The 144,179-nt window shown below is 35.9% G+C and overlaps 5 protein-coding genes and 2 long non-coding RNA genes across 7 annotated transcripts; 4 read left to right on the top strand and 3 right to left on the bottom strand.

Annotated features, from left to right (window-relative positions):
* Positions 1-4,783: 4,783 nt before the first annotated feature.
* Positions 4,784-7,600, bottom strand: LOC117331814 (mucin-2-like). The gene is made up of 2 exons (XM_033890713.1): positions 5,237-7,600; positions 4,784-4,900 (listed from the first exon to the last, which is right to left on the bottom strand). The coding sequence occupies exons 1-2, from the start codon at positions 6,869-6,871 to the stop codon at positions 4,892-4,894; spliced, it is 1,644 nt and encodes a 547-aa protein (XP_033746604.1). The 5' UTR covers positions 6,872-7,600; the 3' UTR covers positions 4,784-4,891.
* An 18,153-nt stretch (positions 7,601-25,753) lies between these two features.
* Positions 25,754-28,339, bottom strand: LOC117331827. Its single transcript, XM_033890747.1, has 2 exons — positions 28,228-28,339; positions 25,754-27,195 (listed from the first exon to the last, which is right to left on the bottom strand). The coding sequence occupies exon 2, from the start codon at positions 27,166-27,168 to the stop codon at positions 25,969-25,971; it is 1,200 nt and encodes a 399-aa protein (XP_033746638.1). The 5' UTR covers positions 27,169-27,195; positions 28,228-28,339; the 3' UTR covers positions 25,754-25,968.
* A 12,016-nt stretch (positions 28,340-40,355) lies between these two features.
* LOC117331649 (heat shock 70 kDa protein 14-like) lies at positions 40,356-61,543 on the bottom strand. The gene is made up of 14 exons (XM_033890477.1): positions 61,428-61,543; positions 59,537-59,617; positions 58,844-58,975; positions 57,913-58,018; positions 57,172-57,262; positions 56,773-56,877; positions 55,759-55,920; positions 53,831-53,986; positions 49,245-49,347; positions 48,820-48,948; positions 48,372-48,464; positions 42,502-42,672; positions 41,966-42,024; positions 40,356-41,555 (listed from the first exon to the last, which is right to left on the bottom strand). The coding sequence occupies exons 1-14, from the start codon at positions 61,482-61,484 to the stop codon at positions 41,477-41,479; spliced, it is 1,524 nt and encodes a 507-aa protein (XP_033746368.1). The 5' UTR covers positions 61,485-61,543; the 3' UTR covers positions 40,356-41,476.
* Positions 61,544-61,582: 39 nt separating this feature from the next.
* Positions 61,583-69,656, top strand: LOC117331651 (mesencephalic astrocyte-derived neurotrophic factor homolog). The gene is made up of 4 exons (XM_033890478.1): positions 61,583-61,880; positions 65,823-65,950; positions 66,294-66,435; positions 67,116-69,656. The coding sequence occupies exons 1-4, from the start codon at positions 61,790-61,792 to the stop codon at positions 67,313-67,315; spliced, it is 561 nt and encodes a 186-aa protein (XP_033746369.1). The 5' UTR covers positions 61,583-61,789; the 3' UTR covers positions 67,316-69,656.
* Positions 69,657-75,523: 5,867 nt separating this feature from the next.
* Positions 75,524-105,059, top strand: LOC117331647 (N-fatty-acyl-amino acid synthase/hydrolase PM20D1.2-like). Its single transcript, XM_033890476.1, has 11 exons — positions 75,524-75,924; positions 80,337-80,569; positions 80,898-80,984; positions 81,537-81,673; positions 82,120-82,239; positions 82,957-83,032; positions 83,421-83,482; positions 90,235-90,313; positions 98,163-98,234; positions 99,728-99,893; positions 103,149-105,059. The coding sequence occupies exons 1-11, from the start codon at positions 75,660-75,662 to the stop codon at positions 103,376-103,378; spliced, it is 1,527 nt and encodes a 508-aa protein (XP_033746367.1). The 5' UTR covers positions 75,524-75,659; the 3' UTR covers positions 103,379-105,059.
* LOC117331648 lies at positions 93,772-97,135 on the top strand. Its single transcript, XR_004533619.1, has 3 exons — positions 93,772-94,813; positions 94,925-95,006; positions 96,714-97,135. It is a non-coding gene; the product is annotated as an uncharacterized LOC117331648 (long non-coding RNA).
* Positions 105,060-119,802: 14,743 nt separating the features above from the next.
* LOC117331072 lies at positions 119,803-135,634 on the top strand. Its single transcript, XR_004533445.1, has 3 exons — positions 119,803-120,468; positions 120,656-120,657; positions 135,619-135,634. It is a non-coding gene; the product is annotated as an uncharacterized LOC117331072 (long non-coding RNA).
* The last annotated feature ends 8,545 nt before the right edge of the window (positions 135,635-144,179 follow it).

Raw genomic sequence — 144,179 nt, 5'->3', positions numbered from 1 at the left:
TACTATTCAGATTTTGTTCTGAATTTGATAGTAGGGAAAGGTCGGTTTACTTGATTTTAGTTTTGTATGTGGTTACATGTTGTTATCTTATGGGTATCTTAACTGTGGATCAACATAAACACACACATTTATATAGTCTACCGCGTGTTGAGTCTATTTTCTGTGCATACATTATGAAAATTCTTCTAATTCGAATTGATTAGTTGGAAACCATATATACTCGGGAAAATAATACTTCAAAAGGACACATAATGAGGTAATTTGATGATTTTTATAATTAAATTTCACCTCTGTTTTTAACTTATGTTAATTTGAAGTTCTAAAAACAATAAATGTCGACTTGACTAATGCATCACTGACAATAAATGCCATTAAATGTATACACTGATTAATGTATAATGTCATTTGGCAATCTGCCACTTTTTAAGGTTAGATAAAGACTATATAATATATATATATATATGTTCCCTATATCATTGTGCATGTCGCCATTATAATGCATTTATGGTTACATACAACATGACCGACATCGTTCCTGGCACAAATGTCAAGTTGGTTTCCCAGAAACTAATGTAGGTTTGACCTGCATTAATTGTAAGTAAATCAGGAATTATACATTATTGTGTGTGAATTATACATTATTGTGTGTGAATTATACATCATTGTGTGTGAATTATACATCATTGTGTGTGAATTATACATTATTATGTGTGAATTATACATTATTGTGTGTGAATTATACCTCATTGTGTGTGAATTATACATCATTGTGTGTGAATTATACATTATTGTGTGTGAATTATACATTATTGTGTGTGAATTATACATTATTGTGTGTGAATTATACATCATTGTGTGTGAATTATACATTGTGTGCGAATTATACATTATTGTGTGTGAATTATACATTATTGTGTGTGAATTATACATTATTGTGTGTGAATTATACATTATGTGTGAATTATACATTATTATGTGTGAATTATACATTATTGTGTGTGAATTATACATTATTATGTGTGAATTATACATTATTATGTGTGAATTATACATTATGTGTGATTATACATAATTGTGTTTGAATTATACATCATTGTGTGTTAATTATACATTGTTGTGTGCGAATTATACATTGTGTGTGGATGGTACATTATTGTGTGTGAATTATACATTATTGTGTGTGAATAATACATTATTGTATGTAAATTATACATAAGTGTGTGTGTAATATAGTATTGTGTGTGAATTATACATTATTGTGTGTGAATTATACATCATTGTGTGTGAATTATACACTATTGTGTGTGAATTATACCGCATTGTGTTTGAATTATACATTATTGTTTGTAATTATACATATTTGTGTGCGATTTATACATTATGTGTGAATTATACATATTTGTGTGTGCATTATACATTATTGTGTGTGATTTATACATCATTGTGTGCGAATTATACATTGTGTGCGAATTATACATTATTGTGTGTGAATTATACATTTTGTGTGTGAATTATACATCATTGTGTGTGAATTATACATTATTGTGTGTGAATTATACATTATTGTGTGTGAATTATACATTATTGTGTGTGAATTATACATTATTGTGTGTGAATTATACATCATTGTGTGTGAATTATACATCATTGTGTGTGAATTATACATTATTGTGTGTGAATTATACATTATTGTGTGTGAATTATACATTATTGTGTGTGAATTATACATTATTGTGTGTGAATTATACATTATTGTGTGTGAATTATACATTATTGTGTGTGAATTATACATTATTGTGTGTGAATTATACATCATTGTGTGTGAATTATACATTATTGTGTGTGAATTATACATTATTGTGTGTGAATAATACATTATTGTGTGTGAATTATACATTATTGTGTGTGAATAATACATTGTGTGAATTATACATTATTGTGTGTGAATTATACATCATTGTGTGTGAATTATACATCATTGTGTGTGAATTATACATTATTGTGTGTGAATTATACATTATTGTGTGTGAATAATACATTATTGTGTGTGAATTATACATTATTGTGTGTGAATAATACATTGTGTGAATTATACATTATTGTGTGTGAATTATATAGTATTGTGTGTGAATTATACATTATTGTGTGTGAATTATATAGTATTGTGTGTGAATTATATAGTATTGTGTGTGAATTATACATTATTGTGTGTGAATAATACATTGTGTGAATTATACATCATTGTGTGTGAATTATATAGTATTGTGTGTGAATTATACATTATTGTGTGTGAATTATACATCATTGTGTGTGAATTATACATCATTGTGTGTGAATTATACATTATTGTGTGTGAATTATACATTATTGTGTGTGAATTATACATATTGTGTGTGAATTATACATTATTGTGTGTGAATTATACATCATTGTGTGTGAATTATACATTATTGTGTGTGAATTATACATTATTGTGTGTGAATTATGCATCATTGTGTGTGAATTATACATTATTGTGTGTGAATTATACATTATTGTGTGTGAATTATACATTATTGTGTGTGAATTATACATCATTGTGTGTGAATTATACATTATGTGTGATTTATACATCATTGTGTGTGAATTATACATCATTGTGTGTGAATTATACATTATTGTGTGTGAATTATACATTATTGTGTGTGAATTATACATTATTGTGTGTGAATTATACATTATTGTGTGTGAATTATACCTCATTGTGTGTGAATTATACATTATTGTGTGTGAATTATATAGTATTGTGTGTGAATTATACATTATTGTGTGTCAATTATACATCATTGTGTGTGAATTATACATTATTGTGTGTGAATTATACCTCATTGTGTGTGAATTATACATTATTGTGTGTGAATTATATAGTATTGTGTGTGAATTATACATTATTGTGTGTCAATTATACATCATTGTGTGTGAATTATACATCATTGTGTGTGAATTATACATCATTGTGTGTGAATTATACCTCATTGTGTGTGAATTATACATCATTGTGTGTGAATTATATAGTATTTTATGTGAATTATACCTCATTGTGTGTGAATTATACATCATTGTGTGTGAATTATATAGTATTGTGTGTGAATTATACATCATTGCGTGTCAATTATACATCATTGTGTGTGAATTGTGAATTATACATTATTGTGTGTGCATTATACATCATTGTGTGTGAATTATACATCATTGTGTGTGAATTGTGAATTATACATTATTTTGTGTGCATTAAACATCATTGTATGTGAATTATACATTATTGTGTGTGATTCCACAATATAGGTAACTAGGCCCTGGTTTTATTAACGTTCCGTAACTTTGGAAATCTTCACAGAATTAAAGGAAAAATCTTAGTTATGAGTCTTTAATGCTTTGCCATGGATAGTTTTAAGTAAAGGAATTTCTTTAAGTGAAGGAACGTTGATAAAACTGGTCCCTGACAACAATCATATACGTTTGTTACGTATATACTAGTAATTGTGGTAATAAATGCAGCCATATGATTCAAGATGTCAGTGGCAGAGAATAGCAATGGCATATACGTCAAATTATATAGCCATTTGACATTTATATATCTGATAGATCTGATCGTCCGAATTTATGAATGAATGTGCCTCAACAGTGTGCATATAAATGTAACCCACGGAGGTCATTTACTAATATTAAGTGAAATTCACGTGAAGATTTATTTCAAGATATATCACTACTCAGGTAACCGTTTCGATATGTAGCATCCACAAGGAATGAAAGAGATCGTCTTATTATTGCCAACTATATTTTTTCGAGGTCGCACCCTGCATCCATATTTTGACAATTCTTCCGACTTATTTTTGATATTTTTTTCGGTCGCCTCCTAGGTATCATTATCCTACGCCCTAAGCATTCATGACGAGTCGTAGAAACAGATGTATGATGTCGCTAACATCACTGACGAGTCCTAGAAACAGATGTATGATGTCCCTAACATCACTGACGAGTCGTAGAAACAGATGTATGATGTCGCTAACGTCACTGACGAGTCTTGAAACAGATGTATGATGTCCCTAACATCACTGACGAGTCCTAGAAACAGATGTATGATGTCGCTAACATCACTGACGAGTCGTAGAAACAGATGTATGATGTCCCTAACATCACTGACGAGTCGTAGAAACAGATGTATGATGTCGCTAACATCACTGACGAGTCCTAGAAACAGCTGTATGGTGTCCCTAACATCACTGAGTTCAAAAAACCAGTTGTATGATGTCCCTAACACCACTCTGACGAGTTCTAGAAACAGATGTATGATGTCCCTAACGTCACTGACGAGTCTTGAAACAGCTGTATGATGTCCCTTAGCATCACTGACGAGTCCAAGAAACAGCTGTATGATGTCCCTTAGCATCACTGACGAGTCCAAGAAACAGCTGTATGATGTCCCTAATATGACTGACGAGTCCAAAAAAAACTGCTGTATGATGTACCTAACATGACTAACGAGTCCAAAAAAAAGTAGCTGTATGATGTCCCTAACACCACTCTGACGAGTTCTAGAAACAGATGTATGATGTTCCTAACATGACTGACGAGTCGTCGTAGAAACAGCTGTAACCGTAGTTTTCGTAAATTATCTTTGTTCAAAATTAAACTACTCAAATGATATTATCTTTGTATATTTTTTTCGGTCGCAAATAATTTAAACATACATATTTCAGTACATTTCTTTCTTCAAATATTCATAAATAATAAAACTCAATAGTAAAAGTAAATACGTCGTTGTATTACCAAATGCAAAATATACAATGTATAACAAATGTAAGTAACATGGTCAAAACACTTTGATCAGTGGTTCTGGAGAAGGACATCTTTAGAGGGACTGAAAAATAGAAATATATGTATATAAATAACAAAACTAAAAAAAAGTGTATATTGTAAAACTTTACGGAGGCTAAATATGAAGCTTTAGTTGATATCCATGACACTGTTTATTGTCTAATAAAAATTCTTATTTAAAAGACAACGTGGAATAGCACTATATATTAAAGTTGACACATTATGTCTCTCCCCTCTATTAAACCACATCCCTTCAATTATGATGCCAACAATGTGTAGAATAAGATGATATTACCGACATTTGGACTCTTACTAATCGCGATATTTGATGTATCCTATCCTCCAAGGTTGACACTAATAATATGAAATGTATGCTTACCTGAAAACCTCTCACCATGGGACTCAGAAATTCATTGATTGACGCCATTAGGGAAGGTGATTCGACTGGCGGTATATTGGCCTGAAACATGCCACCTCCCGGTATTCCTCCAACTGCCGTGGCTACTTCCCCTGCTCCTACTTGTGATCCTCCTCCAATGTTAGGTACGAAACCTCCTAATTGTGATCCTCCTCCAATGTTAGGTACGAAACCTCCTGCTTGCTGAATTAAAGGTGGCGGCGACATACGACCACCAATAATGTTTGTCGTCGCTTGAGGCATTGGGGCTGCGAAAATTGGGACCACTGTTGGCATTTGTGCAAATGAAACCGGAATTGATGTAGGAGCAGACATAGGTGTATAACCAAGGTTAAACGGAGTCACACTGATTTGGGATTGGGATCTCATTAGCGGAAGTGGCTGAAATGATGTCACTTGCGCGGGAGGTGGGGGTGATTGCATTCGTATGGACGCTGGGTTAGCTGGGCGGTTAGGTAGGGCATTATTATTGAGAATGATTGTTGAGGGTTTGGGATTTACTGTCGGAAGTGAAGAGAAAAACTGAGTAGGTGCACTGGAGAACGTATTTGACGGGACAGAAGAACCTACCGATGTTGAAATGAACGGTGGGAATGACACAGAAGCTGGCGAAGGAAGTGAAACTGAGGGCAGAGTTCTTGCAAATGTAGCAGGGGGAGACGAAAAGGTCACACGAATTGGTTGCCCAATAGTTACTGTCTGGGCCCTGGACAGAACTTCGCGCGTATTTGCTGATGGTGGGGGAAACGGAACTGAAGAAAATCCAGACCGAACAAAAGGAGTTATGGGGAATGTTGGCTCAGTTGGAGAATAAAATGATGTTTGAAAATTTGAAGGAGGCAATGGTGAATTCCTTGTTGGAGAGAACCTAGGTGTAAACGATTGGCTGGAGATAGGTTTCACAAATGGTAACGTCATTCCTGGTCTGCTTTGAAAAGCCTTGAAAGTAGAAGACGTACGTGTAGGCGGGCCTACCACGGTTGCACGACTTGTTGGTCTCGGAATCATATTCATATTTCGTTGCATGTTGTTTCTCATAGTAAGCGGCGAAAACATTACTCTACCAGATATTTGTGAAGGATTTGGTTTTGCAACAGTTGCTAAGAAACCGTTGTTACCTAACTGTCCACCAGACAGTGACGCCTGCTGGTTAAGGTTTGTATTAAGGATGGCGTTGCTTGGTATTCCAGTGCCGATATTACCCCGCGTAGTAGTCATTATTGTAGGCACACTGTTAGTTTCGCGAAGCGAGTAGGTACCCTGCGAAATCGGAACCATCGTGTTAAATGCGCTAAGCGGTATAGACGATCCGTCGTCCGTACCAGATTTACTTGCTTCACTGGACGCAGGGAAATTCATAGCATTGTCGGTGATTGATCCTGCGGTCTCACTTTTAGAAGTTGCATCTTCCGAATTAGTGTTATCGGCAGTTGTAGGGGGTGCCACTTGTTGGTCGGTATCAAACACACCACCAGCATCTGTTCCTGGGCTCTGTGGAGTTTTCTCTACAGTTGGTAAAGCATTCACCATCGAAATAATGTAGTGTAAACATCCTATCATCCATAGCGCCTTAATATTTCTCGTCTTTAATTGCATGGTTATTTCCTAAAACAGGACGAGACAAAGTCAATTAGTTAAAATACACCGGGCCATATTGAAAGGACAAAACTGAAAAATCGAATTAAAATGAAAGGAAAATAAGAAAAGTCGAGAGAGGCAACCATTATTCAAACAAAACAATTTATATTCGAAATCAAAGCGAGATTCATTTGATTGTATCTCCTGATATCCTAATCTTATTGCGTACGTGTTATAGTCATTCTTACTGAAATACATGGGTCTTTTACACCAACCTGTACCCAATTATCTTATTATATTTCCTGTCTTCATCGAGTTTACCTTTTATAATTCCTAGACGTATACGTACCTACATACATTATACCAAAGGATATCATTTCCTGTATTTTGTTCTATTTAACACACTGTATTGTGTATACAACATTGATTAGCACCAAGATAAATCTAGCGAATATTCATAATTCTTTGAAAAGAAAACAACTATAGCACATGTGTTCCGATCGAACTTTATATTTAGCTATATAATTTGACAGTAATCATGAACCATGATGTGACATCAAATTCGGGAGTATTTCAAATGAGTTACGATTGGCGTTGATCACAAGACTTTTAGTTATAGGAAGCACTTTCTTTCCATCATTGGCAAAAAATTATTAACTGCATTATTTGAATCCATGTAACCACCTAGCAAGTTATAACCGGATAATGTTGTTTTAACCGTTATAGGCATTATAAGGCATCTTCATTGCTGATGTCATCTTCTGCCGCAAAGCATTAACTGTAAAAATATTATCTGTAAGAATATTAACTAAAATATTAGCTGTAAAATATATTTTGTAAGAATTACTGTTGAAATATTAACTCTTAAAGTATCAACTGTTAAAGTATCAACGGTAAAGTGTTAACTGTAAATAGATTAAATGTAAAAATATATACTTAAAAATTAACTGTAGAAATGTTAGCTGCAAAAATATTACTAAAACCACTAACTAATATATTACCTGTAAAAATACTAACCACGCACCGTATATAATATGCTTTAGATCACAAATGTGATGTTTGTTAAAATCGGTCATAAAATAACTTCTTACAATCCTTAAAAAACGATTAAAGAAAATAACAGTTGAGTTCAGTAAAATCGTTCCAGCAGTACCCTACCTTGACATTAGACTCTCGGTTGTATGACAGCCAATCGTTCCAGCAGTACCATACCTTGACATTAGACTCTCGGTTGTATGACAACCAATCGTTCCAGCAGTACCATACCTTGACATTAGACACTCGGTTGTATGACAGCCAATCATTCCAGCAGTACCCTACCTTGACATTAGACACTCGGTTGTATGACAACCAATCGTTCCAGCAGTACCATACCTTGACATTAGACACTCGGTTGTATGACAGCCAATCGTTCCAGCAGTACCCTACCTTGACATTAGACACTCGGTTGTATGACAGCCAATCATTCCAGCAGTACCCTACCTTGACATTAGACACTCGTTTGTATGACAGCCAATCATTCCAGCAGTACCTACCTTGACATTAGACACTCGGTTGTATGACAGCCAATCATTCCAGCAGTACCCTACCTTGACATTAGACACTCGGTTGAATGACAGCCAATCATTCCAGCAGTACCTACCTTGACATTAGACACTCGGTTGTATGACAGCCAATCATTCCAGCAGTACCCTACCTTGACATTAGACACTCGGTTGTATGACAGCCAATCATTCCAGCAGTACCTACCTTGACATTAGACACTCGGTTGTATGACAGCCAATCATTCCAGCAGTACCTACCTTGACATTAGACACTCGGTTGTATGACAGCCAATCATTCCAGCAGTACCCTACCTTGACATTAGACACTCGGTTGAATGACAGCCAATCATTCCAGCAGTACCATACCTTGACGTTAGACACTCGGTTGTATGACAGCCAACCATTCCAGCAGTACCATACCTTGACATTAGACACTCGGCTATAGCTTAGCCAATCGTTCCAGCATACTCCATACCTTGACATTAGACACTCGGTTGTATGACAGCCAATCATTCCAGCTGTACCCTACCTTGACATTAGACACTCGGTTGTATGACAGTCAATCATTCCAGCAGTACCATACCTTGACATTAGACACTCGGTTGTATGACAGCCAATCATTCCAGCAGTACCCTACCTTGACATTAGACACTCGGTTGTATGACAGCCAATCATTCCAGCAGTACCCTACCTTGACATTAGATTCTCGGTTGTATGACAGCCAATCATTCCAGCAGTACCCTACCTAGACACTAGACACTCGGTTGTATGGCAGTCAATTACTCCCATCGCGTGTTATCTGTTTGATATGACACGGAAAAAACTAATCGAGTTTTGTTTTGCGTCAATTCTTGGATATATTTTTTAATGATAGAAATACAGCCTGATAATAATATAACGGATACCAGAGAGACTATAGTTTCTTACCTGTCTGTACAGCGGCCAGCCGGAGTTGCAGGGAGCAGACCTGTGGTGTCTATATATATCCACCCAAACAATGAGACGTGAACGACTCATACATCCGATTCGATCACCGCATTTGCCCGTCTGGTGAATCAAACAATAAATTGTATTATAATTGAAATGGAACATTTGACCTTTGCCAAGGATGAATGGTACGCCTCACTAGCGATTAGATACATACTTCATCAACCTTGCGTGCTTTACTTTTAAGTAGCAGCTGTTAACAACGTTTTGCCGTTTTTTTCTTGCATATGATATATAGACCAGGCGACTGACCTTTCGTGACACAACTTACAGCGATTTACTAACATGACCACTACTTTCCAATTGATTAAACACTTGGTATTGTTTATCACCTGGTCTGGACCTGAAAACATCTCCCCTCCTTATTTTTCGTTATGAAATCATAAAACAATGATACTATGTTTTAATAGTAATTAAGGAAATTGCTATTGTCTGACACTTGTTTTAGATGTAGTTTGTTGGTAACGATTTGTTTGGATGAAGAGAGATTGGATAATAATCAACCCTGTATCATTTTTACCTTTTTTTACGTGTCAGATAGATGTATATCGCTTAAAAATGCTAAACAGAAGTAAGTTAGGAATGTAGGGTGAAATCTAACCTCGAAGATTTATGTAAGTGCAGATGAACATTAACAGTTTACTTCAAGTGTGGATGATAAACTCGTCTAAAAATTTAAAGCTTCACAATGTTAAGTTTTTACGACGGATTATAAACAACAGACACACACCACAGACAGAGAATTCGATACAGTAGAGTCAAACATGAATTTAATTGAATCATGCTGCTGTTTTGCTGTTCGAGGAATTGACATTGATGCTATGTGTCGATGCTTTGAACAAACTCATAACAGATCGTAAGAAAAAGTCAACATCTAGATGGGGAGGTGAAATAGTGCATAATTTTCAAAATTGGATTTAACATCAGATAATATCTTCATAAAATCGAGACATTAATTCTAATCTGAAATCAGTAAAACAGGGCAAAATAAGTAGAAAGAGTACAGAAATGCCTGGAGATCATTCGGAATGTATAAAGGGAAATAAGACTTGGGACCTATAACTAGAAGTCCCTCAAGACTTAAGGTGACCGTAATGTGATCTTAGTGCGCTAAAGTGTAACTAAAAGTCGCCCTAAGACTGAAGGTTACCGTAATGTGATCTTAGTGCGCTAAAGTGTAACTAAAAGTCGCCCTAAGACTGAAGGTTACCGTAATGTGATCTTAGTGTGCTAAAGTGTAACTAAAAGTCGCCCTAAGACTGAAGGTTACCGTAATGTGATCTTAGTGCGCTAAAGTGTAACTAAAAGTCGCCCTAAGACTGAAGGTTACCGTAATGTGATCTTAGTGCGCTAAAGTGTAACTAAAAGTCGCCCTAAGACTGAAGGTTACCGTAATGTGATCTTAGTGCGCTAAGGTGTAACTAAAAGTCGCCCTAAGACTGAAGGTTACCGTAATGTGATCTTAGTGCGCTAATGTGTAACTAAAAGTCGCCCTAAGACTGAAGGTGACCGTAATGTGATCTTAGTGTGCTAAGGTAACTAAAAGTCGCCCTAAGACTGAAGGTGACCGTAATGTGATCTTAGTGTGCTAAGGTGACTAAAAGTCGCCCTAAGACTGAAGGTTACCGTAATGTGATCTTAGTGTGCTAAAGTGTAACTAAAAGTCGCCCTAAGACTGAAGGTTACCGTAATGTGATCTTAGTGTGCTAAAGTGTAACTAAAAGTCGCCCTAAGACTGAAGGTGACCGTAATGTGATCTTAGTGTGCTAAAGTGTAACTAAAAGTCGCCCTAAGACTGAAGGTGACCGTAATGCTATCTTAGTGCGCTAAAGTGTAACTAAAAGTCGCCCTAAGACTGAAGGTGACCGTAATGTGATCTTAGTGTGCTAAAGTGTAACTAAAAGTCGCCCTAAGACTGAAGGTGACCGTAATGTGATCTTAGTGTGCTAAAGTGTAACTAAAAGTCGCCCTAAGACTGAAGGTTACCGTAATGTGATGTTAGTACGCTAAAGTGTAACTAAAAGTCGCCCTAAGACTGAAGGTGACCGTTATGTTATCTTAGTGTGCTAAAGTGTAACTAAAAGTCGCCCTAAGACTGAAGGTTACCGTAATGTGATCTTAGTGTGCTAAAGTGTAACTAAAAGTCGCCCTAAGACTGAAGGTGACCGTAATGTGATCTTAGTGTGCTAAAGTGTAACTAAAAGTCGCCCTAAGACTGAAGGTTACCGTAATGTTATCTTAGTGTGCTAAGGTAACTAAAAGTCGCCCTAAGACTGAAGGTTACCGTAATGTGATCTTAGTGTGCTAAGGTGTAACTAAAAGTCGCCCTAAGACTGAAGGTTACCGTAATGTGATCTTAGTGCGCTAAAGTGTAACTAAAAGTCGCCCTAAGATTGAAGGTTACCGTAATGTGATCTTAGTGCGCTAAAGTGTAACTAAAAGTCGCCCTAAGACTGAAGGTTACCGTAATGTGATCTTAGTGCGCGAAGGTGTAACTAAAAGTCGCCCTAAGACTGAAGGTTACCGTAATGTGATCTTAGTGCGCTAAGGTGTAACTAAAAGTCGCCCTAAGACTGAAGGCTACCGTAATGTGATCTTAATGCGCTAAGGTGTAACTAAACGTCGCCCTAAGATTGAAGGTGACCGTAATGTGATCTTAGTGTGCTAAGGTGTAACTAAAAGTCGCCCTAAGACTGAAGGTTACCGTAATGTGATCTTAGTGCGCTAAGGTGTAACTAAAAGTCGCCCTAAGACTGAAGGTGACCGTAATGTGATCTTAGTGCGCTAAGGTGTAACTAAAAGTCGCCCTAAGACTGAAGGTTACCGTAATGTGATCTTAGTGTGCTAAGGTGTAACTAAAAGTCGCCTTAAGACTGAAGGTTACCGTAATGTGATCTTAGTGTGCTAAGGTAACTAAAAGTCGCCCTAAGACTGAAGGTGACCGTAATGTGATCTTAGTGTGCTAAGGTAACTAAAAGTCGCCCTAAGACTGAAGGTGACCGTAATGTGATCTTAGTGCGCTAAGGTGTAACTAAAAGTCGCCCTAAGACTGAATGTGACCGTAATGTAATCTTAGTGTGCTAAGGTAACTAAAAGTCGCCCTAAGACTGAAGGTGACCGTAATGTGATCTTAGTGTGTTAAGGTATAACTAAAAGTCGCCCTAAGACTGAATGTGACCGTAATGTGAACTTAGTGTGCTAAGGTGCAACTAAAAGTCGCCCTAAGACTGAAGGTGACCGTAATGTGATCTTAGTGTGCTAAAGTGTAACTAAAAGTCGCCCTAAGACTGAAGGTGACCGTAATGTGATCTTAGTGTGCTAAAGTGTAACTAAAAGTCGCCCTAAGACTGAAGGTGACCGTAATGTTATCTTAGTGTGCTAAAGTGTAACTAAAAGTCGCCCTAAGACTGAAGGTGACCGTAATGTGATCTTAGTGTGCTAAAGTGTAACTAAAAGTCGCCCTAAGACTGAAGGTTACCGTAATGTGATCTTAGTGTGCTAAAGTGTAACTAAAAGTCGCCCTAAGACTGAAGGTGACCGTAATGTGATCTTAGTGTGCTAAAGTGTAACTAAAAGTCGCCCTAAGACTGAAGGTTACCGTAATGTTATCTTAGTGTGCTAAGGTGTAACTAAAAGTCGCCCTAAGACTGAAGGTGACCGTAATGTGATCTTAGTGCGCTAAGGTGTAACTAAAAGTCGCCCTAAGACTGAAGGTTACCGTAATGTGATCTTAGTGTGCTAAGGTGTAACTAAAAGTCGCCCTAAGACTGAAGGTTACCGTAATGTGATCTTAGTGCGCTAAAGTGTAACTAAAAGTCGCCCTAAGACTGAAAGTTACCGTAATGTGATCTTAGTGTGCTAAAGTGTAACTAAAAGTCGCCCTAAGACTGAAGGTGACCGTAATGTGATCTTAGTGTGCTAAAGTGTTACTAAAAGTCGCCCTAAGACTGAAGGTTACCGTAATGTTATCTTAGTGTGCTAAGGTAACTAAAAGTCGCTCTAAGACTGAAGGTTACCGTAATGTGATCTTAGTGCGCGAAGGTGTAACTAAAAGTCGCCCTAAGACTGAAGGTTACCGTAATGTGATCTTAGTGCGCTAAAGTGTAACTAAAAGTCGCCCTAAGACTGAAGGTTACCGTAATGTGATCTTAGTGCGCTAAGGTGTAACTAAAAGTCGCCCTAAGATTGAAGGTGACCGTAATGTGATCTTAGTGTGCTAAGGTGTAACTAAAAGTCGCCCTAAGACTGAAGGTGACCGTAATGTGATCTTAGTGTGTTAAGGTAACTAAAAGTCGCCCTAAGACTGAAGGTGACCGTAATGTGATCTTAGTGCGCTAAGGTGTAACTAAAAGTCGCCTTAAGACTGAAGGTGACCGTAACGTGATCTTAGTGTGCTAAAGTGTAACTAAAAGTCGCCCTAAGACTGAAGGTTACCGTAATGTGATCTTAGTGCGCTAAAGTGTAACTAAAAGTCGCCCTAAGACTGAATGTGACCGTAATGTGATCTTAGTGTGCTAAGGTGTAACTGAAAGTCGCCCTAAGACTGAATGTGACCGTAATGTGATCTTAGTGTGCTAAAGTGTAACTAAAAGTCGCCCTAAGACTGAAGGTTACCGTAATGTGATCTTAGTGTGCTAAAGTGTAACTAAAAGTCGCCCTAAGACTGAAGGTTACCGTAATGTGATCTTAGTGTGCTAAGGTGTAACTAAAGGTCGCCTTAAGACTGAAGGTGACCGTAATGTGATCTTAGTGTGCTAAAGTGTAACTAAAAGTCGCCCTAAGACTGAAGGTTACCGTAATGTGATCTTAGTGTGCTAAGGTGTAACTAAAAGTCGCCCTAAGACTGAAGGTTACCGTAATGTGATCTTAGTGTGTTAAGGTAACTAAAAGTCGCCCTAAGACTGAAGGTGACCGTAATGTGATCTTAGTGTGCTAAAGTAACTAAAAGTCGCCCTAAGACTGAAGGTGACCGTAATGTGATCTTAGTGTGCTAAAGTAACTAAATGTCGCCCTAAGACTGAAGGTGACCGTAATGTGATCTTAGTGTGCTAAGGTGTAACTAAAAGTCGCCCTAAGACTGAAGGTTACCGTAATGTGATCTTAGTGTGCTAAAGTGTAACTAAAAGTCGCCCTAAGACTGAAGGTGACCGTAATGTGATCTTAGTGTGCTAAAGTGTAACTAAAAGTCGCCCTAAGACTGAAGGTTACCGTAATGTGATCTTAGTGCGCTAAGGTGTAACTAAAAGTCGCCCTAAGACTGAAGGTGACCGTAATGTGATCTTAGTGTGCTAAAGTGTAACTAAAAGTCGTCCTAAGACTGAAGGTTACCGTAATGTTATCTTAGTGTGCTAAAGTGTAACTAAAAGTCGCCCTAAGACTGAAGGTGACCGTAATGTGATCTTAGTGTGCTAAGGTAACTAAAAGTCGCCCTAAGACTGAAGGTGACCGTAATGTGATCTTAGTGTGTTAAGGTAACTAACAGTCGCCCTAAGACTGAAGGTGACCGTAATGTTATCTTAGTGTGCTAAGGTAACTAAAAGTCGCCCTAAGACTGAAGGTGACCGTAATGTGATCTTAGTGTGCTAATGTGTAACTAAAAGTCGCCCTAAGACTGAAGGTGACCGTAATGTTATCTTAGTGTGCTAAATTGTAACTAAAAGTCGCCCTAAGACTGAAGGTTACCGTAATGTGATCTTAGTGTGCTAAAGTGTAACTAAAAGTCGCCCTAAGACTGAAGGTGACCGTAATGTGAACTTAGTGTGCTAAGGTAACTAAAAGTCGCCCTAAGACTGAAGGTGACCGTAATGTGATCTTAGTGTGCTAAGGTGTAACTAAAAGTCGCCCTAAGACTGAAGGTGTCCGTAATGTGATCTTAGTGCGCTAAGGTGTAACTAAAAGTCGCCCTAAGACTGAAGGTTACCGTAATGTGATCTTAGTGTGTTAAGGTAACTAAAAGTCGCCCTAAGACTGAAGGTGACCGTAATGTGATCTTAGTGTGCTAAAGTAACTAAAAGTCGCCCTAAGACTGAAGGTGACCGTAATGTGATCTTAGTGTGCTAAGGTGTAACTAAAAGTCGCCCTAAGACTGAAGGTTACCGTAATGTGATCTTAGTGTGCTAAAGTGTAACTAAAAGTCGCCCTAAGACTGAAGGTGACCGTAATGTGATCTTAGTGTGCTAAAGTGTAACTAAAAGTCGCCCTAAGACTGAAGGTTACCGTAATGTGATCTTAGTGCGCTAAGGTGTAACTAAAAGTCGCCCTAAGACTGAAGGTGACCGTAATGTGATCTTAGTGTGCTAAAGTGTAACTAAAAGTCGTCCTAAGACTGAAAGTTACCGTAATGTTATCTTAGTGTGCTAAAGTGTAACTAAAAGTCGCCCTAAGACTGAAGGTGACCGTAATGTGATCTTAGTGTGCTAAGGTAACTAAAAGTCGCCCTAAGACTGAAGGTGACCGTAATGTGATCTTAGTGTGTTAAGGTAACTAACAGTCGCCCTAAGACTGAAGGTGACCGTAATGTTATCTTAGTGTGCTAAGGTAACTAAAAGTCGCCCTAAGACTGAAGGTGACCGTAATGTGATCTTAGTGTGCTAATGTGTAACTAAAAGTCGCCCTAAGACTGAAGGTTACCGTAATGTGATCTTAGTGCGCTAAGGTGTAACTAAAAGTCGCCCTAAGACTGAAGGTGACCGTAATGTGATCTTAGTGTGCTAAAGTGTAACTAAAAGTCGTCCTAAGACTGAAGGTTACCGTAATGTTATCTTAGTGTGCTAAAGTGTAACTAAAAGTCGCCCTAAGACTGAAGGTGACCGTAATGTGATCTTAGTGTGCTAAGGTAACTAAAAGTCGCCCTAAGACTGAAGGTGACCGTAATGTGATCTTAGTGTGTTAAGGTAACTAACAGTCGCCCTAAGACTGAAGGTGACCGTAATGTTATCTTAGTGTGCTAAGGTAACTAAAAGTCGCCCTAAGACTGAAGGTGACCGTAATGTGATCTTAGTGTGCTAATGTGTAACTAAAAGTCGCCCTAAGACTGAAGGTGACCGTAATGTTATCTTAGTGTGCTAAATTGTAACTAAAAGTCGCCCTAAGACTGAAGGTTACCGTAATGTGATCTTAGTGTGCTAAAGTGTAACTAAAAGTCGCCCTAAGACTGAAGGTGACCGTAATGTGAACTTAGTGTGCTAAGGTAACTAAAAGTCGCCCTAAGACTGAAGGTGACCGTAATGTGATCTTAGTGTGCTAAGGTGTAACTAAAAGTCGCCCTAAGACTGAAGGTGTCCGTAATGTGATCTTAGTGCGCTAAGGTGTAACTAAAAGTCGCCCTAAGACTGAAGGTTACCGTAATGTGATCTTAGTGTGCTAAGGTAACTAAAAGTCGCCCTAAGACTGAAGGTGACCGTAATGTTATCTTAGTGTGCTAAGGTGTAACTAAAAGTCGCCCTAAGACTGAAGGTGACCGTAATGTGATCTTAGTGCGCTAAAGTGTAACTAAAAGTCGCCCTAAGACTGAAGGTGACCGTAATGCTATCTTAGTGCGCTAAGGTGTAACTAAAAGGCGCCCTAAGACTGAAGGTGACCGTAATATGATCTTAGTGTGTTAAGGTAACTAACAGTCGCCCTAAGACTGAAGGTTACCGTAATGTGATCTTAGTGTGCTAAGGTTGTACTAAAAGTCGCCCTAAGACTGAAGGTGACCGTAATGTGATCTTAGTGCGCTAAAGTGTAACTAAAAGTCGCCCTAAGACTGAAGGTGACCGTAATGCTATCTTAGTGCGCTAAAGTGTAACTAAAAGTCGCCCTAAGACTGAAGGTGACCGTAATGTTATCTTAGTGCGCTCAGGTGTAACTAAAAGTCGCCCTAAGACTGAAGGTGACCGTAATGTGATCTAAGTGTGCTAAGGTAACTAAAAGTCGCCCTAAGACTGAAGGTGACCGTAATGTTATCTTAGTGCGCTAATGTGTAACTAAAAGTCGCCCTAAGACTGAAGGTGACCGTAATGTGATCTTAGTGTGCTAAAGTGTAACTAAAAGTCGCCCTAAGACTGAAGGTTACCGTAATGTGATCTTAGTGCGCTAAAGTGTAACTAAAAGTCGCCCTAAGACTGAATGTGACCGTAATGTGATCTTAGTGCGCTAAGGTGTAACTAAAAGTCGCCTTAAGACTGAAGGTGACCGTAACGTGATCTTAGTGTGCTAAAGTGTAACTAAAAGTCGCCCTAAGACTGAAGGTTACCGTAATGTGATCTTAGTGCACTAAAGTGTAACTAAAAGTCGCCCTAAGACTGAATGTGACCGTAATGTGATCTTAGTGTGCTAAGGTGTAACTAAAAGTCGCCCTAAGACTGAATGTGACCGTAATGTGATCTTAGTGTGCTAAAGTGTAACTAAAAGTCGCCCTAAGACTGAAGGTTACCGTAATGTGATCTTAGTGTGCTAAAGTGTAACTAAAAGTCGCCCTAAGACTGAAGGTTACCGTAATGTGATCTTAGTGTGCTAAGGTGTAACTAAAAGTCGCCTTAAGACTGAAGGTGACCGTAATGTGATCTTAGTGTGCTAAAGTGTAACTAAAAGTCGCCCTAAGACTGAAGGTTACCGTAATGTGATCTTAGTGTGCTAAGGTGTAACTAAAAGTCGCCCTAAGACTGAAGGTTACCGTAATGTGATCTTAGTGTGTTAAGGTAACTAAAAGTCGCCCTAAGACTGAAGGTGACCGTAATGTGATCTTAGTGTGCTAAAGTAACTAAAAGTCGCCCTAAGACTGAAGGTGACCGTAATGTGATCTTAGTGTGCTAAAGTAACTAAAAGTCGCCCTAAGACTGAAGGTGACCGTAATGTGATCTTAGTGTGCTAAGATGTAACTAAAAGTCGCCCTGAGACTGAAGGTTACCGTAATGTTATCTTAGTGTGCTAAGGTAACTAAAAGTCGCCCTAAGACTGAAGGTTACCGTAATGTGATCTTAGTGTGTTAAGGTAACTAAAAGTCGCCCTAAGACTGAAGGTGACCGTAATGTGATCTTAGTGTGCTAAGGTAACTAAAAGTCGCCCTAAGACTGAAGATTACCGTAATGTTATCTTAGTGTGCTAAGGTTTAACTAAAAGTCGCCCTAAGACTGAAGGTTACCGTAATGTTATCTGAGTGTGCTAAGGTGTACAAAAAAAAATGTAACTAAAAGTCGCCCTAAGACTGAAGGTGACCGTAATGTGATCTTAGTGCGCTAAGGTAACTAAAAAGTCCCCTTAATCAACAGAGCACTTCTGACTTCCTATCAACAGTACTGAACACGTCTGACTTCATATCAACAGTACTGAACACGTCTGACTTCATATCAACAGTACTGAACACGTCTGACTTCATATCAACAGTACTGAACAGTTCTGACTTCATATCAACAGTACTGAACACGTCTGACTTCATATCAACAGTACTGAACAGTTCTGAATTCATATCAACAGTACTGAACACGTCTGACTTCATATCAACAGTACTGAACACGTCTGACTTCATATCAACAGTACTGAACAGTTCTGACTTCATATCAACAGTACTGAATACGTCTGACTTCATATCAACAGTACTGAACAGTTCTGACTTCATATCAACAGTACTGAATACGTCTGACTTCATATCAACAGTACTGAATACGTCTGACTTCATATCAACAGTACTGAACACGTCTGACTTAATATCAACAGTACTGAACACGTCTGACTTCATATCAACAGTACTGAATACGTCTGACTTCATATCAACAGTACTGAATACGTCTGACTTCCTATCAACAGTACTGAACACGTCCGACTTCATATCAACAGTACTGAACAGTTCTGACTTCATATCAACAGTACTGAACACGTCTGACTTCATATCAACAGTACTGAACACGTCTGACTTCATATCAACAGTACTGAACAGTTCTGACTTCATATCAACAGTACTGAACACGTCTGACTTCATATCAACAGTACTGAACAGTTCTGACTTCATATCAACAGTACTGAACACGTCTGACTTCATATCAACAGTACTGAACAGTTCTGACTTCATATCAACAGTACTGAACAGTTCTGACTTCATATCAACAGTACTGAATACGTCTGACTTCATATCAACAGTACTGAACACGTCTGACTTCATATCAACAGTACTGAACACGTCTGACTTCATATCAACAGTACTGAACAGTTCTGACTTCCTATCAACAGTACTGAACAGTTCTGACTTCATATCAACAGTACTGAATACGTCTGACTTCATATCAACAGTACGGAACAGTTCTGACTTCATATCAATAGTACTGAACACGTCTGACTTCATATCAACAGTACTGAACAGTTCTGACTTCATATCAACAGCACTGAACAGTTCTGACTTCATATCAACAGTACTGAATACGTCTGACTTCATATCAACAGTACTGAACAGTTCTGACTTCATATCAACAGTACTGAACAGTTCTGACTTCATATCAACAGTACTGAATACGTCTGACTTCATATCAACAGTACTGAACACGTCTGACTTCATATCAACAGTACTGAATACGTCTGACTTCATATCAACAGTACTGAACAGTTCTGACTTCATATCAACAGTACTGAACACGTCTGACTTCATATCAACAGTACTGAACAGTTCTGACTTCATATCAACAGTACTGAACACGTCTGACTTCATATCAACAGTACTGAACAGTTCTGACTTCATATCAACAGTACTGAACAGTTCTGACTTCATATCAACAGTACTGAATACGTCTGACTTCATATCAACAGTACTGAACACGTCTGACTTCATATCAACAGTACTGAATACGTCTGACTTCATATCAACAGTACTGAACAGTTCTGACTTCATATCAACAGTACTGAACACGTCTGACTTCATATCAACAGTACTGAACAGTTCTGACTTCATATCAACAGTACTGAACACGTCTGACTTCATATCAACAGCACTGAACACTTAGAACTGACTTCATATCAACAGTACTGAACAGTTCTGACTTCATATCAACAGTACTGAACACGTCTGACTTCTTATCAACAGTACTGAATACGTAGAACTGACTTCATATCGCACAAGAAAATTGCGATATTTAAAATGAGATCATGATTTCAATCATAAAACTTTCCCATGGTCGCCATCAACCGACATTTCTCGAAGCTTGTGTTAAGTACTTTTCGTTAAGAGTCGACATACGTCACAGAATAATCGTAACAATGGGAAGAAGTCTTTGAATATCAAAACAACTTGAACAATGTCATGAATGTTAATATCTCGGGAAATTAACACTAAGGAAATTGAAATCATCACGCAAAAGGACGTCGTCATGAACGTGTACATTTTTGTGTATATTCTAGAATATGTTCATTACAATAAATTACTATTGCAAACAATAGTTCATTGTACAATCTATGAAATAGGACATAACTTATGCACCTTAACAACTAACCAAGAAGGCCTGATTTCCAATCTTTGTAAAATACAATATTTAGACTGGAATTATATCTTCTGAAAATACTTTTTTTGAGAGTACAGTACAGTGTTAAGGTAGGGTTTTAAATCTGTTCAGAAGAACATCATGGACAATGCTTTTAACTATGAACTAGTGACGTTATATGATTTTCACCTGTTAACCAGTAAACTAATTAACCAGGATTTCACATCCGTTGACTTCTTGTTTGTTTCCGGAAACACTTGGTCATGTTTTCATTTCATATTAGATAACAACATTGCTACCAATTTCCTTGTAATGGTGATTGTACTGCTTGATTGACCTTCAAACGTCATGGAACGCAGTGACTTTAACGCGGAATAATTTTGTTTGTTTGTTTGTTTTTTGTAGTTTTAATTGTTTGGTGTTTTTGCATGATTTACTTCCGTCGGAAAAACACACAAGACATATCAATATCATCTGTCACTTTCTTAAACGTCTGAATGACTTTGTTATGGAAAACCTCATATGGCGTTTTCTTGAAAGGTGTAGGATTTTAGGTCCTTCTGTTCATAGTACATATCAATGCATCAACATATCAAGAATCTATTCAATCTTGTTTTAAACACATATTAATCTATCTGCATCTAGTACTGACAAATTGTTTTGTGTAAAATAAGTATTTAGGGAAGACGTCATATTAACTAAAACATTCAAATTAATTCAGACATGAAATTACAGCCATGTATTTCAGAATTTTTGCTATAGAAAAAAAAGGACGAACGAATGATATGTCTGTGTCAATGTTGGTCCGTCTATTTTAATACACATCCTCATCACAAAAGCTTCGACTCAAGATCTGTTAATATATCTAAAAGTAACGCAAAAATGTCGATCAGAAAATCGCAACAGCTTCAACACATAATGACGAGATAAAACTCATTTATCAATGTTATCTATAAAAATCATTTATTAATGTTACCTGTAAAAATCATTTATTATTGTTACCTGTAAAAACTCATTTATTTATGTAACCTATAAAAACTCATTTATCAATGTTACCTGTAAAAACTCATTTATCAATGTTACCTATAGAAACTCATTTATCAATGTTACCTATAGAAACTCATTTATCAATGTTACCTATAGAAACTCATTTATCAATGTTACCTATAGAAACTCATTTATCAATGTTACCTGTAAACACTCATTTATTTATGTTACCTATAAAAACTCATTTATCAATGTTACCTATAGAAACTTATTTATCAATGTAACCTATAGAAACTCATTTATCAATGTTACCTATAGAAACTCATTTATCAATGTTACCTAAAGAAACTCATTTATTAATGTTACCTGTAAAAACTCATTTATTTATGTAACCTATAAAAACTCATTTATCAATGTTACCTATAGAAACTCATTTATCAATGTTACCTATAGGAACTCATTTATCAATGTTACCTATAGAAACTCATTTATCAATGTTACCTATAGAAACTCATTTATCAATGTTACCTATAGAAACTCATTTATTTATGTAACCTATAGAAACTCATTTATCAATGTTACCTATAGAAACTCATTTATCAATGTTACCTATAGAAACTCATTTATCAATGTTACCTAAAGAAACTCATTTATTAATGTTACCTGTAAAAACTCATTTATTTATGTTACCTGTAAAAACTCATTTATCTATGTAACCTATAAAAACTCACTTATCAATGTTACCTATAGAAACTCATTTATCAATGTTACCTATAGAAACTCATTTATCAATGCTACCTATAGAAACTCATTTATCAATGTTACCTATAGAAACTCATTTATCAATGTTACCTATAGAAACTCATTTATCAATGTTACCTATATACCTATAGAAACTCATTTATCAATGTTACCTATAGAAACTCATTTATCAATGTTACCTAAAGAAACTCATTTATTAATGTTACCTGTAAAAACTCATTTATTTATGTAACCTATAAAAACCCATTTATCAATGTTACCTATAGAAACTCATTTATCAATGTTACCTATAGAAACTCATTTATTTATGTAACCTATAGAAACTCATTTATCAATGTAACCTATAGAAACTCATTTATCAATGTTACTTATAGAAACTCATTTATAAATGTTACTTATAGAAACTCATTTATCAATATTACCTATAGAAATTCATTTATCAATGTTACTTATAGAAACTCATTTATTGATGTAACCTATAGAAACTCATTTATCAATGTTACCTATAGAAACTCATTTATCAATGTTACCTATAGAAACTCATTTATCAATGTTACCTATAGAAACTCATTTATTTATGTTACCTATAAAACTCATTTATTAATGTTACCTGTAAAAACTCATTTATTTTAATTGACCTGTCAATTATGAATGTTACCTGTAAAATTTCCTAAATATATGCTACCTGCAAAGCTCATCTATATATGTTACATGTTCCTGTAATACTCATTACTAACGATACAAGTGATATATCATTGCAATAGCCACGTACAGGGCGTGACGATATGAAGAGATTGAGTACTTATAATATACTATACACAAATTATCGAAGCCTAACCTTGGTTCAGACTTAATGATATCGACTTACCTGCGCCGTGTGTATACTGTTTACACCTAAGAAATTGAACTAAAAAGGGCAATAAGTCACAATGTGCAGGTGATAATGATGCATGATGATTACTTTGAACCAAAACGAGAAATAGTTTTTAATTTACAAAGCATACAGCAGTACGTCACGTGCATCGATTTGGTTATACACACAGGATAATATGTATCGGTTTGGTTATACACACAGGATAATACGTATCGGTTTGGTTATACACACAGGATAATATGTATCGGTTTGGTTATACACACAGGATAATATGTATCGGTTTGGTTATACACACAGGATAATATGTATCGGTTTGGTTATACACACAGGATAATACGTATCGGTTTGGTTATACACACAGGATAATATGTATCGGTTTGGTTATACACACAGGATAATATGTATCGCAGTATTCAGGGTAAGGACTGTGGCTGTCTCCCCGGACCAACAGGTTAAGATAAAGCACGACAAGTCGATCGAGAGATGACGACTGATATCTATTATGTGTGCCCACCAATCAGCCGTCACAGACGTATGGTCAAGGAGATCCCTCGTGCAATACTTTATGCTCCCATAAGCATTACGTGAGCCAGTCGAATACCCACGTTTCCAAAAAGAGTATGGAGATGTGAAAATAAATCATGTCTTTTACCCAGGGTGAAATAAATAAAACGACACCATGATATTCATCGAGACAGCAACACAATCATTTAAAGAAAACCTACAAAACCTGAAAGTGAACCCGACGGGTATGAAATTCTTAATCGTAAACTGTTAATGTTGTTGATTGAAATGATAGCAACCCATCGTTAAACTAGATGTCGTGCTTTTGCTTTTATACAGATCTTACAAAATCTATCATTATTTTTATATTCTGTCTGCATGACAGGTGTCATCGATAAAACACGCTTACTCTTACGGAACACCTGGTCTTAGTCTCCTTGTACTGTTTCAAGGGTCCGCATTGTTTTAAAATATTTAATTTCGATATTCTCTTTTGATTCACATATTCACCAACATATTCGGTTTGTTGTGTAAAACATAATCAAGGAACCATTTTCCTTATTTGGGCAAAACATACGTTCATGGCTGATATTTAGCATATACAATATACATGTATATGAGCCCCTGTTTTATAACGGCTTACAAATATATTTCTGCGGTATGTCGTTTATAAAATTCAATATCCTTTGATCCAGTAATGTCACGATAAATGTATTTGGTAGATATTATAAAACTCGTATGTGGCCTCCTGTTAAATAAAAATGTATTACTTGAAAGACGCTTAGAAATGAATGACGACAAAAGTCTTACTTCATTGTGTGCATGAATTGTATATACCAACATCCTGTATTACTCCACATATACTTCATACCGACTTGTTGAAATCGCCCCAGCCGTTCTAGACAAGTAGTGTTTACGAAGTCGACTAATAGACGACGGGCGATATGCCATAAGCTTGCTTGATCTTCTACAAGATCTGACTGCTCGCTATTGTTATCATACATGAGATGGTCACAATGTAAAGGATGGGTTTAGGCTTATCCTGATACACAAGGGATAATATTAGTTTAAGAGTTATCACCAACACTTGGCAATCCCAAGTCACAATGGTCACAATGTAAAGGATGGGTTTAGGCTTATCCTGATACACAAGGGATAATATTAGTTTAAGAGTTATCACCAACACTTGGCAATCCCAAGGCCATAGAAATTATGCGGACAGGAATGGGGTGTTTGAAAATTGAATATGCACGAATGTCACTTTCTGGGTGGTTAAAGCCCCCCCCCCCCCCCCCCCCCCTGAAAAAAAAACAAAAAAACTCGATTGATTTTGATTATAAACCCTACCTTCCGCGGTCACTTTTCCCTAGTTTGCTAGCCTACTCTCAGAGCTATTGACTTGCTACTGCGGATGTGGTTTGGGGACATTTGCTGGTTTAAACGTTGACGTTAATTATGCACCAAAGGTTTCGTGTTAAAACGGCCTTGTGTATATATTAAACTAACTTCTTAACAATATTGACAAAATCTACCCAGGTACTGTATATTTCCACAACAAAAACAGGTTTTCCGCTGAAATACGTACGTTTACAGTGTAGTCTGATAAAGATGGTCTAAATTCAATACGTTTCCGTATTTGTTTTCAATAAAAAACCGATTTCGTTATCCATTGGTCATACATATTTTTTTCTCAAACGCCACAATGACAATGATTTGAGTTTCCTGAAAGAAAAGCATGAACAGCTTAAAATTCATTATATGCCGTCGATCATTTCTATGAAAACAAATATGTTCAAAATGAAAATGCAATTGATTTATTCTGAATTTATTAATTTTACTAATCGCTAGACACATTGTTATATCATACAGTAAACACAAGAGGAACGCTGTAAGAACACCGTGTTGCCTCCCTAAAGAGGCTTGTTAAAGAATTATATCAAATTCCATTCTAATGACAAGAAAATGAGCAAGACCAACCGGAAGTTTATCATGCCCCATCACAAGTCTCGTGTTTTACGGAGGAACTGGGAAAAGCTGAGCGAGCTCTTTATTCGTTTCCAGATTGACGGGGGTCGGTCGTTGATGTTGGTCAAACAGAACGCCTTGGTTTCTCCACGAAACACCTCCGTCAATAACAATAGTAGGCATTACCTCCTGTGTAAAACCCCCATCAACAACTAATGGAGTTTTGCCACTTTTGTCGCGATTTTTGAATGCCTCTTCGACTCTGTTATTCAATGTATTGCTATCGAGACGCTGCAGACGGCGATTTACATTATTAAAATGTTGTCTGGCGCCAGATGGCAAATTCTGATTGATAATCGTATTTTGCAATCGATGACTTCTGGTTGTAGGATTCTTGGCGAGAAATTGATTAAGCTGTCTCATTCTTTCCTGTACTTCCTGTCGTATTTCCTCGTCAGTTTTTGTCCTAAATCGAAAATTAGATGATGCTTGACTCACGTCAGTGTTAGCAGCATTTCCAGTGAGCCCTGTCTGCTGTGGAACTTTCGGTTGACTTTGGGATTGCTGTGCTCTCCCAGCAATGCTGTTCGCTTGTGAAGCTTGTTGGATAGGCTGCTGGTTAGTGTTCTGGCTCCTTCCCCTCAAAATAAAGTCGATGATTCTTTGGGTTGTTTGATCCGATGATGCAGGAGGTCTACTTGATTGTGATGACGAAGTACCAGTTTGGGGTACATTTCCCCTTCTTGGTATTACACGATTGGTGAGATGACTTCCTAACATGGTTGGGTGGTTTTGGTTAGATCTCGCAAAATGTTGTCCAAAGTTGAAACCAACATTACCACGTCCCCTGCTGAACTGACGTAGGTTAGGTGGAATAATTGGAAGAGTTGGTCCGTTAAGTACAGAGGACAGCGGGGCTGGACGATTAAAGGTCAATCCTGGGGTCAGCTGACCTGACTGGGACGGAAACATCATCAACAGACCATTCGAGTTCAGCAAACTGCTCCTGTCTATTCCGGACGGATTTGATCCCATTACACGACGTACAAATGGGCTATTTTGAGTTGAAGGCATTCTAGATGAACGGAAGCCAGTCGGAAATGAAGTAGGAATTCGAAACTGTTGGGCAGATCTTTGCAGTTGTGTCGCGGACGCTGGAGTTTCAAACGTACGGAATTGTAGATTGTTCAATCCATTCTGAGCCCAGGTCGACCCGATAACACACAGAAGGTAAACCACCACAATCATCTCCGCTATTTCGTTGGCGCCAGAGTTCTAAAGGGAAAAAAGAGGACCGACAGTGAATCAAAATGACAGTTAATACTTCATGGTGGTTTGTAGATATAGCAATGATGCATATACAAGCTGATCAGTTTAACACGTGACCAGATAGAATTATCAATACGAATATGTATACGTTTCAATATTATTGTTCTGTGGCTGGACATTATCAATGAGGTTAAAGCATTTATGATGTGATTAGTGGTCAAACGCCATGAACACGTGACCTTACGCTAATCGGATATAATATAATATTTCACAATTTATAAATGATTACTCTGGTGACATAAAATAAAGATATAAAATATTATGTGGTTACCTTGTGGTGTATATAAGTAATGATATCTAACAATTAATTGAAGTGTACAATTTATTACCTAGTAATGAGATAAAATATGAAATAGTAGTGTTTAACTCATCTCTGTTCGTCTGTATTCTATATAACTAGAGGTTATCATATAATCAGCGATGCGACAAACATTCGAGCTAATTCCAGCTAATATTAATTGATCACGTACAGTCACCATGTGCGAGCATTCATTATATTTATCATTTACTCCTAGCTTGTGTGTAGATAAAAGGTAACATTCTAACATTACATACAGAAGGATACTTTAGGTTATAAGCAATTTGATCGGTAACATAATAGTGAGGTGTTCATTTTTTTCGGGTTAAAACTATAATTTGGCATTTAATACACGCATATAATAAATATATTGTATATCTATCGTCATGCTATTTCTGTCCTGTTCGGCGAGGTGTTATATAGGGAAACTAGAGAGAAAGTGATTATTGGTTCCCCTTCAGTGGTTCGTACATAAAATAACCACCACAGCATTGCTTGGTCAGTGATTCGTCTATTTTGTACAACATATGGTACTAAACAGTGATCGAAAGATAAATAACAGACGTTCCAGTTAATCACCAAATGTACTTCCATGTTGATATGTCAGAATTGCATTTTTACTCGCCATAGGGCTTATCTTTTAAATGAGAAACATGATAATCAAGGAAAAACTAACTTACGTGCAGTATGTCGATCGGTGTAGTCTATAACAGTGGGGAGGCGGACAGGTGACTACGGACCAGCACAGATACATACGCACAACGCATTGTTGATTTTTGTCTCATCTGTTCGTTTCAAAACAACCTTTGATAAAGGGGCAGGAAAGGGGGGTTATATATAAATTATTACAAAAAACTTCTCTAATACTCCAACACGTTTAATAGTAATGGCATAAATACAAATTACTAACGTGTCCCTTTTGTTATTTTAGTGATGTACTACATGTATTGTCTAAAGTTTGATAGAAAAAAAACTATTGCCTAACAGAGACTCATAATCGGCGGTAAGGGTTCATCCAACGTAACGAACAAGTTGTCTGATTGATGGGGCGGACTCTAGCCCACACCATGGTTCACCTCTTATATACGATCTACACAAAGCAATGTACACATTACCAGGTGAACCATATAAAACAGTTTTTACACCACTTCCGACAGCATATTGAACACCGATATAATAATCCAGATTTAGCTGGAGTTTACCTGTATTAAATATGTACTGGTAACGATCTAACAGGTGCTGTTTCCTCGAGTTTACCTGTATTAAATCTGTATGTACATGTAACGATCCAGCAGGTAGTTATTCCCATACCTTACCATGTTCTTTTTATAAATGATGATCTGTACACACGGGTATTATATAATGACTTGCCATGTACAGTCAAACTTCGATGTTTCGAAGTTCAAGGGACTAACAGAAAAACTTCGAAACAGCGGGACTTCGAATGTTTTCTTGATAATGACCATATCTGTTAACGTTATATGTCCTCGGTGTCCTCGTCTTGATCGTCGCCTGTCAGGCTCACATCGAAATGTTTAGTTAATTTACCCCAAATACAACAAAATAAAAACACTTTTCATCAATTATACCTTAGCATTTTTTAATTAAACAAAGTATGTATATGTTACAAAGCACTTATATCCCGGCTTATAGATAAAACAAAAGTACATTGCACACTTACGTTAACGTTTTTCTGCTAAAGGCACATGTGTTTACGTTATATGCATATAAAATACGGAATGCCGAACAGTTGGAGAATATATGCTTGAATGACAAATAACCGATTTACATGGATATGTATGTATAAGTTTGAAACGTGACACTTTGAATATGAGTGAAGACATCGCTAATTGTTTGTGTTTAAAATTGATACGCTTTTGTTTTACTGTTTCGTAAAATGTAGTTGTTTATACCACAAATAATATATATTTTTTATTTGACAGGTAATTTTGTTAGTGTTATTTCCTGAATAGGTTTGATAAAATCCGTGCACATATACAAAAAAAGCCTGATGACTATTTCCCTATACAGCTATAGCTATGTCTGTTTGATGATACCAGCCACTGTAGGTAGGACATATGTAGGAAGTTTACCTACTGACAGATTTGTGAAAAAGACGGTCTACTAAATTCGGAATAGTTTTCCTCCCTTCATTCTTCCTAATACCTACCTCGACACAACCTCACTTCTAGCATTCGGGTCTCCCTTTAATGAAGGCAGTTCTCAGAACTTTGGTATACCAAATGGGTTATAACGGTCACCCGACTGTCGTTAGTAAGATGAAGTTTTCAAAAGCTGTTGTTATGAAAACAATAATTACACAATCATGCTACAAAAAAAAAAAAAAAACAACTGCCGTGGTTGCAACGTTGAAAATTGGAGAAGGCCGCAAAATATCACCGCTATTTTAGGTGATGGACATGTCAGCTAAATAGCAATGCTTGGTTAGGACACACAAATATATGGGGGGTCGATATAAACATCGACCCCCATATATTTTATACATACATTACTATTGTAACGTGTCCCTGTGGTTGACGTTCAGATGTGAAACGTATACAAGTCAAGAGACCCATAGGGCCTGTTTCGCTTACCTGATTATTTATAGACGAATTGCGAATACTGTCGCCATCTTAAGACAGAGGTCAAGTGAAATAAACGGAGTTGTCAGTTGTAACCAGCACAAAAAATAGGCCGTCTCTCGACAGACATGTAGAAAACATTTGTTTGTGCGAGGCATGGCGATAGACGATACAGAAGCCGAGGTTACAGCTTTGTGCTTCACTAACGAAAGCTTGACGCACCAAGCCAACGTCCTTTTCATTCATTCATTCTTTAATTCCTCTTAAAGAGATACAGAAAAATACAGATAAATACAAAGCAATTATTTTTTGGTATAACAATCAATGATTTTCAAAAGGGAAGGAAATGAAAAAATGGGTCATCGCGTTCGCGTCGCGACGCGCTTTTCCTGTGTTTTAAAATCTGTCCTCAGCTGCAAGATATGCATGTGATGCAGCTCTCAGGAATCCAGTGGCCATCATCTGTAGAGTTCTGATATCTTCAATTCTATCATTGGTTTTTCCAAATAATATCTGGACAAACAGCGTGTATGAGATATGAGAAGCTGATAAAGGTACTTCAGTACCGAGTAGGTATGTCGATCGGATCCACTTCCTACGTGTGAAAAAACTATTGCTCCTGTACTTCTAGGAAAGATGCAAGTTAATACTTTTACTAGGTAGGATTCTGTGGCAAGCTGCATGTTTATTTACATTGAAATATATTATAATGTATATTTACATTCAAATATGCATAGATCTGAATTTGAAAATTCACATGGAAACCCTCTAAATAAACAATATTTCAAGCGCTTCAACTTGCAGTCGTTGATGCTTAGTGTTACTTTCTAGCAACCCTTAACTGGAGTGCCCGTCGGTAAACGGTGTGTATGGATTCACGTATTTTTATCAAATATGGTTTGCTGAATATTTTGGCCATGTGAACTGATTATGGTTTCACTTAGAAGGATACTTCCTAAAAGAGGCAGAGGATGGCGTTCAATGAAGGAAGCCAATTGGAAATTAATATTGAGTGCTCTTCAACTTCATTTGCCTTGGATCTTCTTTGGAATCAGAAAGTTATATAAATGTTACTAAAAGAAAAGTGTTAACTGTAATACGTGATGCTGAATGGCAGATCCCAAACTGGGAAAAGCAATTGTAATATAATTTAAACGTCTGAGTAATTCGCTATAGTGAAATATCCAAGTGAACGATACAGACCCACTGTGCCCCTTGTCTCATTATACATGACTGACTTCCGGAATTTCGGTGCAATAAGATATATGGTATCAAATAAATAGCATTTAACATTCAAACCCCAATTACACAGAACAAAAACGAGTAACATATGAGAGCATGTCCGTCAATGATTTCCTATTAAAAAAAAAACAATAGTGTCAATCAACTTATCAGCGTAGACGGTGGTTTGAGAATATTACCTTATTCAATTTGTCTCCTTAAGAACAATCACTCTTATGTAATTTATAGCCGATATCAAATAATATGTTAACTGCTTATGTAATTTATAGCCGATATCAAATAATATGTTAACTGCTTATGTAATTTCAAGGTTTTGCATATCGAGAGGTGGTTTTCCTCTTTATGAGTTGATTCGAATGGAGAAATCGCCCAACTACATGTACCAGGGTCAGATACTGCACTTACTGGTAATTACGTCTGATTTGACGAACCCCAATATGAAAGTCCAGAAAATGTGCAAACACTTATGGACAGTGTTCAATACCTATGCTAAATTCGCTATGTATGCGATCTTTTCCTTGAAAATATCTGTATTACTTGCTTGTGTAAAAGGATTTCCGCATCTCGGGAAGAAATTATCAATTGCACGATATAATTAAGTGACTGTTTTATGTTAATGTCGCTTTTAAGTATTAAAATGTGAAAAATCGATGTCATTACTAGGGTTTCGGTTAAATCGTTCTTTCATGTATGATTCCAGATGTCTATATTGAACTGGCGAAGAAAAAAATGGGGTTGTGGCTTTTCCAGGCCGAAACGGACAAGAAAATAAAGAACGAGCTTCATAGTTACTTCCTTGGCTTCCAGTAACTCCAAAAAACGACTTCTAACACCAGTAAAGATATATAACACCAGTAAAGATATAAAACACCAGTAAAGATATCTAACACCAGTAAAGATATATAACACCAGTAAAGATATCTAACATCAGTAAAGATATCTAACATCAGTAAAGATATCTAACACCAATAAAGATATAAAACACCAGTAAAGATATCTAACACCAGTAAAGATATCTAACACCAGTAAAGATATCTTACACCAGTAAAGATATCTAACACCAGTAAAGATATCTAACACCAGTAAAGATATATAACACCAGTAAAGATATCTAACACCAGTAAAGATATCTTACACCAGTAAAGATATCTAACACCAGTAAAGATATCACCACCAGTGAAGATATCACCACCAGTGAAGATATCACCACCAGTAAAGATATATAACACCAGTAAAGATATCTAACACCAGTAAAGATATCTAACACCAGTAAAGATATATAACACCAGTAAAGATATATAACACCAGTAAAGATATCTAACACCAGTAAAGATATATAACACCAGTAAAGATATAACACCAGTAAAGATATCTAACACCAGTAAAGATATCTAACACCAGTAAAGATATATAACACCAGTAAAGATATCTAACACCAGTAAAGATATATAACACCAGTAAAGATATCTAACACCAGTAAAGATATCTAACACCAGTAAAGATATATAACACCAGTAAAGATATATAACACCAGTAAAGATATATAACACCAGTAAAGATATATAACACCAGTAAGATATATAACACCAGTAAAGATATATAACACCAGTAAAGATATATAACACCAGTAAGATATATTAACACCATATAACACCAGTAAAGATATATCAACACCAGTAAAGATATCTAACACAGTAAAGATATAGAACACCAGTAAAGTATATATAACACCAGTAAAGATATATAACACCAGTTAAAGATATCTAACACCAGTAAAGATATATAACACCAGTAAAGATATCATAACACCGTAAAGATATATAACACCAGTAAAAGATATCTAACACCAGTAAAGATATCTAACACCAGTAAAGATATATAACACCAGTAAAGATATCTAACACCAGTAAAGATATCTAACACCAGTAAAGATATATAACACCAGTAAAGATATCAACACCAGTAAAGATATATAACACCAGTAAAGATATATAACACCAGTAAAGATATATAACACCAGTAAAGATATATAACACCAGTAAAGATATATAACACCAGTAAAGATATATAACACCAGTAAAGATATATAACACCAGTAAAGTTATCTAACACCAGTAAAGATATCTAACACCAGTAAAGATATATAACACCAGTAAAGATATATAACACCAGTAAAGATATCTAACACCAGTAAAGATATATAACACCAGTAAAGATATCTAACACCAGTAAAGATATATAACACCAGTAAAGATATATAACACCAGTAAAGATATATAACACCAGTAAAGATATATAACACCAGTAAAGATATATAACACCAGTAAAGATATATAACACCAGTAAAGATATATAACACCAGTAAAGATATATAACACCAGTAAAGATATATAACACCAGTAAAGATATCTAACACCAGTAAAGATATATAACACCAGTAAAGATATATAACACCAGTAAAGATATATAACACCAGTAAAGATATATAACACCAGTAAAGATATATAACACCAGTAAAGATATCTAACACCAGTAAAGATATCTAACACCAGTAAAGATATATAACACCAGTAAAGATATATAACACCAGTAAAGATATATAACACCAGTAAAGATATCTAACACCAGTAAAGATATATAACACCAGTAAAGATATCTAACACCAGTAAAGATATATAACACCAGTAAAGATATCTAACACCAGTAAAGATATATAACACCAGTAAAGATATATAACACCAGTAAAGATATATAACACCAGTAAAGATATATAACACCAGTAAAGATATATAACACCAGTAAAGATATATAACACCAGTAAAGATATCTAACACCAGTAAAGATATATAACACCAGTAAAGATATATAACACCAGTAAAGATATATAACACCAGTAAAGATATCTAACACCAGTAAAGATATATAACACCAGTAAAGATATCTAACACCAGTAAAGATATATAACACCAGTAAAGATATATAACACCAGTAAAGATATATAACACCAGTAAAGATATATAACACCAGTAAAGATATCTAACACCAGTAAAGATATATAACACCAGTAAAGATATCTAACACCAGTAAAGATATATAACACCAGTAAAGATATATAACACCAGTAAAGATATCAACACCAGTAAGATATATAACACCAGTAAAGATATATAACACCAGTAAAGATATATAACACCAGTAAAGTTATCTTACACCAGTAAAGATATATAACACCAGTAAAGATATATAACACCAGTAAAGATATATAACACCAGTAAAGATATCTAACACCAGTAAAGATATCTAACACCAGTAAAGATATATAACACCAGTAAAGTTATCTTACACCAGTAAAGATATCTAACACCAGTAAAGATATATAACACCAGTAAAGATATATAACCACCAGTAAAGATATATAACACCAGTAAAGATATCTAACACCAGTAAAGATATATAACACCAGTAAAGATATCTAACACCAGTAAAGATATATAACACCAGTAAAGATATATAACACCAGTAAAGATATATAACACCAGTAAAGATATCTAACACCAGTAAAGATATATAACACCAGTAAAGATATCTAACACCAGTAAAGATATCTAACACCAGTAAAGATATATAACACCAGTAAAGATATATAACACCAGTAAAGATATATAACACCAGTAAAGATATATAACACCAGTAAAGATATATAACACCAGTAAAGATATCTAACACCAGTAAAGATATATAACACCAGTAAAGATATATAACACCAGTAAAGATATATAACACCAGTAAAGATATATAACACCAGTAAAGATATCTAACACCAGTAAAGATATATAACACCAGTAAAGATATATAACACCAGTAAAGATATATAACACCAGTAAAGATATATAACACCAGTAAAGATATCTAACACCAGTAAAGATATATAACACCAGTAAAGATATCTAACACCAGTAAAGATATATAACACCAGTAAAGATATCTAACACCAGTAAAGATATCAACACCAGTAAAGATATATAACACCAGTAAAGATATATAACACCAGTAAAGATATATAACACCAGTAAAGATATATAACACCAGTAAAGATATATAACACCAGTAAAGATATCTAACACCAGTAAAGATATATAACACCAGTAAAGATATATAACACCAGTAAAGATATATAACACCAGTAAAGATATATAACACCAGTAAAGATATATAACACCAGTAAAGATATATAACACCAGTAAAGATATTAACACCAGTAAAGATATATAACACCAGTAAAGATATATAACACCAGTAAAGATATATAACACCAGTAAAGATATATAACACCAGTAAAGATATATAACACCAGTAAAGATATAACACCAGTAAAGATATATAACACCAGTAAAGATATCTACACCAGTAAAGATACATAACACCAGTAAAGATATATAACACCAGTAAAGATATATAACACCAGTAAAGATATATAACACCAGTAAAGATCTATAACACCAGTAAAGATATATAACACCAGTAAAGATATATAACACCAGTAAAGATATCTAACACCAGTAAAGATATATAACACCAGTAAAGATATATAACACCAGTAAAGATATATAACACCAGTAAAGATATCTAACACCAGTAAAGATATATAACACCAGTAAAGATATATAACACCAGTAAAGATATATAACACCAGTAAAGATATCTAACACCAGTAAAGATATATAACACCAGTAAAGATATATAACACCAGTAAAGATATATAACACCAGTAAAGATATCTAACACCAGTAAAGATATATAACACCAGTAAAGATATCTAACACCAGTAAAGTTATCTTACACCAGTAAAGATATATAACACCAGTAAAGATATATAACACCAGTAAAGATATATAACACCAGTAAAGATATCTAACACCAGTAAAGATATATAGCACCAGTAAAGATATATAACACCAGTAAAGATATCTAACACCAGTAAAGATATATAACACCAGTAAAGATATATAACACCAGTAAAGATATATAACACCAGTAAAGATATATAACACCAGTAAAGATATATAACACCAGTAAAGATATATAACACCAGTAAAGATATATAACACCAGTAAAGATATATAACACCAGTAAAGATATATAACACCAGTAAAGATATATACACCAGTAAAGATATCTAACACCAGTAAAGATATCTAACACCAGTAAAGATATATAACACCAGTAAAGATATATAACACCAGTAAAGATATATAACACCAGTAAAGATATATAACACCAGTAAAGATATATAACACCAGTAAGATATATACACCAGTAAAGATATATAACACCAGTAAGATATATAACACCAGTAAAGATATATAACACAGTAAAGATATATAACACCAGTAAAGATATATAACACCAGTAAAGATATATAACACCAGTAAAGATATATAACACCAGTAAAGATATATAACACCAGTAAAGATATCAACACCAGTAAAGATATATAACACCAGTAAAGATATATAACACCAGTAAGATATATAAAACCAGAAAGATATATAACACCAGTAAAAGATATATAACACCAGTAAAGATATCATAACACCAGTAAGATATATAACACCAGTAAAGATATCTAACACCAGTAAAGATATATAACACCAGTAAAGATATATAACACCAGTAAAGATATTAACACCAGTAAAGATATATAACACCAGTAAAGATATCTAACACCAGTAAAGATATATAACACCAGTAAAGATATATAACACCAGTAAAGATATCTAACACCAGTAAAGATATCTAACACCAGTAAAGATATCTAACACCAGTAAAGATATATAACACCAGTAAAGATATCTAACACCAGTAAAGATATCTAACACCAGTAAAGATATATAACACCAGTAAAGATATATAACACCAGTAAAGATATCTAACACCAGTAAAGATATATAACACCAGTAAAGATATATAACACCAGTAAAGATATATAACACCAGTAAAGATATATAACACCAGTAAAGATATCTAACACCAGTAAAGATATATAACACCAGTAAAGATATATAACACCAGTAAAGATATCTAACACCAGTAAAGATATCTAACACCAGTAAAGATATATAACACCAGTAAAGATATCTAACACCAGTAAAGATATCTAACACCAGTAAAGATATATAACACCAGTAAAGATATATAACACCAGTAAAGATATATAACACCAGTAAAGATATCTAACACCAGTAAAGATATATAACACCAGTAAAGATATATAACACCAGTAAAGATATATAACACCAGTAAAGATATCTAACACCAGTAAAGATATATAACACCAGTAAAGATACATAACACCAGTAAAGATACATAACACCAGTAAAGATATCTAACACCAGTAAAGATATCTAACACCAGTAAAGATATTCAACACCAACGCTTGTAAGACTCTTTCTCGTCGGGAACTCCATTTTTCTTGATATCGATTGTTCAACAACGTCGTCAACTTTAAATTCGACAGTTCATTTCCAAAGACAAACCAAAAACATACCAACTCATTTACACAGTATTTCAGAAACTCAACCATCGTGGAGTAGAAAATGACTTCAATGAGATTTTAGAACTAATAGCTCAAAAGAAGTTTTCCTTGGAACTGTCCGTTTTTTCTCTCTAAAAAGCACATCCAAAATGAAAATATTCTGATATAACGAAGCGTTTCTGGAAAGCCGGTTATCGACTTTTTCATGGAAAGTTTCTTACGGACAACAGAATCTCTTCATTTAACTCAGCCTCCTAATTAATCTAAAAATATCCTAGCGACACAAACAAAGACTTGTAATCACTTGCATCAAATAAGTGACGCCTTGATCTACCCGACACCTTAGAACTTTCTCGGAGGTAAAGTGCCTTGGTTCCTCAGAAATATCGATGAACTCATACTCGATGGACTTTTGCAATGACGTCACAATAACTATGATCGTCAAGTCAATATTTAAGCATTGAACTGCTTTCATTTGGAAGTTATGGGCTGATGAATGCCAACTGCTTATATTTACATTTGAAAACGATTTTTAAAGGCTCTATCAAGGAATTTTGCTTCTACGATGATTGAACAAATTATTATCGTCAAAGACGGAACAGCCTTTTCAACAGCCATCTATTGTTATTGCCGACGTTACAATTATGACGTCACTATAACAATGACGTCATAATAAAGATTTGGAAGTTACATGTATGGACTCGTAACCTTCAAATGAGCTTGGTAAAGTTATATGGTGGGGCTGCAGTGTAAATGTAAATATTTAAGCATTGAACGGCTTTCAGTTGGCATTCATATTGACTATAAATGCCAACTGAAAGCCGTTCAATGCTTATATTTACCATCTGCGATTTTTTATTTGTCGTGCGATTTTTTTTTGAAATTTTCAAATTCAAATTTCAGTTGGCAGTTCATAAGCTGGTGAACTCGCAACTGACTCATGACCCATGTGACCTTGAATGAAGGTCAAGGACATTCATTTGAAAAGACTTGGTAGCCCTTCATTCAAGCATGCTACAAGCCCAATATCAAGTCCCTGGGCCTTTTGGTTGAGAAGTTGTTTAAAGATTTTAGCCAATTTGACTTCCATGACCTTGAATGTAGGTCAAGATTATTTATTTATTTTGTTTGCAAATAAGTTCCAGTTCCTTGCCTAGTCAAACCAATTCTCAGTGTTCTTGTAAAGTTTACTTCACTGCTGTCCTCAAAAATGTAGCCCCATACTAAATGTCACCTGTGAAGATTTAAAGGCAACAGTAAATAAACGGACCTCTACCACCGTTTCTTCCGTATCTTACCTTGACCAGGAGTCATGATAACCGGTCAACTTGTTCCTATACCTCGCCTTTTCCTCGAAGACATGGTTCTCAAGCGATCCCCGTTTTAACATCGTTACATTCGTTGGTCACTTTCATCTGGTTTGTATGAAGCATTCCATCAAACTGTACCAACAGGGTAAACATGGGGGGACACTCTGGATGCTTGTTTAAAGTACTGTGTAGTCTAATATGCTTTCTCATTTGTAGAAAGTAATTCCTATTGGTACATGTATGTCTATTTTATGGATGTTGCTCATGTGCCATGCACTCCGAATCACTTGAATGAGTCTATGCCTTTTGTGCACTCCTTTGAGTCACCGAAAGGCAATTTCTGCATTTCTTAAAAGCCATCTATATGTTTCAAACTCCGCCCTCTGATTCTGCTTTTCTTCAATTATTCATCCAGATGTCCTCAAATGCACCTCATTCCCGCCTACAGGGAGGTATCACACATCAATATGCAAGTAATTCACTTAACTATCCATTCAAATTATCCTCAATTCCCCCTTGGGCCACGACCCTAGATGGACCACACATGTCGGTTTGCCTAATGCTGCGTCTAAACAGAGTGATTAGTTAAAATACTTTAAAACTGTTATGAAATCATTTTTGTTTAAATTAACAGAACCATTGGCATACATAAGGCAAGGAAAATACTTTAATAATGGAAATAGGTATATTACTAAAACAAAACTTATCCTTGGTCAGAGGAACACGTGCAATACCATACATACAATCAAGAAGCCCAGAGGGCCTGCATCGCTCACCTTGATGTTTCAGTAATCATGGTAAAATACACTTACATAAGTTATTTTACAAATATTTTTTGAGTTTTTGAGTTGCCTCTCCAATGACTCCAAGCAAATATGGACCAATCTTATCATTCTTTCAAGAGATTTTTTTTTGTTACAGATGTACCCTACTGACCCCCCTCTCCGGCCTCAGGGAAACTGCACTTTTGATCTTCCCATAATGTTCCAGACTAACTTCCAACAAAATACATTCAGTCATCCAGGACTTTAGTATGCGATTTTAAGAATTTACTGCTATTTCCTATATTTAGCCTTGCCCCTCTGGTCCCAGGGGAGCTAAATCCTTCATTTAATTGTAAATAAAACAAGAAATCAAAGCACAAGACATGAACTTTTTATTGGGGACATAATTGTTCAATAAGACAATCTTGACATAGTATATATTCAACCTTTTATAAAATCTAAGATACATATTCAGTAGTCACAATGGTCTCTGAATTATAAAGTACAGGAGATTCACATTAACTCTAGATTGTTTTAAGGAGATGGTTTTTAAAAGAAATATCTTATATATATATATATTTTTCAAAAAGACCAAAATAGCAATTATCTCCAGTACAATAACTAGGGATGTCATAAGAGGTAACAATTAAATAAAGAAATGTGTTTTCTGTATCAGAAGCATAAGATTTTCTTAGACATATTTCTAAGAAAAGCTGGGATCTCCAACCCTTCTTCTCTCTTAAATAGAAAATATGGGAAATAGAGAGTAATATACATGTATTACCAAGGGCCAAACTTCAGTCATATTCTGATAATTCTGTCATTGTTAATAATTATAAAAATAATCCTAATGCAATAATCTAATAGAACAACTTTATCATTGAATGGAGCAATATGTTTATTACTGATTCAGAAATCCCCTACCTCACCTTTTACTTAATTGTATTATTTTCATGACACAGCTCATGTGAAAGAGAATACTCGGCTCATAAGTGACAATGCATGCAAATAACTTCCAGTCAAAAGTTTTGGACTTGATCATTGCTGTTTATGAGACAAAACAGTTGTCATGGTAACTGGTCACACTTGATAATCTCAACTTCACCTCAGCTAATATGATGTTTAACAAATGTCAAAAGTCACATCTGCACTGATGATAATGTAGCAGCCAAGTTCTGTGGTTAATTACATGATCAGACTATTGTACAGCACCATGTTTTGTACTGAGCAGGGCAGTTCCATTCTATTTAATACATCATACAGATTTGATCGGTAAACTGAGCAAAGTAGTCAAGATCTGTAGCAAATCACACTACCAGATTATTATACTGCAGCTGATGTTTTATACAAATTAAGAAGAACAGTCACTTTCTGTACTGGACACAGAAGCCAAGTTCACGTTCTGTACTGGACACAGAAGCCAAGTTCTGCTGCATATATCTGGTCAAGTCCTGATTTTCCTGTGTAATGATATTAGGTCCTACTGCCTCCAGTCATCAGCTGCATACCTCCACCACAACAGACTCGGTCTTGTTGGATTTCTCCTCCCTGCAGGTTACGTGGAGGGAGCCCTCTCTTTAACATATAAATAAATTATTATTTAACCAAAGAAATTCACTCTTAACTAAGCTTGGTCATTACTGCTGTAACAGGTTAATCTTTCATTAACAAGTTTTAATATCTAATCAAAAGCTATGACAAGGTATTAATCAAAAGTCAATTCACAATTGTTGAATTTTTAATCATACTAAATATTTTGAAGAAAATATAGATACAAGAATTTCCTCCAAACCAAAATATGGTTGATTTGTGTCAACTCACTCGAAAGAAATCCCACTTTTCACTACAGAGGGCAGAAGACAGAGCTCATTAATAAAATAAATGGATCTCTATCCTCTCGTACCAAACAAAGCTGGAGGTTTTATATTCTTCAAAATGCAAAACACAAAAGTTTTTTCCGAGAAATTACAAAAAAAGTTACACACCTTCTTAAGTGGAAGGTTACTAAAACTTTTGCTGCTTCTGGTAAGTCTCTCATCACAAGCTGAAAAGGCAATAGTGATCAATTTAACATTAAATAATCAAAACAAATATCCTTTTATAACTGAAATTTTATGATTGAAGAGGAAGGAAAATTGCAATATGATCTTCAGAGACTTCATTATTTTGAGGTTGGTTTTCTGAACAATCTCATACTAGACACTGTACAACTGAGGACAAACGGGAAAATTAGGCATACTGATCCTATCAGTACTTATTGAGAAAAAATCCCATAAAACATACTTTATATTCAATATTCATACAAAATCTTAGATGGCTCGAGGCAACTTTGTGTCTGAAATATACATGTACTATTAAGATGTAAATACCTGGTACAATATTTTTGAATTAGTGTCCTGTTTATGCATATAAATTATACAGTAATTGTCAACAAATAAATGTTTTAAGGCAAGCGCCTACAACAAATTGTAGTCAACTTAAGTTCTGACCTAGGTGAGGTCAGAGTGAACCTATGACTAACCTTGGCAAGGTCAGCTGCAGTGTCGGGTTGCTGAAGGTCATCACATTCACACAGATCCATCTGTAGGGAAGTCTGATGTTCTCCCAACACGACAGTCTCGTGTTTACGGGACGGTAAAGGAGTAAGGGATGGGAACACAGACACCAGTTTCGTCTCACCATCACTGCTAGACTAAATTGGTATGTAATAATGATCATCTCTTGTTAACAGTCAAAATGTGGCAAAAATTGGCAAACTAGTAATGTATCTGTATATCACATAGATACAAAGTTATGCAGCATTCTATATGACATTTCTGTTTTAAAAGTTAGACTGTCATTATAGCTCAAAGCAGGACATAACTACAACAGAGGCATTCTAGGAGACCAAGAAAATACAAAAAATCACATGTTTAACCCTCTTTGAATTTAATATTTACCTTTAGCGTAACGATGGATATGAAACTTAGCTGTATAACAACAGTAAGACCTACTCAAATACAACTGCAGCATTGTATTGAAAAATATTGAACTATCAATATAACTTGAAATCATTTCTGATTTGATGATAATGGCGTTTGTTATCTTGTTAAAATGTGGAAAATATCATTAACTAAGCTTACAAGCAAAATTAGTTAATATTTAATTCTAAAAATATCATATTAAATTGATTTTTGTATTATTAACTATTTTTTTTTTATGTTTTGTCAATATTGAATGATGTAGATATTTCTGCGACCTTTAATCTAAACAAGAGGGCCATGGCCCTTAATGGTCATCTGACAATTGAACCATTATATACAGAGGATCTAACACAAGTGTTCATGTGATATGACCCTGTCTCCCTGTCAGGAGGGGTCAGACCTGCCTCATTTATACAAAGATTGGTTGCCCTCCCCAATGATGTTTTACACCATTTGGTAGAAATCCCCTCTAAGGTTAAGGAGTAGTGTTTTCAAGCAAAATTTCTTCAAAGTTCCCCTGTTTTGGCCCTGTCTTGGCCCTGTCTTCAGGGGTCTGGCCAGTCTCATTTATATAAAATATGATTGGCCGCCCCCATTGATGTTCCATACCACATTTGGTTGTAATCAAACCAAGGATTAAGGAGGAGTAAAGTTTTAAAGCAAAATTTCAGAAAAAAATCCACTTTTAGGGAGCCCCACCCCACTGGCCCCTGGGGTCACACAAGCCTCATTTATATACAATATGATTGGCCTCCCACAATGACGTTTAACACCAAATATATATGGATGTAATCCAACCATGGGTTAAGAATGAGTAGGGTTTTAAAGCCAAATTTTAGCAAAGTTCCCCTTTTGGGTCCCCACCACTCTGACCCCAGAGTTCAGACCAGCCTCATTTATTTAGAATATGATTGCCCTCTGTAATGATGTTTCACACCAAATTTGGTAGTAAGCCGTTTTGAAGTTAAGGAGGAGTAGCGTTTTGAAAGCCAAAGTTTAACAGTGCACGGCGGAGGACAATTAACAGACAGAGCACGATGGCTATAGGTCATCTCGACCCTTTGGGTAAGATGACCTAAAATCTTTTTTTTTCTGTAACAAATTTTACCCTATTACCATGTGACTGCCAGAAATGTCATCGTAAAATGGATGTTTTATGAAATAAATTTGAGGTTCAACATACAAAAGTCTTCATAATTTTATTGAAAATGATGTGTTCCCCTACTACTATTGTCCCTACTATACTATTGGCCATAATGAAGAGAGAGAAAAAAAACTGTTTGCTGAAGATATGATTTTAACCTGAATTCCCACTAATCATAAAGACCATACTAGTGTGGTAATTCACACTGAAATAATTAACAATCACATAAAACACAAAATAGAGATACACATTTTTGTTGCTCAGAATGATGAACTTACAGGCCGTGCTCTTTGCACGTTCTCAGCGATTGCATTTCATCATGTCGACAATATTATGAAGTCACGGTAACAGTACAATGATGTCACGTCGACAATTCAATCACGTCACGTCAACAATTTCCTTGCATTGATGTAACGTCAATATTAGATAAGAAGGTAAACAGGGTAAGAGAAAAATAATCAGTCACCCCCATGGAAGTGAGACAGGGGAATCTCAACCCTTGGGGTAAGATAATTAAGCTGCCAAACACTCCGCAAGCCTCGTGTTTGGCAACTTAAATATCTTCCCCTCGGGTTGAGATTCCCCTGTCTCACCCCCAAGAGAGTGAAAGATTCTATTAATCAAGGATTCTAGAGTACTGAAAGAGACAGTTTGTCCTTTAGTACAAGCAATGATATTTAGAGTTCAGGATTTTTTATTCCTCAGGATGATGACTCGGATAAATGCCAGTATTGTTTATGTAGGCCTTGTATAACAAAGGAGAGAAATAGACAACAGTGGTGGGAAATAACAACAAATCCAAAACACAGGAAAAATAATGTTCACAGGAAAGATTTACAAACAGTTCCAAATCAGTCTCACAGGAGCACTAGCAAGGTTCATAAATTTCATTGCATGGAAGCAAAACTTCTATTTTAAGAATATTAAATACATATGCCATATTTCAATTTATTCATTCTTAAAAATGTTTTTATATTAATGATCATTATTGTTTTATGCAGTTTATGCAATATTCATGATGCACTACTTCTTTGATGCTACAGACCCCATTCTTTGATGCTATAGACCCTATTCTTTGATGCCACAGACCCCAATCTTTGATGTCACAGACCCTATTCTTTGATGCTACAGACCCCATTCTTTGATGCCACAGACCCTATTCTTTGATGTCACAGACCCTATTCTTTGATGTCACAGACCCCATTCTTTGACGCCACAGACCCTATTCTTTGATGTCACAGACCCCATTCTTTGATGTCACAGACCCCATTCTTTGATGCCACAGACCCCATTCTTTGATGCTATAGACCCTATTCTTTGATGCCACAGACCCTATTCTTTGATGCTACAGACCCCATTCTTTGATGCCACAGACCCTATTCTTTGATGTCACAGACCCTATTCTTTGATGTCACAGACCCTATTCTTTGATGTCACAGACCCCATTCTTTGACGCCACAGACCCTATTCTTTGATGTCACAGACCCCATTCTTTGATGCCACAGACCCTATTCTTTGATGTCACAGACCCTATTCTTTGATGTCACAGACCCCATTCTTTGACGCCACAGACCCTATTCTTTGATGTCACAGACCCCATTCTTTGATGTCACAGACCCCATTCTTTGATGCCACAGACCCCATTCTTTGATGCTATAGACCCTATTCTTTGATGCCACAGACCCTATTCTTTGATGCTACAGACCCCATTCTTTGATGCCACAGACCCTATTCTTTGATGTCACAGACCCTATTCTTTGATGTCACAGACCCTATTCTTTGATGCTATAGACCCTATTCTTTGATGTCACAGACCCTATTCTTTGATGTCACAGACCCCATTCTTTGATGCTACAGACCCCATTCTTTGATGCTACAGACCCTATTCTTTGATGCCACAGACCCTATTCTTTGATGTCACAGACCCCATTCTTTGATGCCACAGACCCCATTCTTTGATGCTATAGACCCTATTCTTTGATGCCACAGACCCTATTCTTTGATGCTACAGACCCCATTCTTTGATGCCACAGACCCTATTCTTTGATGTCACAGACCCTATTCTTTGATGTCACAGACCCTATTCTTTGATGCTACAGACCCTATTCTTTGATGCCACATACCCTATTCTTTGATGCCACTGACCCCATTCTTTGATGCTACAGACCCCATTCTTTGATGCTACAGACCCTATTCTTTGATGCCACAGACCCTATTCTTTGATGTCACAGACCCCATTCTTTGATGTCACAGACCCCATTCTTTGATGCCACAGACCCTATTCTTTGATGCCACAGACCCTATTCTTTGATGCTACAGACCCTATTCTTTGATGCCACAGACCCTATTCTTTGATGCCATAGACCCTATTCTTTGATGCCATAGACCCCATTCTTTGATGCCATAGACCCCATTCTTTGATGCCACAGACCCTATTCTTTGATGCCATAGACACTATTCTTTGATGCCATAGACCCTATTCTTTGATGCCATAGACCCTATTCTTTGATGCCATAGACCCTATTCTTTGATGCTACAGACCCTATTCTTTGATGCCATAGACCCTATTCTTTGATGCCATAGACCCTATTCTTTGATGCCATAGACCCTATTCTTTGATGCTACAGACCCTATTCTTTGATGCTACAGACCCCATTCTTTGATGCCATAAACCCTATTCTTTGATGCCATAGACACTATTCTTTGATGCCATAGACACTATTCTTTGATGCCATAGACCCTATTCTTTGATGCCATAGACCCCATTCTTTGATGCCATAGACCCCATTCTTTGATGCCACAGACCCTATTCTTTGATGCTACAGACCCCATTCTTTGATGCCACAGACCCTATTCTTTGATGCCATAGACCCTATTCTTTGATGCTACAGACCCTATTCTTTGATGTAACAGACCCCATTCTTTGATGCCACAGACCCCATTCTTTGATGCCAGACCCCATTCTTTGATGCCACAGACCCCATTCTTTGATGTCACAGACCATATTCTTTGATGCTACAGACCCTATTCTTTGATGCCACAGACCCTATTATTTGATGCCACAGACCCTATTCTTTGATGCTACATACCCCATTCTTTGATGCTACATACCCCATTCTTTGATGTCACAGACCCTATTCTTTGATGCCACAGACCCTATTCTTTGATGCCACAGACCCTATTCTTTGATGCTACAGACCCCATTCTTTGATGCCACATACCCCATTCTTTGATGCCACAGACCCTATTCTTTGATGCCACAGACCCCATTCTTTGACGCCACAGACCCTATTCTTTGATGTCACAGACCCCATTCTTTGATGCCACAGACCCCATTCTTTGATGCCACAGACCCCATTCTTTGATGTCACAGACCCCATTCTTTGATGCCACAGACCCCATTCTTTGATGTCACAGACCCCATTCTTTGATGTCACAGACCCCATTCTTTGAAGCCACAGACCATGGTCTTTGATGCCACAGACCCTATTCTTTGATGCCACAGACCCCATTCTTTGATGCCACAGACCCCATTCTTTGATGCTACAGACCCTATTCTTTGATGCCACAGACCCTATTCTTTGATGCCATAGACCCTATTCTTTGATGCCACAGACCCCATTCTTTGATGCTACAGACCCTATTCTTTGATGCCACAGACCCCATTCTTTGATGCCATAGACCCCATTCTTTGATGCTACAGACCCTATTCTTTGATGCCACAGACCCTATTCTTTGATGCCATATACCCTATTCTTTGATGCCACAGACCCTATCCTTTGATGCCACAGACCCAATTGATTTTATGGCTAATCTGTATTATACATGGACTGGTCTTGTAAATACATTGTATAGTAATTCACCCCCATGTCCAGTTCTATCAGAAGAATTAGATATTACACTTCAAAGTTGGTCCAGCAAGCAAGTTTGCTTAATATCATGACCCCAGTTAGGGGGGGAAAGAGCATTTGTTCAAAGTTTGATCCTAGTAGACTTTTTCTGTTACAACATACGCAGCAATAATTATGAGAAACAAAGAAAATAATTCTATTGCAGTTATGTGCAGGTTAAACCCTAAATTGGCTGGACTAGTACAATTTGACAGGGTTGTGTGTCATTTCACCATTTTCACACATAGTATTTCAGTATGATAGTACTTTCAGTTTTCTTTAAGTGGCTCCATATTTTATGAACACATCATATTATGACCTGTTGACAGGACATGAAAACCAAAACATAAAAAAAAAAAAAAAAAAGATTACCTAGCTTTATCAATAAACTTACCCGTAAACACACAGCTTTAGACAAGCATTCAATTTCATTATCTCCTGTGTTCTCTTTAATCTCTGCGGTGTCACATCCTGTGAGAATACCAGCCTAAAAAAATATAGAATCTTCATATAAATTTAGAAATCAATTATATTTAGATCTTAAAAACACTACATATACTACAAAATTGGTTCAATAAGAAAACTTGATAGATTATTTTCATAGTTTAGCCCATTGCCAAATCTCATTTGAATGATTTATGCATCAGCAAATTGACACACCAATATATCCAGCGATTACATGTATATGGACATTTCTCCAAACACCTAGAATCTGTCGTTTAATGTGAATAATGCAAACATTCTACTATAGATATGTTAATTGCAAAACAACACTTACACTCATATGCATTTATCTTTCATTGATAATATTAGCTCAAAATATACATATATATATATCCTACCTGTTTGGCTGAGCCAATTGCTATCACCTCGTCTGGAGGGATGGAACTTAGAACCTCTGCACTTTTGATATAGTCTTGGATGGTTTTCTGAACCAGAGGCATTTTTGCCCCACCTCCACAAACTATAACCTATGAGAAGAAAGATTATAATTATATATATATACATATTATAATTTTCACTAATAAGGCGAAAATCTTCAATGGAAGGGAAATAACTCTTACCATTTATATAAGAGTAATTGTGCAAGATTTTTTCCTTGAAAAAAGATTGTTATCAGTTGATCAACTATTAAAGATAGGATTTACAGAGTGAATTGGAAAAACAATTTATCTAAATGTCAACTAATAGGAAACATGCATGTCTATACTTATTTAATGAGGTTATGTACAACAATGTTGACATTGATGCTATGATAAAACTTGACCTTGTCAATTTTGTCTGTGGATATCTCTGCCTCACCACAGGCTGCGTCTATAAGGCTTGTACACTGCTGCATCAGAAACCCAACCTGGTTCTCTAACCGTGCCCTAAAAAGACAAATGAGTTTTCACAATGATGACAAAATAAACAGATGACAGATCATAATGAAAACAAAGATTTACCCTCTTACTCGTCCTTAAATGTCTTTTGGGAGGAATCAAGAATTCAAAATCTTGTGAATGGTGGGCACCAGAGAATATGAGGCTTATCATATGGTACAGTTAGAATTAAATCACTTCTTTCCTTGTTTGACAAATCTTGAGTTTCCCTGATGGGTAGACATTTTAATCCTTAAATGAAAACAGTTCCTGTTTGTATTTAAAGCTAGGTAGATTTAATGCAAGCAGGCATCGGTTTGCATTTTGTGGATTTAAATACTGTTAGGTGTAATTACCTCTCCCTGATCATAATTGGTCAGAAGAAACTATGACCAGCTTGTCTATATATAGCATATACATAGTATGTCTACAACAGTTAACCATATAAGGAATGCTCACTGGTCCCTTCTGAAATACATAATTATATGAATCATTCATGAAAAGAAGGTTAAGCCGTGTCTTCATACTATAAACTTTGGTACAAGCAAGTTTCAGAACATATACAAATTTATAAGATTAATACTACAGGAATTAATATCATTACAATCATTAGGTTTACTGCAGGGAAGGGGCCATTTGCCCCATATTTTTAAAATGGCCCACCAACTCACAAATTTCTTCCAATTTTCTAAGTTTTGGCCCATATGACTTCTGAAATCTTGTCAAAACAGCCCATAATTTTTGGGTCCAGGGTGGACCCTGTTACTGTGATGCTTCCAGTGCGGGAAGTGCTCAAAGAAGATAACTGCTGAAATATGTATACTTACAGCAAATATATTTTGAAGCAGTTACACTGTACCAAACATTTACAAAATCTAACAGTGGGTATTCAATTTCAAGAAACATAGCACAAGAATATAAAACAAATGATTTGGCATAATAAATCAACAAACACTAGCTTTACCAGAGAATATTTGGTGGGCAGTGATTAATAAATCACTGAATATAAAAAAAACAATTTGGCATAATAAATCAACAAACACAAGCTTTACCAGAAAATGTTTGGTGGGCATACTTCTCATCTGGCAAAACTTGGCCAGGGAGACCTTAAACCACCAATTTAATGTAGCATGCTTGTGTCTGGATCAGCTGACTACAGGTGGACAGTCACTGACCGATCCTTGGTCTGGTCATCTGGGTCTGGTGTTTCCCAAGCATGCACAAGTTTGTTTGGTTATACATTACTTAACTTTGTATAAAAGATGTTATATCTCTAAGAGTAATAATAATTGATTTAAAACAATATCTCCGACTAAGAGTAATGATAATTGATTTAAAACAAGAACAGATTGTTGTATGTTTTAATAAAATATGTACATACATAGGTAATTACCTCCCTCAAAATGTTGAGATTCTCTACTGTTTTTAAAAATCTTTTAAAATTTAGAGTGGACAAATATTTAATTGCATGATTGCATCCCTAAGAAATTTGATGGGTGTGCTGCCCTTTCATTTAGTATGTAACTAATGGTCTTATAAACAATCATTATAAGGACACTGTAATAATTTCAGTATTAATACCGTGGGTGCCATTTATCAGAGTTAATCAGGTATATTTCTTTACCATGGGTGCCATTTGTCAGACTTAATTAGATATGTTTCTTCACTGTGGGTGCCATTTGTCAGACTTAATTAGATATGTTTCTTTACTGTGGGTGCCATTTGTCAGACTTAATTAGATATGTTTCTTTACTGTGGGTGCCATTTGTCAGACTTAATTAGATATGTTTCTTTACTGTGGGTGCTATTTGTCAGACTTAATTAGATATGTTTCTTTACTGTGGGTGCCATTTGTCAGAATTAATTAGATATATTTCTTATATATATATACTTCACTGTCTATATTTACTAATTCACTTTACTCTGAATATATGTGGTACCTTTGGAGAGGACTTATATAGGCTTGCCTGTTGTCCAATCCATTTGTTTTATTGCAATAAAATTTGTTGAAATGAAAAGATATATTTCTTTACTGCGGGTGCCATTTATCAGAATTAATCAGGTATATTTCTTTATCATGGGTGCCATTTGATGTTTTATTATTATGTTGCTATCTGGGATGTAGCTTCTTGAAGTATGCCAATTTATCTAAATCACTTTAAGAACATTCCATTTCGCTTTACAGGAGGAATTTTTTATAGGCTTTGTGTCTACCACAGATGAATACAGATTAGTACTACCCTCATTCTAAATCACTTTTGCTTTATCACCAATTTAGGTAGGAAAGGGCTTAAAATAAGCTGAAAAACTTGTGCCCTATGCCACTGTTTATAATCTATAAACAATGTATATTTTGCGCAATGAAAATATGTTTAATTTAATAAAAACCAATATACTATCAAACTTTGTTATCTCAAACTTTGCTTTACTTAAGTCAGGTATGAAAATGGACTAAGGGCAAAAAGGCTGAAAATTAGATTACTCAATCTTTTCAATGGGAAAAATTACAAGTTTACATTACACTGATATTCTCAAAAAGGCTGAAATCAGCCAATCGGCTGAACATTTTCATCTCTGTTAAGTAATAAGTGGCCCATGAGCCTTAACGGTCCCCTGAGTTTTGAAACATTTTGGCAGATTTGATTCCTGTGGTCTTGAATTTGAGGTCAATGTCTTTCACCCAAGCATGCTAAAGGCTGATCAGATCTCTGGGCCTCTTGCTCAGTGAGAAGAAGTCAATTAAAGATTTAAGCATATTTGACCCCAGTAACCTTGAATGATGATCAAGTTCATTAATTTGAACAATATTAATAGCCGTTCAACCAAGATTGCTACATGCCCGTTATCAGGTCTCTGGGCCTCTTGCTTAATGAGAATAAATTTAAAAGTTTTTAGCATATCTAATCCCTGTGACCTTGAATGAAAGTCAAGATCATTCATTTGAACAATCTTGATAAACCTTCACCCCAGCATGCTATAGGCCCAATATCTTGTCTCTAGGCCGCTTCGTTATGGAGAAGAAGTTGAAAATGTATATTGTTTACGAACTGATAACAACGGACAAAAGGCTATTAGAATAGGTCACTTGAGAATTCGTCTCAGGTGACCTAAAGATTCAAGTCCGAAAGAAAAAAATTCTATACTTGGTTTCATGATCCAACTAACTTCAGGATAAGCTAATAAGCCTTGACTGTACATGTCAATTCAATGTTGACAAATATATTGTGATGTCACATGAATAATTAAAAAAAAAAATTAATTGATACACTTAAAGATAATATTGTTTAAGTCAGCTTTCACAAATATCTTATAAAAACTCTTTTAAGCCAAAGGCATTTATAGTTTTATATTCAATAATAAAAACAATAAAAAGAAAACTAGGTCTTTGTAATTTATAATTGTATTCTGTAAAGATCTTAAATGGGTGTTTTCGATATTCAATAAAACCTTAAAATTAATTGTTTTTGACAGAGTGTTTGGTGGGCATACTTCTCCTCTGGCAAAACTTGGCCAGGGAGACCTTAAACCACCAATTTAATGTAGCATGCTTGTGTCTGGATCAGCTGACTACAGACGGACAGTCACTGACCGATCCTTGGTCTGGTCATCCCGCTCTGTTTTTCAAGTATGCGTTATTTAATAAATAGGTATTATTAGGTAGGTTATACCATGCATATGAAAGTCGTTGTACTGTTATTTTTCTCTTCAGAATTATTTTCAGGGTACGGTTAATCTACCTATACAGTGCAAACATTCATCTGATAGTGAACATACAATACTGACAAATTATCTCAAAACATTAAATCTAACAAACATTTATGTTATACAATTACAGCCTTCTGATAAAAAAATTATGATGGAGGACAAAATCAGAATTTGAAATTTTTATTACATTTATAAATCAATTTACAAAAATGTAATTACTCTCAAAGTTGTGTAGATATTGTTTGTCTAAGTTGTGTCTGTTGTAATTGTGTGGTAGACATTAGACATTGTTGGACAATGCCAAGGGAAGCATTCAGACTCTTTGTTTGGAAACATCCAGTCAATCAGTTTTTCAAGCATGATAGGTTGATATCGTTTTTCATGGGGGAAAATGTGACCTTTTTTTAGCCAAATCAGAATTTAGTAATAAACCAAATTATCACAGACTATATATATTATATATTTCGTTATCTTGTATATATATATTCTATTAGTTTATTGATTAAACATTTAATGGAGGTTCTGTAATAAGTAATATTTGGTTATTTATTCAATTGTATGCTTCCCCAGTAATCACCAAATACAGCTGAAATAATGAGAATGAAAAATAAAATGAAAAAAGGGCATAACATTGATAAACAGAATGTCAATAAGTCATGTGGTCATCTTACTTGGGAAATTTCCAATATTGTATGTTACCTGTTACAAATGAATTCTATTTAAGTGTCAGAAATGTAACACTTGTAATAAGATTGATCTGTAGAATATTAAGCAGGTTTTTGCTTACCTGGATACACTGTTGTGAAAATCCACACCCTCAAACAGGGAGTCAACCGCACAGGAAGCGTTACCAAGGTTGGACAATGTGTGTTTACAGCGCTCGGCTGCCACATTGAGTTTACTCACTGACCGCCGACTCTCCTTCACATCAAGTTTGTATTGTCTGAAACATCAGCATAATGGCACAATAAAAGATTCAATTAAAAGTCCCCTCCCTGCCCCTTTTTCCAAAATAAAAATCTATGAATACTTTCCTTAATTAAAGAGTTCATTACAGTTGATTGCCTCTTAAGATTATGTTGCTATATTACACCAATATTTTGCAATTTTGTCATCAGGTTTAATAATCTACAGTGCCGTGCCAAAAGTGAGTAGCCACTTTCAACGTCAAAAATGACGTTTTCGCCGTTACGTCGTATTTTAATAAAATGAAAGAAATATATTTTCAAGTAATATTGTTATATCATACATCATTTTAATCGTGATCATCGTGTCCATAATCCGGAACGCAGAATACGGTATTTGGTTTCATTTTTAAGCACCGTTGTCAGTGTAAACAATATGGCGCCACATGGTAGTGAAATGTCACAGTGCCAGAAGCAGACGATCACAGCAATGCACGAAAGTGGAATTTCTGGACGAAAAATTGCTGAAATATTGAACATATCCCGTTCAACAATTCAGAAGTTTCTCCGACGTTTTCACGAGAGAGGAAGTTTAGAAAACAAGCCCCGAAGTGGTAGGAGCAAAATTACCACCGTCAGAAGTGACACTCGGCTTTCGCGGCTGATAAAACAGAACAGACGTCAAAGTTTTCCGGATTTATTGGCATCATTTAATGAGTTAAACCCCACTGAAGTATCTGAGAGAACTTTAAAGAGAAGACTCAGTGATTTGGATTATAAAAGATGCGCTGTTAGGAAGTGACTACCATTTCAAAGGTGAACCGTGAACGACGTGTAAAATGGTGTCGAGATCATCGGACATGGACAGTTGAACAAAATTGGAAAAATATCATTTTTACGGATGAAACAAAGATTGTCTTAGGTCAGGATAGCAAAGTATATGTCTGGAGAAAACGCGACGAGACATGGAAACCGGAATGCCTTCGTCAGTATAGTGCTCATTCGCATATCTCGGTCATGTTTTGGGGTTGTATAACTTTTCAAGGAGTGGGGGTATTGACCCCAGTGGAGGGTAATATTAATTCTGAGAAATATATATATGTTTTAGATACACATTTGTGGCCAGTTGTTGCGAAAATGTTTGGAAATTCTTTTTGGATATTACAAGAGGACAACTGTCCCGTCCATGTGTCAAGACAGACCTGCCGGTGGAAAACGGAACATAATATTGAAACAATTCCTTGGCCAGCACAGTCCCCAGACATCAACATAATAGAAAATCTATGGAGATTACTAAAAATTAAACTAACAAACAGACTGAATGACATTAGGTCAAAGGCAGATCTGGTGAGGGTCGTTTTTGAAATTTGGAATCAGCTGGACCAGACAAGAATACAGGCATTATATGAATCAATTCCAAAGAGAATACAGGAAGTTATTAAAGCAAAGGGGTGTATTACCAAATATTAACAAGTAAGTTACATTATTTTTGCTATTTTATTGAAAAAACGTCGAAAATACAAAGCCATCTACTTGACATTGCAAAATGACGTTGCGTAGAAGTGGCTACTTACTTATGGCACTGCACTGTATGTGCACAAAAGATATAATATGTATTAAGACAGAAAAGAACAAACAGGAATGTTATTTCAGACCATCAAGGCCAAAGAAAACTAAAACTGTATCACAGTAATCCATTTCCAGACATCTTTGGAAAAACTCGGATGTTTAATCTGTTTTGTGAAACCTTGACCTCTTGGTGAAAATATGTTTTTAATCAAAAGGCAAATATACAATGTGAATAGAATACCTGAAAAATTCTGCTGCTAAGTGGTCTGCCAAGGCCTTGGTGAACTTTGACCCTGAGAGCTGTTTACTATTGACAGAGCCCAAGATCCGATACAGACCATTGGACACCTTTACTACAGAGACACTGCTTGATTCTCCACCAAGGCGGAACACCAATGTATAGCTACAAAACAATGTTACTTTATTATATCTTGTGTATGGAAACTTTCCTAGTCTACCAGTTCCTTTTGACACCAAAATATCACAGGACAATTATTGGCAATAAAGATAAATTACATCCACAAAGCATACCGAGTGTATGCATGCAGACAAATAATATTTACCCCATCTCTTGATAAAAATGACTGAATATACATAAAACAATAAACATTAATGAATTTCGCTCTTGATTTCATTCTTTGTTTTTAGACAAGAAAGACTTTGAACTAGCTGATCAAAATTGAGATATCATTCAAATCTGTTTTCCTTCTGCACCAATCATGGTTGGTCCTTTTTGAATGATAATATCTGTGTGGCCCGAATGTCAAACCTAAGATGGATGCATCCATCAATATGCCACTTCATGCTCAAAACAATGTATTTGGACAATATATACATAGTTTGTTGATTTTCCTTTGTCACCATGGGCACAACCCCAGAAGGAGACAAAGTAACAAAACACCAGATAGTTCAGAGGTAAATCAACATTTTAAACACTGTTAAAGGTCCAATGCCAGTCCAATCAGCACTTTACACACACTGCCAAACAGGCATATCAGAGACAAATTCTGATTGAAAAAATATCATGTTGCATAGTAAGTATTGAGGTCATTTGAACATGAAGCTTACAGGCCACCATTAGATCTTCATAACCTTGTGTATAATGATGATCAATGCTTTAATCAGATTGATACAGAATACTGACAAATGTCAAAATTACCTATTCTTATGTACAAGGAAGTAAAGATATGCATCTCTGAAAAAGATTTTTTCTGGACTGCTAAATTTAAGATGTTAGTGAGCGTAAGCCCTTTACCTTTCTGCTTTGTTGTCTACCTGCCCGATGTCGTATGCCATTAGAGCTGCCAAGGGTTCCTTAATCAATCGTAGAATATTGAAGCCACTCGACGCTGCAGCATCACTAACAAATAATACAAAACTTATTAGCCCCAGAGGACTCGGTGGACAGGTCAGAAATAGCTTCACATATGTTTTAATATATAAATATCAAGTCTAATTCATTGTTGCTTAATCAATGCAGAAAACCAAGTCCAATTATATAGTTGATTGCAGTGGTTCATCAAAAAGTTTTTATTTCATTTTTTTGCATTTCATTATTAATCACCAACATCCTCCTTCCTGGTGGAAAAACCAAGCACTCCCCTTAATATGGGTTGGCTGGAAAAACAGGTTTCCAAAGATCTGATCTTATTACCTGATGGCTGAAATTTGCTCCTCTGTAAAGTCTGTAGGCACAGTTAACACAGAGTCATGAATGTCACCATCCCCGTGACTTTTGGCAATACCTGACAGAAGAATAAATACCAATTAATTTATGTGCACAAGTTTCTTACAGCAGCAGTATTTATTTTTTACTTAAAGAGTAGACACATGACAATTATGAGGTTTGACCTTGGCCTATGACCATCAAATCTGATCACGTGTCCTGTAGAACTCAATGTTACCAACTACAGGGTAAACTAGAACTGTCATCCTGAGGATAACTAATACCCCTTCTGGAGATAAGTGTTGAAATCGAGAACTAAATAAAATTGGTCAAATGACTGAAGAGTTATGGCCCTTCATCAGAAAACCTGTTTATAATGACCAGTTACCATGGCAACCAAAGTTTTGAAGAAAAATAAGTTGCATGATCATCTACATAAGATCTTTTGTATTTCTGTGAATAACATTGAAATTGGTTCACAAGTTAAGGAATAGTTTTCCTGACAACATTTGACAGACAGACAGACAGAAAGACAGACAAGGTGATTCCAGCATACCCCCAACTTTGCTGCAAAGGGTATAATAAAGGCTTGTTTTCATTACAGATTGATATGTTGATTTACATGCCGTGTAAGTGATTACTAGAAGATTTCTATAAAGCCCTTCCAGTAAGTCTGAAGGGGTGGGATGGTAGAACAAACAGTAATGCAGCTATAGAACTCTTATTTACCCATCATTGTTTTGAACACTGCCTCTGCTACAGTGCCTGGACTTATCAGAGTTGTCTTTTCTTTGAATTCCACTTGGAAATGGGGCTCCCCTTTATGTGGTACTACCTGCATTATTAATTGAAATAAAAGAAATGCATAAGGTTAAAATATGAATAGGGAATACTATGATTTTGCTGAAATAAATATAACAACTTTCATATGATATTCAAGCCAATATCTGATAGTAGAATTGTCTAGGTTCTTGTATGAAGATTTGTGTAAACGAGTACATGTAGTACTATCAGCCACCATGCGGGAAGGAATTGAATCTCACATTTAACTAAAAGATTGTACAAAAGGGAAATAATTTTTACTATTCCGGATACACTGCCAGCTAAATCCAACTTCATTTTGGGGGAAAGCAGCATTGGTGTCCAAAAAAGGCTGAGACGTACATCTCATGGATATATTGATTCATTCAAAATTAACATAATGAGTATCAATTGCTCTATTAAGTATTGCAATCAGATTCACCTTGACATTGAATATCATTCTTTTAAAACTGAAAGTCGTATGATTTTTTGAAAATGTTTTTATTATATTGTAAAAAGTTAACTTCAAAAAATCAGATTTCTGAAAAGTGTTAATTTTCTAAATCATAGTCACAGCCACAACTAGGATTTTTTTGTGTCATGTAATTATAATTTATTAGATTTCACTTAACAATGTCAAACTAGACAGTATCAATAAAATCCTCAGAACTGAGTTGTATTATGAAATGGAGCCCTAGAAATAGGTAAGAGCTGGGTGAGGTCACATTGGCATATTTCTGCAGGTCAGCCACCTTGCAATTCATTTCTTCTACTCTAATTGAGCCATCTGTTAAATCTGATGCAAATCGTAGATCAATAAATATAGCATAACACAATCTACAGTTAATTTTAAATTTACCTTGACTGCGTAAGTTTCTTTGTAAGACTGTACTTCCGGATCATCCATGGCACGACCAAGAATCTTTTTCACACATGGGACTGTGTTTTGGGCATTCCTAATATAGGCCTGTTTGGCAGCCATGCCTACTGCCTAAAATATAAAATGTATTTGTAAATATGGGAAATATTCATTGCAATGAAAATTGACATCAGAGATGTTTGCACCACCTTTTACTTTATTGAATAAAATAACTTAAACAAAATGTATCTATAAAAATATAATAATAAAAAAAAAAATAATAAAACTGCAATTGCATAATTCAGGATATCTTTTAGTTACATGGAGAATTCTTCTACATCAGTTGAGAATTTTAACTGTTAGGCAACATTTTATTCAAATTTTTTGGGGGAAGGGCAGCAATTTCAGTTTTGTCAAAATTTGAAAATTACAAAAATAAAAAAGAAGTTTTTGTCATGAAATCATAATTATATTAACAGTTTTTGCAGTGACAGATGATGATAAAATGACATTATGGAAGAATAAAAACATGACCTTGCTATGTAAATTCAATCAACACATTATATGAGTTTTTCTTTTTTTAAATAAAGAGGGTGGATTGGGTTTACCATGCCAAGTCATGTTACTCTGGCGTTCTCCTTCCTACAGTACATTGATAAAGTGTACAAAGCTCTGTGTATACCATATACTGACCTGTTCTAATTCTGTGTAAGCCACCATAGCAGGTGTTGTCCTGTCCCCCAAATCATTAGCCACCACATCTGTCTTTCCATCCTGAAATAAGTTTAATAATATCAAATCATATTCAAAATATAAGGCCTCCCTTCTTAAAATCTTCTCAGATATATATTGTTTTATTTTCAGACTGAAAGTTCACTTTATGGAGACTTTAATTAAGTTCATAGAAGGTAAAGGATTCATAAGTTCATATCTTATGACAATTTAGTTGTAATTTATAACAATAAATCTCAAAATCTGCACTGAGTGTGGTGTACAAAGATGTCTTGGGAAACACTTCATTTTTTGGAGAATCTGTTATAGAGCTCTGCCATAAAGGCAAAACCTGGAAGAGCAAGAAATACCAAGAAATCTGCTTCTCAGTTGGGGACAAAATTGGAGGAATCATTCAAGGTTGCATGGGCGGAGGAACAGTTTAATTGCAAGATGTGTTTGAGTAAGAAGAAATGTTCATTAAGTAATCGATGCCACAACCATTACTGCATCAGATGCCTGGATTTTGGTTGGAGGAAATATGAAATCCTATCAAAATCAGATATGATGTAGTTTTATGTCAAATGCAGTGTCAGCCTAGAAGAATATACTTTTGTGTTTAGGGATTTAGCATCCTAGGAACAGCCAGGGACATATGAGAACAAGCGTCTCTTTGTCACCTGTGTAAGAAAACAAGGCACAGGAAGACAGAGCTGTGAGCTATTCTTTTAACATGTCATTGATTGACTTTGTGGCACAAGTTGCACTTTGCAAGAGTTGCCCATATGAAAGCTGTGGTTTAGAGCTAGGACTTACAGGATTCTAAATGGTGGAAGATATGTTTACAAAACAAATGTTCTATAATTATATAACTTTGCATGTTAAACATACGTATGCAGGAGCCTGTTGTTTTCAGCCTTTGTTTTTCAAACACCTGTCTATGCAGACCGGATTGAAATGCTTCCCTTTATTCGTTTCATAATCTAAGATACTCTTAATTCCTCCATGATAAAAATGGCTATTCATAAATGAAAAACCATATAAACTACCAAATTTGAGCTTATTCACGTTTTTTTTATCTATGCCATTATCATGCCAGGTTTTTTTTAAAGAAAAAAAGCCTGGCATGATAATAGCATAGATATAAATAGGAGTGCTAGTCAACTTTGAGATAAATTTCTCAAATTTTCATACTTTTCAAAATTTTGGCCAATTTTTATTAATATCATCTCATTGACATAAATATAATAATTATATGTAATCTTGGCTTTTAGCATTCCGTTATTTTATTTGATGATATTGAATACTTTTGTGATACAGCAATATAAAAGTTTATGCTGGCGTACTATGGGGAGGAAATGTTTTAGCTGCTGTCCACATGTCATATGGCTTGGATACTCCTATATGAGGTCTTATTCCACCTGATTACATTGGTGGATATTGCGACATGACAGCCTGTCAAAAGTTTCCTGTCGTGCAAACCTCTAATATTATTGGAGTAATGGCTTGGAGTAACATGTTACTTACGTAGATGATGATGGTGAAATATAGGAATTAGGATTCTGTCAAAATGTTTACAATATGAAAAAATCAATTGATATAAGTTATACACCCCTTTGTAAAATGACATCATACATCTATCACAGAGGCCTTAACACTACCCTGTGAAATGACATCACTTATATTATAGTAGATCTACAACTGACTACAATCAGTCGAATGCACCCAATATGGTTTCCCCAATATCAAGGTGCACGTGCACGTGTAAAGAGAAGACCGTTATTCACAACACGTTTAGTTAAAATAATTCATGAAAGTGAATATATCAACAATTGATTAATGTGCCGTATATTCAGTATTAACAGTAATTAACCTTAAAAACGGCCAAACAAGCTGACGAATTCCCAAAGTGTACACCGAAGGCTGCCATGTTTTAAATCTCGTGTCCCTCGAGATTGCTTCGCTGACCCGAGATTTGACCTATCACCCCGGAAGTAATTTTTCCACCAATCACAGAGCGCCAGATGTACATGTGCTTCCTGTAGGACACGTACCGGCATCGCATCGCTGTCGCTGAAGTACACGTTTCAATTAGACAGTTAGGTCTATTTTGTATGAAAAAGTACGAAAACAAGAATTAAGAAATCATAAGCGGGACCTGTTGTCGTGACATTTTGAATATTTAACAGTTCAAACGACTCACCACAACGAAAAGAATCATTTGTTGAAGGAACGATGGAGATTGCGAAACAGTTGCTGTGTTTGACAGTTGTCGCGTGGTGCGTTGTCAATGTCAGTGGAAAGTACAGACCAGAAGACTGTGAAGGTAATTTGAACATGTTTGGGTAATGGAATGGATGTCTCTGTCTGATACACAAAATTATCGACAACCAAGTAGCCATCAGCCAACACAATAGACTCACACCAACAAACAGGCAATCAAGCCATACCCATCACAAATCGTTTCAACTAGCACACTGCAAAACCATGGTCAGAAAACAATCACTTTTTCCACGTACAATGTCTGAGTGGAACAAGATCACACCAGATATCATATCCTCCTGTCCAACAGCTGAATCTTTTAAGACTGCCCTCCTGTCAGTATATATCCCCAAAATTAATTAATACCTATATATATATATATATGTTTCGGCTTTCACATTCTAGGAAACGACTGCATGTCTTATTCTCTCTCTCCAGGGCATCTAGAACGAATATTCATACCCTGCCTACACTGCTCTCCATCTGTCAGAAATTGGCCGTCCGTTGTCCAGAGCTACGTTATCGCAGCTTAGCCTCATGACATTATCTTCAACTTGTTGAAGTTGGTCATTATCATGTAGAAGTAGCAATTGTAATTTGAGTATAGTGGATCTCGCACTGGCTCGGGTGACTATTTGGGTGGTAATCAGCAACTGACTTTCGCAAGAGTGTTCTGACCTGAAGCCATGTTTTAAATGCATTGGTTTCTGAGGTGGCGACAGATGATACATTCCAGCAAACACATGTAAGTGACACTGGCCTGTAATTGCTGGGTTGATGGCGGTTATATTTCTTAAATATTGGGGCGATGTTTGCATTCCTCCTGTCGTCTGGGAGTTCACCTGTACTGATGCCAAGTGATGGTTTGACGGAAGATGAAAGTAACTGCTTTGGACAGTGCTAGGACCCTGTTTGGTAGTTAAAATGTTATCGGAACTGCTTGCTTTGGTGTCATGTAGCAGCTTCTCTACTCCCTTCACCTCTATCTTAGGTCCCTCGACATCATGGTAGGGTACTTGTGTGTGGGGAGTGTTAGTAGGTCTTGATTACTGGACTCCTCAGTAAACACAGACTTAAACTGACTATTAAGTGCCTTTGCTTTATCCTTGCTGTCAGTTAGCAGTCTGGTTCTTTCCCCGAGTCAGTGAGTGGCGCAATTCTGATGTTATCTTGCTTCCTGTCTTTTCCACTTTTTCTTGCCTTGTTGTAGCTAGAGTATCTTCTTTATGAGGTGGCATTCTGGTCGACAGACCCACAGAAGATGGTGTGTTTCAGTTGATATGTGTTTGTTTATGATGGTGTTAAGACCGTCCTTGAATCTTGTCCAGTTGCCTCCACGTTGTCGTCAATGTATTGCTGTGTTGCTGAGGTGTGCTGCATCTTTTTCAACTCTGTCCATTCTACCTTCTTATACATCAGTATCTTGCATTCTTTTTTGTGGTATGCTGGTTTGATGTCCTTATTTACAGTTACCATCATCGTGATCTGATAGGCTGGGTATTGTTTGCACATATTTGACCAAAGTAGGATTATTAGTGATGTACAGATTGAGGATGTTTTCCTTCCTACTCAGTTGATTCAGGACGTTCGTCTGTGAAACACTGTAATGCTGTTGTGATGGAAATTTCGGCCGGTAGGTGATGTGAACCTTCAGTGCCATGCGCGTGCGCACTCCTCACTTTTAGATATCAACCAATTTCAATACATTAATAGGTTACTTAAATTAAGACCTGTAGACTTGAATATATATATACAGTCAAACCTGCTCTAACGACCCCCTGTATATAACGACTGCCTGTCTATAACGACCGGTTTTAAGATTCCCCGTGAGATTTTACTATATAACGACCCTCTGTATAGCGACTACCTGTCTAATGTGGCTAACGACCGACGATTTCGGAACGGCGGTCGCTAATTTGTTTTCTATAGCGACCGATTTCTGTCGGCCATCTTCTGCTCTCGGCAGTCATCCCTCATAAAATCCCCGGAAAATTCAGACACATCGACCCCGGTTTGATTATACAAACAAAGGACCACCACAACCCTGGCCTGAGTATATAAACAAAAGACCCCTACCACCTGTTAGCCTATAATTACTGTAGCTGCCCTGGCCTGGGGCACGGTAAGAGAGGAGTCGGGTCACCATGCGTGTCGGTATTACATTACAACTGTGCACAGGTGGCTTCATTTGACACGGTCAGTTAATTTTGTGATTACAACTAGGATACATCACTTCAATAACAAACACTGGTCATATCTGTCAACAAGATTTACTCACATGAAAGCCAATAATGCCTTTCTTAATCGTAGCTGTCGGTACTAGCGTTTGTACTGCCGCCATCTTTAATTAGTCAATACTATTAAAAAGTCGTAAACTGACACAAATATCCGGATTTCAATTTGGGTCAGAAAAAAAAATATTTTGGTTTTAAGAAGTAAGACTATAACACAAAATAATTAGTAGTAACACAAATATAATTAATTTATTAATTATTGTGTATTCTTTTTCTTTATTTATGAAAGAAAGGGAGATAATTTGATAGATACATATAGCATTATTTCAGAACAAAATATTTAACAAAAATTATCCATAAGACCATTTTGAGTGTTTGGGTCCACAAATCATTAAATATTAAACCCTTCAGATTTATAAAGTTTATGCATTTATTTAACTTCTGACTGGTCTTCTGAATGCCCTGTTCAATGACAATTTTTTATGGCAGGTTTAAGTAAATTGGTTGGTGCAATAATTTTGACCTGTCTATAAAGGCAACCTGTCTATAGTGACCGTTTTTCTGCCTCCCCTTGGACGGTCGCTATAGACAGGTTTGACTGTATGTAGGCTTGTAAAGCATGTAATCGTATAATTCTTTCGGTTAACGTTGGTCGCTGCCAAATGCCTTAAATTGATGAAGTTAGCAGTGTACTTCACAACAAAAAGCCACGGTTTGAAGTAGTCCAGATGATTCTGACTACACACAAGGTATCTGCTTTTATAATATATACTGTTAATGTATATATTTTAGTGGTAATCTTATTCTAGCACTTTTCATGTTGGAAGCATTAATACGCCTTTAATGATTTTGCTAATTACACTTTCTATACACATTTTCTATATAAAACAGATTTGGCATGCCAATTTAATGTACTTATCTGAGTGTTGAAATTATGAAATGCCCTAAAATTTGAGTGTGCTAAAGTTTACAGTATACTACAGAAGGAAAACAATCACAAATGGTTAAGAAATGGGGCTAGATTGACCCTTGAACTTACTCCACAGACCACTGTGGACCCTTGCATTCAGTAGTGAAAAAGAAATATCCCACTCTGCTACAGTAGGATAATATTTTTATAAATGTGTTTTTACTTACTGGATGTAAGTACTGGATGTAAGCATTCAGTTTAAAGGGAAATCAACCAGAACAGATCTGGAGACTTAAAGTAAATTGCAGAAAATATGTAGTCAGAAGTAGCCCTTCTCTGATTGATAAACATTAGGGTTAGTCAGTATCAACAACAATATATTTAATCCATTGAGCACATGGTATAGTATGATTATTCTGATTCTGTCTCTCATTCCGACTGACAGGAAAAAATAATGAGGGATGGACATTATTAACTGATGATATAATTAAAAGTTTATACTACATCCTTTTATTTATGTAAATGTACAATATATGCAGATTCTCATTGTAATAAAAAATTCAAAATAGGTCAACATTTTGAACCCTGGGTTGGCATTATAGTTTTTTGGTTATCCATAGAGAAATTAATGGTACATGATTCTTGGATATGGTCTATTCTAGCCCTACAAAAATATAGTGATTCAGATCAAGAAAGAACGTACAGGTCTATACATTTTTGTTTTGATTTGTAAAAATATGTACAATAAAGAAAATTTTATTATTGGAATATAATCATTGCACAGCAAATCAATGCTTGTGTTAAGTGTATTTTTTTAAATTCACAAGTACTCTCAGGATTTGTAATCATTTTATCTTTGCAGCATGTGTGAACTTCATAAAGGCATTTGATGAAACTGTATCAGACACAACTCGCAAAAGCATGGATTCCATCAAGACAGAATTGATGGATTTTTGTGGAGGCACCAAAGTGAAAGAATATGAAAGAATTGTAAGTATAAATAAAAACAACCATTATGATAAACTATCTGTTTTTACCTTATGTTTGAATATACATTTGTAATCAGTGATCTCTGTGTGAAAGTGTTAAAATATGTAAAACAGCAGGAAATGGCTCCCCTAAAACCAAGAATGAAAATAACTTGGGTTAGTACAAATCTTCATCCCACAATGAGATACAGGTTGAAACACATCTTCTTTAGTAGCAAGGGAAACTTGATTTGTAAATGTTTCACGGCATTAGTACATACCAATTTGGCAAGTTTGACATTATAGAGCTATTAAAATATCCATACAAATATACCCTTCAATTGATAAACATGTATTATTTTCAGTGTTATTACATCGGAGGACTAAAGACTTCAGCTACAGGCATGCTCAACGAAATTACTCGACCTTTGACCTTTAACAAGCCAGCTGAGAAGATTTGTGAAACACTTCATAAAAAAGATGCCCAAATTTGTGAAGTGAAAATAAGTATGTTTTCAGGCCTATCTTATTGCTACTCAAATACTCTCTATCACTGAAATTAATCGGTACTGTTCATGGAAACTTGCAATACAACATACTTATTCAAGAAAAATGCTAAAAGATTTACATGCTCGTGAATGTCCCTGTTTATTTGTTAAAGTTAATAATGACATCAAGTTGAAATTAAAAGAAACATTTATAGGCATTCAAATATCTTTTGAACAACATACCACATTTCTTGCAAACTGCAGAAATGCACAAAGTTAAACTTGAAACATTGATGGAGGGGATTTTGTTTTTTTGATTTGAGGTTAGTGTGTCACCATGAATGGTATCAGGGTTTTGATGTCATTGTGGTGTGTGTGCTATATAGTTTTTCTTGTATTCTTGATTCAGTATCATATGGGATAAGGATAGCTGGCAGGAATTGACTGAATTGGACATGTGTAATTTGGAGATTCCAAAATTACTTTGTTCACAGAAGTTGCTATGTAGACCTTTGTTTGTACCCAGAGAAATTGGTAGAAATCACACAGTCACATTGAATGGTCAGACGTACATGATACGCCATAAAACTGACTTGAGATAGTAACAACCTGCAGGTGTTCTGGAAATAAGTGTAGGCCATATTACACAACCACCCATGTTTTACAACTGAACTCAAGCTTGTTTTAATTGAATTACAGAGAAGAAGATGAACCTTGCTGAGGTTGACCTGAAGAAGCTACGTGTGAAACAGCTGAAGGAGATTCTGAGTGACTGGGATCGCAGTGATGCATGTAAAGGATGTGCGGAGAAATCTGACTTTGTACGTACAGTGGAGGAACTCATGCCCAAGTACGACCCAGCAGCATACAAACTACGACAACAAAAGCAAGAATTATAGTTAGATTAAGGTTTTTTTTGTTCCAACTTTATTTATAATGTAGTTCTTTGAGAGAAAGAGAAACAGAAAGATAGATAGACAGAGAGAGAGAGAGACAGAGAGGCAGACTGAAAACTTGTGTATGTTCAATGTGAAAATATGCTGAGGTATGTTCTTACTTGTTCTGCATGGTATGATATATTTGTTAGATGTGTTGGTCAGAACAAAGCAAAATTTGATATTGATATCTGTAGGTGGAGTACCAGTTTTTAAAAGGTGTGAATTTGATCATCGAAAGTGTTGATGAAGTGAATTTCTATTCCATCAGGAACAATGATTTATTATAAGACTTCCTATAGTTAAACTCAAATGAAATTTGACAAATGTCCCAAATAAAGGAAAATGTGATATCTGGATTGACTAATGAAAAAGGTATTTTATAGTTTATAATTATGGTTTTAAAAAATGTTGACCCGAGATAAAATTGAATCAAAATCTTGAAATAATATGAAGTACCATGTTTCTGTCAAGAGATTGCATCCTTTGTATAGTATTGTTTTTAGTTTAAGTTTAAAACTGGTAACTCATAAAATTTTATTCATATGTTAAAGGTTAAGTTTACTATGCAGTAGAGATGACTCATTTCTGGTTAGCTTCTGAATACATTTGTATTATGAGTCCATTTACATGTGTATGGATGTGTGCTAGTTCGTATGGATTATATTTGAGAATTAGAAAATAATTGATGTAGGATAAAAGATGTTCAAGTCGGGTAATGACACACAGAATGTAAGAAACAGTTGCACCATTGTAAAACTGATGGTGTAATTGTTGGGTGAATAGTTTGTTTGGTTGTATGTGTGATTTCTATTTAAGTGTGCTAACTGTTGAATACCATGGTTAATGACCTGAATGTAAGCAAATCCTTTGTTGATACATGTATTATTGTGACCTTGTGAAAATATCCTTATTGTTTCTATAATACACATACTGGAAGTCAGTTCTGTTAAGACCAGACATTTTGAAATAGGAAGATGAAAATTAAGGAAATCACTGATTTTAAGATTGAAATTTGGGATATTTAGTTATTAACCAATAATTCCACAAGTTCATGCTTAAATCACAAAATAGCTCCACGCAATTGCCTACTGTATACAGACATCTATCACAATAACTAATGCTTTCTTTGAAAGTAAAATGTGACAAATGCAACAGGTGATTGTCATGGTTTCAAGTAATGTCAGAACCATGTCTGAAGATATCAAATTCTCGTCATATGGGAATCTAAACTGTGGATGGAATGATGGAGGACCTAACTCCTGATTGGCTGTTGTTGATGTGTAGTAAGTCCTCTGTATAGAACTTAAGATGTGGATGTTGTTGACAGCAATTAAATATAATATATATGTCAACAGATATATTTGTTAGAGGTGCTCCTACATGACATTTGCATGGAAACACGAGAACATTGTTTTTTTTTAATCATTCAGATTCTCAGACACACTGCAAAACTTAAACTGTCTGCAGATTTGACAGATTCTTACTTCAGATTATAATATTACTTTTCACAATGAAATGCTAGTGAAGTGCATGTGAAATATTAGTGTTTCTGGTACATTTAGGTCGGGCATTAAATTACTGCAGATTTATGTCCCTTGGATTTGGATACATGATAAAACATGGGATCCAGAACTATGTTATCATGATGTAATTGCCATGGTATTTGAGCTTGGAAAGTTTTTGCGACAATTCATATCTTATCTACTACTAGGTAAGACATTATCTAGGGATATATAGAAATGAATTATTTCTTTCATCTTACCTCATATCTTATATCACTTGCATACATATTTTTTATAGTGATATTTTATGACAAGATATCAAATCTGTTGGTATGTTTAATTTTACAAAACATCATTTCCTGTTTGTAGGTTTTAATCTATATTGATTAACAAATGAACTTAAAAACAAAATTTTGTAGGATTTTTCAGGTGAGTTAGACCAGAAACCTTTTCCAAAATTTTGATGAGTTCCATGTGCATTACTAAGAGATATATTAGGTACAATTATGTACTCAAAATTTAAGCAAATCCCACAGGAAAAGCACAAGTCCAGGACTCAGAAATCGAGAGTCCAAAAAATCACTGTTAAAAATAAGAATATTTTTATCAGAGAGAGAGAAAGAGAAAAAAAACCTGAAAAATATTAGAAGATATATATCCTCATGTATATGCTTCAAAACTCCACAACACACAGAAGAAATAAAATGATAAAGCTGTCCAAAACATATAATCACTCATTTAAAAATGTATGGTTGTCATATTGAATCTACAAAGTTTAAATAAAATATTGTTTAATATTGCATTGTCTTTTGTTGTTTTGTCCTCTTCTCAATACACAGTAAAAATAAATCCCTCATTACAATTGATAAGACCACATGAGCGATTGCATGATGCACTGGTCAAACAAAACCATATAAGGTCATCCTACCCCAGGAGTTGAGATGTTTGGTAGAGATGTTGAGGAAAGGTGGCTGATAAAGTGGTATTATTTTTTGGCCATGTCAAAACTGGCACATGGCAGCCACATTGGCCATTTTGTAAAACAATTTTACAATCATGGTTTTCCGTAACAACATCTATTCAAAACTTCTGAAGTTCCACCATTAGAAACATGCCTCAAATATGCCTGAAATAGTCTTGATTAAGTGTTATTTTTCAGGTTGTTCAAAAATCCTGAATGGTCACGGTCTTGAGCCACACATCAAGCAGCTGACATTAGACTGTGCCATTAAGCTAAAACTTGTTGGGGATATTAAGAAAAGTAAGCACTCGTGATCAGTGATACTATTTTTTGGCCTCATCAAAAGAATTTCATGGTGGGCATTTTACGACATGATTGCACAATTTTGTTTTTCTGAACAACACTGATTAAAACTTCCACCTGTGAAAGGGACTCTTGAACTTGAACCGATAAGTGTTATAATATCGATGAAAGAATGAACGAAACCCTTGCCCAAAAACTATGACGATGCAGTCCTTTGAAGGGCAAAAGTTTTGCAACTATGAACTATACATCAATATTCAATAATCTATATATACATATTCACTCAACGAAGTTGACGTCATGCCGCTCTGAGGCGATATTCACTATTGCGACCATGTGACTTATTGTATCTTTAAAATGAATAAAAGGATATTAGGCCTACCAGTAAATTTAAGGAGCACATGTGCTTGCATAGAAAATATGATTTTTCCTTCTTTTTTTTATATATATATCTGACAGTGGTATGTGTAATCTGTAAAGTACAAGCACTTTTACACAGTACACATTTCACCGATATCATTTTTTTAAATTTAAATTCTCATTTTCTATGCAAGCGCCTGTGGTAAGGAGGTGTAACACATGATGACGACCATGGCCTGATAATATTTTATTTTGATTAAAATGTTATTTTGCGCTATAACTTCATTAAAAATATACACAACTCATGTTATACATCATGTCAATATGTGAAAAGAGAATAAAATGAATGTGAATTTGAATTTGTAGAAAAATAACAAAAATGCAGTATCCTTGATAATTACCTTCGGGTTTACCGTCCGCTAAATTACGGCCTAGCTGGACGAGCATTACCTTGACAACCTATCTAGTGAACATATTAACATTCTGTAAACAATTACTCGGAGTACGTAAAAATACTTGTAATTTTTAAAGAAAGTAAAACACTGATAATTGTATTTCAAGATCCTGGTATAAAGCACAGGCGTCTGAAGTTCTGACAGTAAACTGAGAAATAATACCATATCAAAAATAAGAGTATCTACTATAAACAAGAAATATCTTTAAAAAAGATAAACGGCATAGTTTTAATGCTGGTGGTTATAATGTAAAACTACCGGTGAAATAAATTAATGAACTACATTTTAATTAATAAATACGCAGTTTCAGCACGGATAACAAAATTATATCAGTTTGAATCATTTTTGGTGATAATAGGACTGCAAATGTGTCATTTGAATAGATGCATCCACTTATTCAGCTTGTATTCAATTTAAAAGGGACATCGCGATAAACGTTGCAATTTTCACTGAATGTACGCGTTTTGTTCCTTTCCAGTTATGTTTCTGTGTTGTCCCAATGTTCACAGTCAATCCCTATGTCCAGCTTGACCACTCGATTTAGTTGGGAATCCCCCTCTTAATTTAGCGCGGAAATTATTTTAAATTATTACGTGATTGTTTTGAAATCGTGGCAACACAAACAGACGATAGTTTACAAGGCGATATCTATATTCCGTCTGGGTTAGTTGGATAACGATATTATACAGTGGTTTAAATGTAACACGTTCTGTATATATTACGGCACACACTTATTTATGTGTAAATAAGTGTAAACACTGTTCACATAGTATAGTGACAGTAGCGATGTACTGGTACAGACTATGCCAAAATTATATAACGTTAAAGAGGCTTACCCGCAGACGGACCGGTAAACGGCACATCTGCGATAACTAAATAAACTTCAGTACACGTTTCTATGTGACAAAATTAGAGACTTTCCGACTTTATTTCTTGAAAACAATTACAGAATATGTATTTAAAAGACGTTTTAAAACTCAACCTGAGAGGAAAATGTATGGAATATAACGGCAAATCTTCTTTGTAAATCGCCGCTGCCTTTGAAGTTATCACTGTGCGGCACTGTGCACGTGCTTGTTTCTTTGATGTGTCAATCAAATTAGACTTATTGCGGGTTGCGATTAAATAAATAATATTTAAAAATGAGGTTTTAATATCACTTTTCAGCGTTTTATAAGGAAAATAAAATGAAAAACTCAACAATTCCAACAATCTGTCATGTGTAAAAAATCTTTTTCTATTAGCCAATTTTTCTGATCTCTCTGCGGGCAAGCCTCTTTAAGTTTCTATTCTTTTCCAGACTGCAAACACAATATGCCAAAACACTTTTGTTGTGTTGAGGTGTAGATCTGATCCCTCAGCCTGTAGTCCTGTCTCCAAATACCTAAAGGAAAAAACTGAAAAGAAACTTCATCGACCATCATCGACTGAAAGAGTTGTGCTGTGGTCAGCTTGTCGAGTGAGAAATGGCTAGATTAGATCAACTGGTATTATCATGGAATAACAATCAACATGTCTTGACAAATTCCCAGGAGGCAGATCCGGATTTCTGCCCAGATTTACAGAATGTTGCTTCTCAGGCCCGGGAATCTCTAAAGTCTGTGGAACTGAATTCGAACATCAGTTCAACTATGTAGAAAACCACCAACTCGTCAAAATCACCTTACTGTTGTACCTTCTGCTGTAACACAGGCATTTTTTATGTTAGCATTTTATTAACAGTTGACAGAAGATGCTACATGCCATGAGTGAAGACTGTTTAAAAATTTGCAAATTGCAAAAGGATTCAAGAAAGGGAAGTGGGAGAAGATAAGAATGTTATAGAGGAAGGGAGAATAGAGAAGCATTTAAATGCTGGTGTGAAAGAGTAAGCTGGAAACAGAATTAAAAGGAGTGTAGTGAGAGAAACGAAAATGAGAATTGAAGGGAGGATAGAAGATGTTGGAAGTATGTAAGGTGTGTAAAATGTTATGTTGTTTAATATTGATATAATTAAATATTATAAATTTATTTGATGTTTTTTGCTTTGTTTACTATATTTTTGGAAGGCTTCTTTATAAATTACAACATATTAGCATCTTGCCTTTGTTTATAAACACAATGATTATTAGTTTTTTCATGTGAATCTAAGGTGAACAGCGTGTGAAATTCACGTGAAATTCATGTGAATTTTTTCACGTGAAAAGGGCAAGAAAAGTGAATTTCACATGAAAAAATTCACATGAAATTCATGTGAAGTTCAAATTCATGTGCATTTCACGTAAAGGAATATTGCCTATGTAAACAATTTCCACTTTCATATTTCTACTTCTGATACTGTGTCAGTATTGTATAATAATAATGTAAAGTATAGAACCTCTCTATATACGAACGGGGGAATAACACTGAGGAGAAGCCGTGCGGACGATTAGTGCCACGGGCGAGGATAATTAATTACTTCACGGATTAACGGCCCAGCTTGTTTCCCATCGCATTACCAACGGATACATACAACACGCAATGATTTTAAATAGAATATAGAAAAATACTACAGGAATAGAAAAATGTTACATGTGTATGATTACTTTCTAAATATACACAAATCAAATCTTGTCTTCCCTTAAATTCATTCACTATTAACAGACAGTATGTTGGAAACATTATTTGAAATAATTATAACAAGCGCACAAAGTCTATATTCAACATATCATTATAACCAAAAAATGCATCTCAATTACATTGAATGACATCTTTATTTTATTTCTTTAGTGGAACATTATTTTGTATTTATGAATGAAAGAAATGTCTAAATTATCACAATTCTTTGCTATATTTGCTGCTGATATATATTATCTCTACACATTCAATATGAGGTTTTCTTACCTAAAGATATTAATTAATGTTAATGATAAATCAACCTAAATGCATACAAAATGCATTATATTTCAATAAAAGAACAGGGGAAAAGACATCACTTCCGATTGCCCGACAGAAATCGAACCCGGGTCTCCTGCGTGAGAAGGCATGATCTATCTCCTGAGCCAAAGAAGCATGCTTTGTCAGCTGAGTGACCGTATTTAACTATGCACACAGTAAAAAATCAAAACTTACAAAGAAACAAATGATATGTGTCTCCAATAGAATTCAGGGGATCCAGATCATTTAGATAATTACAGGGTAATCAGTTTAGTATCATGCTTTGGAAAGGTTCAACCAAGATGGTCGACGAAATCAATCTTATATCTAGTGCACTGACCGTATTCAGGAAATATCACTCAAACACCGACAATACAAAATGTCTTTTCATTCTACATGCCTTAACTAATATTTACTTTTCATTTGGGACAAAATTGTTTTGTTCATTTATAGATTTCAGGAAACCTTTTATTCGGTTTGGAGACTTGAACTTTGGAGTACAAGAAGTACAAAACAGTAATATAAGGGGAACATGTTCAATGGTATTGGTAATTTATATGCGAATACTAAATCTTGTGAGAATGGAAATGAGTTTTCTGAAAAGTTCAATTGTAATGTCGGAGTAAAACAAGAGGAAAATTGATCACCATTTTTATTTGACATATACCTAAATTATCTTAAAGACATTCTTGCAGAGAATAGTGATAATTGTTTACAAACAGTACAAAATTGGAGTGTAAGCATACTATCATTATGTCTGAATAAAAGGGTCGATTAAAAATTTGTCCAAAAAACACGTTGATGAGCCTTCCATAAACTTGTTCATCATTTGAATTAACAGGTGCAGAAATGATTTCGTATTATCTACGTTATGGCCCAACCAGTTACCAGAAGAAAATAAAAGATTTCTAATGCAACGTCAGATTCTGTGATTACATTCAATCATATCATCATACAATGACTTAAGTATGCAAATATCAGACTTAATTAATTTAAGCCAATATTTAAAAATTCGACACTTCCGTGTGATATGCATAGGTAAAAGACCCAACTTTGAATTTTTAAACATTTAATATCCTTTTCAAAAAGTCAGGATATGTTTTTTTTTTCTATTTGTTCAACAATGTAACATAAAAAATGACGACTTCTTTCAAATACTGTACTAGAGGTCTAAGCATTATTATCATGAGGAATATAAGAAAAACTAATGTTTATGTGATCACATGCAGACTGGTTAACTTTAACCCAAATGAGTGTATAGGCTGCACAAGATACATGTACAATTGATACACTCAAGCTGACCCTATATAGTAGGGCAATACCTCAACATTTGCCCTTTTGTACGGGGCAACGTAAAGGACTTGAAATCATCATGAAAAACACTATCTTTAGATACCCCACATTCAGAAAGGTCGTAATAATCAACTTTAGACACATTAATGAACAGAAGTGACAATCCTATAGGCCTACGTACAATATCAATGTAAGTCATTTTAGTGAGATATATATTACTTATCGTATGTACAGTGAGATTAATAGGGCTGTATGTGATTACAAGTCTTTCTTCGTGTTATTACATGTAGATAGCTTTATTTAAACTTTGTTCCCGACGGATTGTATATATAGTATGCTAGATAATGAATTCAGACACTTCCGATTCTGCACTGTACCACACAGAATTATTTTCCGAAACGAAAGTAGATGACGTCATCAGAAGTTGTGTAGCTGAAGTGACGGGCGCGACAGAGTGACGGAGATTTGATTTAGCCTCATCCTTATCCTGTGGACGAGCTGTCCAGGGTGAAAGTACATGTGAGCTAGCATTCGCGATGCGACATTCACTGAAAAGCGTTTTATCTTTATTGTCGTCATTGCTTGGATTAATTATAACCGTGGTTGTCATAAGGACATTGACTTATTCCGTGCGGACAGACGACGTAACACCGTGTGCTAAAAGGGATGAAGACTTCGTGCAGGCGACGGATGCTGTGGTGGAGAGATTTCGCCAGGCGTTGAGAATACGGACGGTTGCCGCATCTCCTCACGTTTACGAAAGAGAGGAACTCCAGAAGCTTACATCATTTATAAAATCTGGTACATGTCATTTATACATGTATTGGACATGTTTTAGGCCTTTTTACGTACGGTTCCGAGGATTCCGGGTAGTTATCCTCCGGAAGGCCTCGTGCCTTTATATTACCCTTGTTTTAGCCCTCTCCGATTTTACAGCACTTAGTGACTTATAGTCTGTATAGTCACAGGGGCATGTCTGTCTTCTATTAAAAAAAAAATGTAGCGGAACTGGACCGGGTCAATCATCGGCAACCAGTATGTGGCTCAATTGGTAGAGCATCCGGCTAGTGTTCGGAGGTCCCAAGTTCGAACCCTGGTCTGGCGTGCATTTATCCACTCCAACTACATTTGGTGCCAGTGCATGACCAAACCTTGTTTCAAGCGAGGCGCATACTTGACAAGGGGATACCCGAATCTAGGATGTGAGGTCAAGACCTGCAGTATGTAGCTCAATCGTTGTCAACAATATTTTTACATTACACTTCTGCACCAATACTCAAATGGTCACCTCCCGTCATCGACTTTTTCTTGACAGTCCCTAACATTTCTCGACAGTCCCCAACAGTCTGTAGTGTATCACATAGTGACATTTCGGCATTCATAAGTTGTGGTTTGTACAGTCCTGATCAATTTTATATAAATTTACTGTCAGGGACATTGGCCAATTTGATTTTTTAAATACAGGATATTTTGAGAGTCCCTTGACTTTATACACATGGATGATAGTGCATCAAGTATTTATGCAATATCGCCCACCAGTTCCTACAAGCTGTCTCTATATAAAATCATTTTGTGCTGAAACGTCTGTTAACATTTCGGCATTTGCTTGCGCGGGATATTTTCAAATGTCTTGGCTGTTGGTCACATAGCATTCCCTGTCCTGCAGGTAGGGCGTAAGAATTGTACCTGCTGCCCCCATTGCATGATCGTAAGAGGCGACTAAACTTGGGATCTTATCTTTTCTCTTCTTTCTTGATAACTTTCTTTTTCCTAATGTCTCCCTTGACAATGCCTCACTTTTGGCCTTTAGTTGAGCGTTCGCCGCTGTGAGGAAGGCTTTGGGTTCTGTCCCCTAGCCGAAACATACCAGAGTCTATAAAAATGGTAGTTGCTACTCCTGCTTATCGCTCAGCATATTTGGAGTGGGACGACTGGTTGGCCCGTTGTCAGTATAATGTGACCGGGTGGGGTGTGCTGCTGGGTGTCTTCGGCAGTATGCTTCAGTGAGATAGCACTTTAAATCGGCAAAAGTTCCGGCCTATCACAAGGAGACTTAACACGAACATACCACAGCCTCCCAAAACACACATGCATGTCGCACGCACGGGAGGCAGTCCTTAAATGACCTTGGCTGTTAATATGACGTTAAACAAAATAAACCAAACCAAACATAGCATTCCATCATAGAACATGGGTTTGTACATGTCATGCTAGCCACCACCTTTGGCCCACGCCAGCCGAAGAAATCTTGGTTGTTATTTCAACTACTACCAAAAATACTACTCATTCTAGATCTGTATCTTATTAGCTCACCTGCCTGAAGGGCAAGTGAGCTTATGCCATGGCGCAGCATGCGTCGTCGGTCCTCCGTCTGGCCGTCGTCAACTTTTCCATTTAAACAACTTCTTCTTAACAAGAGGCCCAGAGACCTAATATTGGGCTTGTAGCTTGCTGGGATGAAAAGCTACCGAGTTTGTTCAAATGAATGAAGTTGACGTACATTCAAGGTCACAGTGGTCAAATAGCCTAAAATCTTCAAATGACTTCTTCTCAATACCCAAGACTCGCACAGAGTTGATATTGGGTCTAGCATGCTTGGGTGAAGAGCTACCAAGTTTGTTCAAATGAATGACCTTGACCTATATTCAAGGTCACAGGGGTTGAATAGGCTGAAATCTTTAAATGACTTCTTCTCAATAACCAAGAGGCCCAGGGACTGGATATTGGTTCTGTAGCATGTTTGGGTGAAGTGCTACCAAGTTTGTTCAAATGAATGACCTTGACCTATATTCAAGGTCACAGGGGTCAAATAGGCTGAAATATGTTTAAATGACTTTTCAATAACCAAGAGGTCCAGGGATCTGATATCGGTTCTGTAGCATGCTGGGGTGAAGGGCTACTGCGTTTGTTTAAATAAATGACTTTGATCTACATTCAAGGTCACAGGGGTCAAATAGGTTTAAATTTTTAAACGACTTCTCAATAACCAAAAGGCCCAGAGACAGGTCTGGTATTGGGCCTGTAGTATGCTGGGATATGAAGGGCTACCAGATTTGGTCAAATGAATGACCTTGACCTACATTCAAGGTTACAGGGGAAAATAGGCTAAAATCTTTAAATGACTTCTTATGAATAACCAAAAGGCCCAGAGACCTGGTATAAGGCCTGTAGCATGCTGGGATAAAGGGCTACTAAGTTTGTTCAGGGGTCAAATATGTTGAAATCTTCAAATGACCTCTTAATAACCAAAAGGCTCAAAGACCTGATATTGGCCCTGTAGCATGCTGTGATAAGGGGCTACAGTATTTGAGCAAATCAATGGCCTTGACATACATTAAATGTCATAAGGGTCAAATAAACCATGATTTAAGAATTTAGTATGCCAACAGACTTAAAAGACTCCTGAAATAACTGCAGGGTCCATATATATGAAAGGATCACTGCGTTGCAGGTGAGCGATTTGGGCCATTAGGCCCTTGTTGTATTTTCTAGTACTGTTTATATATCATTTGATTGTATTTGTATTATCTGTGTCTTGATAAAGGAGCAGATTGCCTCAAAAATTTGACATTTTTCATTGTCCACACTGTTAGAATTACTTCTTTGCCCCATATTAACATTTCAAGTAATTCGTATCCTGCAGACATTACTTTTGCAAGGATCCAGTGTTGTCAGGGATTATTACCGTTTATATTACTTCTTCGACCTATATATATATATATATACATATAATATAGTGACATAAATGACGAAGGAAGACAACTTTTTGACTCGTGCCCTGACCGGGCCTCGAATATATATATATATATATACATATATTAAAAAATGTTAAGGTGTAATGCCTTGCATTGTCATTTACTATTTTTTTTTATATACTGTAAATCACTTATATTTCGCGGGTACTTAATTTCGCGAACTCACCTAATATGACTTATTCGCGCATACATAATTTCGCGAATTCTGATCTCAAAATGACTTTAAATTCGCGAATGATGTTAAAAGGTCGGCGATATTTTCATGTTGGTAGCCATTTTGTTGATGAGAGTCATGTGACGGTACAAGAAAAGTCATGTGATTCAATCATGTGATATCGGTGTATGGACATACTGAATTGTATTTAGTACTATTTACCGTACCTGTATACATGCTAAATGGCTTACAAAGGCGGTGTCAGACATTGAACAAAACCCACGGGTCATTAAGAATGCCTGGAAGATGACGGGACTACAATAGGTTGTGAGTTAACGTACATTGTAATTAACGTACGTGTGTATACAGTGATACCGATGAACAGTTCTCGGGCCAGTCTATTGCGAATGATTTATACTCCAGGCGATTATTTGCTCTGAATGTTTGAATTAAATAAATAATTTGTTTGATTTCAACTTTGTTATGGTAAATACCTTTTCGAGAATCAAGCGATGTGAAGTGCTATATATACATGAAACCTTACATAACTTACAACAGCGTGGGTAATAAAGTAGGACGTATTCCGGGTGACCATCCGGGATCCTCGGGACCGTACCTATTGTACTTAAATTAACTACATGTAAAACGTCGTTTAGAAGTTAATTAAGTCAACCACAATATCAGTGTTCAGTGGCGTTTTTTGTGTGTGAAATTTTGGTATTTTGTGATATAAAAGCACACTCTAGCTGATATAAGTATATAATCTATCACTCTATTATTACTTTAATGGCGATGTTTGCTCACCAACTAAAGATTACGGTAGATTCAAAATGGACGCCACTTAGTATTCTTGTCATTCTTATACAAATATTCGCGAGGGATTTGAATTCGCGTTTGACTCTCCTCGCGAATTAACGCGAAAATAAATCCCACGCGAAATATAAGTGATTTACAGTACACATATATATATGGATGATAGTGATAGATTTCAACTTATAGAATACTGCCTACAATTTGAGTTTTATTTGTGACAGCGGCACCTGCACTAACCAGGCCTCTCGCTATCTGGGCAGACATCCTACCACTAGGCTAAAAGGAAATTCCCACCAACCTGAGCTAGTAATTAAGGTTACCTGTCCTCCACTTTAACACAGTAACAGGTGTGATTTATATCAGTTCATCATCTTGATATGCAAACTTTATACATCAAGAATACTGTGTATTTTCTACTTTAATCATAACACTTGCTTTTAAATCATCTTAAATGCAATTCTTTTTATGTTTTTCAATGTTTATTTTTGTAGCCTACCCCAACATTCATTCCTCGCCATTTATCAGTTGTGAAGATGTAGCGAATTACAGTTTGTTGTACACAGTCTTTGGAGAAAACACCAGTCTCACCCCGTACATGATAACAGGACATCTTGATGTTGTGCCAGCTGACTCTAGCTTGTGGGACCATCCTCCATTTGGGGCAGAGATTCATGATGGTTTTATCTATGCCAGGGGAACAATTGATGATAAACACATTGTCATGGTAAGTCAAAATGGATGTTTGGTTAATATATTTATCACATGCTGGTGATATATGATATTATGGTACGTTGTATCTTAACTTCCCACACTGAAATGGAATAAAAAATGTTGATAGAGAAGCTAAGGACACAGTAAGTGAAAAATATGTCATTGTATAATAACATTTGCTTGTATGTGAACAGACACTTCATAGTTTGACTGTGTAAAAGATACAGTCTTAATGGATTTCTATGTTGTTATTTATGGATTTATGGACGGCTACAGAAGTTAAACAAAGTTCAGGAGCTTGAATTGGTGTTGTGATTTTTCACTATATATTTTCATTATAGGGTGTTCTGGAGGCTTTGGAACACCTACTGTCTCAAGGATTCAGACCACAAAGGTCATTCTACATTGGCTTTGGGCATGATGAAGAGGTAAGCCCATGATGGAAGGTAGGACATTACCCAGAATATCTTGATTTTGTTAGGGCATGTTTAAGTTGAGTAACATGAAAAAAAAACTGGAGGGTGTTCTTTCTTGACAAAAACATGGAGAAAGATGGATAAAAAATGATCTAGATAAATCTATGTTATGGACAAAAAGTCTAAAATGTTGATTAAAGTTAATGCATTGTGACCAGATATTTAAGATTTACAGAGAGTCTAGCTTTGATCACCAAACTTAAGTATACAGTATATTACTGTATACATGTATATGTATGTGTAATATCTGATTTCAATTTCTGTGTCGGGAAGATGAGGGCACTTATTGTAGTGAATATGGTATGTCTATATATTGCAGTCCAGTGAAAATGTTACCAAAATGCATTTTGTTGTTCTGCAATAAGCTCATTCACTAATTTGAGTCAAACCCCCTAGAATTATAAAGTATGACTTCAGTAATTGAAAGGAAATTTTAGATATATATATAGAAAAAATGATTAAGGTTCAGACTAGCATCTTATGTACACTGCTATTTCTAAATAGGTGACAGGTTTGGATGGTGCTAGATCTATCAGTAACTTATTGTGGTATCGAGGGATTCGCAAGTTGGAGTTTCTAATCGATGAAGGACTGACCATTTTAAACAATGTTATACCAGGGATAGATGGACCTGTAGCACTGTGAGTTATTCTCAATGTAGTGTCAAATTGATTTGTCGATGTTGATGATAAGATACTAGGACTGTTACATCTATAGCATTTTGAAATTTGTACTCTGAATTTGAACCTGAGCTGTTTCCTGTTTAATATTTGCAAGCCTACCTTAATTTTTTGAAAGAATTTAAAAATACTTTGATATTCAATCTATAGAAATTATCATGTGATATCATGACTGTTTTCTTCTATCATGGTCCAAAACTGTTAGACCAATTGGACCAGAGTTGCCATTTTATGAAATAATGACATAGTGATTTTATGGTCTTTTCAGATAAAGCTTAGGCAAAACCTTTCAAGGCCTGTATCAACATCTGCAGGTTCCATTAAAGATTCTTAAAACTGATTTGCCTGCATCAATGAATATGGCCCCATTATTTTGCCACTTATGGTGTGTGATGTATTTTCCTTAGTATAGGGACAGCAGAGAAGGGATATCTGACCCTGAAGTTGAATGTGAAATGGGACACCGGCCATTCCTCCATGCCCACCAAAGAGACAAGTATTGGAATTATGGCTAATGCAGTTTCAAAGTAAGACATAAGCTTTGCTTGATTTATTGTTTATTAGCTATATTTTGCTGATTTTGCAAAGCTGGTTTTCAGATTTGTCCAGATTTCAATATTAACAGAACAAATTCTGCTATAGGTACATGTATATATCTACTATGAGTACCCCAAATCCTGATTGTATTGTATTTCCACAAGTTTAGATTAGTTGGGGAAAACTTTGCTCATCATTCAATGATGAAATTACAATTACCTTGTCTGAGTCTATGTAGATCATGTAAATAAGTCATAATCTGAAACTTCAGTTATCTTCTCCAGTTAATTTCTGTAATATGGAAATCCTGAACTAATATATAAATCAATATTATTTCCTAATGAATAACTCCAGTCTGAATATATTCTCTCAAGCTTATCACTATATACCATACATTATAATGTAATAGAGTGAAACGAAGGGAAGTAACTCTGATAGACCAGAAAAGACTCAATGGGAATTACTGTAAATTGATACTAGAATAAATACATGATTTTAGTATTCTGATGAGTTGAAATATATTCATGTTATCTGATCAAATTTTTAACTATTTGGTGCATAATTTTTGTATCATTTTCTCAATTATTGACAGTACAGTCTAGAGTAACACCTTTTCAGTTTCACAACTCCACTTTTCACTTTAGAACATATGATTCAGGATTACTTAAAAAACAGGTATTTTAAACAAATGTTGGCCTTATTTACAGGTTAACAACTGACTGCCATCCAAGCATGTTTGGGCAAGGTCCTGAGCTGGACACCTTCCAACACCTTGCCGCACATGTAGGTGCCTGTCTCTTGGGTTTTAAGCAGACATTTAATATGTACAATTTATACATGTAATATTCTGTAAACACGGTGATTCTGCACGCACATTTTAGCACATACATGATGTATTCTGAATTTTGAGATATTTATTAAGTGATGAATTGACATATTCAAAATGCTTGCCATAGTAAGCATTACAGACAATTTTATATGGAAAGTGCTATTGGTAAAGTCATAATTTAGCTGAATACATGTACTTTCATCATATAAAGTGCTGAAATAAGATTATCCCTGAAATCTGCATGGATGCAGTTCTGGGATTTATACTACAGCAAAGACATTGAACATAGCATTAGAAATAGCCTCTTTTATATAATGAGTGATTCTATTGTATTATTTGCAGATGAAGTGGCCGTACAGAATGGTGATGTCAAACTTGTGGTTATTTAGACCCATCATATCTTGGTATGTCATTAGAACATAGTACTTCCTCATAGGGTTGACAAATCAATACAAGGCATGAGATCATGTGAGATTCAGAAAGTTAGTGTGGAAGTTTATTTCATTAAGTTGAGCTAAAAAAAAATGTGATGACTGAAACATTGTATAGGTGTTTGTCAGTCAAACTTTCTCTCCATTCAATACCTTTAATTAATACTGGAGGTGGAGACACAATGTCCTAGAAGGTAGTAAATTGTAGAAATCCAGGTGAACCAGCTGTGTCGTGGATGCTGATGTATACAAGATGTCTCACCAAAAAAACAGGTATTGTGTGCATAAACAGTGAGCCCATCACCGTGTTTCTTCCAATGGTCCGATTTTTTTTTTTTTTTTTTTTTTTTTTTTTGTGCTCAGACTGTTGGGCTCATCATTTCAATTTTGCTGGATTTTTTCCCTTACATTCTCATTTCTAACTATTGCACACTCCATACTCCAATATATACTATGCGCATCATCCTGCACCTTATGCCAAATTATACACGCACTCACATACGCCCACATAGGATTACGCACACACACACGGTATCATGCACTCGCACAACACATTCACCTATACAGTCCACACCTGCTCAATCAACAATCTCAGTCACACACAGAGAACGTACACGCATACAAAATATATTCACACAATATGCATTTTACATACTAACCCGAACCAACAATCTCAGCCACACACAGAGGACGCGCACGCATATAAAACATATTCACACAATATGCACTTTACATATTTAACCCTCTTCCAAAAATAACCACACGTACAATACACATACAAACAAATACACAAAAGCACATGCTACATACTCAATTGCATTCACATATATTGTTCACATGCATTTTGTAATTTATCATAATGTTATTTATTATAGGTGCGTAGCACCAAGAGCCTCCAGGGTTATCATCATAGCACTTTTTTCTTTATCTTATTTTTTTTAATTACTTTAATTTTTTAATGATAATTTATACATTTATTTTTTGTATTACTTGCATTCATTCATTCATTCATTCATTCATTCATTCATTCGTTCATTCATTCATTCTATAGTTCAATTGTTGTTTCTATAATAAAGCATTTAAAACATTCTGAACATAGTTTATCGTCACTATTTTCTTTTTCTTCGATTTAATGTACATTTCTAAATTACTTACTAATAATGCTTTTACCTTTTCAAAGATGGAAGCGTCAGTCAATATATTTCTATTGTATTTTATATCGTTTCGACATTTCCAAATAGTCCATTTGTATGCAATTAAAGCAGTATTAAGGAGTATAGACAGATTATTATTCTCTTCGTATCCCAAAATTACAATTTCTACCGTTAACATTTCTTCTCTAAATTCTGGGATATGTTTTAATATTTGTGATGAACACATGTTCAGAATATTTTTTACAGTGTTACATTCATAAAAAAGGTGTACAATATCTTCGATATGTGTTTTACAGAAATGGCATTTGCCATTTGAAGGACTAAACATGCTAATTTTTGATTCAGTGTAAAGTACATTGTGGACACATTTCCATTGAAACTCTTTCATTTGCATCGTAATAATAGTATTTGTGATATTTTGCCATAATAACTCCCAATTAAATTGTTTTTCAAATTCAAATTCCCATTTATCTTTACATCTTGGAATTTCGTCGGCTTTTATTTTACTTGTAATCATTTTTGGTTTAAGGTTTTTACATGCTATTGGCTTCCCATCTTTTCCAATTATATCTAGATTAGTGTCTATTATAGGATATACACATTCTATCACTCTAGTATCATTTCTTTTCAATATATTTAACCATTCTATAGGGAAAGCAATTTTGAATTTTGCCAATTCTGATATACAGTTTCTTTTATCTGTTAATATATTAAAAATTTCGAGATCGCCTTTAAAATTATTTCTATGCTCGTCCCATAAATCTTTGATTGCAAAAATGTTACTCTTTAGAAAGGAATTGAAAAATATAGCCTTCCTTTTATACTGAATGAAATGATTTCCAAATATAGGCTGTTCTAAAATTTTATTTCTACTAAAATCAGATATGCTAGATTTTTGAAATTTTGCCCACACTTCTATAAGTGTTCTGTAAAAACTTGGAATTTTTGATAAGTCCATAACTCGAACGTCAGAGAGTTTGCATAAAAAATTCTGTATTCCGTATGTTGTATCCTTGTACCCAATCCAATATTTACCAATGGCATTCCATGTGCTATTTTCACATTTTATTATTTTATATAATGTTTTTATATGTCTACTATAAATGTAATCGGTAATATTAATAATTTCCATTCCACCATCTTTATATTGGTTAGATATGACCCTACGATTGACTAAATCTCTCTTTTCATTCCATACAAAGCCCCATATTAATGCATCTATTTCTTTAGCATATCTCTCTGGAATACCGCGAGCTTCTATTTCGTAATCTATAAGCGATATGATTAAGGATTTTATTACCAGACTCTTACCGTATAGTGTTAAGTTTCTGCTTTTCCATACCTGCACACATGCTTTGATTTTTTTAATTTTCTCCTCCCAAATTGCTTTGTCATCGATAATGTAACCATGATGTACCCCAAGTGTTTTAACAGAAGTTCTTGACCATGCAATGTTTGTATAAATTGGATTTTTATCTTTCCATCTACCTAAATATATGCCTGTAGTTTTGTCTAAATTGATTTTAGAGCCTGATGCTAGTTGAAAGGTATCTAATACGTGGAATATTTCCACTACAGATGGTTCGTCCCTAACGAAGAGCTGAGTATCATCAGCAAACATGTTTATTTTTGTTTGGGTTTGATTAGGAAGTTCGATACCTTTAATGTTCTCATTCCTCCTTATTGTACAAGCTAATGGTTCCGCTTGTAAGATGTACAAAATCGGAGCTATCGGACAGCCTTGTCTCGCTGATCTCGATATTTGGAAATATTTACTGATATAACCATTGGTTTTAATACATGTTTTTGAATCCTTCAAAAGCATTGTAATCCAATTTTTAAATTTCGCGCCAAAATTGAAATAATCCAAGCATTCATTCACCCATGACCATTCTACTCTATCAAATGCTTTACTTTGATCTAGAAAAATCACTGCTCCCTCTGATTGTTTGCGATCTGTAAATTCAAAAATATCTTGAATTAGCCTATTGGCATCTGATATGTTTCGACCAGGTACGAATCCTTTCTGATCTGGATGTATGATATATTTTAAATACTTTTTTATTCTATTAGCAAGAGTCTTTGCTATAATTTTGTAGTCAACATTTAACAAAGTCAATGGCCTCCAATTTTGAATCATTTCCCTTTCTCCCTTTTTATATAATAAAGTGAGTATGCCTTTTGTTTGTGATTCAGATAATTTGTTTGATGCAAATATTTCTCTTAAAACCGCTAAAAATTCTTCTTTAATTAGATACCAGTAATGTTGATAAAATTCAGAAACAATACCATCCTCACCCGGAGACTTATTCTTTTTCATTTGATTAATACTATTGTGTATTTCCATTTCAGTTATATCAAGCTCTAATTCTTCTTTCTGTTGGTCAGTTAATTTAGCATCTACATTTTCAAGGAGTGAATTCGCAGCTTCTCTATCCCACCCTTCCGATGAGAATAATTTTTTGTAAAATTTCATTTGCTCATCTAAAATTGCAGAGATACCATCTTTATAATTACCATCTTCTGCTTTTATTCTGTACCATAGCTTTTCTTTTGCCTTTGTTTTCTCCAAATTAAAAAAGTATCGTGAAGACGTTTCATTTTCCTCGAATTGTTTAATTCTAGACCTTATTCTATGTCCCTCAGCTTTGTGTTTGTAATATGAATTTATTTCGCTAGTTAGGGACACAATTCGCTCTTTATGACTATCGCATGATTTGACCATTTGTTCAAGTTCGTGTTCTTTCCTTCTTATTTCGCTATCTTTCCTATTCAGTATTTTTGACACATGTATTGTAAGTTCCTTTATCTTTATTTTTGTTATTTCCCACCACTCCATAATGTTACTAAACTTAACTTGTTCTGTTTTCCAATGCAACCAAAAAGTTTCGAACAAGTTTTTGAATAGGTCTGATTCAATAACAGAGGTATTCATTTTCCATGTACCAGGGCCAACTTTTACCTTTTCGATTTTGAATTCGGAAGTTATCATATTATGATCACTGAAACTGCAAGGAATTATCTTTGCATTCACTATTTCATTATACATATCATTTGATACCAAGATGAAATCTATTCTTGATTTTGAATTCCCTCTCATAAATGTAAATTCCTTGTTTTTTGGGTTTCGTTCACGCCATAAATCTCTCAGCTCACATTTTCCCATAAGGTTCTTAAATTCCTGTGTAGTAGAATCATTTATATGCGTTGTTGGGATTCTATCTAGTTCATTATTTAAAGTGCAATTAAAATCACCCATAAATATATAGTTTGCTTTAGGAGTGTTATCGCCTAAATTGTTAAAGAAGAGTTTTCTATCTGCGCATGTATTAGGGGTGTATATATTTATTGCATTAAATAGAGTAACATCGTCTTTTGTAATGCAAATTTCTAGACGCCTTCCGTCTACGTCCCTATTTGATTCAAGAATATTTATACCAGATGTCATTTTTGTTAGTATTGCTACCCCTTTCGATGCTGAAGTACCATTATTCCATATACTGTTTTCACCTCCCATATCCTTCCACTCTTTACTCCATTTGTATTCATCCGCACTTGTACAATGAGTTTCTTGTATAGCTATTATGTTAAATTTCTTTTTCGACAGCCACAAAAAGAAGCCATGTCTTTTAGCTCTATCTCTGAGCCCATTGATATTAATGGATGCAATATGAAGAGACGACATAGATATAATACAATAGGAATGATGTTATTATCCTCTGTGTAAATAAATTTAACTCTAAGTTTTACTCATCTTGCTCGCCTGTCTTTCCGCCGACTGTGGTGTTGCTGATCTGTCACTGTTCGTTCTCTTTCGCGTGCTTGCAGGTGTAGCGTATCCCTCTGGAAAGTGTGGTTGGAGTCTGGTCGTTTCGATGAAATTCCGCATCACCGACCATAACTGTGTTGCACCAGAATCGCTAACATGCACCCCCGCCGAATCATTCGAATCAAACATTTCTTTTATAACATGACCTTGACGTTGAAAAGCGATTGGGGTATCCACATAAGTGAGATAGGCATTTTTTTCACACATTTTTTTTGCGAATTTATTTACGCTGAGTGCTGTTTCATTTGCCTCCTTTATTCTTTCACTTCTACCTTTACGTGGAATGATACCACACACGCCGATCGCCGTAAAAGGAAATGATTCCTGTACTTTGCCAAGGGCAGTAGATAAATTGCAGATGACCTGCTCTGGATCACCAATATTTCTGGTGATGTCGTTAGTACCTAGACACAGAGTGACGTTTTTGATATCTGTATTCTCAGGAATTAATGATAATGCTCTGTTTATGACAGAGTCTACCTTATCAAGTGACACACCAGAAATCGAGCCGTCTATTACATTCTTGTCTGGGATGGATAAACGTTTAACATTAGACGCTCCAAGAATCACCGATATATCACTCGGTTTAGACTGATTAACTGGGTGTTCGTCTGTTTTTGTCTCTACGTCATTCGACGTCTCGCGATCACCTCCCGCGTCTTCTCTACCGTCTAGTACGTCATTAGTGTATTCACCAAATAACGTCGTCGGGCAATTCCTTTGTAAATGGTCATTCTTTTTACAAATATAACAAAGTTTTTCTTCTTTTTCCGGACAATCACGGGCTAGATGATTCTGGCTTTTGCACACATAACATTCTTTGATTCGCACGGTCTTATTTGGACATCTATAGGACGGGTGGTTTTTTTGATTGCAATGAATGCATTCTGTTCTGTTGTTATCAGCAAAGACGCGTATATCAAAACGGCCGATGGAGTTTCGAATCGGGATGGTAGGTATACATCCAACAATACTGAGATAACGCGTACCATTTTCAATGTCTGTACCCCGTATCTTTCCTCGGCGAACACTGCCTTGAACCACCTGGCCAAACTGAGCCATGTATGTAACAATAACGTCATCTTTCAGTTCAAAGGGTGCGTCTTTCACAGTTATATTAGTAACCGTTTTTTCTACTTCAAATAACTTCACAGTTGTCCTATCTATTTCAATGTTATTTACTAACAGTTTGTTTTTTGTTTCAATATTCTTGCAAGAAACAACACAACTTTTTTCTGTTATTTGAATAGCATTAATATCATTTTCTATGTTCAGTTTTTTAAGTTCATCAACCACATGTTCATGTGTCAACCCTTGTAAATATTTATGATAGAAATGAACCGACAGATTACGTTGGAGTTCTGACATGCCTGTATATACACTGACATAACACGGTCACAATACCTGTCGGACAACAACTATTCACTCGCGTACACGTCCACGCATGACTGGTCCGATTTTTAATTGGAGAGCATTGTTGACATGTTTCGACTAAAGGGTAGTCATCAGAACAATAATCATTTATTGTTATGTCTTAGATACTTGTGTAAACATCAGAAATTGATAACGTCATGAGTGAGTACTAAAAAAAACAACTACCAAATGGTAATTTGACGTAGAAATAAAGTAGATGTAGGTGAAGTTGACAGTGTGTTATTATTCTGTTGAAATGGGAATAATGGTCAACCTTGCATTGTTCTAGTTTTTAATGCTTTATATTAACAATTTTTGTTTCCTTTCAGGGTTTTATCAAAGAAACCATCAACTAATGCGATCGTCCGTACTGTAACATCAGTCACCATGATAAGTGGGGGTGTGAAGGTAAATTCCCCTTTGTATGTAAAGCACTTATGATTGTTGTGTCAAACTGTTACAGGGGAAATAATTATTATCAACTTTTGGGAAAATTCTTATCAGTCAGTAAGGGTATTTGATGTTATGATTTATGAAAAAGTGAACCTATCGATTGATTTAAGTGATAATTATTTTACTGAATTAAAATACAGGTGTTTTAATTATTCAAATGAAAAATATAATAGCTATGTAAATGTGACAATTAACAAAGGTTTTATTCCATCTGTCTGTGTGACATAACAAATGTATGAATATGTAACAGCAGACCCATACCAAAAAAAGGTATAAAAAGTTATAACTTTTTAGTACCTTTTTAGTACCTTTTCTGTACCTTTTTCAAAAGGTACAAAAAAGTTATAACTTTTTTGTACCTTTTTGAAAACTTAGAATTAATGAATGTAACTTTTGATAACTTTTTTGGACTTAGACAATTTTAGATGTAACTTTTTTGTACCTTTCTAGACTTAGAAAATTTCAGGTGTAACTTTTTTGTACCTTTTCTGGACTTGGAAAATTTCAGGTATAACTTTGTGTAACTTTTCTGGACTTAGAAAATTTGAGGTATAACTTTTTTGTACCTTTTCTGGACTTTGAAAATTTGAGGTATAACTTTTTTGTACCTTTTCTGGACTTTGAAAATTTGAGGTATACCTTTTTTGTACCTTTTCTGGACTTAGAAAATATTTACAATATCTGAAAAGATTGATTAATTTTAGCAAAACTTTGCTGGACTTAGAAAATTGCATGTATAACTTTTTTGTACCTTTTCTGGACTTAGAAAATATTGACAACATCTTAAAAGACTGATTATTTTTAGCAAAACTTGTCTGTATCTTTTCTGGACAACCATAAGATTACTAAATAAATCTTATGTTTGCTTATGACACATAATAATTACTGTAAATGTAATCACAAATAATTATACAAGACAGTGACAGTGAAATTCTATTACAGGTAATTCAATCAATATAAGCTCAATCCTCATTTAAATGGAAATCTTAATTTAATAATGTACATACAATTGATTAAAATACAATTATCAGTGAACTGTAGCGAATTTGTGATGGGTCAGAGAGGCGAATCGCCTTTAGAAGACCTCAACGACAGGTAAGCTAGGTAACAGGTGATTGGAATCCGAAATGTGTGTTGAATTGTCCATGCATAGATAAATTTTTCATTCCAGAGAGGCATCAAAAATATTTTGATAAATAACATACATATAGATTTAAAATTAAACAAGAGATCCCAGAGGGATCTTGGCGCCCACCATTGAATGATCTTAATAGGTTCCATGTTAGATTGATCTTTTCTCTTTTTTTTCCCTTCCTCTTACTAATCTGTATAAATTGAGAAACATCCCTCCAGTGCTTTTTAAACAAGGGAAACTTATATATGAAATTTGAGATTTGGCTATAATGGTTGTCTGTCGACAATGTTTTCAGATTGGTCCAAAAATGCAATACGACGGACCAAGGAGAACCTACATATGAAAATTGAGAAAGATTCCTTCAGTTCTTTCTGAGAAATCTCGATACCAAACTTCAATTGTCAAAATCCAAGATGGCTGCCTGTCGGCCATCTTGCTTTCCGATCGGTTCCAAAATGCGATATGCATAACTAGGCACCAAGGGGAACCTACATACGACATTTGAGAAAGATTCCTTTAGTACTTTCTCAGAAATAGCGATAACAAACTTCAATTGTCAAAATCCAAGATGGCTGCCTGTCGGTCATGTTGTTTTCTGATCGGTTCCAAAATGCGATATGCATAACTAAGCACCAAGGGGAACCTACATATGAAATTTGAGAAAGATCTCTTCAGTACTTCCTCAGAAAAAGCGATAACAAACTTCAATTGTTAAAATCCAAGATGGCTGCCTGTCGGCCATGTTATTTGGTGATCGGTCCCAAAATGCAATATGCATAACAAGGCACCAAGGGGAACCTACATATGAAATTTGAGAAAGATCCCTTCAGTACTTTTTCAGAAATAGCGATACCAAACTTCAATTGTCAAAAACCAAGATGGCTGCCTGTCGGCCATGTTGTTTTCCGACCGGTCCCAAAATGTAATATGCATAACTAGGCACCAAGGGGAACCTACATAAGAAATTTGAGAAAGATCCCTTTAGTACTTTCTCAGAAATAGCGATACCAAACTTCAATTGTCAAAATCCAAGATGGCTGCCTGTCGGCCATCTTGTTTTCTGATCGGTTCCAAAATACGATATGCATAACTAAGCACCAATGGGAACCTACATATGAAATTTGAGAAAGATCTCTTCAGTACTTCCTCAGAAAAAGCGATAACAAACTTCAATTGTTAAAATCCAAGATGGCTGCCTGTCGGCCATGTTGTTTTCCGATCGGTCCCAAAATGCAATATGCATAACTAGGCACAAAGGGGAACCTTAATATGAAATTTGAGAAAGATCCCTTTAGTTCTTTCTCAGAAATAGCGATAACAAACTTCAATTGTCAAAATCCAAGATGGCTGCCTGTCAGCCATGTTGTTTCCCGATCGGTCCCAAAATGCAATTTGCATAACTAGGCACCAAGGGAAACCTACATATGAAATTTGAGAAAGATCCCTTTAGTACTTTCTCAGAAATAGCGATAACAAACTTCAATTGACAAAATCCAAGATGGCTGCCTGTCGGCCATGTTGTAATCCGATCGGTCCCAAAATGCAATATGCATAACTAGGCACCAAGGAGAACCTACATATGAAATTTGAGAAAGATCCCTTTAGTACTTTCTCAGAAATAGCGATAACAAGAATTGTTTACGGACGGACGGACGGACCACGGACGCAGGGCGATTTGAATAGCCCACCATCTGATGATGGTGGGCTAAAAAGGTATTCACTTTTAATTTATTGCATTTTTAGTACAATATTCACACCCTTGAAATGCGTTTTTTTTTTTGGGGGGGGGGGGGGGCAGTTTTTTTAAAGTTTATCTTTTTATCTCAGAGGACCAATCATTGCTCAGAGGACGTGAATAATTACAACTTAGCATTGATAAGTCACGACATGAACAAACTCAGTTGTTATAAAAGATAAGCAGTTCGTTATATCCCAACACAGACGTTCATAAACGTACGTACATAGAACATGATGATATAATTTACTTCACGTGGGACGATGGGTCGCTCACCCACAAAAATATTTTCCGGAAAACCCAAGCTTCATTCATCCCAATGGGATTAATATAGCATGGTCTTTGTCAGTGCATCGCATATTTTCTGGATGTTTGCGCTTTTGACATTAATCTTGTAATAGCATGCACAATTATGCCGCATTGGACACAAACTCCAGCGGTAAACAAACACACGTGTGTAACACTTGTGTCATTTTGATCGTCCAAACTCTCAGACGCTTTGATTTAACTCCGTATAAGTAAAGCGTTTTTATGATCTCGATATGACGTAAATTGCAATAAACATTTTAATCTGAAAACAGCGCACACGATGTTTTGTCAGTGAACACATTAAACAAAACAATCAATTGGTCATATATCTATAAGCCAGATCGTCAGATTATTCACAAAGGACATCTGCAGGAGAATTGATCTCGTAGCATTACAGTAGCCTAGTTAGTGATGTTACTGAAACGTGCACATCATGTGTGTAGGCTACCTCACGAAAAGTGGGACCACGCACCAAAAGTTAACCGACCCCGTCAGACACAAGCTGATCACCGAAGACCTCATACTCGGGGCATCAATTAGAATATAATTAGCGGCAGTCTACTGTACCGAACTCATTGAATTTTGTAAATACCTGTGTACCTGAGGAGTGTCCAGTTCACCTGCTGACATAGCGGTGTCCTGGGGCGTTAATTAATTAGTTACATCGTTGTCATGCCTGACTGCCTATGATTTGTTGCATTGGCCAGTTTACCTGGGTATCTCACCTGTGCACAATATTATCGGTATCAAGAATATAACAGAACATATGACACGTTAGTTTCTCTGTACAGACACTTATGCATGTGTGCCATCATGTGCACTGTGAAAGAGTACGATGTTGCAGTAATCATAATAATAATTAAATAAAAATATATAACAACAACTAAAATATATATATATAATAATATCGATAGGATTTCTCATGATATCGTAGGCGGCCTAATAACTTTATTCGACATTTTTCTTCTTCGTTCACTTGGCCCTACTATACACATGTATACCCACCGCCAGGCGGCGCTCCCTTCAGTTTAGCGGGAGATTTGTATTACAAGTGGCGGCCATTTTGTTTGTTTACGGAAACGTGATGAAAGCTTAGACCTAGAACAAAATCACGTTATATATACAGTACGGTATATATTGGCGACATTTAATTTCCCCACTCACGGAATACAATCGACAAACTGGGAACAGAATATCAAATTTCGTCTAGCTTTTGGCGACTTATGATACCCCTTTCACCGGCAAACACTGAATTATCGGACAACATGAAATCAGGGTAAGTTATGTTCTAATTTGTCTTCGAATCACAGATTTTGTCGCTCTCGCGATCGTCATACATTAAACAACATTGAGTGAATATGTTCATATGAAATACTTCATGTTTCAGGACTAAATTCACCAGCATTCATGATCCTCGGACCACCCGCCCCCTACGCACAGCCGATTTATAAATGTTGCATCTTTCAATCGTAAGTTTAATTTGCTTGCCAAGTGATTATTTTTTAATCCTTCACCTTCACATTCAGGGTCAATATTATGATATATTTAAAATGGATTCACACTTATATGTGGCCATACACGTTTTTCGTTTATGGCGTTTGGTATGAACGTCCCAAAGTATAATATACTTCGTTTTTCAATGGATTTTCTTGAAATTCGATCCACTATATATTGGGGTAGGCAATAATTCGTCAGCTATTTTACCTGATAATTTTTTTCATGTTTTCCCGTACATTTGTTACTATTTTTTACTGAAATAGACGAATATATGCACCATAATTTATGGTAAGTATATGAACATTTTGTTCTTTATTCCTAATTATACGCACAACACTATTTTTTTTTAAATATAATTAACATGCAATTAATATCTACGGAATCGGCTACGGTAAATTAAATATATATAGAAATGAGAGGGATTGTTACTTGTTGTGTGCGTGAAATTTCAAGGAAATCCAATAAAATAAAGTCCTAATTGAAAATTTGTCAAAGTATACGTATTTAAAATAGATCTACAAAGTAAAATCTATATACAATTTTAGCACATTTTATTTATTATACATAGACCATTGGAAAATTTTAGAAGAATCTTTCTTCTTTTATTTTATGTGAATTCATTTAAAATGTTTTATTGCTGAATTAACACACATTGATCTCACCATCAGTTTCCCTTTTAAGTTGATCATCCCCGCCCCCAATATATTAGCTTGTATGCAATGCAAGATGGCTGACAGGCTGTCATTTTGAATTTTATAATTTTGAAGTTTCTCAGAAAGTTATTTATGGATCTTATTCAAAAGAAACATTTTAGGCTTCTGTTTTCAAATTAATAAGATCTAGAAGAAGAGAAAAGTGATTCCTTATTTGGGAATCACTTTTCTCTTCCTTCTTAGGCTAAAGAACAGTCTTGTATATATGATATATATAAAATTGATATTTATATAATAATCATACAATTACATGATATCTCTGGGGGTATCTTCTTTTTGATTTGACATGATAAGTTGTGTTTGTTAGCCTATAGTAATTACTTCTGTCTCCCAGCCCTCTAATTTTGCTGCTGTCTAATAATTCTAGAATTTATTGACAAATTTACACGAAATGGGCCAGGTACAGTTCACAAAATTATGTCAAAACCCAGGGTCAAAGCTCATGAAGGTCATTAGATTGAAAGGTCAAGGTAATTTTTTTTTCTTTTCATCAATATTTTGTTTTGGCATGATGAAGCAAATTTAGTTGGAATTAAACTAGGTGTAAACTGACAAGGTCAAGGTCAAATTTTGCGTTTTTTCACTGATTAAATATTTTGTTTCAAGGCTAAAGCAAAGTTGGTCAGAATTAAACATTATAATAATGCATGGAGTCAACTGACCAAAGGTCAAGGTCACTTGGTCAAAGGCCAAGGTCAGATTTTGTTTCAATATAATTCCAACCAATATTACTCGGTGATTTAGGCAGATGGGTTCTTGATGATTATGGGAGATATATATTATTTATTGCCTCATGATGAAATTGATGGGGTCCTTTAAATTTTCAGTGTTCTAGTTAATAAATTATAATAACCCAATTAACTCTCAGCCTGTCCTAGTTATTAAGTTATTACACCGAAACCAGCATTACAATATGTAAATAGATCACTAACTGTTTTGTTTTGTTTTCTTTTTGATGGACTATAGAGTGTCAATCCCAAGAAGAACCCTGATCAGCTCCTGGAAAAATCAGTGTTCTTGCAGTATTGTCAGTCAAATCTCAAGGAAAGGATCCCAGAAGAGGAACATTTACATTATTTCAGACTTTTTTCTTTCCTGTGTAACAATGCCTCAAATAGCTAACACATTTTATATATAGTATACAATACAATGTGTATTAATAACAGTCCAGTTAGAGTGCTGTGTTATGCAGTAAAAATACTTAATTCTTGATGACATGTTGGTTTTATGTTTACATTAAACGGTAGTTATAATATATACTAAAGAAACATAGTGGATAATGCCTTGTACAGGAGCAGGAGTATGACAGTGTAATAGTACATGACTGCTGCGTTCATCTATGGAAGGAGTCTGTTATTCGAAATAAAGCTTTCCATGAGGACGAAAAATAGTGCTTTTGTTAGTCTTTCAAGAAAATGTGCAAAGTGAAAGGAGATTTCCGTGATGTTTTATGAATAGTAATTCATTGGTCTAGAAGACATGTATTTAATAAGTATATTTCTGGATAAAAAAACATTCTGAAGCAAAATCTTTTTATATTTTTCTGTACCTTTTCCATACTTTTTCTGTAACTTTTCTATACCTTTTTTGTACCTTTTCAGTACCTTTTTCATACCTTTTTAGTACCTTTTTTGTAACTTTTTAGTACCTAGAAAAAGTTATAACTTTTTTGTACCTTTTTCATACCTTCATAGTACCTAGAAAAAGTTATAACTTTTTTTTAACTTTTTAGTACCTAGAAAAAGTTATAACTTTTTTGTACCTTTTTTATACCTTTTCTGTACCTTTTTAGTACCTTTTTTGTAACTTTTTAGTACCTAGAAAAAGTTATAACTTTTTTTTTAACTTTTTAGTACCTAGAAAAAGTTATAACTTTTTTGTACCTTTTTCATACCTTTTCTGTACCTTTTTAGTACCTAGAAAAAGTTTTAACTTTTTAACTTTTAGTACCTAAATTATACCTATTTTTGTGTGAAATGTAACTTTTTTATACCTTTTTTGTACCTTTTTTATACCTTTTTTGTACCTAATAAAAGTTATAACTTTTTTTAGGTACAGAAAAGTTATCAAAAGTTATAACTTTTTAGTACTAGATTGGAACCGCTGTTTAAACATGGTTCCAATCTAGCATCAAAAGTTATAACTTTTTTGTACCTAAAAAAGTATAACTTTTTTGTACCTTTTTTTGGTATGGGCGATTTATGTGTTTTTATTATCATGTTGACATTAAAATATGTTTTTTCTGGGGGTAATAATTTTGTTATTTCGGTATTGACGAAATTAAAGATCATGAAGTTCTTAGCTGTCTCTGAGTCAAGAAGACATCACAGAAACCTGTATAACATAAAGCCGGCCAAGTTTGTTGATTTAAGATGTTTATACTCACACAGTGTTTGTTTGTTGTTATATTTCTAGGTGAATGTGCTACCTCCCGAGGCAACGGCTTATGTCAATCACAGACTCCATCCTGCCCAGTCAGTCCAGGAGGTAAGCTAACTTAGGGCAGGATACCCTGAATGTATCTGTCAGTTATTATCCCCTGTCCAATAGTGTCAGCAAGGGATATACAAATGTGTTCCATCCATCCATCCGTCCATCTGTAGACACAATAATCTGTCGGCTACTCCTCCTAAACTACTGAGAGGATTTCAACAAAACTTGCTGACAATAATCCTTATATATTGTAGATGTGCGTAATCTATATTGGGTTTGCGATCGATCGGCCAAGATGGCCGCCACGGCCTCTGATTGGCTAAAAAGCTAATTTGCTATAACTCTTTTACTATTCAGTGGAATTTGATAACACTTTGTAGGATGGATGGTTACAAGATGAACTTTGATTTGTATAAAAAAAGTTGAAATTAAAAACAAAATGTCTGCATCAGAGAGATGACTTCTGATTGATCAAAATTTTTATAATTTCTGATTTTGATAAAATTTAGTATGTACTTTTTTGTAGGTGATGTAGGGCATTACAAAAACAATAATGGTGGTGTTTATTTTTGAAAAAAACTAAACAAAACAAAATGGCCGCTATTTCCTGGCCATTAATTTGTCGGAATTTAAGCTATTGTCTGATTTTGATGTTTGGTATATACTTTGTATGTTCACCATGGAACACTGTTCAATTTTGCAACCTCAGTTTCATATTTTAAGAAAACGACCGCCATTTACAATTGTACTAGCTTCTGATTGGTCAAAATTTACATATATTTCATTTCAATGAAAATTTATTTAAGGGGTATTGAGGCTTCTGATTGTTGAAATTTAACTATTGTCCAATTTTGATAAGAATTTTTACATAGGGGTTTTTGGAGACTGCAAATTCAACTGCATTGGTTTCGTTGCCATAGATACCGCATTTGCATCTTCAGGAATATGGGAGGCATTTGGGGGATTTCTGTAATGATTTCCCATTACTATGAGTCCTCATATAAATGCAATGGGATTTCAGCTAGACTTAACAGCAATTATACATTGGAGATGTGCTTAATCTATAAGTGGTAGAATTTACCTTCCTGTTTCGGAAAGCTGAATTGACCCCGACCCTGTGTTACAAGACTACAATTAATTTCATTATTCTACAAATAACCTCATGGGTGGCAGGGTATGAGTTGGCCCCCTAATTATGCATGTTGCCCACTTTAATTTCATGTAATGCAATATTTGCATAGGCTTGGGATCTTGGCGACTGTGTTCTTGTTATAGTACAGAAAGTTTACAGCTGATAAAATGACTGAAGTTTATGAAATAATCAACAAGATGGATGTAATGATTTTGGTATTGTGGGAACACCGCTGTACAAAAACAGGTCAAGACTAATGCTACGGGACAGGCTTTTAAAGATAGAATTATAAATACTTAGAATTTACTGCCCACAAAAACGGAAGAGTCTCCAACTGAATGTTTTGAAATCCAGACTCGACAAACGTTGAATTTTCCACCTAAATAAGTTTTTATTGTCATGTTGATAATTTTAGGCAATAGAATTTGACCGCCAGTTAATAGGAGACGACCGTGTCCAGATCAGTGTAGAATCATCAATGGAGCCCCTGCCGATGTCCCCCTACGGAGACTATGACTTCGGTTTTCAGACAGTCAAATCCAGCATCAGACAGGTGTGGACGGAAGCAGCGGTAGCTCCAGGTTAGACTTCTTTACTGAAGACTGAGGATAATTACCTTACTGTAGACCAAAGGAGTAGAGTAATAAATTCATGTTCTAATTTCGAAGTATTAAGTGAGATATTAAGATTGTAAATTCTATATTATTTCAAAATTGATCAGTAGATAATCAGCAAAATCATATTTCAAGTTAGTGTAATGTGATGTGATTAAAGTGTTAAATACATTAAGGTAAATACCAAGGTTTGATCAGGTTATAGATAATTGCTTTATTTAACAAATTAACAAAATTTGCATGTGCATGATGTTTGTATTTCTTACTTTTACTTCTTGTTCTAATAACAATAGGTCATTGTGTTGTATTTTAGATGTGGATTCACCCATAAATCATTGTGTTAATTACCTTATAAATGTGGATCATCCAGTCATTGAATTGGTGTTAATTACCTTATAAATGTGGATTCACCCATAAATCATTGTGTTGCCTTATAAATGTGGATCACCCAGTCATTGTATTGCCTTATAAATGTGAATTGACCCATAGATCATTATGTTGCCTGATAAATGTGGATTTACTCATAGATAATTGTGTTGCCTTATAGGTGGCAATTGATCCATATTGCATTGTGTTGCCCTATAGTTGTGGATTGACCCATGCAGCATTGTATTGTCTTATAGGTGTTTGGTTTGGTTTGGTTTATTTTGTTTAACGTCCTATTAACAGCTAAGGTCAAATAGGTGTAGTATGACCCTTAGACTATTGTGTTGTATTATAAATGTTGATTGACTCATAAATCATTGTGTTGCCTTATAGTCATGGATTGATCCATAGAACATTGTATTGCCTTATAGATGTGGATTGTCCCATAGATCATTGTGTTGTATTATAAATGTGGATTGACTCATAAATCATTGTGTTGCCTTATAGATGTGGATTGTCCCATAGAACATTGTGTTGCCTTATAGTCGAGGATTGACCTATATATCATGTGATGCCTTATAGATGTGGATTGACCTATATATCATGGTGTTTCCTTTTAGTTGAGAATTGACCTATATACCATTGTGTTGCCTTATAGATGTGGATTAACCTTTATATCACTGTGTTGCCTTATAGATGTGGATTGACCTATAGATATTTGTGTTGCCTTATAGATGTGGATTGTCCCATAGATCATTATGTTGCAATATAGTTGTGGATTAATTGTCCCATAGATCATTGTGTTGCCTTTTAACTGTGGATTGACATATATAGTATAATGTTGTCTCATAATGAACACAGAACCCACAGTAAAATATACAGAGAGGAAGAATAACCTAAACTAGTCGCCTGTGGTTCTTACTCTCTCCTTCTCTGTATCTCCTTCTGTCTGTGCGTTCTGTGTGTATCTTCCTGTTTTATACAGAATCGTCCATACAGTTATGTTAGTGACAACACAGGAGTTCCCTAAGCTTGCCAAGAATATCACATGAAATTATATAACATAGACATAATTACAAAGGTTATGCTATGATGACATTAGTGTTACTGGTCAGATAATTAACCCCTGGAAATGTGAACCCTGACAATGTTGTCTGCTAGTCTAAGGATATTTGTCTAAAGGATATTTCTTATAAAATATCTGTTTTGGTTCTGTTCAGGTCTAGTGGATACTTTTAAATAGAAATAGTAACATGCTACCATTGAAACTTCTATTAGCGATTTGAATTTGAATTAAAAGGCAATACCTTGTGACCTATAGATCTGTTTGGAGGTTGAGTGAAGTATTTACCAATTCAGTGAAGTTTGGTAGTCGATGTATTACAGGGGTAATGATTGGAAATACCGACACCAAACACTACACTCGACTCACACGTAACATCTACCGATTCAGTCCTAGTGTAATGGATCAGGGTGACCTCAAACGATTCCATGGCAACAATGAACGTATCTCCACCAGAAATTACGAACAAGCCATCAACTTTTATGTTCACTTGATAAAAAACAGTGAGAAGGGTGCTATTCCTGAGGCCCATACACACACTGAGGAACTTTAATGTAGGTGCCATGAATCATAAATATCCACACTGCCATATTGAATTTCTTCTGCTTGAGCACAATAAATATGGAATATTTTTCACAACATGAGCAAAATAATTTGATTATTTTCCTAGCACACAAAACCATCTGATCATTTACCTTACACACACAATCCTCAGCTGATTTTTCTGGTACACAAAACCAACACAAAACCATCTCATCATTTTTTCTGACACACACAATCCTCAGATCATTTTCTTGGCATACAAACCTTCCCCTTAGTGCGTATCCCCAAGTCTTCCTCAGTGTCTGCGTTGATACTGTAGGTAAGATCTCAGAGTGAACACTACCAGTATCAGAGTTTGCTATACAGTCAAACCTGCCTCAGTGACAACCTGAATTAAGTGACTTCCTCTCATATGTGACCGTATTTTCCCCACCCAATGTTATATACTATACTAGGTACCAGAACCTGGATTAAGAGACCACCTGTCATATGTCACCGTATTTTCCCCACCCAATGTTACTTACTGTACTAGGTACCAGAACCTGGATTAAGAGACCACCTGTCATATGTGACTCTTTTTATTGCCTCCCTTGGAAGGTCACATATAACAGATTTGACTGTTGATTAATTTAAATACTAATAAATTAAATTGAAAAGTAACCTACTATTAAGCTTGTATTAATGTACCAGATTCTTCAGTACAATGACTAACATGTCATCACATAATTTATGTGTATAGCTGATTTGTGTTGTGTGTCCTCATCTGCACTGATGGCTTTAGTTTGATTCAGTGATTGACTGATTGCATCAGTGTAACCAACACTTTGTATACCTTTCAATAGTCTACTAATGGACAGAACTGTGATATACATACTCTTGCTACTTTCTTATGTAATGAACTAACCATTTCTATACATATAATGAAATATGTATATTGTGCTGATGCACTGGTCCTGACTGAAATATAATTTTGTTGTATTCAAACTTTGGATGGCATGTTCTACAGCTTTTCTAAGGTACCATAATTCCGAATTTTGTATATATGGGGCATATATATGTTGCAGATCTAGACCATTATGTTTTTATTATCATAATCATGCATGTTGTTTTAATAGATATCTAGATAAGTTATTAGAGATAAGTTAGCTACATCATATTTCTATTTCTACTATATTTCTGTTAGTACCTGTTTATTACTGATGAACTTGTCAGTATGTATATTAGCTGGTAAATATTTTATTTCTGAACAGGAGTATTGATTGGCAACACGGACACGATTCACTACACTCGGTTTACCCACAATATCTACAGGTTCAGTCCAACGTTCATGTTCCCGGACGATATCCCACGGTTCCATGGAAATAATGAGCGTCTTTCTGTCCATAACTATGAACAAGCTATTAATTTCTACAAACATTTGATACAAAATGCTGATGCAGTGTCATTGCCAACATACCACAAACATGGAGAAGAGCTGTGAACACTCAACACCAGGAGGATTATTGTGATATTTATTACTTCAATGAACAAAATGTATTGGTCTAATGATATTATTATACAGTTTTGTAGGCAGTGTCTTGACTTTTTTTTTAATCTAATCTATTATTTGCATTATGATTGTGTGTTTTTGACAATTATTTTGTCCAGGGTTAATTTTTGGTATTTTAAAAATGGGTACCTCGATCTTTAGATTGGTTTGGTTCGTTTTTTAGCACACTTGGCTCAAAGGGCCAAGTGACCTTTTGCCATGATGCGGTGTCTGTCGTTTGTTATCTGTTGTCAGTCCATCGTCAACTTTCCATTTTAACATCTTCTCTCAAGGCCCAAGAGGTCCAGAAACAAGATATTGGGCAAGCATGAAGGGCCAGCCTACTAAGTTTGTTTTAATGAATGACATTGACCTACATTCAAGGTCACAGAGGTCAAATATGCTAAACTTTCAATAACTTCTTGATAACCAAGAGGCCCAGTTACCTTATATTGGGTCAGTTGCATGCTGGGATAAAGGACTGCAATGTTTGTTCAATGAATGACCTGACCAAGAGTCCATTGTGCAAATGTGACCTCTTCTCAATAACTAAGAGGCCCAGGAGGTCTTATGTTTGGGATGTAACTTGCTGGGATGAATGACTTCCAACTTTAGGTGTTGATATTCAAACAAATGACCTTGTTCTATATTCAAGGTCAAAGAAGTCAAAAAATGTTTTAAATCTTTTAACAAATTTTTAACAACCAACAGACCAAGGTATGTGTGTTCAATAGGATTTGTTTGTTGCCAACTGTATACAGTATAAGTGTACTACTGTGTATGTAATTATACAGTATATCTGGAAATAAACCCACAACAATCAACTACCAATGACTTTTACCATGCAGAAAAAAAATCATTATATTTAACAAGTAAATGTTTCACCTTAAACCCACTTCTCGGATTAATGCCATGTGAGCGATACAGGCCGATTGGGCCTCTTGTTATTTTTCAACATCCTATCAACAGCTAAAGTAATTTAATGAGTGCCTCCCATGTTTGCGATATGCATGCATGTAGTGTGTGTGTGTGTGTGTGTGTGTGTTTAAAAACCCATCATTTGGAGGGAACCATCCACTTTTGTTTTATAATAGTCAAGTCTATTTAGCTATTTGAAAGAATTAATTATTTTTTATTTAAATGGTTGTAAAATTGTAAAATCAACAAAAGGCTTAGTTTGTCAGAACAACAGGTCTTAATTGAGCTAAGAATGTCCTCATATTTTAAGGTCACCTGAGGGTCTCAATTAAGTGACATATTCGAACCAACTTTTATCCGTCACTGTGCAAAGTGCATTGTGCATTGTCCATTTGTAAAGAGTTCACATTTTCAACTTCTTCTCATAAAACCCTGAACCAATATATCATTGAAAGTTTGCAAAAGCCTTCCATAAGGTCAATCAAAATTGTAACTATGGTCCTCACCACTGGGGGCCTCAGAGAGCAGGCCCAAAAATGGCCAAATTGATTAAAATTTCAAAAATCTTCTTTTCAATAACCAGATATGACAGAATCAAATATTCTTTATAGATGGACGAGTCTCATTTCAAGATTAAGGCACTTTACCAAAATTAGGAATTTCATGACCCTGGGGTCTCAAGTTTGCCCTTCCAGGGAGGGGTAAACGTTTATATACACTGTACCTGGAAATCACATTTTTGATTATCATTTGTTTAATTGCAATATGAAATAATACAATTTTAATAAGAATTATCAGTTTGGGACAGCAGATTGATGGTATGTACATGTTGGTCCCAGACTGACATGCAGGAGCTGATAGATGGGGACGTCAACGGGTCAAATTTACTGAAATACTTCTGAACCCAAGGTGACAGTTAAGACCCATGGGCTGATTGTAATTGAATAGTAAACATAACCATGGTGTAGTTTTTTCTGTCGATGCCCATTAAAACTACTACTGTACTCTATCTTGAAATATGATTGTCTGCGAATTTCTATATTTTGTCAATATATAGGATATAGAATTGTATCATTGTTTTAACATGTCCCTGAAGATGAGATGTTTTCTTTCAACATTGATACTTGATTATATATTATTGTTACCTTTTATAAGCATATTATGGTTGTACAATCTTATATATTTAGTTTTCTAATACTTTGAGAGTTTTGTATGCTTGCCTATACAGTCAAACCTGTATTAAGCGACCACCCACGGGGCCGACAGATATTGGCTGCTTCAGACAGGTGGCTACTTAAACCAGGTTGCCAGAAACAGCCTGTTGCCCAATTCTTTTTTCAACAGTTTATTGAATTTATCATATTATAATGCACTTAATATTGATATTGATAACAATATACCATGTACAGTGTATTTTGAAATGAAAACCAACAAAGATCAAAGTTTTGATGAATTTGATAGAAATACTTGGTCATGTGATAATCGTGGATGTCTACTTCCGGACAAAATGGCCGCTTAATACAGGACAATACAACGACTCGGGGCAGATTTTTTTGGCCATTGGCCTGAGTTAGACAGGTGACCGCTTATTTAAGGTTCATTATATAGTGTTTTCCATCAGGCGGACCACAGACTTGCCGCTTAAGGGAGGTGGCCACTTATTCAAGGTGGCTGTTAGAGCATGTTTGTATATATAATGTCATCAGATATACTACATGTATGGAGAATGGTAAGACATATGAGTATGCATATCCCAATTGCAGTGAAATTTTGGGGAGCACAGGTTATATCAGTTAAACTAGATTTTTGTATACAAACATAAACATTTTCAGAAGGTACAACAAATATACAAAAAGTACAGGAATTATGAAATATGATGTAACATAGAACTGGTGGTTGAGACTTAGCACATCCAATATGAAGTCTTATTCAGTTTTATTGCAATTGTAAGATAGCCAAACATTCTTATAGAAGTGTAAAAACTTTGAGCCCAACACAGATCCATTCAATGGTACGATAAATTGGAGAGCGTGTTTACATGTTTTGGTTATAGGGCGGTCGTCATCAGAACCGTCATGTAAACAATGGTCTCCAATGTATTGGACCATTGAATCTCTGTGTTGGCCCCGTTTTTATGCATATATTACCTGGATTTTTTATGAGACTTCGTGTATCACCTGTATCCATGGCAGCTTCGTGCCTGGAGTGATACAATTCTCTACCTTCCGGGACATTGTGTATTTATTGCCAAACATTCTGATAAAAGGTATTTATTGTTAAACATTCTTATAGAAGGTATTTATTGTTAAACATTCTGATAAAAGGTATCTATTGCCAAACATTCTTATAAAAGGGATTTATTGCCAAACATTCTGATAAAAGGTATCTATTGCCAAACATTCTTATAGAAGGTATTTATTGTTAAACATTCTGATAAAAGGGATTTATTGCCAAACATTCTTATAGAAGGTATTTATTGTTGAGCATTCTTATAGAAGGTATTTATTGCCAAACATTCTTATAGAAGGTATTTATTGTCAAACATTCTTATAAAAGGGATTTATTGTCAAACATTCTGATAAAAGGTATATATTGTCAAACATTCTGATTAAAGGGATTTATTGCCAAACATTCTGATAAAAGATATTTATTGCCAAACATTCTTATAGAAGGTATTTATTGCCAAACATTCTGATAAAAGGTATTTATTGCCAAACATTCCTATTGTTTTGCTATTTTGTGATGTGATCCGTCAGCTATCAATTCCCAGACTAGTGTGTATCATGATTTTATTTTTACATGTGATTTTGTATTTATACAGTGTATGTGATTATGTGATTTTATATTGTATAACTATCAAAAAGAAGTTGTAATTCAAATTTTTTGATGTTGTTCAATCATTTCATTATCATAATTAGCTTACCAATAATGTATTTTACATGGCTGGAACGTTAAACAATATTAACAACCATACTTAACTAATAATGTGATACTCCATAAGGGAAGATAGGTAAATAGTATGATTACCTTAAGGGAAGACAGGTAAATAGTACGATTACCTTAAGGGAAGACAGGTAAATAGTACGATTACCTTAAGGGAAGATAGGTAAATAGTATGATTACCTTAAGGGAAGATAGGTAAATAGTACGATTACCTTAAGGGAAGATAGGTAAATAGTACGATTACCTTAAGGGAAGACAGGTAAATAGTATGATTACCTTAAGGGAAGATAGGTAAATAGTATGATTACCTTAAGGGAAGATAGGTAAATAGTATGATTACCTTAAGGGAAGACAGGTAAATAGTACGATTACCTTAAGGGAAGATAGGTAAATAGTACGATTACCTTAAGGGAAGATAGGTAAATAGTACGATTACCTTAAGGGAAGACAGGTAAATAGTACGATTACCTTAAGGATTACCTGATAGTGTTGAAATACAGTATGTATGTATGTAGACTGTATACCTCACATTTACCAAAGCTAGTACAAAAAAGTAAAACTATTACCATGGTAAAAATAAAGGTTCCTTAGTTACACTTTGGTAATACATGTATAATATATTGAAGTTTATAGAGATGGATGCATCCTTTCATCTGGAACATTCTAAAAGTGACAGAAACTATTTTTAGAGATAGATCGGCGATATTTTTAAAAAATTATCCTGATGCATTAAAGAAGAAAACCACTGCATTATCTTTTTTAATGGTAATTTTATGGATGGAGAAAACCTATCAGATAAATACATTGAGGTAATATCACCATGACGATCCAAGCCCTGTTGTTACTCAGCTGTAGTAGTATATCTTCCTCCTCCTCCTTTAGTTTATTAAGACCTTTTGTCATAGCCTTTGTACTTATAGACTATATGGCTCATAATATACTTTACCAGAAGTCGGTAACAGCATTTTAGTCCCAGCAACCCACCGTCTTTGTATTTGATTGCTATGCTTGATATGTTTCTCTAAAGAAATACTGTTAGCAATTTGATGTACATTTTGTATATGATTTTACTTTGAAATGTTGATTATGAAATGTTGATTATGAAATGTTGATAACATAAATTCTGTTTAACTACATGATAAATACATTTTTTTTGAAGATTTTGTAAAAAAAACTCAAAAAAACCCACATAAAATCAGAAAACGTGAGTTGCTTTAAGTAAATGTTTAGCGATCATTAATACATAAATGATGTACCAGATATTTTTATGAAAATGTAGTTCTACATATAATGCTGTTAGATATTAAATGTAGATAATATATTCATCCATCAATAGTTATCCTCACATGTTTACATACTGCAGGAATTAAACTTCCCCCCTTATATAGTCTCTAGCAATGGTTACCTAGGTTCAGTTTTGAGACTTACTGGCTGCCACACGACCATTTCAAATTTTGAAAGTGAAAGGTTGTTATTGATACCTCTCAAATGTTTTGCAAAGGTTCTCGTTGAATCTATGCTGTGCTACAGGCAAGATAATACAAATGGCTGACAGAAAGCCATCTTAATAAATTTTGAGTTCACTGAAGCAGCGAATATCAGATGAGCAAAGCAGGCAAATTGGGCCTCTTGTGTTTTATTTGTGGTTTGAATTAACATTTGAACCTTTTTGTGATGTGAAGATTTTCTTTAGCAAAAATGTAATTTTGTACATACACAGTTAATTTACAGTTAATTTACAGTATTATAAATGCAAAGAGAATTCCATAAATTAAATGGTCGTAAATGTAAATATGATGTAAAGTTTCTGTGATATTTTGATATTTAATCAAGATACTTGTTACATTATTTTGTATTTTAAATAACAGTTATATAATTAACGCTGCATGTATGTTACCACATCATAATTGAAATAACAGGCTTTGTGGTGAGAAAAAATTGCAATATATCTTGTACTTTATGCCAACAATTCTTTCTTATCCCGGAGCTGTCTTATTATATTGCATCCAGCCATAAAATGAAGCCCCTATGATGGGATCTGGTGGGTATGTTCCTCCAACCCTCATTTATCATTAGGAAAAAAAATTAATGCTTGATGCAGTTTCCTGTAATCAGATCTTACACCATGGAGTTTTCTCAATTATTATTAGTATTTTTATTTTTTTTTAAATATAATTATTGAAGTAAATGAAGAAGACTTGGCAGCCCCCACAGTTTGATAAAAGTTACTTCCCCATGATTATGTTTAAATTGATAAACTTTTTTTGTGTTCTTCCTGAATAACATTTTGATTTTTTTTTTTACTGACTTTTGTTTATTTCAGCCTTTTGATCTATTAAATAATGATTTAGATTTCCACTAATGATTATACTGCTTATTTCAGCCTTTTGATCTCTTAAATAATGATTTTGATTTCCACTAATGATTAATTATTATATACTGCTCAATTTGCACTATTACATTATACTTAGATGTTAAACTCCTGTGTGAAGACCCAATATTGTTATATATATACATGGATATATATAATATGACATAATTCTAATTGTATATTTATAGAGGATATCTACTGCTTGTGGAATAAAATATTTGAAATGTAAAAAAAAAAGTCCTATTTCTGATTGGAAGTTTTATGATAACTTCCGTTATATATTTGTAATAGAAAGGCATCAACCAAAATTTCATCGTAAAATCTACACTTTCTCTAGAAAAATAACAATGAATTGTATTTAGAAATACACCATTACTCAGTTAAATGTTGTGTTGTTCTGGTCTGTACACTCGATGAGAGTTTAAAAGTTGTTTGTTATTGTTCATAAGATAGAGGCAATATTTGGGTTGCTTCCCTTAGTCTATGTTTCTACATCACAATTGGGATAATAACAAACGGTGAAAATTAACAGGTAATAGCTATGCTGCATTGTTAATTTGAGTGAAAGGAACTGTGTTGTGTTACTTTTGTATACTGTAAGCCAACACATCATTAGTGGATAAAAATGCCAGTATTGAGTCATAGGACCTACAATATCCAGATGAAAAATGTCCAGTTTTCTCAAGTTGAATAAATGAACTTAAAAAATACCTGACATTGTTTTGTTTTCACTTTCATAGTCGTAACTAAGGAGATATTGATGTTTAAATGTTTCCCATCAACTCATTTTATTGGTAATAATTTACCTACTGATTTTCAACATACATGAAATGCATTTCACGTGTAATATTCAAGGTAAAAAGAAAGCTTAATACATTTTTTCATTAAAAATTATATGGTTAAATCAATTAAACTTTGTGGTTAAGATATATTGTAGAACCAGTGACTTTGATAGATAAGATTACTTAGATATTAATTCAAGTGACACACATATTGTAAAATATGAAGTGAAAGTACATCTGTCAAACACCTGTTAAAATTAATGCCCAACCTTTCTATAATTCTGAGACACTTTAAAACATTTCGTAAGCATATATTGATTAAAATCACATCTAGCAAGTTGAAAAATTAATTGTAATAAAAATTCCAGGCAGAAGAAATGGGTGGTAAAAGTGTTAGTATTATGATAAAACCTGTATATCTCTAATTAACAGTGAAAATTCCATGTAGAAATATATACCTCATTGGAAAGAGGTAACCAACAATTTGCTGCTTAATAGTCCAGTTTCCCCGTCCTCATTAACATTAGAAAGTTAGGTTTCCTTTATCTTAATGGTCTTAGGAACATTGAGCGAACCAAGACTGATCAACTTCCCCATGTCATCACTTGACGTCTATTAGTTCAGAGATTCACTTTCAATTACTGTTATACTCTTATTTCTGATGACATTCTTTTTGTATTCAATTCCTTTCCTACCCTTTTAAAGTCCCCGCTGTTTATCATGTCTGTCATTAAGTCACACCATTTGTCACCATTAAAAGCCTTGCTTGCATTCTCTGATTTCTGATGCTGTCTTTTTCAGGTCATCTGACCTGAAGGGCCAGGATGGCCTATAGCCATATTGTGCTCCATCTGTTGTCTGCTGTGCGCAATGTGCTGTCCTCTGTTGAACTTTAACTTTCAAATGCTACTCCTCCTTAACCCCAAAGTGGATTACATTTTTACTACCAAATTTGATGTGAAACATAATTAGGGGAGGGCGATCATATTTTGTATAAATGAGGCCGGTCCGACCCCTAGGGACAGAGGACAGGGCCAAAAAAGGGGAACTTTGCTGAAATTTTGCTTTAAAATCCTGCTTTTTCTTACACTTTGGTTGGATTACAACCAAATTTGATGTAAAACATCCTTTAGAGAGAGCAATCATATTTTTTATAAATGAGGCCCCTTTCCCTAGGGTCAGGAAGAGGGGCCTCAAAAAGGGGAACTTTGGTAAATTTTAAAGTCACCTGAGACAAAGTCTCAGTTGACCTATTGCGATCGCCTTTTGACCAACGTCGTGTGCCGTGCATCGATCGTGCGTTGGCGTCGTAAACAATTAACATTTTAAACCTCTTCTCAAATATCAAAAGGCCCAGAGACCTGATATTGGGTCTGTAGCATGCTGGGATGAAGGGCTACCATGTTTGATTAAATGGATGACCTTGACCTTCATTCAAGGTCACAGAGGTCAAATATGCTAAAATCTTTAAACAACTTCTTTTTGATAACCAAAAGGCCCAGAGACCGAACATCAGGTCTGCAGCATGCTAGGAATAAGGGCTACCAAGTTTGTTCAAATGGATGACCTTGAACTAAAATCTTTTAAACGACTTCTTCTTGATAACCAAAAGGCCCAGAGTCCCTGAATATTACGTCTGTAGCATGCTGGGATGAAGGGCTACCAAATTTGTTCAAATCAATGACCTTGAACTTCATTGAAGGTCAAAAACAGGAAAACAGGTCAAATATGCTAAAATCTTTAAACAACTTCATCTTGATAACCAAAAGGCCAAGGGACCCAATATTAGATCTGTTTTGATCATTACTAGTTGTAATTATACAATTTGAACTGCACTTTTTGTGAACATTTCGTAAAAAAAACGAGTCAGTATATCGTTCTTTTCGCCAACGAAAGGCCATGTCACATCATGTCACAGGGGCCAAATATGCTCCAATTTATCAAAGCTCAGGTGACCATTAAGGCCCATGGGTCTCTTGTTGCTTTAAAACCCTACATCTTAACCCTTTGATGGATTACTTCCAAATTTAGTGTGAAACATCCTTTAGAGAGGGCAATCATATTTGATATAAATGAGGCTGGTGTGATTTGGTTTGGTTTGGTTTATTTTGTTTAATGTCCTATTAACATCTAAGGTCATTTAAGGACGGCCTCCCATGCGTGCAAAATGTTTGCGTGTGATGAGTGCGTATGTGTGTTTTGGGAGGCTGTGGTATGTTTGTGTTAAGTCTCCTTGTGATAGGCCGGATCTTTTGCCGATTTAGAGTGCTACCTCACTGAAGCATACTGCCGAAGACACCCAGCAGCACACCCCATCCGGTCACATTATACTGACAACAGGCGAACCAGTCGTCCCACTCCTAATTTGCTGAGCGCTAAGCAGGAGCAGCAACTACCATTTTTAAAGACTCTGGTATGTCTCGGCTAGGGGACAGAACCCGAAGCCTTCCTCACAGGGGTTGACCCCTAAGGTTAAGGGGAGAGGCCTCAAATGAGGAACTTAGGTGAAATTTGCTTTAAAACCCTACTCCTCCTAAACCATTGAGTGGATTTCTACAAAATTTGGTGTGAATCATCATTGAGACAGGGTTCAAAAAGGGGAACATAAACCTTGCTGTAATTTATATAAGAGAGGCATCACCAACCTGGCTTTTAATTTGAAAACACACAAAGCGTCTAAACAAGATTGTTTATTAGACAAGCAGTATAGTTAGATCATTTCAATGTCTTATAGGAGCATTCCTTCATTGAATGCCAGATGTGTGTTGTATATTAGTTTATAAGATGTGAAAATAGGCCCAGAGTCTTTCCCCACCCCAAGAGACTTATAGTTTCTATAAATACAATCATGTTGAATCATTTCTGGGTTATATCTTTGAAGCAGTTGAGATCCCCACATCATAATCATACATCACCAAATAAAGCTTTTAGCATTTGGAATGTAAACATTATTTTGATGTTTGCTCAAATAAACCAGGTGAGCGATATAATACAGGCCCTCTGGGCCTCTTGTTGTTTCTATACTTCGTTTCATTAGGATTTTTCCCTGGGGAATGTTTGGAATAGTAACTGCCACCCATTGATGCATACAGTTCCCGAAATTTGGTGGTAATTAATTATAATGCTCCTTGAAGGATTCTTCTCACCAATTGGTGAGTTTTCTTACCAAAATAAGACAAAGAAGGCCCATCTCAGACCTGCTTGAACAAGCTGACCTCTGAGACTCAGTCAGAAGAAGCACTATGTAACACATTTAACCTTGTTAACATGATTCATTCACCAATATATGGGTTGGAATGACCCAAAGCTGATGTGATTCGTTTTGAAGAGAGAAGGTAAAAACCTTGAAAAGTAATCGGAAGCTGGATAAAAGATTACACATCAGAGCCTGATGGAGTTTTCATGAAAATATGTTGTATTGGTATATAGTGTGTACCTTATCTGAAGGAAGGAGATATAGGCCGACCTTCACCTGACTTGTTATAATGGCCCTGCTAGGTTGTGTAACCAGTGCTACATGACCCAGAACTTCTCCCAGTCTATTGATCCCAACAGGTCTGGCATTGGCTGGAGTTTCTCATTGGCCATTGAGGACGATTTCCTCCAATAACTTCATGCAAACATAATAATTGTTTATATGCTTTGGTTCCATTTTCTTTATGATGGATATCTGGTGCATAAGTTTTTGTATCTAATTAGTTAGCTAGAGTTAAAAAGAGTTATTTGAAATCCCATTAACTTTCTAATACTGGGAATGGCTAGTAAATAACATTTATATTTTTTTGAATCCATCATTTTTTGAAGACAATATAACATACATATGTAGATCTAATATTTCAAACCATTCAATCTTTTTTAAAGAGATACATGAACTCATACAGTCTGGTGTGGTTTTAAGTTTTCTAGTGAAATCATTTTGAAACATTGCCAGGGTGAAAAATCCTGTACCCTATTTATTTATATTTGTAGACATGTACATGTAGAGATGATTTCACTTTTTGTCAAAAGTAAAAAGCTGGTAATTTGACTGTAAGATAGTTATTAATGCAGGCAGTAAAACAACTTAAAATCCACTGTATGATGGGGTTATTATTAAAACCAGCAAGGCATATTCAAATTTATCATGTAAAACTATTACAGTGGATAACAGAAACACTTCCAATAAAAATATCAAAAACATGACTCACTTTTCAAAACAGATTTACAAAAAACTGGTATTAATTTGACAATTTTGCTATGGAACTGAGCTGAGGCTATAGGGGGCAATGAAACATGCTGGTATGACAGGTGGACACAGAAGGCCTACAGTGTGGAATCTCTCCTCCACGTGCATATTTTGGATACGTGCCCCTGACACTTTATATATATATACGTACAAACATTTAAAGGATAAAGTAAACAAAAATGTGTTATTCCTTACCAGCATACCAGATATAAGTATATATATATATCCAAATCATTTTAAAATATCACAAAATTAAAAAAGTTACTGGTGGTATGTAGCATTGAATGTAAAATGAACCAACATCTTGCTTTACTTATAACACATGTAACTGTATGCGTCGTTGATTGTTGATTGTACATAAATGCCCAATAAGATAATCAGGCTATTACTATTCCACTCAATGTCAATATTTACATTATATATCACTGTGATAGGTAGTTTACAGTTAGTTATGGTTAAAGCCTGAAAATAGGCAAAAATATCTGAAAGTAAACTGCAGTAGTCCCCAAATCCAATATTCCCTCTACAGTTATTAAGGGGAACATAAAGCTGTACTGTACATGCTATGGAAGAGAGCTATTGGTGTGAACATCTATCTAGGAAGTATTGGGGAAGAATCATACTAGCGGCAATTGTTTGACAATAGAGAAATTCTCTTTAGCTAGATCAGTTCAAATCTGAGCGCAAGAATATACAGTTGTTAGCCAGAGGTCCGGGGTTCAATCCCTAGTGGAGGCATTGAACTATTACGATTTATCATGCTCTCTGTTACATTCTAGTGGTATTTTTTAAATTTAAAGCCTTCGCTGAATTATAATTGCCCTAATTGTGAGTTGTTTTCTTGTACTTTGGATGAGCCATTGCATCATTGCTCTCATCTGTTTAGGTATCCGCTAATATCTGAGACCTATACATATAGCTGTGACTTCAGATGTTTGGGTGTATGTAGAGCGACTAGCAAACAAAGCCATGAAAAAATGATTTTAAAATCAGATTGATGCAAGTTTATATAAAGTTTGAGGAAGTTATCAGTTTGGGATTTGGTGGTCATCAGAATTTTGAGGTGGCTGGGGTCTCCTTGTTGTAGTTGGTGACTACCTCACTGAAAAACATTCTGGAGGTCCATCGCATGCCATTCTGAGCATTTGGTAAAGTGTTTTGCCCAAGGACACAACCATGACAGCACAGACTCAGCTTATTGGGAAACACAAACTGACATTGATAACAGAGAGCTTCGAACCACGCACCTCAGATCTTCGCCTGAGATTACGTGGCCGGTGGTCTATCCGGCTGAGCTATCGGAGCCCCTAAGGAATGTATTGTACAATGTATATGTATCAGAATATGCAGCTTGTCCTAGAAAACAACCTACATGTATTTAGACAGTTCATATCTGACCACTGGAACATGTTGATATTCAACCAGGTTATACTGTATCGATTCAAGATCCTTGGCAATGACACAGATTTACAAGTCATGGCAGGCTTTGTTTTATCTGATGAAAATACTGGATATAGATGTCAGAAATCATGGTTAACTGTGATACTTCCCATTAGTTGGAGGAGACAAAGGCTGACCAAGCAGCAATGATACCAATCAGTTGTATTTCCTTTGATTATCCCCTGATAGTGTCCTTAGTTCCAGCTTATTGACCAGCTTCTGGATATATTTGTGAAGATTATAAGTATCATGAGTCTTCAATCACAAATCCATCAAGATGGTAATAGGCTAATAGTTACTGGCATGTTAAAGAAGAGCCTTCAAATTACAGTATATAGGGGAGCTCACTCTATAAGTACCATAATCATGTATATGTATGGATATTTTCCATTTGTAGAAAATCATTTATCTAATCACTTATGGATGTGAAAAGCCTTTTCTAATAAACTAAGCAACAAAGTCAACATCCTTGTCTTTGGGGAATCATAATTATACTTGGGAGGACCGAGCCCTGGTTAACCGTGTTATTTGTACATGAAATGAGAATGAAATAGTGAATAAATAAGCAGGAGAGGGTGCTTTAGGAAATCATGCAGTGCTGTTGTATTTAAAAAAGCCCAAAATGGGATTGACCGATTGCTCTAACAGTTAAGACACCCATCTTTAATATCTCCCAATGTGTGTAGGTTAAATACATCCCACATGTCTCACAATGTGTGTAGGTTTAGTACATCTCACATGTCTCACAATGTGTGTAGGTTAAGTACATCTCACATGTCTCACAATGTGTGTAGGTTTAGTACATCTCACATGTCTCACAATGTGTGTAGGTTAAATACATCTCACATGTCACACAATGTGTGTATGTTAAATACATCTCACATATCTCACAGTGTGTGTAGGTTAACTACATCTCGCATATCTAACAATGTGTGTAGGCTAAGTACATCTCACATGTCTCACAATGTGTGTAGGTTTAGTACATCTCACATGTCACACAATGTGTGTAGGTTAAATACATCTAACATATCACACAATGTGTGTAGGTTTAGTACATCTCACATATCTAACAATGTGTGTAGGTTAACTACATCTGACATGTCACACAATGTGTGTAGATTAAATACACCTTGCATGTCTCACAATGTGTGTAGGTTAAATACATCTCACATGTCACACAATGTGTGTAGGTTTAGTACATCTCGCATGTCACACAATGTGTGTAGGTTAACTACATCTCACATATCTCACAATGTGTGTAGGTTAAATACATCTCACATGTCTCACAATGTGTGTAGGTTAACTACATCTGACATGTCACACAATGTGTGTAGATTAAATACATCTTGCATGTCTCACAATGTGTGTAGGTTAAATACATCTCACATGTCACACAATGTGTGTAGGTTTAGTACATCTCGCATGTCACACAATGAGTGTAGGTTAAATACATCTCACATGTCTCACAATGTGTGTAGGTTAAATACATCTCACATGTCTCACAATGTGTGTAGGTTAAGTACATCTCACATGTCTAACAATGTGTGTAGGTTAAGTACATCTCACATATCTCACAATGTGTGTAGGTTAAATACATCTCACATCTCTCACGATGTGTGTAGGTTAAATACATCTGACATCTCTCACGATGTGTGTAGGTTAAATACATCTCACATATCTCACAATGTGTGTAGGTTAAATACATCTCACATGTCACACAATGTGTGTAGGTTAAGTACATCTCACATGTCTCACAATGTGTGTAGGTTAAGTACATCTCACATGTCACACAATGTGTGTAGGTTAAGTACATCTCATATGTCACACAATGTGTGTAGGTTAAGTACATCTCACATGTCTCACAATGTGTGTAGGTTAAATACATCTCACATGTCACACAATGTGTGTAGGTTTGGTACATCTCGCATGTCTCACAATGTGTGTAGGTTAAGTACATCTCACATGTCTCACAATGTGTGTAGGTTTAGAACATCTCACATGTCACACAATGTGTGTAGGTTAAGTACATCTCACATGTCACACAATTCTTTGACTATTTAAGGGCAGTGTACCGAAGGACTGGTCTCATTTGGTTAGTTTATATCGACGAGGTAGCACTCTAAACAAGACAAGCGCCTTTTGCAAAATGGACAAAATCGGTGAAAAAGCACTGATCCAATATTTGCATAAAAGAAATTTAAAACACCTTATACGGATATCCATGATGATGTGGTAGCAACACTAGGGAAAGATGCCCCTTCATATTCTACAGTGAAAATTTGGATGGCGGAATTTAAGCGTGGCCGACAGAGCCTTGAGGATGTTGAACCCTGTCCCGGAAGACCTGTCGATGTTGCAACCCCAGAAATAGTCAATAAAATTCATGATATTGTTATGAATGACAGACGAGTCACAGAAAGATATATAGCCAGTAGAGATAGCATTTCACAGGAAAGAGCACATTCCATTCTGACCAAGGATCTTGCAATGAGAAAGCTTTTGGCCCAATGGGTACCATACTTCTGACAGTTGATAAGAAGCACACCAGGCGCATATTATTGCGTGCTAATCTTAACTTTTTTTAGGAAGATCTTGTCAACTTTCTAAAGAGATTTGTCACTATAGATGAAACATGGTTCCATCAGTTTATGAAACGTCTGTCAATCATTTTACCCCAGAGGCCAAACAACAGTTGAAACAATGGAAGCACCCTGGCTCTCCCTGCCAGTAGAAGGCAAAGACTGTTCCATCAGCTGGGAAGGTTATGGCCTTGGTTTTCTGGAATGCAAATGGTATTCTGTTGATAGATTATCTCCAAAAGGGACAAACAATCAATGGCACATACTATGTTTCACTTATGAGGCAGTTACCAGAAAATATTAAACTTAAGAGCCGCAGAATTAGCTCACTAAAGGTGTGTTATTACATCAGGACAATGCTCCGGTTCACAAGTCTGTCATTGCCATATGGCTGCCATTCACAATTTAATTGAAACTTTATTTATAGTCGGAATATACATATTATAACAAATCGACATTAGCTCTATGAGCTATTAAAACCGACTCCAACAGTAAAAGACATGCACAAATATAGAATAAAATAAATAAATAAAACAGAAAAGCATACAAATGCATCTACCTGATTGTGAGTTAAAAAAAAAAACATTGTAAAAACAAATAATTGCAGAAAATGATTGTTTGGAAATATATTTCTTGGAGTTATCTCTTTAGATATATAGCAGTATCACTTTACTATATGGATATTAAACATTGAGCATTAAAGGGACAATTTCGTCAAGTTTATTTACTTTTTTATCATTTCACAAATTATTTCATGAAAGTGTACTTCAGCTCTCCTTTTGAACTATCCTTGGTCATATATTGATACAAGTTTATGTTTTCCATGCGTTTTTTAATTAATTGTAAGGGGGATCATAATCGTATAACCATACGTTTTATATGCAAATGAGCAAGTTGTCTATACACACTTTGTATACATGTGTGCAAGCACAGCCCCGTCTCGTGACTGTAAACAACATTGGTTTGCATTTGAAGCCGTTAGCGGATATTTTAACTATAGGTTGCGGGTCTCGTACCAAACGTAGACAGTGAATGGATAAACAAAATATATGGAGAATTACTGTTAGGCCATGAATATAACAGATGTGAGTTTTTCAAACGGTTGCGACAACAATGAAGAAGTTCATACAGTTGCGAGCAAGTTTGCCGAGACTTTACCTAGATCGGCCTACGGAGTAATGTTGAGGTGCGATATTTTTGTTCTGTACAACTTCCATTATCATAATTCCATTCGTACTTGTTATAAGTATTGTTCTGATTACATCATGGATGGAATAAATCACATAGATTGGTGTAAGCGTTTGTTTGCATTCGTACACAAATGAAAATACAATCTTTTTCTGCATACGTATCGGCCGTATACATGCATGTGTGTACACAATTACATGAACACGAATTCCCGTTCGGTGACCCTGGAATAAACCTGTGTTTGGTCGATTTGAATTGTCAAAACAATAAATCATTATTGAATCTATCAATTATGATACATGTAACAACTGTTTGCCACGCATGTTGTTAAATCGAAATCCAAAGAAATAAGTATACGTCGGATCTACCGTGTCGTCACTTACAACCAACTCTGTTCCCGCCAGAGGGCGCAACAAGTTGCACTATATTTGGAGTATAGCTATATTTGACGTGGGCTTTCCCAAAACTTAAACAGACCATAATGGACATTGGCTACGTAGAGATAATTATTGACCGCAAATGTTTTTGTCTGAATATATGTTTTATCGTTTCTGTCTGAATTATAAAAAGCATGCTTGAATAAATTGTCCCTTTAAGTTTATTTAGACTTATTGTTAAATCGATTGTGGCTTTTAATTGATTGAGCATCAACCTAATTAACCTGATCTCACTCCATCAGACTTTCATCTATTTTCAAAACAGCTATTTCAGGCACCCATGCACTTTCAGTCCAATGAAGATGTCATACATGCAGTGGATGACTTTCTGAATAGCCAAGAAAAGGAGTTCTATAAAAGTGGCATTGAGGCCGCAGGCAAAATTGTATAGATATTGAAGGAGATAATGTTGAAAATAATACAATATGTCCGGCAAAATTCAAATCCTTCAATATGACGCTCACAACATATCAATGAGTAAGGGGTCATTAAACTCTCTAAAGTTCAGGAAGGTGACTTTTAAATGTCACAATATTACTTAGGCTGTTCATCCATCTGCTCATGTAGGGTCCAACTATTACTTCTTTAACCTTTCATATAAAAACTGGGGTAATTATGTATGGTGTATATGTATGTACATGTATATAATTTCAAATAAAACCATTGCTTTTCTCAAGCAGTACACTGTTTTTGACAACTTTTGAATATCATTCAGTTGCTGAGACAAAGTATAGAGTTTAATTGCAATCCTATTATGTAACTTCATGTTCATGGCTTTTTCAGGGAGGGCATACAAACAGATGAAGGAGGAGGGGATATTTTTGTTTAATCCTGTTTAATGTTTTTACATATACATCGAACATCACACACCAGCTGGAGACACCTGAGGAAATCCACCTTAAGATATTTACTGTACGAATACAGCGCTCATTTAATGGCACGCTCCTTATGATGAAAGTGTTATGTTCTTTATTCCCTCAGTTAAAGATGCATTTTATTGAAATTTTGATTTTAAAAACACCTTTATGCAAGTGAAGTTCATTACTCCAATAATTCATACTGAGGTATTTGAAAAATTTCAAGAACTCCAAAGTTGTATGATTATAGTGACTTCAAACAGCACCAGAGTGTATTCTGGCTTTTTTTATGTACATGTTCTTATAAAATATGTTATTATTAAATATTTTCGCATACCGTATTTTTGAAAGTTCTGAGTGTTGATTAACAGTAATTTATGTTTGAAACCACACTTTCATCGACCATATACTTTTCTATGTATTTTTTTACAAGTAGGTCGATCTCCTGACCCTTTGGTCAGGGTGACCTGGCATAGCCATCATGTTTCGTCTTTTGTCATGTTCTGTGCGTCATGTGCCATCTACGTTTTGCCATAGGTAAACTTTTCACATTTTAAACTTCTTCTCAAGTTTCACCATTGGTATTCAGCTCAAACTTATCTGAAATGATCCTGATGATAGTCCTGACCAAGAGCCATTATTTTTGGAGTCGGTCCAAAATCAAAGATGGCCATCATGGCCGCCGCCACCTTTAAAACTCTTTTAAACTGTATAAGTTCCATTAATGGGATTCAGCTCAGACTTGCTTGAAATGATCCTGAGATTGTCCTGACCAAATGTTGTTATTTTTCGGGTTGGTCAGAAATCCAAGATGGCCTCTGCCCAACACACGGGTTGGTCAGAAATCAAAGATGGCCACCATGCCCAACATACAGTATATCACTATTGTTGTCAGAATATATTGCTATATTGAGTTTGTATTCTACAACAGTACTAGGGTCTTTAAAGTCAGATGACGGTTAAGGCCCATGTGCCTCTTGTTTGCTATTTCAGAAGTTATAGCTACACCAGCTTCCCAAGGGGAAACAACTGACAATAATACCATGCAGGCAATGGAATTTGTTTACACTTTAGTTATCAAATTATCACCTTTTGTTATGAGCATTACGTTTTTGGCTACTGGTTTTATGTATCTGATTTCAAAGGTGTTAGCTGAATAAATTGTCTCCAGAGTAATACAGGTGATAACTAATTAATCAGCATGTCCACAGCTATCACCTTTTCATTGTAGGAAAACATGCATGCAGTTAAATTGTTTTGAGATCTGGTAAAATACAACATGCTGACAACAAAACTCCAGGGGATCTTCTTAATAAGGCATGGCAGTTTTTTGCCCACCATCATCAAATAGACAACTGTTAAAATCACCCTTTATCTTTAGTAGGTTGTTGATAGTTGAAGTTTGAATTATCACTATTTCTAAGAAATACCTGTATAAATCTTTCTCTAATTTCTATTGTGAGTTCCCTTTTATTCCATTTTGTGCTCATTCAGCTAATATTGATCAGGGCTTTTTCTGGGGGCTTTTTGGGGCCGTTAATGAGCCCCATTCCCAATTGAAATTATTTCATATTTTAGCCAAATTCCCAAAATTTGCAGTTTACTCCCAAAACAAGAGATCCCAGAGGGATCTTAGCGCCCACCATTGAATGATCTTTATAGGTTCCATGTCAGATTAATCTTCTCTATTTTTCCCTTCCCCTTACTAATCTGTGTAAATTGAGAAACATCCCTCAAGTACTTTTTAAACAAGAGGAACCTATATATGAAATTTGAGATTTAGGGATAATGGCTGTCTGTCGGCCATGTTGTTTTTAGATTGGTCCCAAAATGCAATACGAGGAACCAAGGGGAACCTAAATATGAAATTATAGCAAGATTCCTTCAGTACCTTCTGTAAAATAGCGATAACAAACTTCAATGGTCAAAATCCAAGATGGCTGCCTGTCGGCCATGTTGTTTTCCGACTGGTCCCAAAATACAATATGCATAACTAGGGACCAAGGGCAACCTATATATGAAATTTTAGAAAGATCCCTTCAGTACTTTCTGAGAAATAGAGATAACAAACTTCAATTGTCAAAATCCAAGATGGCTGCCTGTCGGCCATGTTTTGTTTTCCGACTGGTCCCAAAATGCAATATGCATAACTAGGGACCAAGGGCAACCTACAAATGAAATTTTAGCAATTAAAGATTCCTTCTGTGCCTTCTGTAAAATAGCGATAACAATCTTCAATGGTCAAAATCCAAGATGGCTGCCTGTTGGCCATGTTGCTGCCTGTCGGCCATGTTGTTTTCCGACTGGTCCCAAAATGCAGTATGCATAACTATGGATCAAGGGGAACCGACATATAAAATTTAAGAAAGATCCATTCTGTACTTTCTGAGAAATAGCGATAACAAACTTCAATTGTCAAAATCCAAGATGAGAAAGATCCCTTTAGTACTTTCCGGACGCAAGGTGATTTGAATAGCCCACCATCTGATGATGGTGGGCTTAAAATATTTCCCAATTCACCAATTTTCTTCCAAAACTGGGACAAAAAGACCCTTTACCAAACCAGTGAGAAAAACCCCTGCAGTGATCATAATAATAGAATAGTCAACAGTTATAGGCTTACATTTTATTAGCCCACCATCATCAGATGATAGGCTATTCAAATCGCCCTGTGTCAGTGGTCCGTCTGTGGTCCATCAGTGTCATTTGTCAAAAAAAAAAAAAAAAAAAGGCTGACAAGCTTCAGGGATATTCTTTGAACTTCATGTGTACAGTAGGTTCCCCTTGGTCTCTAGTTCTGCCATTTGAAATTAGATTTTTGATCAGAAAAACAAAATGGCCGACAGGCAGCCATCTTGAATTTTGATCAATGAAGATTGTTATCGCTATTTCTTGAAAAGAACCGGAGGGATATTCCTCAAACTTCATTTGTAGGTTCCCCTTGGGCTGTAGTTGTGCCATTTGAAATTAAATTTTTGATCAGAAAAATAGAATGGCCGACAAGTAGCCATCTTGGATATTGATTAGTGAAGTTTGTTATTGCTATTTACTTAAACAGTACTGGAGGGATTTTTATATATAGATTCCCCTTGGTCCCCAGTTGTGCCATTTGAATTTAGAATTTTGATCAGAAAAACAAAATGGCCAACAGATGGCCTTCTTGCATTTTGAAAATTGCAATTAGTTATCTCTATTTCTTGAAAAGTACGGGAGGGATGTTTTTTCAAACTTCAGATATAGGTTCCACTTGTTCATGTTATCAGATTATAAGAGGAAAAAAGAAAGAAGAGAAAAGTAGAGAGAAGATAAGTCTGACATAGAACCCAAAAATGATAATTCAGTTGTGGGCGCCAAGATCCTTCTGGGATTTCTTGTTTTTATCTGGATATTTGTCATCATTTTACCTCCTCAATGAAGCAAGGGGAAGGGGGGGGGATCTATACTGGAACTGTGTTTATGTATGGAGACACAATTTTGTACTACCTACTGCTTCATGGCACGTTCTTCAGTTTACCTGAATGCCATTAACTTCCATTTTTTAAGGGGAGTTATGACCCTTGACATTAATTATGGCATTTTCATTAGCCCCCAGGTAACAGTTTTGATTTTAAGTTCAATGGTATATAGCAAAATAAAAAAAAATAAGAGCAGAACAAAATTTGAAATTCAAAGCTTTACAAGTTCTGCGATTTTTATGGTCTTGACTTTTTGTACATACAGCCGTCAAAATATGACGTCAATCATTGATATTATGGTATTGCGTTTTCCTTTGGTCCCTCTCTCTATCTGTCATAAAGTCTTTTCTTTGTCCGGAGATCTCCTCCTACATTTTGCAACCAATCTCCTTGAAACTTCGTGCTTTATAATCATGATATGAAGTGTTTCTCTGAAAAGTATATTGATTTAACTATGTTTGCAAAAGATATCGCCTTTTGTTTATTTCAGTATTTGATTTTTGATCAGGGATCTTCTTATACATCGTGCGTCGTGCATCATACATCTTAATCGTGCGTCATCCATCTCAAACAGTTTACTTTATCAACTTCTTTTCAATGACCAACAGGCCCAGGGACCTGATACTGGGTATGTAGCATGCTTGGTCATGAAGGGCTAAAGGGTCAAATATGCTTAAATATCTAAACTACTTCTTGATAACCAAGAGGCCCAGTAATCTTATATTGGGTTTGTAGCATGCTGGGATGAAGGGCTACCAAGTTTGTTCAAATGGATGACCTTGACCTTCATTCAAGGTCACAGGGCTTAATTCTTCTTGGTAACCAAAAAGCCCAGGGACTTGATATTGGGTTTGTAGCATGCTGGGATAAAGGGCTACCAAGTTTATTCAAATGGGTGACATTGACCTTCATTCATGGTCACAGGGGTCAAATATGATAAAATCTTTAAATGCCTTCTTATTACGCAAGAGGTCCAGAGACCTGATATTGGGCCTGTTGCATGCTTGGATGAAGAGGTACAGTGTTTGGCAATTTTTAGGTCACCTGAGACAAAGTCTCAAGTGACCTATTCTAATCCCCTTTTGTCCGTCGCCGTGCGTCGTGCGTCGTCCGTCGTGCGTCCGTAAACAATTTACATTTTCGACTTCTTCTCCAAAACCCACAAACCAAATTCTATGAAATTTGGCAGGAAGCTTCTATGGCTAAAGGTCAACCAAAAGTGTAAATTATATGGTCCCAACCCTCCAGGGGCCTGAGGGGCGGGGCCAAAAAGGGTCAAATTGACTAAAACTTCAAAAATCTTCTTCTCTACTCTCAGATATGCTGGAATCAAACACTCTTCATAGATGAAGGGCCTTAAGTGGCTTTACCAAAATTGTAAATTTCATGACCCAGGGGTTTCACGTTTGCCCCTGGGGAGGGGCTAAACTTTACTATAGTTTATATAGGGAAATCACATTTTTTACTTTAATTTATTTTATTTCTATTGTAATTCATTCTAATTTTGTAAACATTGTCAGCATGGGATGACAGTTTGATGGCATGCACATGTTGGCGCTGACTGACCCCCAGGGGCTGATGGGCGGCGCTAAAAAGGGCCAAATTGACTGAAATTTCACCAATCTTCTTCTCTACTCTCAGATATGATAGAATCAAATACACTTCATAAATTGCTGGGTTTGAAGGTTCTTTACCAAAATTGTGAATTTCATGACCCTGAGGTCTCAAGTTTGCCCCTGGGGCGGGGGTAAACTTTACTATAGTTTATATAGGAAAATAGGGGGGGGGGGGGGGGGGGGGATGTCTCACATACATACATGTCTCACATACATGGATTCTTCAGGCATACAAAAAGGGTCAATTAAATAAACTGAAATATTTCAAATCTCAGGTGACCGTTAAGGCCCATGGGCCTCTTGTTTCTTTTAATGAAGACTTTTTAGCTTAATTTCTGGTCCATTGGATTAAGAAATCATGTGGTATGTCTCTGGGCAATGGATGTTTACGTACTTTCTTAACGAATCTGGGGATTAGGGTGTTTTCACAGCTTAATTCAGGAGCTTTTAAGACTTTCGTTAGGACCTCTTACAAAAAAAAAACAATTGTCAGTTAAAGTTTTGATTTCCAAGTTTTACTTTTGATAGAGAAGCCTCAATTCCTGCCAATCAGAAGGAGCCGTATATATATTGGCAGCGTCATTTCAGGTCAGTGCTCTCACATACATGGATTCTTCAGGCATACGGAAGCCATTACTGAAGGCCTTGCTGTCATAGGTCTTTATATGAGATCTCACTGCTCAATCATTCAAATCTTTGGATTCTTCTGTTGTCGTCAATCCACAGTATCTCAATAAAACTTCTTAAAGCAGCTGTGATCAACATTATATATAGGTTTTGTCAAAAAGGAAAATTATACATCTTTATTTGTACGCACCCACCAAAATGTAACAGATTAGTATAGTTTGGTTTTGTCTGTCCTTACGTAATGTTTCGATTCAGGCCAGCCGGGTTTCCCAAAGAGACATTCTGATTTAACAATTATCTAACAAGTTATTGCCCTTTGTTTACATCAGTATTCAACTCTTGTCTGGAGATCTTGCCTTGTAGGTGTTGAATAATCTCTTTGAACCTTGGAAGGATTTAACATGGTCTGTAGGTATGTTTTTCAAAGCATTTTGATGCAATAATTGTTGAAAGGGTTATTTCCCTTTGTTTTTTTTTTAATATTTAATTAGGTCACCTGAGACAAATATGCTGATAACAAATTTACATTTTCTAATTCTTCGCAGAAACCTTGACAATATGTGACCTTTGTCTGATACAGTGGTGGGTTGATAATTATGTTATACATATATGATGACCTTGACAGTACTAGTCTGATACAGTGATGGGTAGATATATGTGATATATATATAAATATACACCAGACATTTGCAAAGTATGACCTTTGTCTAATAAAGTGTTAGGTAGATATAAATACATTATATATATACATGATGACCTTGACAATGTGCGACCATTGTCTGATACAGTGATGCGTAAATGATTAATGTGATATATATATATGATGACCTTGACAATCTGTGACCTTTGTTTTGTTTTTTTTACAGAACTGGAGTTTGGAGGGTTGATATTAATGGTACATATTACATATGATGACCTTGCAAATTTGTGACCTTTGTTTTGATGCAGAACTGGAGTTTGGAGTGTATATATTAATGGTGCATATGATGACCTTGACAATGTATGACCTTTATTTTGATGCAGAACTGGAGTTTGGAGTGTATACATTAATGGGACTTTTGATGACCTTCACAATGTTTGACCTCTGTTTTGAAAAAAAAACCTGGAGTTTGTGGAGTTGATATTGATGGTAATTATGATGACTTTGACATAATGTGACCTTTGTTTTGTCAACTGGATTTTTGAGGGTTGATATTAATGGTACAAAGGATGACCTTGACAATGTGTGACATTTGTTTTGACAGAACCAGAGTTTGGAGGGTAGATATTAATGGAACATTTTATGACCTTGACATTGTGTGACCTTTTGTTGTGATAGAACTGGAGTTTGGAGGGTAGATATTAATGGGACATTTGATGACCTTGACAATATGTGACCTTTTGTTTTGATAGAACTGGAGTTTGGAGGGTAGATATTAAGGTAGCAGTGTGTAGTAAATATGCCCAATTCTGAAAAATATGGCACATGTTTTAGATATGTAAACATTGCCAGTTAACCCTACATATTACCTCTAATAAAGTATATATATTTGTAATCTGTACAACATTTGCAATTTTAATACAGCTCTGAAGGATAAGTAAACTTATATTTTCTGTGATTTTTAGAGCTGTGAATACCATGGTAACAACTTAAAAATTGCTAAAAAATCGCAAAATAATATGATATTTGACCCAAAATGACACAATTCTCTACACAATTTTTTTTCTGAAACCAATTTGTAGTCAGATATCTCTATCCCAAAGACAGAATTAATCTTGTTTTGACATATGTTGTACATAAAGTTTTCCCACAATCTTACCTTTACTGTGAGCTTCCATTTTTCGCTGTAGGCAAAACTAAATTTCCTGTGTAAACACACCTTCGGAAAATCCGGAAATTTAAAATCCAGAACCAATTTATTTATTTTAGTTTCAACAAATGTGAAGCCTGTATGTACTACTTCATACTAATTATACAAATTATAGTGTGCATTTATTTTTTTCATTTTTTATGCATATCATAATACATGAGTTATTTGCTTAACAAAAAAATCGCCCATGGCCAGGCTGTCCTACTGTAGTGTGCTACCTAATGAGACATTTAATGACCTTGACATTGTGTGACCTTTGTTTTGACAGAACTGGAGTTTGGAGGGTTTAGATATTAATGAGACATTTGATGACCTTGACATTATGTGACCTTTGTTTTGACAGAGCTAGAATTTGGAGGGTAGCTATGTTGACCTTGACTGTTTGTTATCACTGTAAGATGGATTGACCTGATATGCATAAAGTCTGTCTCATGTTGAAGGTTTATTGTACTCAATTAGTTGACATATTCATCATCTCTCTTCATGCTTATGGTGCTGTACATATATTGTTTTACATGAACTATAACTCCTGACACTTGATCTACATGTAACTAATGTCTCCAACCTAACAGACCAGGCTGTTTGGGTTCTCTTCTCCATTCCACTCTATCTTATCCTGAATATAACTCCAATATAAGTCACCCACTGAATCTAATCTGTGGCCAATTAATTTGTCTAGGGATGTCCCCCATACATCACTGTGTGTAGAACTGCATGAGTGATCACACACACCGAGCTGCAAAGTGATTGCCCAGCGGCATATGCCTATTTTGTGAAGAGAACAACACACAGATTACTGATTCTAATATAAACCCTCAATTCATCTCTTAGTCATTATGAACAATTAAGTAATGGGTGTTTTATGATAACATGGATTTTGGTGAATTAGAGCAGTGGCAGATTTATACGTCTGTGTGATGGGAATGATGTGTTACAGGAGATGTAAGGTTGCCCACAGCGGTCATCATTGCAAGGGTCATCTGGAAGTGCTTTATTGTCCTAGCTGTACAGTATTTCTTTTCAATCAACCCTACTTGTCATTGGCAGTAAATACTGACCGGAGGGACTTACTGGTCAGTCACTCGGTCAGTCATTTACTGGTCACTCATACTAGGCCCCAGTTTCAGGGCAAACTTTAAGTTACAGAATTGGAATGTTAATATCAGGTCACTCAATGGTGTATTTACACCTCTGTTCAGTCACAATCACTGGTTAGTGATGACCGGTTAATGAGACATGTGTCTGACAGTCAAGGACAGTCAATGCTCGTCTGTCCATCCATCAGCATTTTCATTTCCAGAGATTATCTCAGAATGTTAGACTTTGATTTGCAGAGGTAATGTGGGTTTGAAAAATGTCTTACGGTCAAGGTGTTACTTAAATAGAATCTAAAGCTTACTACAAAGAGCTCAACTTTCTGAAATTTCATATGATGATCGATGCATGATAAAAAGCTGATGCACATGCAATAGAGTTTTAAAAGTTTCCTAAAATAAAAATCAAGGTCAAAATCAAAGTCATTAGGTCCAAATGTTAAGGTCAAATTTGGTATCTTTTCACTGATGAATATTTCATGATGATATGATGAAACAAAGTTGGTCAGAATTATACAAGGAGTGAACTCACCAAAGTCAAGGTCACTAGATGAAAGGTCAAGGTCAAAGTATCTTTTTACTGATGAACGTACATTTGAAAATATGACTTTTGAACTTTGACTCCTAATGAAACTGGAAGATATGTGACCTTATACAGAAAAAATTGCTTTGTTGCTTTACAAAACATTGCTTGCGATGAATTTATTAGACACACTCATAGAAGAGTTACTGAGTAAAAATTGATGAGATTTTCATGGCCTATGACTATTTCTTTGGTGTTTTTCAACGAAGGCAAAATCATAACCAAATCTGTGGAAGCATTTATGATATAAATAAATGAAAAAATTTCAGAGATATTGAAAATAAATAGGTTTTAAGGTATTGTTGGCACTGTAAAAAGGATCAAAATGTTGTACACTGCTATCAGTAAACATTATGAGAAAATGAAAATGTCAAATTCATCAAGATTACATACTGCATCAAGGTTTTTTTTAGACATTGAAAAAAATGTTTAAAAAATAGTGACACTTGACCTATTAGTGAGGCTTTTATTTCATCTTTTTTTTTGTAATAATATATATATGGTAAAAGTTAGTCCCTGCAAAGGTTATCTATGATCGCAACAAGTGAAAGAATTATATAATATTGTACAGTATAATAAACTGTTTTGAGTTATTGGCAATTTAAGGATTTTGAGGTATGGTGTCAATGTGCCAATATTAGATTTTTAGGTGCTGGGGAACAGGCACTGTACATGTAGTTACTATCACCGCCAACTTTTATCACAAAATTAATCAATCTAAGAATTGAACTTAATCATAGTTTGCAAATTCAAGTGAGCTTTAAAAAGTAATTCTGTATCTTTCAGGAAAAGCTGAACACAACCACAGCCTTTTAAAAGTAAAACAGATTCCTTAAAATGACATAGGATAATCATCAGTAAAACATTAAGGAATGCGCTTTTAAAAAAACCCTCCAAACTGCCTTCTTATTTCCTGCCTTTTTAGGTCATCTGACCCGAAGGGTCAGGATGACCTATAGTCATCATGCTTCGTCCGTCCGTCGTCCGCCGTGCGCCGTGCGCCGTCCGCCGTGCGTAAACTTTTCACATTTCAAACTTCTTCTCAAGTTCCACCAGTGGGATTGAGCTGAAACTTGCCTGAAATTATGCTGGGATGGTCCTGACCAAGTGTTGTTATTTTTCGGGTCAGTCTGAAATCCAAGATGGCCACCACAGCCGCCATTTTGAAAACACATTTTAAACTTCTTCTCAAGTTCCACCAGTGCTGTTGGGCTGAAACTTGCCAAAAATGATCCTGAGATGATCCCGACCAAGTGTTGTTATTTTTTGGGTCGGTCCGAAATGCAAGATGGCCGCCATAGCCGCCATTTTGAAAACACATTTTAAACTTCTTCTCAAGTTCCACCAGTGCTATTGAGCTGAAACTTACCAGAAATGATCCTGAGATGATCCCCACCAAGTGTTGTTATTTTTCGGGTCGATCTGAAATCCAAGATGGCCGCCATAGCCGCCATCTTGAAAAACACATTTTAAACTTCTTCTCAAGTTCCACCAGTGCTATTGAGCTGAAACTTGCCTGAAATGAACCTGAGATAATCCCCACCAAGTGTTGTTATTTTTCGGGTCGATCTGAAATCCAAGATGGCCGCCATAGCCGCCATCTTGAAAAACACATTTTAAACTTCTTCTCAAGTTCCACCAGTGCTATTGAGCTGAAACTTGCCTGAAATGAACCTGAGATAATCCCCACCAAATGTTGTTATTTTTCGGGTCGGTCCGAAATCCAAGATGGCTGCTATAACCACCATCTTGAAAAACACATTTTAAACTTCTTCTCAAGTTCCACCAGTGCTGTTTGGCTGAAATTTGCCTGAAATTATCCTGATATGATCCCGACCAAGTGTTGTTATTTTTCGGGTCGGTCCGAAATCCAAGATGGCCGCCATAACCACCATCTTGAAAAACACATTTTAAACTTCTTCTCAAGTTCCACCAGTACTGCTTGGCTGAAACTTGCCTGAAATGTTCCTGACATGAGTCCGACCAAGTGTTGTTATTTTTTAGATTGGTCTGAAATCCAAGATGGCCGCCATGTCCGCCATCTTGAAAAACACATTTTAAACTTCTTCTCCAGTTCCATTGGTGCCATTGAGCTGGAAATGGATGAGGATGTCGAGGAAGGCGAGCCAACATAGTGTTGTTATTTTTTTGGCCTCGTAAAAACTTTGACATGGCAGCAATGGCGCCCATTTTGTAACATGATTGCGCAAACATTGTTTTCCTGAACAACACCTATTTCAAACTTCTCAAATTCCACCGGTGGGATTCAGCTCTAACTTACCAGAAATGATCCTGAGATGGTCCTTACCAAGTGTTGTTATTTATTGGGTCGGTCAGAAATCCAAGATGGCCACCATGGCAGCCATCTTGAAAAACACATTTTAAACTTCTCCAGTTCCACTGGTGCCATTGAGCTGGAAATTGGTGAGGATGTTAAGGAAGGAGGGCCAACAAAGTGTTGTTATTTTTTCGGCCTCGTAAAAACTTTGACATGGCAGCAATGGCGGCCATTTTGTAACATGATTGCGCAATCATTGTTTTCCTGAACAACACCTATTTCAACCTTCTTCTCAAATTCCACCGGTGGGATTCAGCTCTAACTTACCAGGTATTATCCTTAGATGGTCCAGACCAAGTGTTGTTATTTATTGGGTCGGTCAGAAATCCAAGATGGCCACCATGGCCACAGTGCCACTATATACTTGCTAGAGAGAATACATACTACAATAATATAAGGGTTTTAATTTAGAGTCAGATGACCGTTAAGGCCCCTGGGCCTCTTGTTCTGTTTTTAGGTCATCTGACCCGAAGGGTCAGGATGACCTATAGTCATCATGCTTCGTCTGTCGTCGTGCGCCGTGCGCCGTCCGCCGTGCGCCGTGCGCCGTCCGCCGTCTGCCGTGCGTAAACTTTTCACATTTCAAACTTCTTCTCAAGTTCCATCAGTGGGATTGAGTTGAAACTTGCCTGAAATGATGCTGGGATGGTCCTGACCAAGTGTTGTTATTTTTCGGGTCAGTCTGAAATCCAAGATGGCCGCCACAGCCGCCATTTTGAAAACACATTTGAAACTTCTTCTCAAGTTCCACTGGTGAGATTGAGCTGAAACTTGCCTGAAATGATCCTGGGATGGTCCTGAGGAAGTGTTGTTATTTTTCAGGTCGGTCAGAAATCCAAGATGGCCGCCATGGCAACCATCTTGAAAAACACATTTTAAACTTCTTTTCCAGTTCCACTGGTGCCATTGAGCTGGAAATTGGTGAGGATGTTAAGGAAGGAGAGCCAACAAAGTGTTGTTATTTTTTGGCCCCGTAAAAACTTCGACATGGCAGCCATGGCGGCCATTTTGTAAAATGATTGCGCAATCATGGTTCTTCTAAACAACACCTATTTAAAACTTCTTCTCAAATTCCACCAGTGGGATTCAGCTCTTACTTACCAGAAATAATCCTGAGTTGGTCCTGAGGAAGTGTTGTTATTTTTCGGGTCGGTCAGAAATCCAAGATGGCCACCATGGCAACCATCTTGAAAAACACATTTTAAACTTCTTCTCCAGTTCCACTGGTGCCATTGAGCTGGAAATTGGTGAGGATGTTAAGGAAGGAAAGCCAACAAAGTGTTGTTATTTTTCGACCCCGTAAAAACTTTGACATGGCAGCCATGGCGGCCATTTTGTAAAGTGATTGCGCAATCATGGTTCTTCTAAACAACACCTATTTAAAACTTCTTCTCAAATTCCATCAGTGGGATTGAGCTGCAACTTGCCTGAAATGATGCTGGGATGGTCCTGACCAAGTGTTGTTATTTTTCGGGTCGGTCCGAAATCCAAGATGGCCGCCATAGCCGCCATCTTGAAAAACACATTTTAAACTTCTTCTCAAGTTTCACCAGTGCTGTTGGGCTGAAACTTGCCTGAAATGTTCCTGAGATGATCCCGACCAAGTGCTGTTTCTTTTAGATTGGTCTGAAATCCAAGATGGCCGCCATAGCCGCCATCTTGAAAAACACATTTTAAACTTCTTCTCAAGTTCCACCAATGCTATTGAGCTGAAACTTGCCTGTAATGATTCTGATATGATCCCGACCAAGTGTTGTTATTTTTCGAGTCGGTCCGAAATCCAAGATGGCCGCCATAGCCGCCATCTTGAAAAACACATTTTAAACTTCTTCTCAAGTTTCACCAATGCTATTGAGCTGAAACTTGCCTGTAATGATTCTGATATGATCCCGACCAAGTGTTGTTATTTTTCGGGTCGGTCCGAAATCCAAGATGGCCGCCATAGCCGCCATCTTGAAAAACACATTTTAAACTTCTTCTCAAGTTCCACCAATGCTGTTGAGCTGAAACTTGCCTGTAATGATTCTGATATGATCCCGACCAAGTGTTGTTATTTTTCGGGTCGGTCCGAAATCCAAGATGGCCGCCATAGCCGCCATCTTGAAAAACACATTTTAAACTTCTTCTCAAGTTTCACCAGTGCTGTTGGGCTGAAACTTGCCTGAAATGTGCCTGAGATGATCCCGACCAAGTGTTGTTTCTTTTAGATTGGTCTGAAATCCAAGATGGCCGCCATATCCGCCATCTTAAAAAACACATTTTAAACTTCTTCTCCAGTTCCACTGGTGCCATTGAGCTGGAAATTGGTGAGGAAGTTAAGGAAGGAGGGCCAACAAAGTGTTGTTAATTTTTCGGCCTCGTAAAAACTTTGACATGGCAGCAATGGCGGCCATTTTGTAACATGATTGCGCAATCATGGTTTTCCTGAACAACACCTATTTCAAACTTCTTCTCAAATTCCACCGGTGGGATTCAGCTGTAACTTACCAGAAATTATCCTTAGATGGTCCAGACCAAGTGTTATTATTTATTGGGCCGGTCAGAAATCCAAGATGGCCACCATGGCCAACAGTGCCACTATATACTTGCTACAGAGAATGCATACTACAATAATATAAGGGTTTTAATTTAGAGTCAGATGACCGTTAAGGCCCCTGGGCCTCTTGTATTTTGATACCTTATGCACAGCACCTATAAGTGGGCTTTATCTACTTGCAATTGCTGCAATACCTAGCACCTTGTCCCATGCCCTATGTTTACAATTAAGACTATGATCATATCTGTTACCATTTAAGAGATTAAGATGCCACAAAACTAACCCAGAATAATGATAAGAAACAGAAGAAATCCAATAGGTCTTTTCCTCTGATGGTAAAAAGCCCTAATAAGCTTAATTGGAAAAGATATGGCTGCATGGACTTACATGTACAGCTGGACTTACAATTGTACCAATAAGAAACATTCACTGATTGATATATAAATATGTATACAGAATATGTAACTAATAGATAACTTAAGCATGACATTAATTTACATATCTCAATTTGAAATTATTCAGTAGAAGCAAAAACAAACAAACAAACAAAAGATTGACCATACCAGGCCAACATTTGAGACCAGGTCAGGTCAGACCAGACAAATATATTTTTGGGAACAGACCATTATGAGACCAGATCAGGCCAGACCAGACCATGTTTTAAAATATGCCGACCACATGCAGAGATCTGTCTTAAAACCTTTTCACAGGGTATGGTTACAGAGGTTTTGGAAACCTTTTCACTTCTCCATTCAGTGAAGACTTAGACAAGAAATTCATTACTGAAACAAAATGTCACTTCCCAAACAATTTATTTTGACATATTAACTGTGAGCCTTCAGATTTCTGATGCATTCCAAGCCAGAGATAAGCAAATCTTCAATTGCGCAATAAATCTTTCATCTGCCTGGTTGAGGAAATGTTTATATCTTTTCACCATATAAATGTCCCCTTGTGATATTCTGATTCTAGAGTTCCTGAACATATAATGACGCCAGTGTTTGTTTGGGAACATGTATATCTATCACTAAAGATTGAATGGATATTCCGATTTCCAATTTAAATTATCCTTATCTATCCCTAGGCTGTACAAGTAACCATTTTCTGTTGGTATCTTATCGGCATACTTCCTGCACCACAAAGAAGTCTTGTCTTGTGAGTGAGACCAACTGTACATTTATCACAACCTGCTGTAAACTTGTGGCATGTGTCTTCTATCACGTCCCTGTTACAGCAGGCAGAGAAACCAAAGTCACCAAGCAAGACAGGCATGACCATCAGACATTTACTGCTGTCAGGATATCATCGAGTCTTCATTTACTTTGCTCCAGTTGGAAGAGATTGGTCTTCTTTGTTGATATAACCTTGACCTCCTACTGTAACCTTGACCTACACATTACAAACTAGCTATATTACTATAATGAGATATGTTCATTATCATTGTTAATAAATTAAAAATTGAATTTCCTTGGTTCGTTACTGATTTTTTGTTTGCAACACAACAAATAAGGAACAAATTTAAGTGTCATAAACTCATTTATTATGGTCATCACGGCAAACATTCTTTTAGGGGAGGGAGGGGGGGGGGGGGGCAATTAAGCCCACTCCCCACTTTTTATCATTTTTTGGGGAGGGGGCTTATTTGCGGTAAAATACGGTATTATGCACCAAAGCTGGGAAGGGTTCATCAGTACAATGCCATAATATATTTGAATAACGGTACCAATTCAAATTAATATCTCGTTACACAGTCTACTACTGCTATACATCCTACAAAAATATATATCTTTACTGGAGAAAGGGGCCTGTGTTGTTGATAGTTGGTATATATATCTTTACTGGAGAAAGGGGCCTGTGTTGTTGATAGTTGGTACATATATCTTTACTGGAGAAAGGGGCCTGTGTTGTTGATAGTTGGTATATATATCTTTACTGGAGAAAGGGGCCTGTGTTGTTGATAGTTGGTATATATATCTTTACTGGAGAAAGGGGCCTGTGTTGTTGATACTTGGTATATATATCTTTACTGGAGAAAGGGGCCTGTGTTGTTGATAGTTGGTATATATATCTTTACTGGAGAAAGGGGCCTGTGTTGTTGATAGTTGGTATATATATCTTTACTGGAGAAAGGGGCCTGTGTTGTTGATACTTGGTATATATATCTTTACTGGAGAAAGGGGCCTGTGTTGTTGATAGTTGGTACATATATCTTTACTGGAGAAAGGGGCCTGTGTTGTTGATAGTTGGTACATATATCTTTACTGGAGAAAGGGGCCTGTGTTGTTGATAGTTGGTATATATATCTTTACTGGAGAAAGGGGCCTGTGTTGTTGATAGTTGGTATATATATCTTTACTGGAGAAAGGGGCCTGGGTTGTTGATAGTTGGTATATATATCTTTACTGGAGAAAGGGGCCTGTGTTGTTGATAGTTGGTATATATATCTTTACTGGAGAAAGGGGCCTGTGTTGTTGATAGTTGGTATATATATCTTTACTGGAGAAAGGGGCCTGTGTTGTTGATAGTTGGTATATATATCTTTACTGGAGAAAGGGGCCTGGGTTGTTGATACTTGGTATATATATCTTTACTGGAGAAAGGGGCCTGTGTTGTTGATACTTGGTATATATATCTTTACTGGAGAAAGGGGCCTGTGTTGTTGATAGTTGGTATATATATCTTTACTGGAGAAAGGGGCCTGTGTTGTTGATACTTGGTATATATATCTTTACTGGAGAAAGGGGCCTGGGTTGTTGATAGTTGGTATATATATCTTTACTGGAGAAAGGGGCCTGTGTTGTTGATACTTGGTATATATATCTTTACTGGAGAAAGGGGCCTGGGTTGTTGATAGTTGGTATATATATCTTTACTGGAGAAAGGGGCCTGTGTTGTTGATAGTTGGTATATATATCTTTCCATACATCATACACCCCATGTCAATCATGCAAAATGTTTTATAAAAACAAACTTTGAAATTAAGATTGTGGAATCTAAATTCAACATTATAACATAAAAAAGAATCAAAAGCTTGCATCAATAAAATAAAATGGTTGCAATGATTTAAAAAGGTGCTGCTAAATTTAATTTCTAGTGCTGTTTCATCTTTTTGTGTCCGGTTTATTTCCATGTGCCATACTCACTGACGATCAATGAAGAAACAGCTAGCTTGTATGATGTAGTTTAATTATTTTTTTTGTTCCACAAAATGTATGTTAAGTCAGTTTTATTGAAAGGTGCTAATATCTTACTAATTTTGTACAATCTGAAATGTTTATGTAATCCATTTATTATAGAGCTTGTATGGCCTATAGGGATAGCAGATGGACAGAATTATGGTGAACGAGTTCTAATGCCAGAGAGATGTCCTTTTTCTTCTGCAGTTGACATTCAATATTGGTGTAATGCCTTATGATAGGCTGATATCGCCAATGAGTATCAATCTTCGTTGTTTGTTTACCTCAACATTGTTGATTATCTTCCCCTTGTAAATGTTGTCTACCTGCATTAAGAAGTTATATTTGGTTACAAGTGGCAGGAAGCCATTTTTGTTTTATTTGATGTATATATTAGCTGTCTGCTTTGCCCTTTGTTATCTGAAGCCTACTTCAGTTGGAGGTGCCAAAGTCTCACTGTCTGTAATCGCTCTGATCACAAAGATAGCATACGTTCTGTCGTCATCAAATCAGAAACTCGAGCCTCATATTCTGCCAAAATTTTGATGGAACAGAAAGATTTCATGAATTTAAAACTTTAATTTATCTAAATTTTTATCATGATGCAGGGTGTAGTTGCCTGCAGTCCTTCATCAAAATGTGCTATCTTGAAATATTTGTATGGCTTTAATCATTTTCTTAAATATTATAGGAAGTCTGATATTGGGGGGAGCACCTGTGGTGTATATTAAGGTGGTAGGTACGGACAGCTAGCTGTTGTATCAGTGCTAATTAAAATAGAAATGCACTTATATTCCATGTATTCGAGCCATCTGATCAGCCCCATGTAGGGACACTGATAACAGGATTATTGGGCACATTAACATATTTTCTCTTTAATTTCATTTAATGTACATTAATTCTTACATATATGAAGTTGACGTACAGATTGCTGGCTCCTTTAAATGTGAGTGCACTGTAGCCAAACTGATAGTTCTGTGTTTTGTAGTCAGCTGCTCATCTCTACCAGTTAGTTGGCACTTATACCGGTCAAGAATAACTTGACTTGTCCATTGTCTAGTCTCAGAGTATGTGATCCTCAGTTTTCTCAAAACATTCATGGTTTGCTGCCATTCTTTTATTATCCTCTAACTCAAAGTTAGTGGTTCTCATTCTCGAATCGGATTGGAGAATACGTACTGCCCAATGTCCATCCATCTGAACCAATAGCCAGAATCTTTTGTGATAATTAACTCTTTGCACAGATTTCAAGGTTACTTATACATACTCAGCTGCCATTGTCATGCTCTGCAGTTGTGCAGTTGTGCAGCTATGCATACTTTTTATAATGCCAAATAATTTCTGGGGAATCTTACACTACATTGTGATTTCAACTCCAATGAAGATCTATCACACTTAGGTTGTATATTCTACAATCCAGCTGATATGGGAGTTATGTCCCTTTAGTAAAATCATGTTCAGGACAAACACCTTGATGTACACTGTATGCATTTCTATGTGAGATTTGGGGTTACTTAATCAATTAAGCTCAGGAAAACTACTGTGATTGTGTCATGCAAGACTTCCCTATATGATAATATTTTATGCAATTCATGACCCAAAAGGGGAAAAGAGAAATTTCTCTGAAGATATTTCTTTGTAATTGTACAGGTATGGATAAAGGTATTTTGATCAAATTGGGTATGCAGGCTCTTTGGGCAGCATGAACTAATTATGGTTTTACTTAAAAGGCTGCTTCTTTATAGAGGCAGAGTGAAGAGTCAATTAAAGGAAGTCAATTAGCTAGTAATATTGGGTGATTTATAACGTAATTTGCTTTGAATCTTTTTTGGAATCAGAAAGCTATACAAGTGTTAGTTAAAGAAAATTGTTGACTGCAATGCATGGTAGTGTGAGGCAATGATCCCAAAATGGGGAAATAATTTGTGACATAATCTAGAGTGCATCTGATTTGCCGTACCCACTGAACTACCAGGTGAGTGATGCTGGCCCCTTTTTGTTTATAATGTTTCATAGAGAAATGAACTTTTGTGAGCTAACATTTCAAGGCTGCCTGCTGTGTCAGTCATTCGTCTTTGTATTTGAGCTATAAAAGCCAAGACATGTTTGAGAACAGTAGCTTTAGTATTGCTCAGTTGTAGTTGAACAGCTTTTATGTTGATTATTTTCAGTCAACTGGCAATAGAGAGTGAAACTTTTAAAAAGTGTTGGTGTTCCAAAAATTTCTTTTACACAGCAATCTCTCTCAGTATCATTATCGCCATGCATAAATCTCATAAAACTCTCTCATGAGGTGTAGATGATGTGGCAGTTTTCAGGAGTTAATAATATGCATTCGACTATTTTAATACGGCTTATTCTGTTTATTTTACTATTTTCTTGCACTATGTGGCATTTTTATACAAAAGCCATTCAGCCAATGTAATATTATTTAATCCTTTAAAGATCTTTCCTATTGCTTCATCTGTCTGTCTACAAATTTAGTTTTGATGTTTTGTAATATTGGCCATTGATATTGATAGGATGCCCATATTTTGTATGGACAGGCTTTTTGTATGAATTTTCATAGCAGTGTAGTAATATCAGAAAATGAAGTTCATTCTTGTCCAACTTTTGACAGGTGCAGCTCCATTTCCTTCACAACCGGGACATACATTTTTCACAAATAATCTCATTTTTTCATATTTTGTCATTCAGTTCTTTAATTATCAAGTGCTTCATTCTTAGAAAATCATTTCACTGGGTCGAAATTCCTTTCATGCATTGACAGGTCTTGCACCAACATTTCATGATGTGTCAGTCTGCTGTGTGGATTAACAGGAGACTTAAAGAAACCTGTGGGTCGACTGTAGAGATCTCCTCCTGACATATGGCAACTATAGCTGGTATTCAACATCACATGGATTACTCAGACTCATGTGTTTAGGAATATAATGACCAAGTTATGTATGTTTTCTTACATGTATATAACCTAGAAAGTATTACGAAATTTTGATATGGACATTTTATATACATGTACACATATGAAAATTTAGCTTGTTCAAAATCTGATTAATTTCATTTGTAAAATTTGAAGCAAGCAAAGAACTTTTCATGGTAAGAGATCATTAACTTTTGCTCTTCTTAGATTTATTGAAAAATCTAAAATGACAGGAGCCCATGTAAAAGTATGTTTAGTTGGAGACAAGGGTCTTTTCTGGAAAGGTCTGTCAATTTATGCAAATCAGCACTGACAAATTGATAAGGCTATAAATGTAGAAGACTTATGGTAAAGTTTGGACCAGAATTTCTCCTTTATGCTCAAAAACACTGAAGCTTAATTGAATTAGCTGTCAGTGAAATGAGTGCATGTAATTATTACCAGTTTTTATGTGACTTTTCTGTGTGGGCCTTCAGTAAAGAACCTATTATAGATGGCTTGGTATTACAATAGTCACCAAGGTTGTCTTGAAATGAGCCTTCTGTTAGAAAAATAACTCAAAGTCAAATGTCATTGTCACAGCATACTGCATATATGTACTAATATCTGAATAATTCTCAAACAACAAATTGTATTTTGGGGGATTTGTGAAGGAAATGCTAATCATTAAAACTTAAAAATGAAAACCATGGTCAGGTGAAATGAAAACCATTGTTAGCCATGGTTCTTCTATTTGTATATGGTTCCATTTAACAAAAATGTCAAAACATGGTTTTCACTGGGGAAAGGACGTACTTCAGTATTCCAATATGTAGAACAATAATTGTTAAGTAGCTATTTTCCTGGTACATTTGGAGATTAAAACTCATTTGCTCTCAGTTTTGATTTATCCAAAGTAAACTCTCAGTAATGACATGTACGTGTATAATAATCCTTATATATTCCATTAAAAAAGTTGTGGTCCATATAATCCCGCTGGTGGTCCATGGACGTGGTGTATATAATCCTTGATTGTGGTCCATGGACGGGGTGTATATAATCCCCGGTGGTGGTCAATTGGACGTGGTTTATATAATCCCCAGAGGTGGTCCATGGACGTGGTGTATATAATCCCCGGTGGTGGTCCATGGACATGGTCCATATAATCCCCGGTGGTGGTCCATGGACATGGTGTATATAATCCCCGGTGGTGGTCCATGGACGTGGTATATATAATCCCCGGTGGTGGTCCATGGACGTGGTGTATATAATCCCCTGGTGGTGGTCCATGGACGTGGTGTATATAATCCCCTGGTGGTGGTCCATGAACGTGGTGTATATAATCCCCGGTGGTGGTCCATGGACGTGGTGTATATAAGCCCCGGTGGTGGTCCATGGACGTGGTGTATATAATCCCCGGTGGTGGTCAATTGGACGTGGTGTATATAATCCCCGGTTGTGGTCCATGGACGTGGTGTATATAATCCTTGATTGTGGTCCATGGACGTGGTGTATATAATCCCTGGTTGTGGTCCATGGACGTGGTGTATATAATCCCCGGTGGTGGTCCATGGACATGGTGTATATAATCCCCGGTTGTGGTCCATGGACGTGGTGTATATAATCCTTGATTGTGGTCCATGGACGTGGTGTATATAATCCCCGGTGGTGGTCCATGGACGTGGTGTATATAATCCCCGGTGGTGGTCCATGGACATGGTGTATATAATCCCCGGTTGTGGTCCATGGACGTGGTGTATATAATCCCCGGTGGTGGTCCATGGACGTGGTGTATATAATCCCCGGTGGTGGTCCATGGACGTGGTGTATATAATCCCCGGTGGTGGTCCATGGACGTGGTGTATATAATCCCCGGTGGTGGTCCATGGACGTGGTGTATATAAGCCCCGGTGGTGGTCCATGGACGTGGTGTATATAATCCCCGGTGGTGGTCCATGGACGTGGTGTATATAAGCCCCGGTGGTGGTCCATGGACGTGGTGTATATAATCCCCTGGTGGTGGTCCATGGACGTGGTGTATATAAGCCCCGGTGGTGGTCCATGGACGTGGTGTATATAATCCCCGGTGGTGGTCCATGGACGTGGTGTATATAATCCCCGGTGGTGGTCCATGGACGTGGTGTATATAATCCCCGGTGGTGGTCCATGGACGTGGTGTATATAATCCCCGGTTGTGGTCCATGGACGTGGTGTATATAATCCCTGGTGGTGGTCCATGGACGTGGTGTATATAATCCCTGGTTGTGGTCCATGGACGTGGTGTATATAATCCCCGGTGGTGGTCAATGGACATGGTGTATATAATCCCCGGTTGTGGTCCATGGACGTGGTGTATATAATCCTTGATTGTGGTCCATGGACGTGGTGTATATAATCCCTGGTTGTGGTCCATGGACGTGGTGTATATAATCCCCGGTGGTGGTCAATGGACATGGTGTATATAATCCCCGGTTGTGGTCCATGGACGTGGTGTATATAATCCTTGATTGTGGTCCATGGACGTGGTGTATATAATCCCCGGTGGTGGTCCATGGACGTGGTGTATATAATCCCCGGTGGTGGTCCATGGACGTGGTGTATATAATCCCCGGTGGTGGTCCATGGACGTGGTGTATATAAGCCCCGGTGGTGGTCCATGGACGTGGTGTATATAATCCCTGGTGGTGGTCCATGGACGTGGTGTATATAAGCCCCGGTGGTGGTCCATGGACGTGGTGTATATAAGCCCCGGTGGTGGTCCATGGACGTGGTGTATATAATCCCCGGTGGTGGTCCATGGACGTGGTGTATATAATCCCCGGTGGTGGTCCATAGACGT

This window comes from Pecten maximus, chromosome 7, assembly GCF_902652985.1.
Source record: "Pecten maximus chromosome 7, xPecMax1.1, whole genome shotgun sequence".
Taxonomy (NCBI): Eukaryota; Metazoa; Mollusca; class Bivalvia; order Pectinida; family Pectinidae; genus Pecten; species Pecten maximus.
The sequence above is the reverse complement of the archived record's forward strand: the minus strand, read 5'-3'. Positions and strand labels throughout refer to the sequence as shown.

Bases quoted from the DNA above. Each gene is read 5' to 3' on its own strand.
- LOC117331827 (XM_033890747.1), bottom strand. From the start codon at position 27,168: ATGATTGTGGTGGTTTACCTTCTGTGTGTTATCGGGTCGACCTGGGCT.
- LOC117331651 (XM_033890478.1), top strand. From the start codon at position 61,790: ATGGAGATTGCGAAACAGTTGCTGTGTTTGACAGTTGTCGCGTGGTGC. The intron at 65,951-66,293 runs GTAAGTATAAAT...TATTATTTTCAG, and splicing joins TGAAAGAATATGAAAGAATT to TGTTATTACATCGGAGGACT. The intron at 66,436-67,115 runs GTATGTTTTCAG...ATTGAATTACAG, and splicing joins AATTTGTGAAGTGAAAATAA to AGAAGAAGATGAACCTTGCT.
- LOC117331649 (XM_033890477.1), bottom strand. From the start codon at position 61,484: ATGGCAGCCTTCGGTGTACACTTTGGGAATTCGTCAGCTTGTTTGGCC. The intron at 42,673-48,371 runs GTAAGTTTATTG...ATACCAATTTAG, and splicing joins CTAAAGCTGTGTGTTTACGG to TCTAGCAGTGATGGTGAGAC. The intron at 42,025-42,501 runs GTTAGTCATAGG...TTGCCTTTTCAG, and splicing joins CTGCAGCTGACCTTGCCAAG to CTTGTGATGAGAGACTTACC.
- LOC117331814 (XM_033890713.1), bottom strand. From the start codon at position 6,871: ATGCAATTAAAGACGAGAAATATTAAGGCGCTATGGATGATAGGATGT.
- LOC117331647 (XM_033890476.1), top strand. From the start codon at position 75,660: ATGCGACATTCACTGAAAAGCGTTTTATCTTTATTGTCGTCATTGCTT. The intron at 80,985-81,536 runs GTAAGCCCATGA...ATTTCTAAATAG, and splicing joins GCTTTGGGCATGATGAAGAG to GTGACAGGTTTGGATGGTGC. The intron at 90,314-98,162 runs GTAAATTCCCCT...TTATATTTCTAG, and splicing joins TGATAAGTGGGGGTGTGAAG to GTGAATGTGCTACCTCCCGA.